The 140,707-nt window shown below is 41.6% G+C and overlaps 15 protein-coding genes, 2 long non-coding RNA genes and 1 pseudogene across 20 annotated transcripts in view; 6 read left to right on the forward strand and 12 right to left on the reverse strand.

Moving 5' to 3' along the window:
* Window positions 1–762: 762 nt before the first annotated feature.
* Window positions 763–7,837, forward strand: LOC107279786 (putative disease resistance protein RGA1; annotated as a pseudogene).
* Window positions 7,838–8,815: 978 nt separating this feature from the next.
* Window positions 8,816–10,543, reverse strand: LOC4323875 (acyl transferase 7-like). Its single transcript, XM_015764531.3, has one exon. The coding sequence runs from the start codon at window positions 10,417–10,419 to the stop codon at window positions 9,106–9,108; it is 1,314 nt and encodes a 437-aa protein (XP_015620017.1). The 5' UTR covers window positions 10,420–10,543; the 3' UTR covers window positions 8,816–9,105.
* Window positions 10,544–16,356: 5,813 nt separating this feature from the next.
* On the forward strand, window positions 16,357–20,856 carry LOC4323876 (syntaxin-32). Its single transcript, XM_015762270.3, has 5 exons — window positions 16,357–16,874; window positions 18,775–19,025; window positions 19,107–19,276; window positions 19,604–19,801; window positions 20,338–20,856. The coding sequence occupies exons 1-5, from the start codon at window positions 16,619–16,621 to the stop codon at window positions 20,495–20,497; spliced, it is 1,035 nt and encodes a 344-aa protein (XP_015617756.1). The 5' UTR covers window positions 16,357–16,618; the 3' UTR covers window positions 20,498–20,856.
* Window positions 20,857–21,835: 979 nt separating this feature from the next.
* On the forward strand, window positions 21,836–24,771 carry LOC4323877 (uncharacterized protein DDB_G0286299). The gene is made up of 3 exons (NM_001428029.1): window positions 21,836–22,556; window positions 23,642–23,900; window positions 24,055–24,771. Exons 1-3 carry the CDS (start codon window positions 22,167–22,169, stop codon window positions 24,399–24,401), a joined length of 996 nt encoding a protein of 331 aa, NP_001414958.1. The 5' UTR covers window positions 21,836–22,166; the 3' UTR covers window positions 24,402–24,771.
* A 916-nt stretch (window positions 24,772–25,687) lies between these two features.
* On the forward strand, window positions 25,688–39,047 carry LOC4323878 (Protein SUBSTANDARD STARCH GRAIN 4, chloroplastic). Its single transcript, XM_015763740.3, has 23 exons — window positions 25,688–27,612; window positions 27,933–28,131; window positions 28,243–28,302; window positions 28,545–28,649; window positions 29,403–29,543; window positions 29,639–29,701; window positions 30,341–30,568; window positions 30,666–30,749; window positions 31,416–31,573; window positions 31,668–32,193; window positions 32,763–32,933; window positions 33,057–33,116; window positions 33,320–33,442; window positions 34,322–34,597; window positions 34,698–34,763; window positions 34,916–35,047; window positions 35,393–36,214; window positions 36,442–36,722; window positions 36,980–37,212; window positions 37,438–37,676; window positions 37,783–37,974; window positions 38,224–38,496; window positions 38,602–39,047. The coding sequence occupies exons 1-23, from the start codon at window positions 25,784–25,786 to the stop codon at window positions 38,746–38,748; spliced, it is 6,408 nt and encodes a 2,135-aa protein (XP_015619226.1). The 5' UTR covers window positions 25,688–25,783; the 3' UTR covers window positions 38,749–39,047.
* Window positions 39,048–41,130: 2,083 nt separating this feature from the next.
* On the forward strand, window positions 41,131–48,830 carry LOC4323879 (uncharacterized). The gene is made up of 6 exons (XM_015761039.3): window positions 41,131–41,332; window positions 41,453–41,504; window positions 41,631–43,926; window positions 45,026–46,675; window positions 47,358–47,601; window positions 47,696–48,830. The coding sequence occupies exons 3-6, from the start codon at window positions 41,767–41,769 to the stop codon at window positions 48,244–48,246; spliced, it is 4,605 nt and encodes a 1,534-aa protein (XP_015616525.1). The 5' UTR covers window positions 41,131–41,332; window positions 41,453–41,504; window positions 41,631–41,766; the 3' UTR covers window positions 48,247–48,830.
* A 2,660-nt stretch (window positions 48,831–51,490) lies between these two features.
* On the reverse strand, window positions 51,491–53,096 carry LOC4323880 (UDP-glycosyltransferase 75C1). The gene has a single exon (XM_015792129.3). It carries the CDS (start codon window positions 53,066–53,068, stop codon window positions 51,605–51,607), a length of 1,464 nt encoding a protein of 487 aa, XP_015647615.1. The 5' UTR covers window positions 53,069–53,096; the 3' UTR covers window positions 51,491–51,604.
* A 4,358-nt stretch (window positions 53,097–57,454) lies between these two features.
* LOC136357498 (uncharacterized) lies at window positions 57,455–58,513 on the reverse strand. The gene is made up of 2 exons (XR_010742817.1): window positions 58,303–58,513; window positions 57,455–57,998 (listed from the first exon to the last, which is right to left on the reverse strand). It is a non-coding gene; the product is annotated as an uncharacterized lncRNA (long non-coding RNA).
* Window positions 58,514–59,139: 626 nt separating this feature from the next.
* Window positions 59,140–62,727, reverse strand: LOC4325347 (GTP-binding protein YPTM2). Its single transcript, XM_015767003.3, has 8 exons — window positions 62,604–62,727; window positions 61,711–61,783; window positions 61,339–61,386; window positions 61,212–61,259; window positions 60,045–60,116; window positions 59,794–59,949; window positions 59,556–59,659; window positions 59,140–59,458 (listed from the first exon to the last, which is right to left on the reverse strand). The coding sequence occupies exons 1-8, from the start codon at window positions 62,615–62,617 to the stop codon at window positions 59,362–59,364; spliced, it is 612 nt and encodes a 203-aa protein (XP_015622489.1). The 5' UTR covers window positions 62,618–62,727; the 3' UTR covers window positions 59,140–59,361.
* A 3,134-nt stretch (window positions 62,728–65,861) lies between these two features.
* LOC4325348 (uncharacterized) lies at window positions 65,862–71,944 on the reverse strand. The gene is made up of 12 exons (XM_015767027.2): window positions 71,562–71,944; window positions 69,325–69,681; window positions 68,689–68,848; window positions 68,567–68,591; window positions 68,303–68,392; window positions 67,732–67,903; window positions 67,528–67,601; window positions 67,331–67,400; window positions 67,147–67,218; window positions 66,925–67,064; window positions 66,718–66,791; window positions 65,862–66,350 (listed from the first exon to the last, which is right to left on the reverse strand). The coding sequence occupies exons 2-12, from the start codon at window positions 69,643–69,645 to the stop codon at window positions 66,283–66,285; spliced, it is 1,266 nt and encodes a 421-aa protein (XP_015622513.1). The 5' UTR covers window positions 69,646–69,681; window positions 71,562–71,944; the 3' UTR covers window positions 65,862–66,282.
* A 1,487-nt stretch (window positions 71,945–73,431) lies between these two features.
* Window positions 73,432–75,675, reverse strand: LOC136357496 (uncharacterized). The gene is made up of 2 exons (XR_010742814.1): window positions 75,373–75,675; window positions 73,432–74,075 (listed from the first exon to the last, which is right to left on the reverse strand). It is a non-coding gene; the product is annotated as an uncharacterized lncRNA (long non-coding RNA).
* A 1,950-nt stretch (window positions 75,676–77,625) lies between these two features.
* Window positions 77,626–79,828, reverse strand: LOC4325349 (leucine-rich repeat extensin-like protein 3). The gene has a single exon (XM_015768936.3). It carries the CDS (start codon window positions 79,725–79,727, stop codon window positions 78,165–78,167), a length of 1,563 nt encoding a protein of 520 aa, XP_015624422.1. The 5' UTR covers window positions 79,728–79,828; the 3' UTR covers window positions 77,626–78,164.
* Window positions 79,829–96,309: 16,481 nt separating this feature from the next.
* LOC107280800 (glutathione S-transferase T3) lies at window positions 96,310–97,459 on the forward strand. Its single transcript, XM_026023335.2, has 2 exons — window positions 96,310–96,777; window positions 96,872–97,459. Exons 1-2 carry the CDS (start codon window positions 96,310–96,312, stop codon window positions 97,457–97,459), a joined length of 1,056 nt encoding a protein of 351 aa, XP_025879120.2.
* Window positions 97,460–97,894: 435 nt separating this feature from the next.
* LOC107280466 (protein ANTAGONIST OF LIKE HETEROCHROMATIN PROTEIN 1) lies at window positions 97,895–100,208 on the reverse strand. The gene is made up of 3 exons (XM_015776720.3): window positions 99,638–100,208; window positions 99,153–99,415; window positions 97,895–99,074 (listed from the first exon to the last, which is right to left on the reverse strand). Exons 2-3 carry the CDS (start codon window positions 99,398–99,400, stop codon window positions 98,039–98,041), a joined length of 1,284 nt encoding a protein of 427 aa, XP_015632206.1. The 5' UTR covers window positions 99,401–99,415; window positions 99,638–100,208; the 3' UTR covers window positions 97,895–98,038.
* Window positions 100,209–107,179: 6,971 nt separating this feature from the next.
* On the reverse strand, window positions 107,180–111,926 carry LOC4325351 (MAR-binding filament-like protein 1). 2 transcript variants are annotated; one of them, XM_015765531.2, is made up of 4 exons: window positions 111,483–111,926; window positions 110,273–110,419; window positions 109,682–109,917; window positions 107,180–109,213 (listed from the first exon to the last, which is right to left on the reverse strand). In XM_015765531.2, exons 1-4 carry the CDS (start codon window positions 111,769–111,771, stop codon window positions 107,438–107,440), a joined length of 2,448 nt encoding a protein of 815 aa, XP_015621017.1. In that variant the 5' UTR covers window positions 111,772–111,926; the 3' UTR covers window positions 107,180–107,437. The 2 variants fall into 2 exon arrangements, with proteins under 2 accessions (XP_015621017.1, XP_015621026.1); XM_015765540.2 differs by lacking the exon at window positions 110,273–110,419.
* A 1,736-nt stretch (window positions 111,927–113,662) lies between these two features.
* On the reverse strand, window positions 113,663–116,063 carry LOC4325352 (FCS-Like Zinc finger 10). Of its 2 annotated transcripts, none has more exons than XM_015776117.3 (3): window positions 115,826–116,063; window positions 114,708–115,657; window positions 113,663–114,295 (listed from the first exon to the last, which is right to left on the reverse strand). In XM_015776117.3, exons 2-3 carry the CDS (start codon window positions 115,622–115,624, stop codon window positions 114,139–114,141), a joined length of 1,074 nt encoding a protein of 357 aa, XP_015631603.1. In that variant the 5' UTR covers window positions 115,625–115,657; window positions 115,826–116,063; the 3' UTR covers window positions 113,663–114,138. The 2 variants fall into 2 exon arrangements, with proteins under 2 accessions (XP_015631603.1, XP_015631611.1); XM_015776125.3 differs by having other exon boundaries at window positions 115,821–116,063.
* Window positions 116,064–130,787: 14,724 nt separating this feature from the next.
* On the reverse strand, window positions 130,788–132,248 carry LOC107280802 (glycine-rich cell wall structural protein). The gene has a single exon (XM_026023351.2). It carries the CDS (start codon window positions 132,246–132,248, stop codon window positions 130,788–130,790), a length of 1,461 nt encoding a protein of 486 aa, XP_025879136.1.
* Window positions 132,249–133,231: 983 nt separating this feature from the next.
* LOC4325353 (DNA mismatch repair protein MSH7) overlaps window positions 133,232–140,707 on the reverse strand; it is a 9,929-nt gene continuing 2,453 nt past the window's right edge. For both annotated transcript variants that reach the window (XM_015766983.3, XM_026023349.2), the window contains exons 3-17: window positions 140,210–140,305; window positions 139,718–139,773; window positions 139,107–139,173; window positions 138,553–138,648; window positions 137,525–137,653; window positions 137,422–137,455; window positions 137,298–137,345; window positions 136,934–137,130; window positions 136,445–136,571; window positions 136,070–136,347; window positions 135,733–135,918; window positions 135,207–135,593; window positions 135,017–135,113; window positions 134,400–134,527; window positions 133,232–133,927 (exon numbers count right to left, since the gene is read on the reverse strand). In XM_015766983.3, the coding sequence (XP_015622469.1) occupies window positions 133,457–133,927; window positions 134,400–134,527; window positions 135,017–135,113; window positions 135,207–135,593; window positions 135,733–135,918; window positions 136,070–136,347; window positions 136,445–136,571; window positions 136,934–137,130; window positions 137,298–137,345; window positions 137,422–137,455; window positions 137,525–137,653; window positions 138,553–138,648; window positions 139,107–139,173; window positions 139,718–139,773; window positions 140,210–140,305 (2,397 nt within the window). In that variant the 3' untranslated portion in view covers window positions 133,232–133,456. The remainder of the gene's footprint in view (window positions 133,928–134,399; window positions 134,528–135,016; window positions 135,114–135,206; window positions 135,594–135,732; window positions 135,919–136,069; window positions 136,348–136,444; window positions 136,572–136,933; window positions 137,131–137,297; window positions 137,346–137,421; window positions 137,456–137,524; window positions 137,654–138,552; window positions 138,649–139,106; window positions 139,174–139,717; window positions 139,774–140,209; window positions 140,306–140,707) is intronic.

Below are 140,707 nucleotides of genomic sequence, written 5' to 3' on the forward strand. Positions count from 1 at the left end.
TAAAATTTTTATATACGTGTTCTTAACGATCTAAAAACAAAGGCTGGAAAATAAAATTCGATGAGAAGACCTAAAAATCAGCTCCAAATTTAAGATTAAATCAAATTTTAGCTAATAAGTATAAGCATAAGCAAAAATATGAGACCCTTAAATCCATTTCGTTTGGATTTTTTTTTACAGGATTTCGTTTGGATTTTGGTGCTCAATCCTTCCTCTAGATCTAGCCCCGACAGGTGGACCCTGCAAGCTACAAGAAGTATTCAGATCAGGTGCAGTTATAGCTATGACTGCAACTTAAGAACTACATGCAATTTCAGCCTTCCATTTCTGTGATCAACGGCTCAGATCTAGTGATACAGTGACCATACCAACAGTATTATGTGCTGCAGTGTTTCTGCTACAGTATGATGAACAGTACGCCTCGCTGATCTGGACGTTCCATCTGCATCCGTTGATGCAAACTGGTAGTGCCTGTGTTCGCACATTCTTGTTCCCATATGGAACAGTGATCACGAAAACAGTGGTACATTAGCACGTAATTAATTAAGTATTAGCTTTTTTTAAAAAAAATATTAATTTGATTTTTTTAAGCAACTTTCGTATAAAAACTTTTTGTAAAAAAACGTATCGTTTAACAGTTAAAAAATCATGCGCACAGAAAACGGGAAAATGGGATACCTAACAGAGCTTGTAGTCCCAGTAGCGACTGCAGCTGATACGGATTCCTACAAGAAAGCCTCTCGCACTGTCAGGTGGGCCCTCACGTGGAAGGCCGACGCCGCGTCGCCGGAATGGGCCTTCCCCCGGCCCCGTGGGCCGTGGCGGCTGCGGCGGCGGCCGGCTACCGACAGGTACGCTCCCAGGTCCCAGGTTCTTCCCGCCGGCCACCGCCGCGTAGGAGCAGCACGCCGAGGGGGGGGTCGCCGTCGAAGCCGCCGTGGCACCTCCCCTCCGAGGTGAGGTATTCCCTCCCTCCCCGCGCCGCGCGCGTGGCTGCATTTTCCATTGTGGAATCCCTGATTCGTAGTCACTTGGAGCAGGACAGCTGGTCCAGATCGATCTGCGGCGGCGGTTCACATGCGCTACTGCCTCAAAGACCTTTCGAGGCTAATTTTCAGGCGGAGTTTCTGCAGGATTCGACTCGTGATGAGGTACGGATATCGTTCTGTCATCTTCAGATAATCAGATTTAAGCGCATTCGAGCTCATGAGTTTTCGCATGGCTTTTCTTCACCATTTATTACCTCAGTTTCATTCATGAAGCGTGTCGTACGCCTGGCGTAGTGTAGAGGAGACGATAGTAGCTGTTAGTAGCACCATAATGTCATGCTTGTATCATACTAGGGGAGATTTGCACGCTGTAGCCGTGGCGCGTAGTTAAATCAATTCGGGTAAGTCGATCCCGACAAATTCGACCATTGTATCCTGCAATTTCTTCTTAATACAAAGGTGTGCAAGTAGTCTTCTGCGTATTCCCTAAAAAAAACACTATAAGGGAGATATTCTGAATTGCAGTTCTCTCTCCTTTTTTTTTTCTGTTCTTGAGTTCGAATTACTTCGACGGATCGACTAGGCAGTCCATATTGGGGATAAGGGGGTCCACTTTGTTTAATACTGAGGAGCAAATGAAAATGACGAGCTTGACTATGGCATTATTAAAAAAAGGGAAAAAAACATCTTTTTAACTTGAAAAGTTTGAATACGGCAGAAGTTTCTATTAGTTGATGGTTACTGTCATGCATGCACCTGTTAAATTCCAGCATACTGCACAAGCCTGTTTGGCTACATGGTCTCAGCATAAGTCCATGTCAGCACAGTAGTTTTCTATTACAAGTTAGATCCAACCACCCAACTAGCCAGCTGTCTTATCACTATTTGGCTCTTTATGATACTACCTTATGTTTTGTTGACTTGGGTAGTGGACTTGTTTTCTTGCTCGACATGGTTGCAAGCAATGATTATCTTGTAAACTCGATCTCCATAGCACACAACACATACAGATAAAGGAATCATCTTCTAGCCCTCTTCGCTTCAGCCTGCCATGGATTCAGGGATTATTGGGAGCACAATTGGGATATTCATGCAAGTAATCTTCGACAAGTACCTAAGCTCCAAGTTAGAGCAGTGGGCAGATCGTGCAAACTTAGGAGGTGAATTTCAAAACCTCTGTCGTCAGCTTGATATGGCTAAGGCAATACTTATGACCCTGAAAGGCAGTCCTGTGATGGAGGAGGGCATCTGGCAACTAGTTTGGGATTTGAAGTCTTCAGCTTATGATGCAGAGGATGTGCTTGATGAGTTAGACTACTTTCGCCTTATGGAAATAGTGGACAACAGAAGCGAAAACAAGCTTGCTGCTAGCATTGGATTATCAATTCCTAAAGCTCTTCGGAACACTTTTGACCAGCCAGGTACTCATCTTCCGAGAACTTTTGACTCCACTAAACTTAGATGTGAGATAAAGAAATTGAACTTCTTTAGAATCAGGCATCTATGTTCAACTTTTTGGATGAAATTCAATTGGGTTGAATTGTAAATATGTTCGAGATTTTCGATATGTTTCTTGAAACTTAGGAACTATCACTATGCTTAAAAAAGACTAGGAATTCTCTAACTATACAGCAGTACAGCCCAATCATTTGGTAACTTTTGTAGCATATAGTGGAAATACTGAGATCATACAATTTATTGACTGGATTGGACTAGATGAAACTTATTTACAAGTACTTACCTTGGATTATATAGGTCTTTATGGGCCACTAGGCAATGAGCAAGACAAGTGCTGGATTACTGCAAGAACAGACATAATAAATGTTGGGGCTATTCTAGATTCTTGTGTGTGATACTATTCACAACTTTTCTTTCTTTTGAGAACATGAAGGCAGACTGCATGTCATTTTCTTTAATAAGAAACAAAATGTTCAGTACAAATGAAAGGATGGACTCTTGCCAAACATGCCTGAAAGGACTATAGCAAGGCGATATGTGAAGTAAACAACACATAATACTGATTTCATATGTCCTTCATTTTCTTTGGAGAAGTTGGCATCTGCAAAAATATTTTGCAGCCTAGGATGACTAACAGCTGATGAGAAGACGACTCTAAACCGATAGAAAACTTTTAACATTCCTTGCTGACTAATAAGGTGCACAGTTTTGTGATTATTCAGTTAGTTGCAGCATTCTTTCCATTTAAGCTTAGGATGACCTAGGGTAGCTCATGATTTTATCACCTTTTCATTTATCATATACAATTCCAATCATATATCACCTTTTAACATGCATTACTAAAATTTCAGGTTCCTCCCTTTTCCCTCCATTCAAAAAAGCCAGACCAACCTTTGATTATGTGTCATGTGACTGGGATTCAGTCTCTTGCAAGATGAAATCCATTTCCGATCGTCTACAAAGAGCTACCGCCCATATTGAGCGTGTTGCTCAGTTCAAGAAGTTGGTAGCTGATGATATGCAGCAACCAAAGTTTCCAAACTCAAGACAAACCAGCTCACTCTTGACTGAACCAGAGGTGTACGGCAGAGATGAGGAGAAGAACACCATTGTAAAGATACTCCTGGAAACAAAGTTTTCAAATATTCAAAATAGGTACAAGAGCTTCTTGGTGCTCCCAGTTGTAGGCATTGGTGGTGTGGGAAAGACAACCCTTGTGCAGTATGTGTATAATGATCTAGCTACCATCACTTGTTTTGAGGTAAGGGCATGGGCATGTGTGTCTGGATTTCTTGATGTCAAACAGGTAACCATAGACATACTTCAATCAATAGATGAAGAAGGACATAATCAGTTTATCAGTTCGCTCAGTTTAAACAACATTCAGACCATGCTGGTGAAGAAGCTCAAGAAGAGGAAATTCCTAATTGTTCTTGACGATGTGTGGTCCTGCAGTAACTGGGAACTGTTGTGTGCCCCCTTATCATCTGGGACACCAGGGAGCAAAATCATAATCACAACTCGGCATCACAATATAGCTAATACTGTTGGCACAATTCCTTCAGTCATTCTTGGAGGGTTACAAGACAGTCCTTTCTGGTCTTTCTTCAAACAAAACGCATTTGGGGATGCAAATATGGTTGATAATCTGAATTTGATTGGCAGGAAAATAGCAAGCAAGCTGAATGGTATACCTTTGGCTGCAAAGACTATTGGAAAGCTGTTGCACAAGCAACTTACTACAGAGCACTGGATGAGTATATTAGACAGCAACTTATGGGAGCTGAGACAAGGACCTGAAGATATCATGCCAGTCCTTCTCTTGAGCTATCAACACCTGCCTGCAAACATCCAACGTTGCTTTGTATTCTGCTCAGCATTCCCCAAGGACTATTCTTTCTGTGAAGAGGAGCTAATATTTTCCTGGATGGCACATGGTTTTATTCAGTGCATGAGGAGAGACAAAACACTAGAGGATACAGCACGGGAATACCTATACGAATTGGCATCTGCTTCATTCTTCCAAGTTTCATCAAATGACAACCTTTACAGAATGCACGACTTATTGCATGACCTTGCAAGTTCATTATCTAAAGATGAGTGCTTCACTACCAGTGATAATTTGCCTGAAGGTATCCCAGATGTGGTCCGCCACTTGTATTTCCTTTCTCCGGACCATGCTAAATTTTTCCGCCATAAGTTCTCGCTGATCGAGTATGGATCACTGAGCAATGAAAGTTTACCTGAGAGAAGACCACCTGGTCGTCCCCTGGAGTTGAATAATCTAAGGACCATATGGTTTATGGATTCTCCAACAATTTCATTGTCTGATGCATCTGATGATGGATTTTGGAACATGTCTATTAACTACAGAAGAATCATTAATCTCCGCATGCTATGCTTACATCATATAAACTGTGAAGCCCTTCCGGTAACAATTGGTGACTTGATACATTTGAGGTACTTGGATCTCAGGTTCTCAGACATCGCTGAGTTGCCAGAATCAGTACGCAAGCTTTGCCATTTGCAGGTACTGGATGTAAGATCTTGCAAGAACCTTGTTAAATTGCCAACTGGTGTTAACAATCTCATTAGCATTAGACATCTATTAGTTGATGCTTCAAGCAAGTTGCTTGCTGGTTATGCTGGTATTTCTTACATTGGGAAGCTGACCAGCCTACAGGAGTTGGACTGTTTCAATGTTGGAAAGGGAAATGGGTTTAGTATCGAGCAGCTAAAAGAGTTACGGGAGATGGGGCAATCTCTTGCCATTGGGGATCTTGAGAACGTAAGAAACAAGGAAGAAGCAAGTAATTCAGGAGTAAGAGAAAAATACCGCCTGGTTGAGTTAAATTTACTTTGGAATAGCAACTTGAAAAGTAGAAGCAGTGACGTAGAAATAAGTGTTCTTGAGGGTCTTCAACCCCATCCAAATCTCAGACATCTCAGGATAATAAATTATAGAGGCTCTACATCACCAACATGGCTAGCTACGGATTTACATACCAAATACTTGGAGTCCCTCTACCTACATGATTGCTCCGGATGGGAAATGCTTCCTCCTCTTGGACAGCTTCCTTATCTAAGGAGACTTCATTTCACTGGTATGGGTTCCATCCTAAGCATAGGTCCTGAACTCTATGGAAGTGGCTCTTTAATGGGTTTCCCTTGTTTAGAAGAGTTGCATTTTGAGAACATGCTAGAGTGGCGATCATGGTGTGGGGTTGAGAAAGAATGCTTCTTTCCTAAATTGCTGACATTGACCATCATGGACTGTCCCAGCTTGCAGATGCTACCTGTTGAGCAATGGTCTGACCAAGTCAACTACAAATGGTTCCCTTGCCTTGAAATGCTTGACATCCAAAACTGTCCTAGCCTGGATCAATTGCCTCCACTTCCACATTCTTCAACGTTGTCAAGGATAAGTTTGAAAAATGCAGGGATAATCTCTCTCATGGAGTTGAATGATGAAGAGATTGTAATTTCTGGCATATCTGATTTGGTGCTGGAAAGACAATTATTTCTGCCATTTCATAACTTGAGGAGCCTCAAGAGTTTCAGCATACCAGGTTGTGATAATTTCATGGTACTACCATTGAAAGGCCAGGGAAAGCATGATATTTCTGAGGTATCGACGACTATGGATGATTCTGGATCCTCACTGTCTAACATCAGTGAACTCAAGATATGCGGTTCTGGGATATCTGAGGATGTACTACATGAAATTTTATCAAATGTTGGCATTCTTGACTGCTTGTCAATAAAGGACTGCCCCCAGGTTACTTCCCTTGAGCTGAACCCAATGGTAAGACTGGATTACCTGATTATAGAAGATTGCCTAGAGCTCACGACATTGAAATGTATGAAAACTCTCATCCATCTAACAGAACTGACTGTGCTAAGAAGTCCTAAGTTCATGGAGGGATGGAAAAATCTCGTCGAAGAGGCAGAGGGATCACATCTCAGAATTACTGCCTCACTGAAAAGACTGCATATTGATGATTTATCATTCCTTACCATGCCAATTTGTAGGACACTTGGGTATCTTCAATATTTGATGATTGACACGGATCAGCAAACCATATGCCTAACTCCAGAGCAGGAGCAAGCATTTGGTACACTGACTTCATTGAAAACACTCGTGTTCAGTGAATGCTCATATCTCCGCTCATTGCCTGCAACGCTGCACCAGATTTCCTCCCTGAAGAGCCTGCATTTATCATCGTGTGAGAGCATAGACTCCCTACCACACCTGGGATTGCCAGGATCACTGGAAAGGTTGTTCATTGCTGGATGTGACCTGTTGAGAGACAAGTGCGTAGAAGGTGGGATTGACCAGCACAAAATCGCACATGTCAGGGAAACAATTTTGGCATAGCATTGATTTCTCCAATGACCTCTAACAAATGTAGTGAGTAGTGACTACTGGTTTGATATGTTTACTTTCAGTAATAAAGCAACTCTATAATTTTTTTTCTGTGCTCATATTTACTAGGAGTATTTCAGGTTGTGCAGTGTAATGTGTTCTTGTCCAGATACATCTTCGATGTGAGGCTATATTCAGTTCTATCATCGAAAACAAAATACAGTATGTGCACTTCACTTTGTTCAGAAGAACGCAGATTTCCATATATCGAAAAGGATGAAAGAACTAGCCAAATCATCTATGAGAAAGGCTCCCCTCCATGACCATATAATTTTCGAGAATTAGACATTTCTTTAGTAAATAAGATATGCCGTTCGATCCATTTTATGCTACCTGATTATTTGATAGAAGCAGTATCCTCTGAACTTTCAGATGCAGAAGGATTGCTGACTGCCGCGAAGGTAAGCAATGAACTGCAGTGAAGCACTTCTTCAGATTTTTCAGATAGTGTAACTGACTAACTATACTAGACTAGCATTATCTGGCATCAGAATAAAGTGAATTATTTAGTTTCTGCAGCCGATAGATGAATCAATTAACTAGGGCTGCTGCTAGCTTCAACTTGATGTTTTTCTATGTGGTCAGAAAGAAACAAATCCCAGTGGCGATGTTTTGTTCCATGTGTTCCTTATTTACGTTGGTTCTTGGAATCTTGATCCGCTTCTTGTGGCGGTCAAATGCTAAACCAGTACAGTAGGCAGCTGCTGATCCTGAAGAAATGCAGGATCAACCAACCCAGAGACCGGACACTATCTGACAAAAGGATGAGCCATCCATACTCCAGAAGCTGCTCCTGCAGAACCGTTAATGCTGGGAAACACATGAAAGATAACATCTTTTAATGCTTGATCATGATCAGTTCTTTTTGTAATCAGTGGAGCTAGTACTATACTCTATGCTAGTAGATCAATCGAATTCAAACTGGCTTTTCTAATCATGAATGTTAATTCGGTCTTGTTTTAAATGGCCAATAGTTTTGTTTCGGTCTCTGCAGGCAGCTAGGCGTTCCCAAGAAAATTTGGTTCCTTTCTGGAATTTGGAGCAAAACTGATCAGACCATTTTAGTGCACTTGACAATACATGAGTTTCTAAACAGCCTGTTCTCGATACGGTTGTATTACCTGGATATAATTGATCGTTCAACAGAGCTTCTATTATCTAAAAAAATTAGATGGCATAGCACCTGTCAAGTAGTAAAGAATACAGCCAGCGAGCTGAAGTGTTCAAGTCTGCAACCCTGAAGACTGAAGAGCATGCAAAATATAGTTTCTGAAAACAGTTTAGCTGACAGATTTATCATTTGTATAGGACTCATCTGCTGAGGAATGTGAGTCAGTGTGCCAGCCTGCTGATGCTGCTCATCAGCTTAAGAATTTTACACCAAATATATGTGCATAATATCTCTTCATGAAGTGTTTGATATTAAGCCCACTTGGGAAACAATATCAAAGAGGGAGACCAGTGGAACTGGACTGACAGTTCATCAGAAGAAGAAAAAATGGGTTCAGTCAGATTGGATTCCGTGCCCACTAAACCTGGAGGTCAAATTCAGGAGGCAATCACGATCCAATAACATGCTTGCTGCTCGTGTTTTTTTCCTCAACACACGCATGCATTTGCATGCCAGCTGATCTGAAGCAGTAGCTGATGTTTCAGTATACCAAGCAACTGAAGTCTGAAGATCCAGGAGACACTGAATCTGTCTGAAAGTGACTGACAAACAAACTGCTGCACAGAATGGAGCAATTCAGAATTTGAAACTTCTTACCAAATGCAACAAAAAATCCAACTTTTAGATGAAATGCAATCCAACTTTAATAGATCTGAATCTCCCTGTGACAACGGAGTGACTGACGAGAATTTTCTGCCGCTTTTGTCCCTTTCGGACAGAAGGGAACACAATTCAGACAACGCCGTAAACGTAAACACAACAATTCGAAGATTGTTATCAAATGCAACCCAAATTCAATTGAATGGATGAACCAAAAACACCCCCGATTTTCAGGAGTTGAGCTGCTTATTTTCAGGCTTACATCACCCACACCCACACCACGCTCCACCCACGAGCTTCCGTATTAATAACTAATCCAATCCAATTCAGTTACCAACCCCCACTAATCACACAACGACCACCCATCTAATCATCAGTAGTAATCACCCCCACCTAATCACGCGACGCTAATCCACCCATCCTCCCGGCCTCCGGCGAGTCCAGGTTCGCCGCCGGCGGCGTCAGTTCAGGTCGAGGAGGCCCTCGTGGAAGGCGGCGACGCGGTCGGGGGTGACGCACTGGGTGATGAGCCGGGCCCCGGGCTTGTGGGCCCAGGGCCTGACGAGGATGCACGTGGCGATGTAGTCCAGGTTCGTCAGTGGCACGACGTGGGCCGGTGGGCCCCACCCGTAGTCCACCTCGGCGAAGCCCAGCCGGGTCCAGTCCGACACCAGCAGCGTCCGGTAGTCGGAGGTGATCTGGTACGGGTCGCCGCCGGCCATGTCGCCGGCGGCCCACCGGGAGAACTCCGACGGCATCCGCCGCTTCCCGTCCTTGATGATCTTCACCACCTCCGTCACCGACGAGCCCGCCACCTTCCCGGCGGGGGCGGAGACGCGCATGATGTAGTAGCAGTTGCCGTAGAACCCGGCGCCGCCGCGCGGGAGGGAGGCGTGGAGGAGGGGGCGCGCGTTCATGGCGAAGCAGAGGTTGACGGTGGTGTCGGGCTCGAACCCCGCCGCGCGCGTCCGGCTCCGCCACGCCTTGGCGATCAGCACCTCGAACGCCGAGCACCTGGCGACGCCCGCGGCGGCGGCGTGCGCCTCCGCGTTGTACTGGTTCTTGAAGTGGTTGATGTAGTCGGCGGAGATGTCGACGGCGAGGTACTCGAGGCGCTTGGCGCCGGCGGGGTCGGGGAGGCTGCCGATGACGGCGGCGGCGGGGTCCGGGATCGCGTCGCGGCCCCACACGGGATCGACGGACACGCCGCCCGCGCCGCGGGCGAGCTCGCCGACGGCGGCCATGAACTGCGCTGCGCCGGGGCCGTCCGCCACCGCGTGGCTGAACCGGAACCCGACGACGAAGCCGCCGCACGCGAACGCGGTGACCTGGACGAGCAGCACGAGCTCGCGCTCCTCCTCCCCCGCCGGCGTCGGCGGGAGCAGCTCGTCCTTGGGCACCATCATCGGGTACTCGAGGTAGTCCACGTCCTCGAGGCTGCAGCTCGCCTCCGCCTCCGTGAACCACACGCCGGCGTCGCCGCAGTCCACGCACACCTCGCCGGAGTCGGAGAAGGCGAGCCGGCCCGCGAGGGGGTAGTAATGCACCAAGGCCCTCGCCAAGGCCCGCTCGATCGTGCGGGCCGGCCCAACCGCCACGTCATCGCCGCCGATCGCCCTATCGAGAGCCGGCTTGAACACGTGGAGCGACTCGATCAGCGCCATCTGGGTAGGGTAGCGGTCGAGCCACGACAGACGGAGGGGACCGGCCGGCGTCGGCTCGGCCGGCACCACCCGCCGCTGCCCGAGCCGCTCGACGGACTTGGCGGCCGCCATTGTTAACAAAATGGTGTAGCTGAGAGGAATAACCAACTACGAAGACGAGGAGAGGGGTGGTTGTTGTTGCCCTTGCTAGCTCGTTGCTTTGCTTTGGTTTGAAATGGTTGGTTTGATTTGACTTGTTTGGAGTGCAAGGAGGGTGAGTGGTATTTATAGGTGTTTTGGATTTGGGAAATGGTGGATCAAATGGACAACGTGGTGACGAGGAGGGGAGTCGGCCGTGGGTAGGAAGGAGTCGGGGTGGGGCCCACCTGCCATTGTCAGAGATTTCCTGCTCGTGTGAGTTCCAGCGTCGTGGTCAAAGGTAGGGGAAGATGTGCTTTCCAAGCAAGTCTGAACCCTTCCTTCCTGCTCCATAGACTCTGGACTCTATCTCCAAATTAGCAGTGTTTTTTTTAATAGGTCAAATTAATTATTATCACAAGCAATTGTACTATAAAGTTGAATTTATGTTTGTTTTATGCTCATAATTGTCTGGATAAAGGCCTTTTTTTGTGAAATGGAGCAACGATTTCAAATTAAATCAGTGAGCATGACAAATGATTTCACATTTCACAGTCTAATAAATCTGCAACAAAAATGTACTCTAAAATACTCTCTGTTTGCAACCGTTGATATGTGAAAAAAAAAAATCTGATCGCCCAGTGGTAAAACAGGGGTAAATATAGATTTATTTCATCATCATATTTCACTTTTTCAATCCGATGAAACCTCTCAATCAGGCATAAGCTCATGATTCAGACTCAGATCGAACAGAGACGCGTTCCAAAGGTGATGAAGTACGTCATGTTCCTTCACATTGAGAGCACGAAAGCTACCAGGTCCATGGACCAGGTCATCCAAAATCAAATCAAATCAAACTGATTAGCGAGTGCTAAACCGATAAACAGTCAGATCGACTGATTAGACAACTTGTCAATTAGCAGCAGGTGGTGAATTAGTTACTCCTAATCAGGATCGAGAGAGACAACTTGGCTTACAACAAATTTAAAACCAAAAAGGAATAGCAGTGGTCTAGTTTGGTGCAGATATGCTGCAGTGCATGCTTATAGTAAGCTCGCAGCTTTGATCTAGCTTGACTGACCGACAGCGGAATTAAATTTGCGTAGCTTAATTATTATTAGTTCTGATTAACCTCCTGTCTGGATTGGGCGTATCTTCGAGAATATATTTTTTTAACATTTGAATTACTCCAGATTCTTTATTTGTACCAATTTCACATGTCTTTAATTATTCTTCTTAACGAGATTTATATATACCACACGCGTAAAGTCCACCAACTCCACCAAATTACTGATATAATTCCTCTGGTCCAATAGCTAATACTGATCATAATAAATGCTTTCAGGTCTGTGAGTATGTCCTACATATACTTTGACTTATTTTTAATTTTTTTGAAACCGAGCCAGCTTGAGCCGGTGGACTGATTTTGTAGCAGCAAAATTTATCGACATGTAGGTGTAACTTTGATCGTAATTTATCAATTATGATCATAGTTTTCAGTATTTTAATGTTTTAATGCCGCATGTCTGACTCCACAATTATAACGCATCAAATAAATTAGCATGGAAATTAAGCATTAGTGCATAGGGAGAGAGATATCTTGATGTGAATAAACAGTGGGAAAGAGCAAAGGAAACTGCAAAAGGGATTGTTTGAACAGGAAAGTTCGGTAGATGGAGGCCATCATATCAGAAGCTTTTTTGGATCAAGAAACCTTTCGCTTTGTCTTTCATGGAGCATGTATGCAGCTTTTCCCTGAAAGTGGTTGGATGAACAGATAAACTCACACGTTTTCGGATATATGCATGCATGCAATTCAATTTCTTTTTAAGCATCCAATGATGCAATAATGGTCAGCTCTGAAGAAGCTAGCTGGATAAAGAATTCAGACAACGTGTGGGCCAGAAAATAACTAAACCAAAGAAGACAAAAGATTTTGAGCTCTCACTCCTTTTTGTCATATTCAGGCATGTTTTCAGTAGTCTCATGACCATTGTCGTCGTCGGCTGCATATATAGTCAATTGTGAATATTTGATGACCCAGCATGTTACAGATTGATCTTTCATCAGTAAGTAATAATTTGAGTTGAACTAAACATGCACACAGTCTGCACTGATTAATTAGTGATTAGCTGGTTATAATTGAACTATGCGATATACTCCCTCCTTTATTGGAGTAGCAAATTGGACTGTTGGTGTGTAATCTCTTCATGTTCTGAATAATGTATTGGTAGACCAAACAACCTCCGAATGATCAGTGGCGCTGGCGGCTGCTATTACAGGCTAAGGGTCAAGATACGAATCATTTTAATTTTTTGTTCATATTTAACACGTGAGAGCCAGACACATTGAGGAAATGGTTGGTGAGATAGTAAGATGGCAAATGCAGCTAGTTGCATATATATGCAGCCATCCACCTGTTCTCTCCCTGAAATGATGGCGCATCTGAACGAACGAAACGAACCGCAATCTAATCATTGATAGATTGTGTTTTGCAAAAATATGATAGTCTAAATATCTAGTCATCAATCAATTTGTAGTTCTTAAATACAGCCAGGTTTAGGTGTATTACGTTTAGCTTACGCTTACAGATATTTGTGTATAAAATTGTCACCTCTCCTTTTCTTTTCATCATAAAGTACGTGCAGCTGTGTTAGTGCTTGCTATCTGGTCAGCTGATTAAACAAATGGTCTGCGTGATCCTTCATTATATTTCGCACTTTCAGAATACTTTTTCGTTGTTAATTAACACTGCAAAACCTGCAACTTCGAGAGAAATGTGATTTAGTCGAACTATCGACCATTGTGAATACAGATATTGCGGATAAGTAGTAGCAGTTGCCAAGAAAGATCTATCTATCAATCTCCCACTGCAAAAAGGTAATTAGCTAGCTAGCTAATCTTAGCCATTCACTTTATTACATCCACACACCCACTAGCTATTCTCAAGCTAGCTAATCACTTTACCATTTAACACATGCATGGATGCATATGCAAAGAGGAGATGCTAATGGAGTCAGCACAAACTTAGGAGTTAGGACATTGTTTGACATTTCGTCTCATGCAGTGGAGAGAACATTAATCATTCAGGCTCAAATAATTCAGTGTATGCGTATTGGTGCATGCATATATCCTGTGAAAATTGTCATGGCACTGAGGCTGCTTATTGTTATTCATTCATGCATGTGTTCATTGCTCTGAATCCACAATTAGTAGAGACTGTAGCTGATGGCTCCTGACGATCGTGAGATCACTTTATGCCTTTGCCTACCAATGACTTATATATGTCATGCATGCATGCACATATTGTTGTGTTTATATTTGGATGGATTGCTGCCTAACCCAACTAACTACTTGTTGTGCACAATGAAAAGCAGCCGCTATTTATATAAAAGGCTAAACAAGATTGCCCCTAACACAGGGGCTTGCAATGTCTAAGACTGAACTTAAATGATTGTGTGAATGCATGTATAAATGTACAGCGTAATTTTGGTGTTGTTCAGTCAAAAGTTTCAGCGTTTAGCATGTACAGTAATTAAATTTGAGTGTTTGACATTGAGGTCCTTTTGTTTAGCCTTACGCTTTTAAGCTAACGTTTTGGATTATATGTTTTTATAAGATGGTGGCTTTAAAACCTTAAATTTAATGATGGAGTTATACTTCCACTTCACATAAGGAAAAAAAGTTATTCCAATCTAGCTTTAGTTTGACAGTGTATGAGTAACTTATAACTTAAAAAAGCCAAACGAAAAAAATATTGGTTTTTCTCATAAGTTGACTTATAAGCATGATGAAATGTTTGGAAAAAAGGTATATTCTGCTTTAGTCAAGTTATTTCACCGAAGCACCTAATCCTCTAAACCATTTTTCGTTACCCTAAAACGGTTTATGTATTTATCCTTTACTCCTTTTATAATACTCCCTGTTTTGCAATGATTTTTGTAGGATGATGATGTATGCATGTATATAACTTAACGTCTCAGCATTTTTTTAGTTTTTTTTGTTACTGTTTGCCTAGGTTGGAAGTACCTAAGAATTGATTCAAACATCATGATTTTAAAGTTCAAGAAAACGACTGATGAAGTTTGATGATGGTGTCATCTACGGCTCTACAAAATTGTAGTTTAAAATATAGCTTACATAGAGAGGAAAAAGAGATGTTGTTAGGATTGAATTTTTCACATTTTGATTCTTTTAGAAAACTCATTCTACAAATAGATAAAAAAAACTTATTATATAAATGGACCTATTATAAATAGGCAAGACCTATTTGTAAAAAAATATTTATTATAAATATGTCCTTTTTATTTTTTTAATAAATAGGTCCTCCGCGCCACTGGCATTAGCACTGTTCCCCTTCACACAAGTAACTTGGCTTCCACCAAGCGGTAGGGGGATGATGCCAACGTCATTGGTGCTGACATAGTGGACCACGGCAACGATGAATGCGTTGCGCAAAGAGTTCATTCTTATAATAAGGGTTTTTAAGGGTTTATCTATGGAGTAAGTTTTTCAAAAGGATCAAATGGTTAAAAATCAAAGTTATTAGGAAGTAGGGTAAATCATTTTCAATAGTTTAGGAGTAAAATGAGCCAAACGTATTTTAATGGGGTTAAATGATCTAATCAAATAGTTTGAGGGAGTAAAATGATATTTCTTTGGCAAATGGCAGTGCAAAAGAATTGGGTGCTGAATTTAGATGGGCTGCAATTCTGTGTCACCCAATATCGGACTCTAAGAATAAGTCTGTTTTGCGTCTCTCAACTATTGCCATAGGTCGAATCGTATCCCTCAACCGTAAAATCGGGTATATAGGCTCCTTCAACTATAAAAACCAAACCAATTACCTCCTCGAACGGTTTGAACGGCAGTTTCGTCCTGAGTGTCGCATTGATAGGGTATTTATCCCACTTAACGTCTACATGGCATCATAGTCAAGGAAAAAAAGCGAGACCCACATGTAAGTCATCATATACTATCTTCATCTCTCTTCTCTTTTCTCCTCCCCTTTGGTCCTATCCTCTATCTTGGTCCGTTCAGTGTACTGTTTTGGGTCCTTTTTGATCTCAAATGGGCTGTCGGCCTGGTCTGCCTGGAAGGCCACAACCCACAACATCATCAGTCATTGCGTCACCTGCGGCCCAGTGGACACAAGCACAGGAAAATAATCGTACTTCTATTTTTATTGTGCCACCTACTTTTTTTTTTCAATTGGGAACGTTATGAAAATTGTTTTTTATTGGTAAATTTCACTTTGCTCATTTTTTTTATCATCGAAGTTTTACTTTTAGATTATCCATACACACACCCTATTTATATGAGCACATTAAAAAGATTATGCCGATATATCTTGAGACTAATAAAGACACCAATGAACACATCGTTGTCAACAACAAATTGAATTCCACAGAGGTGATGCTTTGCGCGAATGAAAATGAGAGAGGCAAGCTTTTCTAGACAATTTCGAAGCCCCACCGGATGTGTAAAACCCTACTCGTGGGATCATTGGTGGATGGTGATGATGATGATGGTCACAACTATGAGGGGTGATGAAAATTTCTAAGTTTGAGAGGATGAACCCTTCTTCCATATGATGTGGCTAATTTTGAAGATGTAGATCACTCATGCGGCGGCACACTTTAAAGTATAGGTCTAGTAGGTCACTTTGGGGCCATAGGGGTCGATGTGCCCCAAGCATAGCCATTAGGGGCTGCACCCGGAGAGTGGATATGCCCCTGAGCACAACTCAAAGGGGACCGGGTTCCTGTTTTTTCAACGCATGCACACTTTAATCTATACCAACGGAAAATTTTCCATATATTCTTTCTTTAATTTTATCATATTTACATTCCTACAAAAATAAATGGTACATATACAGATCATTAAATCCTTTGGAATATACTCCTACTACATACAACTTCTTTCTTTTCCATCGTATAGTCCGGAGTAAGAAGGATTACCTCGTTACGAAGTCACACAAGCCCGGCAACCGACACCCAAAAAAATTCATCAAACTCGCAGAGAAACACCATTTTACGCCAATTCTTTTCCCTCGCCGATCTCCCCCAATTTCCAGCTCGATCCCCATCCCCTCTCCTCCCTCCTTCTTCCTCCGCCTCCCACCCTCCCACCGCGACCGCGTCGACCCGCCACCCACCCAACCGCGCCGAGATCCAGATCCAGATCCGCCGCCATGAACCCGGGGCGCCCGGCGCCGGCGTCGTTCCGCGACCGCACCAACGAGTTCCGCGCCGCCGTCGAGAGCGCCGCGCGCTACGCCTCCTCCTCCGCGGCGGCGGCGCCCAGCAGCAGCAGCGGCGGCGGCGTTGGCGGCCCGCTCGACGTGTCGCGGGGGGCGGCCTCGGCGCACTCGGAGTTCAACCGCCGCGCCTCCAAGATCGGGCTCGGGATCCACCAGACCTCGCAGAAGCTCGCCCGCCTCGCCAAACGTATGCCGCCTCCCTCCTCTTCGCCCCGCCTGCCCTCTCTCCGTTGCTGGGATCTCGAACCCCGCGCGCTGTAGATCTCGTCCTCGATGGAATCGTAGCCTAGGAGGAAGTCGTCGCCATGTATGGATGATTGATTAGTTATTACTGTATGTGCGGTCTCCGATGATTAGTTAGATTTTTTTTTCTGAACTATATATGTATGCTTGCTTCCAGAGTTGCAGTAACAGTAGGACTCGTTAGATTTTTTTTTCTAGCTACAATATTTCGATTACATCTCTCAGCTATGGTGATTGATTGTTCTTCCAGTGCCCAATCAGCCGATGCAATTAGGGGGTATCTTGCTTTCTCTAGTGTTGTCTCCTGTCTAGTCAGGAACTCACGATGTGGTGTTCTGCAATGGAGCCCAACTAGAGAATTCCCGGTTTTATTCTGGTTTCTTGTTCCTTATTAACATTTCCCACCAAATCACGATCCCCTCCTCCGCCACCGCTTTGCTCCTCCCCCACAGAGACCGAACCAACCGCCACTCTCTGCCCCATCACGCCCACCAAGGCGCCTAGATTCAGATACTGATCCAGCTCCCTTGTGTCCGCCATGACCATGAACCTGATGAGTCCCGTTCTGGTGTCATTCCGTGATCGCACCAATGAGTTCCATGCCGCCGTCGAGAGCGTGGCGCGCTACAGCAGCGTTGGCGGCCCGATTGTATGGCTCTTCACTACCCTCCTGTTGGTCTCTCTTATGCTTGCATCCTTGCCAATTAGTTCAGCTGCCGGTTTCCTGGCATACTATTGGGTTGGGATCTCGAGATGCCCATGCTGTAGATCTTATCTCGATGGAATTGTAACCTAGGAAGTTGCCACCGTGTATGGATGATTAGCTAGTACCGTGGCAGCCGATTATTGCTATCTGTTTGTGCTTGTAGTTGCCATAGGACTAGTTAGATACTCTAAAAATGTGCTTGCTTGTTATTTTGTGATATTTTGATTACATACTTCCTCTGCCATGCTGATTGATCTTCTGGTGCCCACTCAACCCATGCGGTTAGTGGGTATTGTGATTTTGCTCACGTTGTTTTGTGGGTAGTCAGGATGGGGTATTCTGCAATCGTGTTCCCATGGTATAAACAATGAGTTCCATCATGTCATGAATTGCATACTTTGGGGGATTACTAAATCAAACAGTTGCTAATAGGCTGCTGATTGATTCATCACCATGTTCTCAAGAAGCTAATATGGGCATTCTTTCTTCTCTTTGAACTGGATGCATCGGTAGTTTGCATGTGTTATGGGGGGTACAATGGTATTCAACGTGAACTAATCATATCTGCTCAAAGATGCGCTGCGAGGGCCAATAGTTGGTTGGAGCTCTTGCGATAGTGACTGTTGCTTTTAGATGTTCTAGCTCCTGATGGATTTGGAAATTAAATGTATCTTGTTCGTGCATACTTTCCTCACATGGTGTTTTATAGCTGGCAAATAAGCATTGATGCACATGACTTCTTCATACTTTATTAATTGTGCAAATAATATGTTTCTAGAATCCAAGTTATGTAATCCCTTTTTATTTGGCACATTATATGTTGCCTTAAACCGTGTTGATCATCATCTGCAGATTTTTTCTCAGCTATGATTCATTGGTTCTATCTTTGACTCCTTGAGATTTAGTTAAGCACATAGGTATTAATGATGTTGTATGTGATATTTTCATTACCATAAAGCCTCAACAACGACCTAGTGTTATTGTCTCAATACTTCACTAAGAATTAGATGGATATAACCTTTGATGGACACAGCCTCAACGCTTGAACGTACAAATACTTATTTCAATGCTCTGCTAATATTTAGGCTTTCCTTTGACACTGTAGACCTTGCTAATCTATGACTTGGATTGTTTGCAGTGGCAAAGAGGACATCTGTTTTTGATGACCCTACGGTAGAGATACAAGAGCTGACTGCAGTTATCAAGAAAGATATCACTGCTTTGAATTCTGCCGTTGTAGACCTACAGGTTCTCTGCAATTCACAAAATGAGAGCGGCAACCTTTCCAAGGATACAACAAATCATTCCACTACAGTTGTGGACAATCTAAAAAATCGCCTGATGAGCGCAACAAAAGAATTTAAGGAAGTTCTTACCATGCGGACAGAGGTAAATATATGCCTTCCTGTTTCCTTTTGATAGTCTTCAGTAAAAATATATTACTTAGTTTGTTTATTTTTGAATGCGCAGAACTTGAAAGTTCATGAGAATAGAAGGCAAATGTTCTCATCATCAGCTGCGAACAATGCATCAAATCCATTTGTTCGTCAACGTCCCCTTGTTACCAGGGATGGTCCTGAATCCTCTGTACCCCCGGCACCATGGGCCAGTGATTCTGCCACTACTCCATTGTTTCAGAGGTATAAAATTTGCTCATATTTATGCAAAGTGCAATTGTTAAAGTTCCTTTGGGGAATGTGCTCATATCCAATAGAAAAACACACTAGCCTAGCCTACCATCTTGCTTGCTAGATTTTGGTTAACCTATCTAGGCTAGTAACTGCAGTTAGCACTTGCATGCAAATGTGCAATAAACTGCTTGTTACTCCAGTTATTTTCCTTAAACAACTCATTGTACAGTCTCAATGCTATCCACTAAGAACAACTCAATGATACTTTGCCGAGTTCAGTTGGTAGTGTGGTTTTAGTTTTTTTTTTTAAATGTTTTTTGTGGTTCTGTTCACCAGGAAGAAGACTAATGGAGATCATGGAGCATCATCATCATCTTCTCAGCCATTCATGCAGCAGCAGTTAGTACAGCAGGACAGTTACATGCAGAGTAGAGCGGAGGCTCTCCAAAATGTTGAATCAACCATCCATGAGCTAAGCAACATTTTTACACAACTGGCAACTATGGTTTCTCAGCAGGGAGAGCTAGCAATCAGGTTAACACTCTTTTACAAAAGTCTGTTCCATTTAATTCATGAGTTGGCTGTCTTATGCCTATGGTCAAGTTCATATCATTATTTTGAATAATTGTTATAAGCTTCAAGATATGCTGTGATCTCATTGTGGGGAGATTCCCATTGTGCGATAAAGAGATGAACATTTTCCTGAAATTCAGTGAATAGACTGTTTTGCTCCTGGTCTCAAAATTTCCACTAATGGCGTAACTTGAGAATAGTTGAAAAACCTTTGAGGACCTAAATTCCAACTAGATTTTGTATGTCAGCAATGATTTAGAGTAAGAATAGGTTTCCATATATTTATCAATTATTATGGCCATTGGCCAGTTCTTCACTCTTAGAATTTTTCTAGTCCATGTTGATGTCTTGTTCTCTCAGTGCACTACATTTAGGATTCATGCATAGGGCTGAGGAAGGAGTAGCTGTTTCATGTCAAATTGTTTATCTCCTCACATACTAGCTTTTCTATTTTCCTGAGATTATGTTGTGTTTAAAATTCGCACAATCCGTAACAGAATTGATGAGAACATGGATGACACACTAGCCAATGTTGAGGGAGCTCAGGGCCAGCTACTGAAGTATCTCAACAGCATTTCATCGAACCGGTGGCTGATGATGAAGATATTCTTTGTGCTGATGGTTTTCCTCATGATCTTTATATTCTTCGTTGCATGATTTCCACTTGCAATGTCACCATGAATGTTCTGCATAGTTTGTCTGCTATGCGTAGTATATTCTTTTGATTTTTACCAAACTACAACATGTACACAATTTTCACCCGGGATGATAAGCAGCCGTCTAGCCTTTTGTGGTCATGTAAATTGGGAGAAGCTCCAGAACTGGTATGTTAAAGTTTTCACTACTTGTTCGATGTACCATTTGATGACACACGTTGGTAGCAATGTGGAAGAAAACTGTCACTGCCAACGGGTGAACCCCTAGGAGGGGGTGGTCAGGTGGTGATGGTGTTGTGATATCTGAACATGTGACAGCCTATTGCTCCATAGCAGACGACCCGCTGTTTCTGAACTTCACTAGTATGGCTTAAAGCAATTTCATTTGTGCGTGCTTTCTTTTGCTTGGCTTTTATTTGCGTGTTTCTTTAGATTAACAGGAGTATATCCTCTCCTACATCAACAATATATTGAAGCAATTATATTGTCGTGTTCAAGGAATTGTAGTATCCAGAATTCCAGATTAACTGGAACTTTCGGAGATGATATGGCACCTGTGGGTAGTTAAGTCCAGAATTTATAGACCATACTTCATGATGAGCTACCCCGTACTACTTTCTATATTGCTCGCTAGCATATCTATTCTCTTTCTCCTTATTATCTCTATAATAAGATAAGCATAATTTAACGATATATTTATAGCGTAATGTAACAGTAATGGTGTCATATCCAAAATAAGCTACCCCATACTACTTTCTATATTGCTCGCTACCAGAACTATTCTCCTTCATATTATCACTATAATAAACATAATTTAACGACATATTTATAGGGTGTGTTTAGATAATGAGAAATGGGAGGTGAGATTGGGATTGGGAAATAAATGAATGGCTAGGATTAAATGAAAGAGGGAGAATGAATGGTTAGGATTTAAAGATGGGTGGGAAATTATTTCCATTACCCATTTGCTAAACACTGCCATAGTGTGATGAAACATTTATAAACCGTGTCATGTCCAAAAGACCCTTAGATATGTATGTACACATTTATATTTGTAGTACTAAAATGTACCACATTCTTTTAAAATCTTTTATATTTTTGGGACGGAGGAACTGGTGTTTGGCCATCATATAAAATATACCAGCCTTTTTTCGTGTTAGGCTGAGCTAGCAACAGCCAACAGATTAGCCACGCAACGCAAGAGGCCCCCCAGCCCAGGCACGCGCGGGTGCGCGACGCGGCACGCCGGGAGGTGGCGCGTCCGTCGCGTGCGTGACACCAGTACGCCGCACACGGCTCCACCTCGCGCCCTGACCTGACGCGGATAGGTTTTCTTTTCTGTGTGTGCAGATAACCCAACTCGCCCAACCCGGGAGAGCTCTCCCCTCCCTCTCCTCCTCTTCTCTCTCTCACTAAACAAACCACACGCAACGCAAGCACGCGGCGGCGGCGTCTCCTCTCCACGAAAACCCTAGCCCGCGCCGCATCCCCAACCTCCTCCTCCTCCTCCCCGCCGCCGCCGCCCGATCGCCGCGTCCTCCGCTCCGCACCCTCCCCCGCAGATCGGCGGCGGCCTGTGCCCGCGGGGGTCGCGCGGGGCCCGCGTGTTTCCCAGATTCAGATTTCCCCGGCGGTGAGCGGATTCGGGAGGTTTTTTAGGGGGGTTGATTATGGTGGGAGGAGGGAGGAGGGGCGCCGCGGCGGAGGAGGTGAAGCTCAGCACCGGCAACGTGTTCGCCGCGCTCGAGACGCTCAAGAAGAAGAAGAAGGGCGGGGACAAGGCCAAGGGCGGCTCGTCGTCGTCGTCGGGGAGGAAGAGGGAGCAGCAGGGGGCGCAGCCGTCGTCTCAGCAGCAGCAGCAGCAGCAGAAGGAGGTCTTCTGGGCGCCCGCGCCCCTCACCACCAAGTCCTGGGCCGACGTCGAGGACGACGACGACGACGACTACTTCGCCACCACCGCTCCCCCTCGCCCCGTCTGGGGCACCGGCCATGGCGACGATGGGGCCAAGGAGGAGGATGAGGAGGACGACGACGATGCCGTCCACGCCGCCCTTCAGGAGGTTTATTTATCTCTCCTCCATGTACCATGCCTATTTGTCTGTGATGTGCATGGATTTTTTTTTGTTTCGCTTGATTACATGTGCTGTTCTGCTGCGCAACGTTTTGATTATAGTTGGAATAATAGATTTCGCACTCGTGTAGCGCGAGGAATTGCTGGATTGAGGTAGGAGGATATTATGTAGGCTGTAATGGTAGTGGTGATGTCTGCAAGATTAGTTTTTGGAATTGCGAAACACATGCTCGGTGATAATTTGGATTTATATGTAGGTATATTGAAACCGTAGCATGAGGTTAGAATGCGTTAGTTATACTTGTGCATGCATTATTAGTTTTTACAAACTACGAATGCATCCGTATGAAACGGTAAGAGGAGACAAGGGAATATCTCAGGTGTATTTATTTCTGCATGGTTAGTTTTCAAAACAGGCTTTAGATACCGAACTGGTAAATTGGAATGTTTGTATCGTATTTGTTACTACGTTATTAATTTTGTCCGTTGGCAAAACAATTTCCTTTTGTCACACAGTGCAATATTTGATGAATAACCTAACATCACAGGTGGAGTCATTATTGATTACTTGATATGATATCATGTCTGCTATGCTTATTTATATTTATTAGGACTGTTTCTTTCAATGATGTGATTTTATTTTATTTATACTGTGGATTGTTTTGTCCAACGACGTGATTTTGTTTGTCTGACAGCATATGCTGAGCTGATAAATTGACAAGGAGTTACTTTTTGCACTATATCACTGAATTGACACAGCAAATAAGAACACACTATTTTGGCTGCTAATATACTGGTTACCTATCGAACAAGAATACGATGTATAATTTTTCATGAATAATTATAAAAAACAGTATGTTTTTAAATTTCTTTTCCTCCCATAAGTATGTAATTCTTTATGATTAGATTTTAGGGGCACATAATTGGTGCCAAAAAAAACATGTGAACAAATAATTGACTGATGTTGAATACAATATAAAGCTCAACAGAAACTGTGGGTGCTGCATTTTCACTGTTGCCTCTTTATGCTTGATTGGTGGAATTCTTATTTGTGTTTGCCTCTATGCACTGCAGGAAGTAGAGAGTGAAGATGAGGACCTCGATGATGAGGTTGATGATGGTGCTGTGGATGAACCTGAGCATGAAGTGGATGATACCTCTGCTGAACCTGCTGGTAAGAAAGCTGCAGTTCCTGTTGCACCGCCTAAAGATACGGAGAGGCAGCTGTCCAAAAAGGAGTTGAAAAAGAAGGAGCTAGCCGAACTTGATGCTGTTCTGGCTGAGTTGGGAATTTCTGGTGGTTCAAGCAATGCTGCACAGGATGAAAACAATGGTAAGTGCTACTGTATACCCTGTTTGTTTAGTTTGCTTTCTTTATGATGCTGAAATTGTACTTGATGGTTTTTTGTGTGTTCCTCAGCATGTGTCTCTCTATGGTTGGTTGTCTTTATGGAATTTATTTGTTCATGTGCTTTGTTTTCTTGCAGCTGAGAAGAAAGGTTCAAACCAAACTGGTGATGGAGATGCACCAGCACCTTCAGAGAGCAAGAGTTCCAAGAAGAAGAAAAACAAGAAAGCAAAGGAGGCTAAAGAATCACAAGAACCAGCTGATGGGACAGAGGAGACTGCCAGTGCAGAACCTGATGAAGACACAACCTCTGTTGATGTGAAGGAGCGCTTAAAGAAGATGGCTTCAATGAAGAAAAAGAAATCAGGCAAAGAGTCAGACACAGCTGCAAAAATTGCAGCTGCTGAGGCTGCAGCAAGGAGCGCTAGGCTCGCGGCAGCCAAGAAGAAAGAGAAGAACCATTACAACCAGCAACCTGTGCGGTAAATGGCCGCCAAAGTTTTGAAAAATGTTCTGAGTTTGAAAAATCCCCTTGTTCGTTTTTGGACTCACAATAAACTTTTTTGAGTTGTATTTATGACCTTTGAGCGCCTTTCTGAGATTCATTTCGAATTCTTGAAGGCCTTTCTGGTCTCAAAACGGTCATGTAATTGTGTTTTGAATTGTTGACCCGGTGGAACTTAATGGACGGCATGGCCAGTGGGGGCTAATTGGGTACTCTCGTTCTCTTTTGTGCTGTGGCTTGCTGTGTCGAAATTGGTCGACAGTTATTGTTCTTACGTTGTCATATCTTTTGTTCCTTACTTTAGAAGCTGTTTAATGGGGATGTTGCTGGAATTGGCGTTGTGAGCCAGAAGTAGCAAGGATCTTGTTGGTGTCGAATTTAAATTTCTCCAGTGTTCTTTATGGCGGTGTTCGTGTTTCTGGAGTAGAATAGCTGATCATCTAGCTGCTTGTGGTGCTAGCTCAGTGTGTTAATGTAACCTGTGGACATTTTTTACTGAGTGTCTGGCGTTCTTGTGGCTGGCGTCTGGTGATTTGTTTGGCTATTCTGATGAATGGAAGCTGCCCTGGTTGTGATAGAAACAGTCTAGCCACAATGGACAAAGCTGCATGTTCTTGCAAGTTCATACAGGCTGTGTTTAGTTCACGTCAAAATTGGAAGTGTGAAGTTTGGTTGAAATTGAAACAATATGATGGAAAAGTTGAAGGTTTATGTGTGTAGGAAAGTTTTGATGTGATGGAAAAGTTGGAAGTTTGAAAAAATATTTTGGAACTGAGAAGCATCAGTGTTGTGATGGTGAAGAAGTCCTAGGTGCAAGCAAATGTGATGGTGAAGTCGTATGTGCAAGCAGCATGAATGCAATAGACTTTTACTTTACTTTTACATACTCTCTCCGTTTCACAATGTAAATCATTCTAGCATTTTCCACATTCATATTAATGCTATATGTCTAGATTCATTAGCATCAATATGAATATGAGAAATGCTACAATGACATACATTGTGAAACGGAGGAAGTACTTTGATAATCTTTAGATAAGTATATAAAACATTCATAAAAGAAGTGATCAAAATGTACAGAAGATGAATATCATAATTCAACAACAAGTACTTATAAACATTTATTCAGATTTCCACTTAAAAATCAAGACTGAAAAGCCATCCTCAAAGAGACAAAATAAAGCAAAGTAAAGACAAAGATAGAAGAAAAAGAGAAAAAAACCTCGAGGAGAATACGCAAAACGATCCCCCCGGCGAAAGCCAAGCCAAGCATCTCTCCCCTCGCCGCACGCAACGCCAAAATCAAATGGTCACCTAGGCTCGCCGCCGCCGCCGCCGCCGCCGCCGCTCGCCGCCGGCCGCAATGTCCCACTGCCTCCGGGCGTCGCCCTTCCTCTCCCCGCCGCCTCCCCTCCTCCACCCGTCCCGCCGCCGCCGCCACCGCCAGGGAGGCTGCATCCACACCTCCCCGGGGACGAGGCCCCTCGTCGCGCGCGCCCGCTTCGACCCGCCGCCGCTGCTCCGCCTCAAGGTCTCCGACTCCAGCGACTGCCCCGCGCCGCACCACCCGCACTCGCAGCACCAGCCGCTGCTCCCGACGCGGCGGCAGCAGCAGCAGCCGCCGCCGCCGTACCAGGCCCTCGTCGCCTCCCTCGCGCCGCTATGGCGGGAGGGGCTCTTCCTCGTGCGCTGCTCCGTCTTCGCGGCGGCGCTCTCCGTTGCCGCCGCGCTCTCCTGGTACGCGCAGCTCCGCGCCCGCTCCTTCGTCGAGTCTCGCCTCCTCCCCGCCGCGTGCGCCGCCCTGGGGGAATTCCTCCAGCGGGAGGTCCACCTCGGCAGGGTGCGCAGCGTCTCCCCGCTCGGGATCACCCTCCACACCTGCTCCATCGGCCCGCACGCGGAGGAGTTCTCCTGCGCCGAGGTGCCCGTCATGAAGATCAGGGTCAGGCCATTCGCCAGCCTCAGGCGGGGGAGGGTCGTCGTCGACGCCGTGCTGTCCGAGCCCTCGGCGCTCGTGGCCCAGAGGAAGGATTTCTCATGGCTGGGGCTCCCCGCGCCATCCGAGGGCTCACCCAAGAGGCATTCGGGGGAGGAGGGGATCGATTACCGCACCAAAACGAGGCGGCTCGCGAGGGAGAAGGCCGCCGAGCAGTGGAATGAGGAGAGGGATAAGGCTGCAAGGGAAGCCGCCGAAATGGGATACATTGTTCCTAGTGCCCAATCGATTTCGCCTTCGATCGATGAGATGATGGAAGACGATGGACCTGTTGATACTGGGAAATCCAGCCCACACCTATGTCCTGATGAAATGCACAGGAAGGACCATCACATTGATGCGGGCATTGACTCCAGCTCGAAACATGCCGATTTGGAGAAATCGTTCGGCGTGAAAGCTCGTATTCCAGGGATCAGCTTCTGGTCTAGGATGATTCCAAACCCTAGCAGGCGCAGGTACAGGAGGAAGGCTCATAGCAAGTTGATATCGGACACTGACAATTCTTCTCAGCAAAGGATCCTTAGGCGTAGCGCATATGCTGCTGTTGCATATTTTCAAAACGAGTGTAGTGGTAATCCTGATGACTCTTTGCCTGGTCCTGGTGAAAGCTCATCTGATGGAGGTCATACAAATGGTGGTGGTGAGGAAGGTAGTCCAAATGATGGACCAACTGAATACTCTGAGACAACATCTATGGATTATGGTGAATTACCGCCAGAGAAAAGCAATTTCGCTAGTACAATGCTGATTGGCAATACGGATGTCTTGAATGGAAGTTCTCATAATCAACAACCTAGTCAGATTAGTTCACACTCTTGGGAAAATAATGAGCAAGTATCTGAAGCCCCTGTTTTGAAGAAACGTAAAAATATATCCGAAGATGATTACCGGCAAGAATTCGATTTTGGGGCTTTTGGTTCATGCACATATGCTCACAACTGGCTATCATTTTGGCCCTTCCAATTGAAGGGGTTTCCTGTCGGGTTCAATGCACCATCAGCTTCTCTGAATGTTCAGATCCAGAAGTTGAGGTCATTGTTTGCTATTGGTCCAGGAGACAATTCTGCCGAACTTTCACAAGGTGTTGGCCAGATCCATCCTGGTGCTGTTCAACAAACTCTTCCCATCACCCTGGATTCTGTATATTTCAATGGAGGGAATCTGATGCTTCTAGGATATGGTGACCAAGAACCAAGGTTTGACCTTGTAATTCTCCATTTCCATTACAAATACTGAAATCCCTGTTCTTTCTCATGCTTTTATATGTCCATTGTATCAGCCACAAAAACCATGTTATTTTCTTTTGACCATTTACAGCAGCCTATGAATGTACTGCATTGAATAGCAATCACCCTTCAGTGTTACAAAATATAGAATATTCTCATAATTGGTTTCTGATTCATGTTATTTGATCTTATTTTCTCAGCTTACAGTTGCCACAATTTAATAGTATTGGCCATCTATAACATTTAAATGATTCCACTACTTCCGTAGACTTATTGCCATCCAACTGTAGGGAAATGAAACATGCTAATGGACACATCAAGTTCAAAAACAGTTATAATCGTGTACATGTGCATGTCACTGGGAACTGCATGGAGTGGAGGCAAGACCGGACTTCTCAAGGAGGGGGTTATCTTTCTACTGATGTTTTTGTTGATATAGCTGAGCAAACATGGCATGCTAATTTGAATGTAGTCAATGCTTTTGCTCCGGTAATGCATCTATTTTTCTGCTACTGTGTTTTTTACTAGACTTCTCTTTGATGCAAATATAGGATGTTGGTATTCTTGATCTTTGTGTTCAAAGGTAGTTTTCATGTGCAGCTGTTTGAGCGGATCCTCGAAATACCAGTTGTTTGGAATAAAGGGAGAGCTACTGGCGAGGTGATCTTCTAAACTTGATCTCTTACATGTTATTTTCCCACTATTTGTATGGTCACACATGCATGTTTCTGAAGACAAATTTTGAGATGTGACTTCCATATTCACTTAATTAGTGGACTTATCCGGGGCTTTATTGCAAACTTTATAAAATCATCCATGTCTCGAGGAAACCCTTTTTTTTTTGTCTCAGCCTTGAACATATGAATTTCTTACAGCAACGTTTCACCTTGTTATTCCTTCAGGTGCATCTCTGTATGTCGAAGGGTGATAGTTTCCCGAGCATTCATGGCCAGCTTGATGTGAAGGGCCTAGCTTTTCAGATTTTAGATGCTCCATCATCGTTTTCAGTATGTCCGTGCTTAACCCAATAATATGTTTTCTCGTACTCTGCATATATTTCTAGAGAATCATATTTTCCTTATTTCCCTCAAGTTATGAGACACATTAGCATGGTCTGATGCTTTCTTATTAATTTGCTGTAACTTGACCACCAATATATTTTTTTTTGTCATTGATGCCTTTTACATTTCCAATAAACATTGATACTTGTGTAAGCAATGTGATTACATTTCCAGAGCATCTAGGGCTTATTGATTTGTATACATAAAGGCTAACCTGGAATTTGAATTTCAAGATCTGAGAAACAATTGGGCATACTTGATTGTAAGCAACATATTGCAATTATAGGTTTACAGTGCCTTAACTTTCACCGATGTTGGATGTGATAAATTTCTTGCACGCAACCAAAATGGGTTTAAAGAGGGAGATAAGGAATATGATGTGCATATTGGTTATTAGTGTCATCAGGGTGAGAGCTGCCGATCTGCAGTGACGCCAGAAATGAATTGGTCATTAGCATTTCAAGGAAACAATAACTATGGAATCAGTAGACTTAAGAATGGGGTGTGGGGAACAGTTATGTCCCAAGAACTGGATTGTCCATTAATGTTTCCAAGTATCATATATTTTTTTTTTTGGACACTAACATCTTGCTGTGGATTATAGCTAGGTTGCCATCCATGGTACTTTTTTGAAGTGTTAGCATGTGGTAGCTTTCGAAATGATTATTATTATTTTAACTAAAGCCTGAACTCATTCAGGATATAGTGGCAACTCTATCTTTTCGTGGTCAAAGAGTATTTCTACATAATGCAAGTGGTTGGTTTGGTGATGCTCCGGTAGAAGCTTCTGGTGATTTTGGTCTAAATCCTGAGGATGGAGAGTTTCATCTAATGTGCCAGGTATCTTTAAACTTTCGAAGTGCATATTTGATTTATCATTCAAATATTCCTTTACATAACAGTGATAAACTTGATAATTTTGATCTTCTTTCCAGGTTCCATCAGTTGAAGTTAATGCACTTATGAAAACAATGAAAATGCGACCCTTAATGTTTCCGGTACAAAATACTGTTCCTCTCATATTTAGTTGCTGAACTCCTCTGGAGATACTGGATTCCTTTATCATTTTGAGTTGGTTTGTTTCCACATAATTGCATAAAGGCTGGACTATATGTGGACACATCACAGATGATTTAACTATACTTCATTAGAAATAAACTCGAATCCATTCTGATAAAAAAGATGAAGAGATGCTGTTTAGTGATAAAGAAAAATGTGTTTTCCATCTGAAGTTCTGAAGTTGTAACTTGGTACAGCTACATTGAGTCCATATATCTAGTACAATGAAAAATTGTGACTTCTTGTATAGGAAGTGTTTTTATATGGCTAGTGTCTTTATGGAAACACCTAGTTAACTGGCTAACCTATCTAGGTGCATCATTTGATACCCATTATCTCTTGTCTGCATTGCATGGCAATGGGCGGTGGTTTATCTCAAAATTACCTTCTTTGTTAGTACATGCAATTGTGCAAATAGCTTTTGGATAGGCTATGTGTGTCAAACTCAATTTTTAATATTTTACAATGGTCTAATGATGGTGTAAATGTTTGCCAAAACACCTTTATGGGTTATGGCTCAGACCCTTAATGTTCATCCTTTAAGATTTGGTTTTAATACAATATCTTAATTCGTTCAGTTGGCTGGTGCTGTTACTGCCGTATTTAACTGTCAAGGGCCTCTTGATGCTCCTGTTTTTGTTGGAAGTGGGATTGTCTCAAGGAAGTCTCTTTCAGTATCTGGTATGCTTCCATCGGCAGCCTCTGAAGCTGTGATGCAAAACAAAGAGTCTGGTGCAGTGGCCGCTTTTGATCATATTCCCTTCACTCATGTTTCAGCAAATTTCACTTTCAACCTTGATAACTGCGTGAGTACAAATATAGCCACCATTATTTCCAGTATGAAGTTTATGGATGTTTGGCAGTGATTTTCCCTTTACTATTTTGTATTTTCACTGGCTACAGGTTGCTGATTTATATGGCATTAGAGCATGCCTTTTGGATGGTGGAGAAATTCGAGGAGCTGGTAATGTTTGGATTTGCCCAGAGGTACTGTAGTTATTGATTGCACCCCTGGTCACTAATGCTTTCACATCTGTATTAAATTTAAGCATTCGCTAACTTCTTTCTACTTCTGCCATAGTGTATTCATTTTGTTTTGAATAGCCCATGTTTGTTGATTTCTCAATCTATTTAGAGAGTTAAGTGGAGGATTTTGGGTTGTGATGTGTAAAGAGTAGATGGATATATAATGACATCAGTATCCTTTCAAAATGAAAATTAGTATAAGAATTAAACATTGCAAATCATTTCTTCCATATTATTTCATTGTTAACAGTGTTCTGTTATGCCATAAATATGGCTGAAGCCTAGTGGAGGTATTGCATTGTTCATTTCTCTGGGCTTACAGCAATGTTTACCGCTAAATGGGTTGAGGGTCCTGCAAATAGCCAACTACTCCTATTCTTCTGTGCCATTAAAGTTCCTAATAAGTGCAATAATGCACCCAAGTACATATGTGTAATTTTGTATACATTCAGTACCAACCCACTAGATAATTTGCATTCTCAACCTGCAAGTTCTATTCCATTGAAAGAATATGCATACATACAAATTGGGCCTACAAGAAAGTCTCTGCTTAAGTATCTACTACTAGCACTGCACTTAATTAATTACCACCTTATGCAAGTGTAATATATATTTAGATCTCTGCAGGGGGAAGGTGATGATTCTGCTATGGATATTAATTTGTCTGGGAGCATTTTACTTGACAAAGTTTTGCATCGCTACATTCCTGGAGGCATCCAGTTGATTCCACTCAAAATTGGAGAGCTCAATGGAGAGACTAGACTTTCTGGTTCCCTTATTAGGCCGTGAGTACCTTAGATGTGCCATCTGCAGTCCAAATATCCTATTGGGCTGACTCTTTTTCTTACTCCTGATCTAACTGTGGATAATATCTGACAGGAAATTTGATATCAAATGGGCTGCACCAAATGCAGAAGATTCTTTTTCTGATGCGCGTGGCAATATTGTTATTGCACATGACTATATTATGGTCAACTCATCATCAGTTTCTTTTGATTTGAATACTCATATTCAAACATCATATATTGATGATTATTTGCTGCATAAGGAGATGTATCAAAGGAAAAAAATTATGCCACTGATTGTGGAGGGTGTGGATTTGGATTTACGCATGAGGGGCTTTGAGTTTGCTCATATAGCTTCTTCGATACCTTTTGATTCACCACGGCCTCTACATTTGAAAGCATCTGGAAGGTTTAAATTTCAAGGAAAAGTGGTGAAATATAGCCAGTTAGTTGATGAGAAGAACCATGGTGCTATACAAGGTACCATTGACCAAAGTAAGCTTGAGAACGATGTATCAAGGCTTGTTGGCGAGATTTCTCTGTCAGGAATTAAACTTAACCAACTTATGCTGGCACCACAATCTACTGGTTTTCTTTCCATATCACCAGATTCTATAATGGTAATTTGTTATTACATGCTCTTTTTCTTGTTCCCACGCTTTTATATTTAAATTTCTTTACTTAAAGTGATTTGGTACCATATTATGTTCCCTTTGTTTGTAAATTTCTTTGTTGCAATGCACTTAGCACAACTGGCAACAATGATTGTTTCTGCAGGCAGACCTCAGTCTATATAGAGGATTTTATAAATTAAAACATCTCCTACATTTAACATTTTTAAACACTAAAGGTATTTCTCCATTACCTCAAAACAAAGTCAAAACCAAGTAATGAATATAATAGTAAAAAATAGAAATTTTACATAATCTATATCAACCATTCGCCTTTTAACTAAGGTTTGAGGATCATGCATGCACAAAAGGTATATTTTTCTTATCAATTTGATTCACTTTTGTTTCCAGTTTATACTGCTTCACAGACTTCATTTCAATGAGAACATACTCTCAACAGATTATAGCAAAATTGAGAGCACATATGCATTTATTATTAAAGTTGCATTTCAGTGTACTTGTGTGGGCTCCAATTTATGCTCTCTTTTCATTTTGTCTTCTACTCCATGTCCAAGCAGTTAAATGCTACAGGCAGACCCGATGAAAATTTTTCCATAGAAGTGAATGTGCCATTATTTTTTGGCACACACGAGGCCATTCAAGACGGAAGGCTGTTGTCAATATTCCTCCAAAAGGGGCAGCTGAGATCTAATATCTGCTATCACCCTGAAAATTTGACTAGTTTGGAGGTACTCTACTGGCATGCTTGCATGTTATCCAACAGATCTTTCTAGAGCATTGTGATCTTGCTTGGAGGTACTCTGCTGGCATGAATGTCTAATTTTCTCTATCCTTGTTTTCTTGTTGTAAAGGTTCGAAATTTGCCACTTGATGAGCTGGAGTTTGCTTCATTACGTGGGTTTGTTCAGAAGGTAACACTGCTATATAAGAACAGGGTTTATTATGATTTTAAATTTCTCTTAGCTAGCCCATTGGCACATTTGAATCAGTCTTTTTTTACATATCTGTATCTAGCTCTGTTTTGTTGATTCTACTATATCCCATGTATTTGTAAGTTGTAGTTAGTTGTGATGCTTATGTAAAACAGTTACACATGGGTCTTTTGTTGTTACAGGCAGAACTCCAGCTTAATTTCCAGAAAAGAAGAGGTCATGGTTTGCTGTCAGTTATCCGCCCAAAATTTAGTGGCATGCTTGGGGAATCACTTGATATAGCTGCTCGATGGAGTGGTGATGTTGTGAGTTCTTCTTTTCATATATTCTTTTCGTGTTTGCTTTACAGTCATGCCCCATGTCTGGCACTTAGTAGAATATACCGTAAGAGTGTAGTTGCAAGGGTATGGTACTCACTGTCACAATTTATAAGTTATTTATGGCTTCTAGCAGACTAACTTTGCTCCGTCTCCGTGCCATCCAAACTGCCCTGGTGTTGGGAAGTGCTGTGATGAAGATGCTGGGCTTTAAAACACCTTGGCAAACACAAAATGGGCAAGAAAGAACTCCAGTAAATACCGTCACTGTTAAGATGCCAGTTGGTCTGTGCAGTTAATGCCCATTCATTAGAAAGAAAATTTCTAGATTTCTAATTCACCCCATGGCTAGTCTGTGGCACTATGTGCATGTGTGGACTGGAGAATAGGGAGGGGAGAGGATAGGGCAAATGACAGGTGGACCTGATGCTAACAAAAAAATTAATGAAGGCAAGGGAAATAAAGGTTACGGTTAGAATGGTCATGTTGAACACTTTGGACAAAAAAAGGTGATGGTGATGGTTTGTTTTCCATTTTTGTTCTTTGCTATGACGTTTTCCTATTTACCTTTGTGATGGTATTTTGCTACTTCGGCGGCAATTTTGGTGGCACAGAGCAAATTTATCCTCTCTAGTATCTCCATTGTTCTCCTTTATTTTTGAGAAAACAGATGTATCTCCATCGTTTGTGTTTCCCAGTAGAAAATAGAAAATAACAATGCGTCTGCATGTCCATATGTTGTTTTTCCTGACATTATTTATATATTCTGATTTCTGAGTGAGATTCTTATCTTCTTTTACTCATCAGACATAAACCACCTTTGTGCTCACTTGAGCTATTCTTTTGTATTTTCTTTTCAACACCCAGATTACTATGGAAAAATCAGTCCTAGAGCAAGCTAATAGCAAGTATGAACTTCAAGGGGAGTATGTTTTTCCTGGAACACGTGATAGATTCCCTATGGAAAGTCAGAGTAATGGTTTCATAGAGAAAGCGATGGGAGGGCATCTTGGTAGCATGATGTCTTCGATGGGCAGGTGGAGGATGAGATTAGAAGTACCTGGTGCTGAAGTAGCTGAAATGCTTCCGTTGGCAAGACTTCTATCACGAAGTACAGACCCAGCTATTCGTTCCAGATCAAAGGTGCATGCCATTCCCTTTGGAGGGACAAAATATTCTGTTTATTTGTGGTCTGTTGGAGACTTGGATGACAGAGCCATTTTTATCCTCCTTTTCTTTTCAGGAACTTTTTATGCAAACTTTGCATTCTGTTGGATTCAATGCTGAAAGTCTTCGTGACCAGCTAAAGGTACACTAAAGTAAACAATCTTATGAAAATGGAAACAGATGCATAGAATTGGCATCATATATAATGTTATATGGTTGCCTTTATCATTGCTGTTGTTACCATTACCATAGGTTGCTACTTTTGTATTAAACCTATCCCATTGCTTGCACCAGGCATTAGAAATGTATCCTGATTGGTTGGATGATGATACAATTGAGGATATAACTCTTCCTGGCTTAGCTGAACTGAGAGGTTATTGGCGTGGTTCTCTTGATGCCAGTGGTGGAGGGAACGGCGATACTATGGTAAGCATTTCAGGCAGTAACTATTGATAACTCCCTTACAGTGGTCTTTCTCTTTAGACTTTGCAAACAGTTGCACAGTGGATTGAGCATACAAGTATCTTTTAGCTATATGGACCTCCCTGCTTGTATTGTTCAACTTTATTCACTTTGTCCCTGACATTGTGCAGTGTTAAAGTTAGCGGTTAGTTTCCAATTCCTTTGCATTCTTTTTTATGTCTCTTGAAGAACAACTCTACAGAAGCTTGAAATTACAATCAAACTATCATCAGGATAATCTTCCTATACAAGAGCCAAATATATGCCCCATATATTTGAACTTGATTGTAATACTCTTATGTACTACAGGCTGATTTTGATTTCAATGGTGAAGATTGGGAGTGGGGCACTTACAAGACACAGCGTGTTCTGGCATCTGGTTCATTCAGCAATAATGATGGCCTGCGTCTTGATAAGTTATTTATTCAGAAGGATAATGCCACTCTTCATGCTGATGGATCAATTCTTGGCCCATTAACAAATCTTCACTTTGCTGTGCTTAATTTCCCAGTTGGTCTTATACCCGCATTAGTTCAGGCTATAGAATCATCAACCACAGACTCGATTCATTTTCTGAGGCAATGGTTGACACCAATCAAAGGCATTCTACATATGGAGGGAGATTTGAGAGGTACTCTAGCAAAGCCTGAATGTGATGTTCAAATAAGACTTCTTGATGGCACCATTGGAGGCATTGATCTCGGAAGAGCTGAAGTATTAGCTTCTGTAACCCCAACAAGCCGTTTTGTTTTTGATGCAAACTTCGAACCGACCATACAAAGTGGGCACGTTAACATTCAAGGTAGTGTTCCTGTTACTTATGTAGACAGCAACTCCATTGAGGAAGACCTGGAAGGGGGAGATGGTAAACAAGGTATAATAAGAATCCCTGTTTGGGCGAAAGACAGAGGCTTGACAAATGACATCAGCGAAACAAGAATCATGAGAGACAAGCCTGATGAGGGTTGGGAGTTTCAATTAGCTGAAAGCCTAAAGGGTTTAAGCTGGAATATGCTAGAACCAGGCGAAGTGAGAATAAATGCAGATATAAAGGATGGGGGTATGACACTGATAACTGCACTGAGTCCTTACTCAAACTGGCTTCAAGGCTATGCTGAAGTTCTTCTCCAGGTGCCCATTCCTATTTAATCCCCATAATTCCATTAAGGAGATATATGACTAAATAACATAGGCTTACTCATTTTCACCTTTTTTTCATAGCATTAATTCAAATTGATGAAAATGTAAGATGAAACTGAATTATTAAGCATCAAGTTCAGTTTAAATAGCTAGTTCTTTTGTTATGCCTGTGCACTCCAAGATGACCTTTCCCCCCTTGTTTGTCATTTGGATGAAAGGTTAAAGGCACTGTTGATCACCCTGTTGTTGATGGGTCTGCCTCATTTCACCGTGCAACCGTGGCTTCTCCTTTCCTTCGGACACCACTGACAAATTTCGCTGGCAATGTTCATGTTATATCTAACAGACTATGTATCAGTTCCATGGAAAGCAGAGTTGGGAGGAAAGGGAGATTGTCAATGAAAGGGACTCTACCTCTCCACAATATTGAGCCATCAGCCAATGACAAGATTGAACTGAAATGCGAAGTTCTGGACATACGAGCAAAAAATATTTTGAGGTCATTACCATTACTTTATCCTTTTATATGTTGAAAGTTCTTATGCTGCAGATTTGCTAACCTGTGGCTTGTGGGTGTTGGTGTGATCTGGTTGATTGTCTTCTAAAATTGTTCCTTTGATTAAAAAAAAGTCATATTCCTTAGCAGAAATGTTGCTGATCTGACATGTCATAAATTAAATTTGACTGTGCAATGTGTAGGACCCCGTATTATATAACTTCTTATTGTCTAATATGCTTTCGTCTTAACTTGTGCAGTGGCCAAGTAGACAGCCAGCTGCAGGTTACAGGCTCAATATTGCGGCCAGATGTCTCTGGAATGATTCGGCTAAGCCATGGTGAAGCGTATTTGCCTCATGATAAAGGCAATGGTGCTGTTGCCACCAGGCTGTCTTCAAATAAATCCATCTCTGTTCCTGCTGGTTTTGACCAAAGAACAGTCTCACGAGATGTCTCCCACTTTCTAGGATCACTATCAACTAGTCCAGACGGTAAGTAGTCATTTGTTTCGATCTTCATTAGTATTTTAGCAAGTCCCTTTTACCAATACATTTTGCTTAGCTTATTAGTAGTTTCATTTCACAGTTAGTTCCTAACTCTTGCTATTACACAAAATATTGGAAAGCAGCATTTATTTTTTTCCTTTACTTGTCTCTTTCTATTATTTTGTCTATTTACTCAACAAGTCAACTGGATTATTCAATTTAATGTGTTAGGCCAACAATCAGAAACTGAAAGGACTCCTGAACATGGAAGTTTTAAGCCAAACATTGATGCCCGACTCAATGATCTGAAGCTCACATTTGGACCTGAATTAAGGATTGTTTATCCTTTAATTTTGAATTTTGCTGTGAGTGGCGACCTTGAGCTTAATGGCATGGTTCATCCGAAGTACATAAGACCTAAGGGTGTCTTAACTTTTGAAAATGGTGAGGTCAATTTGGTTGCTACTCAGGTAAGCATGAGAATTCTTAAGCCCTTGTGGCATACCTTCTTTGTCATTTTATATTAAATATACATTCTCATGGTTACTGTGGTTTTATATTTTTATTCTTATGCAGGTAAGACTTAAAAATGATCATTTGAATGTAGCAAAGTTTGAGCCAGATCTTGGTTTGGATCCTATTCTGGATCTTGTTCTTGTTGGATCTGAGTGGCAATTTAAGATCCAAAGTCGAGCAAGCATGTGGCAAGACAATCTTGTTGTAACCTCCACACGCTCTGTGGACCAGGATGTTCTTTCACCTAGTGAGGTAAGGCACTTTCTTCAATGAATTGTAGCTAAGCTTTACTTTAGGTCTGATAGTTTCTTGGTTTATTTTCATCTAGTTTTCAGAATTTTATTACTGTATAATAAGGTGACTGCCTGGTGAACCGTTTACTGGTTGATTGCCAGCACTCTATCCAAGACTGACATAAAGATATTAGACAATTGGTTAATATGTGTGCTTCTCCTATCATGCCTAACTCTTTGATATTCTTTTGTTCATTGCTGTTTCTAGGCTGCAAAGGTTTTTGAGTCACAGCTTGCGGAGTCACTATTGGAAGGTGATGGACAGCTCGCGTTCAAGAAACTCGCAACTGCAACACTCGAAACTTTGATGCCAAGGATTGAAGGCAAGGGTGAATTTGGTCAAGCACGGTGGCGACTGGTTTATGCACCGCAGATTCCGAGTTTACTATCTGTAGATCCAACGGTTGACCCACTTAAATCGCTGGCAAACAATATATCTTTTGCTACTGAGGTCGAAGTGCAACTTGGAAAACGCCTTCAGGTATTTAGCCTTTTTACATTTTTGAAAACCGAAGCATTTTAAGCTTACTGGCATAATGTTCTGTATGAATATCATCCGACCTGAATCGCTCACATCGTTCTGCAGGCCTCTGTTGTCAGGCAGATGAAAGATTCAGAAATGGCAATGCAGTGGTCACTCATATATCAGCTAACCAGCAGGCTCCGTGTTCTCTTCCAATCTACGCCGTCCAATCGACTTCTCTTCGAGTACTCTGCAACATCCCAGGGTTGATTCATTTTTGCCCACTACACAGAGCAGGAGCTGTGGAATGGCAGCTGGTCTGTACAAAGATGTGGCGCACCGACACCGATCAATTGTTCTTGTAGATAATGGAAGTTTTGATAGGCAGGCAGTTGTACATGTAGACTTGCTGATGTTTTTGCTCTTTGTTGTATCTACATTCTTTTTCTCGGAAACAAAGTTTCTGGGTTTGTACATAGGTAGCAAATTTTAGCTCCTTTAGCTAGTTAACGTAAGATGTAAAGAACTACCTGCATAAATTATATGAAAATTTCCAATCTCGTGGAGTCGATGGATGTGTGGTGAGAGCATTCTCAAATGGTAGGTATAGCATGGCTTCATTTGGTATTGTAGTAAATTATGATAATCTTGGTGCGACTGTTTTTTGATATTTCAGCATTTCACAAACTATTTCTCTTCTAATCTGTTTCCCATAAATGTAAGTATCGCTATGTTTAATCGTTGTACCAAAAATTGGTTGTTTCATGTTAGATCCCGTTTGTATCCTAGATATTGGGCTGAACTACGCCATCAGATTCTAGCATTTTGGGTGCGTTCGGCTCACTCCTGAGTCATTATGCATGATTGCAAACTAAAGGAGTAAGTGTATTTGCCTCACTCTCTTGCTTCTGATTGAATCGCCTCCCTCAATTGTAAAACTAGGTATAACATCTCTCCATCCTCGAAAACCGGTGCAAATCAACTCCTTCAGTGGTTTAGGGAGTGATTTCTGCTGGAATGGCAGGCCGATCATGATTGGCTTGCTAAGTCAATGGGTGAGACTCACATGTCAACCACTTCCTCGATCATCTTCCTCACCTCTCCTCTTCTCTCTCTAAATGTGTGCGAGAGAGAGAGATTGGGTTATAAGGCCCAAGAGGTTGGGCTACAAGGCCCAATTTGTTATAGTAAAATAGGAAATATAAGGAACCCGAATGGTTCGCCTTTTTCTGATAGACGCTTTCCTCTCCTCCTCAATTTATCCCCTTTTCTCCTAAACAGCGCCGCCACCAAGCACCATTGGCACATGTAGATCCCCTAGTTCGTTCTTTGCTTCCATGCGCTCCCCTTGCTTCTTGAATCACGGAGGTTCAAGGACAGACGGTACAGAGGTTTGTGTTTTCTTGCTGAGATTTCTCTTTCATTGCGCTCCCTTTGCTCTCCGGATCGTGGAGGTAAGAGTAGACGATGCGGAGGTTTGCCAACCAACCTAGGCACTCTTCGGTTGAGATCTTGTCCACTGGCTATCGAGATCCCTTCTCCAACCAATCTAGGTTCTTTCCATTTCCCGAGATCCCATCGCTCGGGTATGGATTGAGCCCTCTCCGCTTGTATGGTGTCTTCTCCACTGATCTCCATACATCCAGATCTACAGGTGCAACTTTCCTTCTTTGTCTCTCTTCTTTGATATGCACTTCTCTTTCCTTCCATATTTCTCCATGAATACGCTGTGTTTTATTGATATGATCATGTTATTTATTTGCTCAGTTTTTCTTTGATTGCACTTATATGTGAGATGTATGCATTCCCGATTATGGTTTTTTATAGGACATGTTCATTTAAAAAAATAATTTTCTTGAAACTTTAGGAAACAGTGATACAGCCACACCATTGTTCATGTAACATGTATGGCCTCATATTCTTTTGTAATATAGTGTTGATATTTTTGCTATTCCCTTTGGTCATAAATATTTATATTTAGGATAAGATTCGGTTAAAAAATTTAAAAATTGTATCATTGGTTTTGTATTAGAATACATTTATGATATTATAGTAATTATATTCAAGATAAATATACGCATACCACTCTTTCTTCTTTTTAAACTAGCAGCTGGGAACTACCGATTGTCAAAGTTCTAAAACTTTAATAAAATCTTTGTCCAAAACATCAAATATTTATAACTGAAGAGTGAGAGAGAGTATAATATATGACCTCCAATTCAACAAATTGGAGGAGTTAACTCCACATTGTTTTAGCTTAGTATGCTTTTGCCACTAAAAGCCTAAAAAAATGCAGCCCAACAACGTACTGGAAGCTTCTTACCAACCTCAAAGCAGGAAGAACAAGCAAAAATGCAAAAAAGAAAAGAAAAGAAAAGAAAAGTCACATCAGTTTTGTTTTTCACTTTTCCAAATCTTCAACAAAAAAAAAGAGAGCCAATAAGCTTTTGCTTCGCTCACTGATGTGCCTCGAAGCCCCGCCCAAACCTCGGAAGCAGCCACCGCTCATCCTGGCCGTCCGATCCAGATCGTACGGCCCCCAATCCCGCACCCCCCTTCACCGCCATCCACCGCCACTTAGCTGTGCCCCACCACTCCTCCCCTTCCCCCAATTCGCAAAAAGAAAAAATCAAAACGCCCCCCAAAAAAAAAGAAAGGGGAAAAAAACACAACGAAAAGAGGAAACCCTAGCTTCCCGTGGCGGCAGGGGAGGCGCTTGATTACCCCCGCTAGATCGGCCCTGGGAAGGGGCTTTTGACGCAGATCGGTTCTACCCTCGGCGCCGGATCGATTCCGCCGCCCAATTTGGCGCTGATCCGCGGGTGGGTCGCATCCGCCGCACGATACAATCGAGGTGAGCTGTTTTTAATTTTTTTTATCTTCCCCTAAAGCTGTGTGTTTTCGTGTGAAATCTGTGGAGTTGTTAGAGATTGGAGGTCTGAGGTGGTTTGTGTGATCCGGATTTTCTCTGCAGCCGGCGGTGGTTCTGGGCTCGATTCGGTGGTCGGATCAACGCTCCTGCTCAGGTGCGTGGTCTTTCCCCCCGTATTTTTTTTGTTCTTTTTTTATTTCTCCGATCTAGATTGGTGCTCTACTGTTTTGAAATGTTCCGTTTTTGATGCGACCGTAGTGTTTTTCCTTGGTTTGTTTAGGCTTCTATTCTGCATTTGCTCTAATCTGTGGATTATGTGGTCGGGATGAGGCACCAAGATCTGTGTGTGGGACTTCGCGTATGATGGAAGGTGGAATTTTGGGAGTCTGGCCCCCTTGTGATTTCTGGGCTTGTGAATGGAATCCAGTGGTAGTGACAGGCCTAGTGCAACGGATGCAACTGAATCAGTACAAGGCTTAGATGGAGAGGAGACTTTGTCCGAGAGGGCATCGGTTGGAGCGGGGCAAGGACCAAGTTCACAGAATGGGGGTGGGAAGGAGGAGCCTTCGAGCAGTTCATCTGCAGGGAGTAAGAGGAAGCGTACTAGCTTGAGTTCTGATAGAGTGGAACTTAATGGGCTAGATGCGGCAGGAACCAGCTCAGGCGATTCCACATGGAGCGAAGATAGTTTCAATGGCCGTCACGGACGTTCATTGCCAAGAAATAAGGATGGCCACTTAGAGCATTCAGTTAATTCAGGTGAAGTTGCAGTGATCAGGCAGCCTCGTGGTGTATTGAGGTTAAGGAAGCTGGCTCAGAATGTTAGTATCAAGAGTGGTACCGGAGGTCGCAAGGTTCTGCGATCCAATGGCATTACGAAAGCTACTCAGGTCCAGAGGAGGAAGCGGAGGAAATCACAGACTCTTAAGGAGAACAGAGTTGGTAGTAATGACCCTATCAATTGCTTGAAAGTTGAGAATGGCACTTGTGACCAGGACAACAGTACAAACTTCTGTTCTGAAAATGATGTCTCAGTCGAAAAGCAGCCAAATCTTTCAGGTGAACCATCAAAACATGTCCATCCTACCAAGGAAAGCTCCGTGCATGTTCAAGAGGAGGATAATGTTAATTTGGAAGAAAATGCTGCTAGGATGCTCTGTTCTCTATCAGATAATATGTGTGCTAGCTCACTGAGGAAGAGTGCAAAATCACTGAATAGATCATCAAAAGCATACTTTGTCCAGCATTCAGAACATTTCAAGGATTCATGTAACAAAGACAAGGGCATGGCGGGTCCTGCTAGGTTGCTACGGAATCGTGATGGCAAAGCTTCATCCAAGAAGCGTCGCCCACGTCGGCATTTTTATGAAGTCAGCCCTCATGATGTGGATCCGTTTTGCATTGTAAAAGAGAGAATCCGGGTGTTTTGGCCTCTGGATGAGATCTGGTACTTTGGCCTGGTAAAGGAATATGATCCCATGACAAGGTTGCATCATGTCAGATACGACGATAAAGATGAGGAATGGATCAATCTTCAAAATGAGAGGATTAAGCTTCTCCTTTTGCCCAGCGAAGCTCGGCATAAATCTAATCGTCGTAATCCAAGGTCGATATTCAAACCAAAATATGAAGTGGATGAGAGGGAAGACATTGATAGAAACAGCACAGGAAGTTCTGAGTCAGGCCCCATCATCTCATTGCTGTCTAGATCAAACCATGCAAGGTCTGCTACATCCAGTAATACGAATAAGCAGAATCACACTCATTCAGATATTTCTCCTGTTATGTTTGATCAAAAGCAGTCTATGCTGTGCTCTGATGATAGACCTGGTGGTTCACCTGCAAATGCGGGTGAGGAGATCCCTGAAGACAGGACTACGCTTAAAGATAGCAGGTTTCGCTTTGTTTACTCAAGGAAGCGATCTTGCAGGAGAAAGAATGGATTTCTCAACACTTCAGAACAAGATTCTGATCTTAAATACAGAAAAGTTACAGGTGCGTTGTTTGCTTCAGTTGCTGGCTGGGGGTCTGTTACTGAAAATGTTACTTCGAGAAGACATGGCATATTAGTACTGAGCCAGCCATTAAAATCTATTTATAAGATCATGTCTGAAGCATGCCATGTCTGGCTTCTCAATGCTCTTGTTCTCCTTCACCGTGGTGCAATGGTTTCCTTGTGGCCTGCCGTACATCTGGAGATACTTCTTGTTGATGATACTTTAGGATTGAAACACTTGCTTCTTGAGACTTCCTTAAGATCAGCTGTATCCTTATTCTGTTTACTTGTTGGATGTTTCAATTCGTATTCCAAGGCGAGTACACGCAATGAGTCAAAAATGCTATGCACCTCAGTCAGAGTTCGGATATCTGGTTTGCACGGTAGAAGCCAAGTTGTGTTTTTGATGTTCAGCTTCGTGGGGGTAAAGTACCCCAAATGGAAGCACCTGCAAGGACAGCTGCAGCATCACCATATAAAAAGGGGGCTATCTAAAGTTAATTGCGCATGTGCTGACATAAAGCAACTTACAAATGGAACTGATCAAAGAGTCTGTACTTCAACAGAACACTTCTCTAAGGTACCAGACCCACCTTACTTATGCAGATCAAATCATTTTTATTATCATTGAGCCATATAGAGCTAGAACTCTAGGGTCTTTTTTGTGTTGAGAAAATTCCTATTGTTAATGCTTTTCCTCCAGATTGTGAGTAAACCATATACCGGCTAATTATATTTCATTCAGTGCTTGGCACTATACTGGACGCTCAGGCTGGTTTACTGAATAGTTCTTTGCATTACGAGAGGCTCAATGTGGTCATGTGTTTAGATAAATTGGATGAAACCACCATACTGAATTTGCTCTTTTGTTTTCTAACTAGCAACAAAATGAACCGATTCCTTCTTGGTAGTGCTACTGGAACCTATATGTTTGCTTTACTCTTGATCCAAGGATATGTAAATGCTAATTTTAGTTGAATTTTTGGAAAACGACTATTCCTTACTAGTCTTGCAGTTTTTTATGTGCTCGGTTCATTTATACGACCTTGTCAATTGTCAACCAATAACTTGAGAGTAAACCTTCTGATGCATTTAACACTAAACCTTCTGATGCACTTTTTGTTGCATCAGTACTGTTGAAACAGTATCCTAAAATACAGACATCTGACTGAATACTTCTTTTATTTGTCTCACGTGGGACGTGGCTTCCTACAGTAAACTTAGTGCCGAATGTTGTCAGATATTTCATGTGCTGGACTGCTGGTGTATGACTTTAGTGCTCTTTGTTAGCTATCCTTTATAATGAAAAGGCTTCTCTTGATCTATACCATTTCTTGATCTGTGGTTTCTCCTGTGAGATATTCTGGACACACATTTTTTTTCCCAGAAACTTTATATGCAGTTATAATTTTCTGCAGATGCCTCACTTGATTTCTGTTATGTTTATCTGCATTGGGAATCATAAATTTGAACTTTTGAAATAAACAGACTATCTGAACTGTTGTTTTTCTTGTTCATCTCTTCCGTCTCGATCAATCCATTATTTAGCCTTTTCCCTTTAAATATCTGCTTTCTTATGTATTTTACATGTTGAATGCGCTGGTGCAAAACATATTGTGCTGAAATACAGGTTTATAGAAAATCTTCTTATTACTGATAATTACTCTTCTGTTAACTAGGGTCTATCACTCGATGCTCAGGACTCTCTGTTTTTCACAGAATCAAAATATTCAAATGTCGACCCTATCATTTTTTGTCTTGATGAGCGAAGTAAATCTGTTCAAAATCATCTGGATGTGGCAGCTGCACCTTCACTGTTGTTTTTTCACCACTTAAAATTGCGCAGTGAAAGCAACTTGACTTCTAAAAGTCTTCCGGAATTCATGCCGATTACTTTAGAAGAGGATCAGCAGTCTCTGCCACAGCACACATCTGATCTGGTTCATCTGGCTGCTTCTGCTTCTGAAGTTTGTTCTGTTTATGTTAGTCCATCTAATACTGGTTCCTTGGATATGGGTACCGCTGGTTGCATCAATCATTCTGGTTCTGCTAGCAGCAAGCTCAATACTGCTAAAAGGACTGTAAGTCTGGATTGTAATAGCAGAGGTATTGGTGGTGCCAACATAACAAGCAGGAGTTTTCCAGATCAAATTATGGATGGAAGCCTTTCTGCTGTTTGCCCTCCTCAGAAGTATCAAAAGAGGTGTTCTTCTATATCTATTCCTGGAGATAATATATCAGATCCACCAGATGATAAGCTACTTAACAAAGAAGAAAAGGCCATGCAGCCTACATCTGACTTGGTCCAGGAACTGAATGAGTATCCTATTGGTCGTGTTACACCAACTGCCCCCAGGACTCCCTACCATCGGAACCGATTTACATCCCTATCACGCACTTTTGGTGATGGTTCAAAATTATGGCAAGAAGATATTATGGTGACAGGCTTTGCTGGTGGCTCTAAGAAGCCAAGGACTCAGGTTTTGTACTCGGTTTCTCCTAGAAGTGATGAACCTGGCTCAAAACACAAAGGACATTTCCGCAAGATACAGTCTCATAGCAGTGCAAAGAGACTTCCTGATAATTCAAGAAGTGAACAGAGCAGTCCTGAGTCATTGGCTTGTGTTGCAAATGTCCTAGTTACAGTTGGTGATAGAGGATGGAGGGAGTACGATACTCAGATCACAATTGACTCTGATGGGCAGAGTGAACGGAGGATTTGTGTGAAGCTTGCAGAAGGAACTAAGTATGCTCACAAAGTTCTTCAAGTTTTGCAGCCTGGGGCGACAAACCGCTATACACATGCAATGATATGGAAAGGGGGGACAGAGTGGTGCTTAGAATTTCCTGACAGAAGTCAGTGGTTGATTTTCAAGCAAATGCATGATGAATGTTATAGTCATAACATTAGAGCTGCATCTGTTAAGAATATTCCAATTCCTGGTGTCTGCTTTGCTGAAGCTCATGATGATCATGATGCTGTATCCTTTGTACGCTCTCAAGATTATATTGGTCATATTGGAACAGATGTTGAAATGGCACTTGATGAATCTCGTGTGATATATGACATGGACAGTGATGATGAAGTGTGGGTTTCAAGATGGAGGAAACTAGGCAAGGACAGCACCTCTGTGACAGATGACTTGTTTGAGAGGATCATGGACAAATTCGAGAAACTTGCTTATAGCCACAACTGCAATGAACTCACTATTGATCAGATGAAGGAACTAGATAGTGATAACATACCACTGGACACCATTAAAGTGATACATGATTATTGGCAGGACAAGAGGAAGAAAAAGGGAATGCCACTCATTCGACACTTTCAGGTGAACAATATATTGCCATTTCTGAGTTTGCCTTGTTGCCGATAGCTTTCTACTAGTTTTGTTCAAAATATTGGGTAGATTTCAATCTAGTTTAAGTTATTACCCTATATTTTTGTGTTTAGTGAACAGCTTTGTCTCCATGATCTGTCCAAGCTTTAAACTAAATTTCAGTTAGTTTTGTGCTTAGGTAGTTTTATGGTCATGCTTATTTATTTTTGCTATGTGAGAGGCAGAGCACTGTGTGTGCTTAACATAATTTATTCCCAGCTTTAAGACCACCAATTAATTAGACCAAAACATCGTTTACTTGAGCGGAGGTAGTTTTCCACTTTTAGTTTCTTTTCCAAGAGTATTGGATGCCATTGAGCAGTCATATTAAGATGAGTGAGTGTATTATCATGGGATTTCAACTTTCAAGTAGCTTATGTGCTGTGGAACTAGACATACAATTTCTTTTTGGGATATGGTTCTAATAAGAGTGACTGTAGAGCAAGTGTCTAGTCATGGTTTAACTTGAACCCTAGGATGCATGGATTGTGTTGAACTGCTGATGCTTCTGGGGAAATGATTGGTTTTGTGCTTCTCAGTTACTATGTTTGAATACAACTAAACGGATAAAGGGCAGTGCACCAAAAATGTTCAGTACTTACGACCTCTAACCTTGTATTTGTACCATTTTCAGTCCGCTATGTGGAAGATCCACGAGCAGCAGCTACAGGAATGGGAATCAACAGCACTCAGAATACAGGGTTCATCAAATGGTTACCAAGTTAAGTTGCCTCCAAAACCTGCCTTGTTCGCCTTCTGTTTGAGACCTCGAGGACTCCAACCCCAAATACCGTATAAGGGACCGAAGCAGCGTTCCCATAAAAAACTTATGTCCTCAGGAAGCTTTTCGAGAGAGCAAGATGGCTTTTACCGACCAGGTTCGTTTTCTTAACTTTTTTTTTTCTAATCATTGATCCAGTGCCATATTTTGTCATTATATTTTGCTGATACGAGGTTTCTGTCAAATATCAGGGAGAAAATACAGCGAATATGTGGGGGATGGGAGGGCATGTGAATCCTATGACGGTGGTTCTATCTATTCACCAACAGGGTACTCTCCCAGGTTCTCTGTGAAAACAGAATCCCCTCGCGCATTTGATGGTTTGGAAAGATGTTCTACACCAAGGTTTTTGAGAACCAACAGTGTCAAAAGGACTGCAAGCTTTGCATTCTCTGAGGATCACCAGCCATCACCTTCCTTCCGTCATCAGAGAGTGAAGCGAGGCGCGCCTGATCACTGGAACGCGGTCATCCACGAATGGCAGAGCTCAAAGCACCTGCTCCCGGGTGCGTCCCAGAGCCCCCGCGTCGACATAGAGGAGCTCAAGCAGCGAGATGCCTCCAGTGCAGCGCAGCATGCGGTGGCCATGGCCAAGCTCAAGAGAGAGAAGGCCCACCTGCTGATGCACAAGGCTGACCTTGCCCTCCACAAGGCCACAGTTGCTCTCATGATGGCCGACGCGATCAAGGCGTCCAGCAGGGACTCTTCCCGGGATGGGAGGAGAGATTTCAGGGACGACTGACGACAACGCTTTTTCCGGCTTGAGCCGATGCAAGACTACCCATCTTTTTTGTTGATAGAAAGGAGCTCATCTGCTCCATCCGACCAAGTCAGTAGATAGCATCTTGCCCCCCTTTTTTCTCTCTTTTTTCTTCATCATTTGTACATATGTTGATTTCTCCTTTTCTTTTTCCCCCCTCTTATTTAGACCTCTGGGTTAACGTATTGTTGGGGGAAATGGGCCAAAATGATAGGCAGCTGTTGGTGCAGCCCGGCATTTTCTGCATAACGATGATATATCCATGTCTTCTCATTGTTGTGACGTTTGAGAGCTGGTCCTGGGAGAAAGATGGTGACAGTTTCTCTGCTGCAAAAAAAAAAAAAAGAGAGAGAGAGAGAGAGAGAGAGAAAAGTGGTACATAATGAGCCTGACAATTGGGTCCCAATGTGTCACCCATAGTCGTGTGTGTAGCTGTGTTGTTTTAATGTTTCAACTGTACATAGAGATTGTGCTACAGGTAAAAATAGTGTGATGCAGATGTTGGCACGCACACTACATACACACCACACATGCATTAGCCTTGGTAAAATTGGTATTTGGTTTGATGCTCGCTTGTACCCATCCAAAATATGGTCACTGTTTGGTTTCTGAGGAAAACCACTGTTTGGTGTCAGGCAAAGATATGGGCCATATGGTCAGCAAAGTAGAAATTGCATGCAGATATATGATAATATCATTCCAAAACAAAAGTGACCAAGTATTATTGCTAGCAAAACTGCCACACCTAGGTAGGGTGTGTTTTGTTCACGACAAAATTGAAAGTTTGGTTGAAATTGGAACGATGTGACGGAAAAGTTGGAAGTTTGTGTGTGTAGAAAGTTTCGATGTGATGGTAAAGTTGCAAGTTTTAAAAAAAAGTTTGGAACTAAACTCGGCCTAATTTTTGTTTGCTCACATAGTCACATGAGACAACCAAACGCCATTTTTGCCAGGGAATTGGCCATTGCTCGGTTGCTTATCACGCCTCTACATTCTGGCCGAAAAATTATTTTTCTTGGACAAAGAGAGAACTACAATGGTGATACATCAAATGCCAACATCATCTGGTCTGGTTCTTGTCTATGTCGGCGTATTCAAAGCAGCTAAACTCCCTCAATCCTACTGGCTTGGCTACCCTCCAATCTGAATTGGTAACTTTTCTTCCAAGATACTCTTCTACTGTAGCTGTGTATGTTTTCTCTTACTCTGTTTAGTTCCCAAAACAAAAATTTTCACGCTATCACATCGAATGTTTGGACACATGCATAGAGTAAATGTAGGCAAAAAAAAAACCAATTACACAGATTGCGTGTAAATTGCGAGACAAATCTTTTAAGCCTAATTGCGCCATGATTTAACAATGTCGTGCTACCGTAAACATTTACTAATGATGGATTAATTAAGCTTAATAAATTCATCTCGCAGTTTCCTGGTGAAATCTATAATTTGTTTTGTTATTAGACTACGTTTAATACTTCAAATGTGTATCTGTATATCCGATGTGACAAACAAACCTAAAAATTTTCCCCAACTAAACAAGGATGTGAACCAAACACAGTAACGAGGATTGGATTTGTCCTTATCTCATCTTGAGTGAGTACAATAAGATGATATAAATATGATATAATAATTATCACATTGGATTTGTGCTTAGCTGGAGGAGAGAAAGGAGAGAAATAGAGGAACACGCGGGCTATAAATTTATAGCCAACTGCATCACATACTCTAGTTGTGTAGAAAGAGAGATGGCATAATATATTTATAGCTACCTATTACAAGTATACTATTAAATTGATTATAGATGATGTGTCAATATTTATACTATAGTTAGCAATTGGCTATACTATACACCCGATGATTTTGCTGCCAATTGAAGTTCATAACTTTGATACAGACATGCTACCTGTTGGATTGTATGGAGTACTGTGTGATAACTCCACCAACATAAGTGCCAAATTACTCGATTTGATTGTGTGACATGTACTTAAGTGTGGCAGGCCAGGGTGAATAGTGCCAACTCGATGACTTTCAAACAACTTGAGAAGTGTCGAAAATGGCGACAAATTAAGGTTCATTCCAATGAAACAACTAGCTACACTTTTTTTAAAAAGAAAAAGGAAGATAATTACATCCCTAGCCATTATAAGCATGTACTTGAGTATAAGGATATACAGTGCGTCTAAGCTTTATAGTAGGCACAACTCTACATTCAAACGAAATACTTGCATAGTTACATATGAAATTCGGTTAGTTTATATAAATTGGAACATCATCTCGCCTCAAAGACCCATTTTAGTTGGCGCCTTTACATATGTTTTCTCAATTTCCTCTTGCTATGTTACTCGAATGCGTCTCTAAGAAACGGATGTGAACCAAACGCAGTCATCAGGATTAATTTCAAGACTTGTCCTCCTTAATTATCTCCTCCCTAAGCTTGATGATTTTGCTGCCGATAGGAGTTTAAATCTTGATACATACATATCACTTGTTGGTTTGATTGGAGTACCGTGTAATGACTCTATCCAGTAGGATCAAATTACTTGATTTGATTATGTGACGTGTTATTTAGAGCGATAGGCCAATTCAACCACTTGATATGTGTCGAAAACGGTATCAAACTAAGGTTCATTCAAACGAGACAACAAGCTAGTACCCCCTCCATCTTAAAATACAAGAACCTAGGATCTGATAGGATTATATATAAACATGTATTCCATCCATTAAAAAAAAACAACCTAGGTGATGATTTGATACCACATAAGACAATGAATCTAGGCCCTATTTAGTTCTCAAATTTTTTTTTTCTAAAAACATCACATCAAATCTTTGGATACATATATGGAGCATTAAATATAGATAAAAAGAAAAACTAATTGCACAATTTGCATGTAAATCGCGAGACGAATCTTTTGAGCCTAATTAGGACATGATTAGTCATAAGTGCTACAGTAACCCACATGTGCTAATGATGGATTAATTAGGCTCAAAAGATTCGTCTCGCGGTTTCCAGGCAAGTTATGAAATTAGTTTTTTTTTCATTTGTGTCTAAAAACCCCTTCCAACATTTGGTCGGACGTCTGATGCGACACCCAAAAATTTTTATTTAACTAACTAAACAGGCCCCTAGACTTGCTCTAGATGATGTGAAATCCTCACCAAGATTACTTTTGTTTGGAGGGAGGGAGTACTAGAGTGTGTCTAGTAGGCACAACCGCACAACTCTACATTAAAATGAAATACAAATATGCATTAGCATATATTTCCACAATTACATAGGAAATTCGGCTAATTACATATAAAATTGGAGCATCATCCCAATTCAAAATCCAATAAGACACATCTAATTGGCGCGAATCTTCCCAACGTACGCCTGCAGGTTCTTCTCCGACGAGCCGCCGTCGGCCACCGCCGCCCGCGCCTTCTCTCTCCACGCCGCCGCGCTGGCGCGCACCGCCTCCGACGTGGCGGCGTCGATGCACCGCCTCAGCTCGCCGGCCTCCAGCACGCCGTCGACCTCGCTCACGGCGGCCCTGACGCCGGCGCCGAGCCGCTCGGCGACGAGCCACGCGTTGGTGCCCTGGTCCGTCCACTGCGGCACGCACACCGCCGGCACGCCGCTCGCCACCGCCTCCAGCGTCGAGTTCCACCCGCAGTGCGTCACGAAGCACCCCACCGCCGGGTGCCCGAGCACCCTCACCTGGTCGCACCACTCCACCACCACGCCGCCGTCGATGGCGACGTCGTCAGCCTCGCCGCGGTTGTCCTTCCTCAGCACCCACAAGAACGGCCGGCCGCTCGCCGCCATGCCGCGGGACACCTCGGCGATCTGCCGCCGGCTCATCGTCGACAGGCTCCCGAAGGAGATGTACACCACCGAGCCGGCCGGCCGCGCGTCGAGCCACTCGAGGTAGCCCGTGTCGTTCTGCTTGAAGAGGTCGTTGCTGGTGGTGGTGGTGATGGCGCCGCCGCCGCCGCCGCTCTTGGCGGCGTCGAGGAAGGAGAGCACCGGCCCGACGGGGACGACGTCGACGCCGTGCTGCCGCAGCGACGCCACGGCCTCGGGCTCCATGGCGTCGAACGTGTTGGCGAGCACGGTGGGTCTGTCGCCGCGGCTGAGCACGGCGACGATGTCGCGGAACGCGTCGAGCACGAAGGCGTAGGGGTCGTCGTCGTCGGCGATGGCGAGGAACGACGGGAGGTCGCGCAGCCGGAGCGGCGGGAGCCCCGGGACGCGCACGGGCGCCATCCGGTCCCGCGCCGCCGCCGCCGCGGCGATGTCCCTGTCGACGCCGCCCGTGCCACGGAAGTAGTGGAAGTAGGCGGCGAGCACGGCGGCCGGCTGGATCCAGTACAGCGCGACGGGGACGCCATGGTCGCGGGCGACGTCGGCGACCCAGGTGAGCAGCAGCGTGTAGACGACGCGGGTGACGGGCCTCCCGGCGGCGCGGAACCCCTCGATGACGGCGGCGAGCGTGCGCGCGCCGACGACCCTGACCTGGGTCATGTAGCTGGCGCTGTCGTGCACCGCCCTGTCGAAGCCGTCGTCGTAGCCGTCGGAGTACGGCGCGTACCGCACACCCCCCTCGTCGACGAGCTCCCCGCCGGCGCCCGCAGCCGCGGCGTCGCCGAACATCTTGCGGCAGGCGGAGACGGCGGTGGAGATGGTGACGCGGGCGCCCGGCGCGGCGCGCGCGAGGCGCCGCGCGAGGTGGCGCGCCGGGTTGATGTGGCCCTGGGCGGGGTACGTGACGACGAGGAAGTGATGCGCCTCGTTGGCCACCGCCTCCTCCTCCATGGCCGGCATTGCGAGAGCTCGAGGTGGAGTGGCTTGCGGCTGATGATGATGATGCTGATGGTTTATGTAGGGGGGGGGAGGACGGCGGTGACGTAAGCGATGAGGCTGCATTGCATGCATGGGTGGCCACACTCGCTACAGTTTTGTGTGGTGGCCTCGCCTCTCGCCTGACCTGACTCCCTGGTCCAGCTCAGATCTGCCCATATGTTGTGAGCTAAATTAATTAAAAAAACAACACGAATATGAACATGGAGTTATCTAGATTCATTTGTAGAAATGCTTATGTTTTGGGACGGAGGGAGTATTCAATATGTTTCCCGATTATGTCATTGCTAAACGTGCAATATAAAACCCATATATCCGCGAATGCATTCTCTGGCATACATAAAAGAATACAACGACCAATGACAAATCCGTAACCTATATATTGGACCTTGCTAAAATCCTACACCTCTATCCTTAAAAAAAATTCAACTTTTAAGGATGAATCGATTCATTTTCAGAAGTTATTTTTCTTTGGGACAAAGGAAGTATAGTGCAGGGTATATGTAATATGTGTGCCCTCAGGGAATTTTAATCTCTGATTAGTAAAGTTGTACACGCACAACTCCACGTCACAACACCGTTGCTTAAGGGATGTGAAAAACATATACAATCTTGACGGTATATTTTCAATTTGTAACATTATAAGTTATATATACACGAGAGGAAATGATGTGATATTTCGTTAACACAAGTTCATCTATAAATTTTTGAAATTGATGTGCACACCATTGTCACCAACAATATTATCTCCATTTTAAAATATAGAAACGCTTAGCTATGAATCTGAACCACTACTCATCCAGATTCATAACAGCTCTTAGCTATAATATGAACAAATACCCATCCACATTCATATATAATTAAAAGTTATATTTTGGAAAGGAAGTAGTAGATATTATACAAGAGTATCATATTTAATACTCCGTCCATCCCAAAATATAAGTAATTTTAGCTATGAATCTAGATAATTATATGTCCAGTCCAGATTAATAATCAAAAGTTACTATATTTAGGATATGGAGATAATAGTTATCTGGATTCATTGTTAAAAATTACCACATATCTTGAGATGGAGATAATTAGAAGATAGATACTACACCGTCGTATTACAATATCTACTTCTGACCTTCGTCGACCTCTCGCTCTTCACCTTAATTGTTAACTTATTAAAACACCGTTCCAATGCGAACTAATGTTTATGATATATGGTATAAGGTTATTACTGTCAACCTGCCAATTGCAAATAGGTTGGGTCGAATTTGGAGAGAAAGAGATCCATTGATAAGCTAATATATATGTGACCAGATGGCTAAATGTACATGTGTACGCTTAATAACCTACCAGGATTAGTGCTGGTGGGTCTTGTGTCCCACTAATTAGCACTAACTTACACTAGTTTTAAGAATATATTACCATATTACAGGGACAAAAAAATGATACGGTGTAGAGTCATGGTGTATGACTTTACACATGAAATTTTAAATTTTGGTGTACATAAATATTACGCTCATATGTGCGCTAGGATTTTAATAAGGGTTAAAATATACAGTAAATGTAGTGTGTAAAACTACCTACGAATTGATAGTATTTGTTATTTTTGACAAGGCTATTATCAAACTCTAAAAAATTCGACTATAAATAATATCTAAAATATTTCTTAGAAATATGGTGACCATATATGTAGATTGTACTTAAAAAGTACTTCAATAAAATCATATATTTATTGATATTTTTACATATATTGTAATAAAAAATAGCGGTCAAGACCATGTCTTTATTCAAAATGACAAGCACTATCAACTCGAAGAAAGTGATGAGTATGCTATACATCTTCTATGTCATACAATTTTGGACTATAAGTAACGGACACATATGACTACGTATGCACGTGTATTGGTGTGAGCTTGGAGCCTTGGAGTGGTATGCCCGCAGTTCTACTCGTAAAAGAGGACTTCTCCAACTATCTCATTGGAGCAAGTAAACATGATGTGAGCGTGCTATAATAATTGTTATAGAGTATATTAAATTTTTGTTGAGTTAGAAAAGAGAAACCATAGATCTGTATTCAACTCCAGCATGGACTCAAATGAGTGTTACGAGATAATAAGGTAGATCATATATTGATGATATAGTATGCATTATATTGACATTACATGATCTAGCTAAAGATAGAACTAGCAGTTTGCTCTATTGTTAACATTGCCCTTACCGATTTCCTTTGTCTTAAAATAAAAACATTTATGGGTTTTAAAGGAGAGGTCAAATTTAATGTGGGATATGATGATTATGATTAAGTTGAGTTGAGTAAATAGGTGAATAAATTAAATGAGATACTTATAATTTGTTGAGATGATAAAGTAGACGAAGAAGTTGTTTTTTTTTACAAATTTTAAATGCTATATTTTGCAACTAAGAGATGAAGTTTTCTGGGCAGGCTTCTTCCCCAAGGTGAAGCACTATTGTAGATAAATTGATTCAATAATTGATATTTTATATTTTCAGCTTGGCAGCCTGAAGATCTTTTGGACCGAAAGGGCAGGCCTCTTCCCCAAGGTAAAGCATTTTGTAGCTACAATATGCGAGTGCTCAGCATATACACCATATCCTTATATGACTATGCTGAGAGTTTTATTCTCCGTTGAGGTAAAGTATGCTCAAAAATTTCGTTAAAATATATTTAGTTTAGTGATTTTGTTCATGAACTAACTCACTTCACTATCGTGAACTCATTTCTCCAAAATTTTGGATCTTTTTATTAGCAAAGCTATGGACTGAAGTGGGTTTTGGCCAGAGCTCCAATCCCCTGCAAATCACAAATGCAATAATATTTTGCAAAATTATGTACTCCAGTCTATTGTAATTGATATAAAACCAACAAATTCTTAGTTTTGTCAGTTATTAAAACACATAGATGCATATTGTGTGTGATATATTCTATCAAACGTGGATTGCACGTGCATGATTACTAGCCTTTCTCATAAGTCTTTCTTACCGAGGGACTACTTTGCCCGCTTTTATTAGCAATCTCATCATAAAGAGAACTATAGTAGGTGGTGATCGATAAATCAATCATTGCTTGCAAGTTTCAGTATTGAAACGGTTCGCTTTACAACAAGAGCAGTACTGCTTCCGGATCAATAAGCAGGACGCCAAATTGATGTATTGCCAAACCACGTGAACTGCGAGCGGCAAAACGGATTAGCATGAGGCCCAGAGCTGTGGCCAAAACATACAAGAAGAGTGAAGCTTGACATGGATGCAGATCTGAAACCAATCATTCATTCATGCACAATCCCGATTGCAGTTGCATACACTCATTGTCGATCTATGTGACCGATGTGACTTGGTAGGCTAAGGTCCCCGTCGATTCACTATCAGCTGAAACTTTCACACACACACACACACACACACACACACACACACACACACACACACATATATATATATATATATATATATATATGCAAAAACAATAATTTAAAATCTAATTATTATATGCAAGTCACAATAATTTAGATGAAACTTTTACATACATATGTTCTTGATGACTTAAAATCTAATTTAAAAACTACATTAAAATATCCTAAAATAAACTTTAGGTTTAAATTTTAGCAGCGGATGATTCTTACCCCGTGCGTCCCAAAATATAAAGGACTTTGGTTGAATGAGATATATCTTGTACTACGAATTGTAGACATGAAACGATATACCTCTCTTTATTCAGATTTATAGTATAAGAACTTAGGACATTTTTTCTTTAAGCATATGTTATTTCTTACTCACTCAGTCCTATAAAATATAAGAGTTTAGGACTTTTTTATTACTACGAATCTAGACAGACAGCTTATCTAGATTCGTAGTATCTGGTTCTAGGTTCTTATATTTTAGAACGGATGAAGTGTACATATTTTGCGGAGAGAGAACATAAAGCCAAACGATGAGGGGTTCAGCCAGGTCAGTTGCAACTGAATTACAGCCACAAGTGACAAGCGAACAACTGATTGGATTGGTTTCTGGGCCATGTATGTCTGGAACTCTGACGTTTGCCATGACGATGTACCTGGCCTGTCACCTAGTGTACTCACCTTAGACGGCGCTACAAACAATCGCACGATACGTAATACTCCTACAGTAGTACTACGCCCCACGGTTTCAGGTTTTAGTTTGTCCTGCACGCACGCTCCAGCTCACCGCAACAACACTGGAGTTAAATCATTTCGTTCTTTGTCCCTGGCTGACCTGATCAGATTCGATCAGATATGTTAATACTCCAAAATAACCTGATCAGATTACATCATAGGAGTACCCTACATAAATCTTGAAGCATGAGAGAGATAGGCAAATGAGTAGTATTCAGTTTCAGATCAGAGCTGAAATATATACTGAAATTACATACAGTGCCAAACGACAGAAATCAAATTAGTCACTGTTTGTTCCTAAGGCTGCTGCCCCTTTTGCATGTTCAGCAGCAGTTGCCATTTGACAATGCTTTGGCTTTGCTGATTCGATGCATTGCCCTCTCCAGTAACAGGAGAGGAAACTGAACATACAAAGCTCTAGCTTAGCTAGCTAGCTACACTCGTATGGGCAATGGATGCCAATTGCATATGCCTCTCTTCAGCAGCTGCAACAAAAGCAAAACTGTTCTCCTGTACATCTCCCTGATCATGCAACTGCAGCAGTGTACGTGTCTGTATAACTGACCAAGTATTTATCGCTGCATCATCTGACGAAGAGATTTTTCAGTATATGCCATCCAATTCACACCGTTTTCAGAATATGCCATTCAATTCGTGTGACTTTCAAAATCTCGATGAGAAGCTCCATTTCTGAATTCTGATTTGTTCTCCTTGTGTCATGTGCTGGGGCGCGCCATGGCGTGTCTTTTTTTTAACTAACGCGTAAAAAAATTACACATCAATATATTATAAGAATGTGGAATTTAAGGCAACAGTCAGAGGCCATTGCGGAGGAGGTACAAGAGAAAAAAAAACTAGCACAAAAATCTGGCGAAAAGGGACTTAGAGGACTAAGGCTTAGAAGCTAGGCAAGACACGAGCAAGCAAGTAAAAGAGCACTGCTATCCTCCCAACAAAATGTCGAGATAAGCCATCCAGCGTTCGACTGGAGTTGAAAAAACAACTTGGATGGGCAAAAGAGCGGAGTTGAAAATCTTGAATAATCGAGTCAAAGACAACCTGGATGGACAAAAGAGCGGAGTTGAAAATCCTGGAGTTCCGCTCCTTACAGAGCTGCCAGGACACCAGCAAGATCAAGGAGTCAAAGCCTTGACAAAGCTGCTCTAGAAGGCGAGCTCTAGAGGTAGGGTACCAGTCCAGCCTGCCGTGGATAGCACGCGGTGCCGCATCTATTGAGCGAACACATAGTGGAGTAGGATATGGTTTGTCGTCTCAAACTCCTGAGCACAGAAGGGGCAAGGGGCACAATAAATGGATGTCGACTCTACACTTTAACAGAATATCAGCTGTCCAACAACACTGCTGGAGTGTAAACCAGAGGAAAAGCTTGCATTTAGGTAGGCCCTTTAGCATCCCATTGCAGGTCGGCGCAAGCAAAAGAGTGGAGGCCCAGAAGGTAGGCCTGGTAGGCAGAGTGCGCCGAATATTGTCGGTTGCTCATCCAAGTCTGACAAGCCGGTCCTCCATTCCTAGGGTCAGCTAGGTGGGAAGCACGGCGTCCCAGACTGCCAAGAATTGGGAGATGACTACTGAGGGCACCACGGATGTCGTGAACCTAAGCGTTATCAGCGAGGCCCGAAGCGATCGTGTGAGACGTTCGGAATCCAGAACAACACTGACGTTCATGGGATTAGATATAAAAATATGGGACCCAGCTCACGGCAAGGAACAAAATAATTGGACCTAATCACTCAATGAAAGATATAGTCTTTCTACCGATGCAAAATTAACTTTCCAACACCTGTGACAAGTTGTAAAATTGTTGTAATCAGTCCGCTGTCCGGTCTAACTAAACCTCAACACAGAATACTTGTATGCAATGAAATGGGAAAAATGTAAGCGTGAAAAGAATCAAATACACTGGTTCTGCTTGCTCCTCTCGATTCGTGAGCAAAGAGCAACAAAGCAAGGTTACATATATATTTGCAGCTGCCTAACCATCTGATTAAAGAAAAGATGGTATCAAGGGCGTTCAAATGAATATCACAAATACGTTGTAGTGAGCAAACAGTAGTAACATACGTCGAATTTTACATGGAAGGAAAGACTTGGTTATCTTTAGGACGAGCAGCACGACGTCTTCTGGTTGACAGGTTGCCCGCGGATCTGCACGGTCGGTGGCCTTGCATTTGAAGCGGCCGGTTGGCTAGCCATCCTGAGAAAAATGACAGGTGGGATGTTCGTTACTAAAATCTACCCAGATATGAGGGTAATACAAGAGCTACACTGCTCATGTGGATTTAAAGTTGTACCTGTCCTTGATGGATGCGGCCATAGCCATGAAGGCCTGCTCCACATTAGTGGCGTTCTTGGCACTTGTCTCCATGAAGGGGATGCCCATCTCATCAGCAAACGCCTGCGGGATATTTTAACGATTGTAGATATGTTAAAGGCGTATAAATAAGAGCATCACATGACAATGGTGAGAAAGCCAATACACAGTCGATCAAAGCCAATACACATTCAATCAAATGACTCTGGAGAGCTTACCTTAGCTGTTTCAGATGACACAACTTTGTTGGCAGTTAGGTCGCTCTTGTTCCCAACAAGGAGCTTGTTTACATTGTCACTTGCATAACGATCAATTTCATTCAACCACTGCTTCACATTGTTGAAGCTTTCTTGGTCTGTCACATCGTATACAATCTGCATGCACAAGATAGGATGAATTAGTTTAATGAAAGGGACAAGATGGCCAATACTTTGCAGAAAATAGCGGTTGGATCATGTGGCCAACTTACAATTATTCCATGAGCTCCCCGGTAATAGCTGCTTGTAATCGTCCTGAAACGTTCTTGTCCAGCAGTATCCCACTGTAACAAAGTAAAAGAGTATACTCATACCACAGTCTTAACAATATTTTCAAATACTAAATTCATGATGCACTTGGACTATTGCTCCACTTCAGATTACTCTATGGATATGGATCACATTTCACCAAGTTTAATGTACTTCTCAAAGTTTGCTACTCAAAAAAGAATAGTTTCTAAACAAATTTAAAGATTTCTCATCAGTGGCACAATTTGCAATAACAATGACGGACATACCAAAGCACTCCATAGCCCATATCTGAATTCAATTCTGGGTTTTAATATTATAAAGTATATACTTGCCAGAATTGAGTTCAGGTGTCGATACAACGTTCAGCATTCGAACACATTCAAATATGGGTAAAAAAATATCATATGCATATTTCGATAAGGGTAAGGTCCATTTTTAGCCCTTGAACTTGTTGTTCAAACTATTTCACCCCAAACTACAAAGAAATCGATTATTTTTCACCCTCAACTTTTAAACCAGCCAAAAGACACCCTGAGACATAATTTGTTAGTGGTTTTGTTTGAAATAGACATGATTTTCCTAATTCAGACTCTTATTATGCATATTAAGGTCCACCACCATGAAACTTACCTAGTTAAAGTTCATGACAACCACCATAACATATGGTTCAGGGTGTTGTGTCTGGCTTTGAATGTTTTGAAAAAATAACCAGTTTTGTAGTTCAGGGTGATAAATGGGCTTAGCAAAGTTCAAGGCCCAAAAATAGACTTTACCCTTTGGATAAAGAGAACACAATTAAGATGGTAAATCCTCTGAGACCAGATCTTGCCACAACCGCAAAAAATCATAAACTGAACAATTTTCACCCCTGACAATGAGGGCACACCATATAACTTACTCTCAAGAATCTATAGAATCTATTACGAGCAAGGAAAATGAAATTTCACCGATGAGCAGCACCAATATTTCACAAATATGGGAACATAACCTTCAGAACATATCTTTCTAGATTCATTCACAATAACCATTGCATCATAACTGGACATCCTTATTTATGAATTTGTCTAGCACAAGTAAAAAACAATACGGGATCAAAAGCGATGAAGAAAAGGTAGCAGTAATCTTACGATTTGAAGCTTGATGGTCTTCCCATCCTGCTCTACTGTCCGTATTTTCTGCAAACAAAATGCACAACTTATTGCTGTGCTACAAAAAGTAAACTTAACTCAAGTAAATCAACAATATATTACTTACAAAATCAACTCCAATTGTGCTGATATAGCTGTCCAGGTATGAGTCATCCTAATCACAGGAAGCAAGTACATCAATAACATTCACAATCTACGTAACAGAAAATTTAGTCAAGCTTCATGCTTGATTCTTTATTATTTAATACGAGTGAATTGTGGATTCATGATCTTACAGTTCATGTTTATAACAAAAAGATGACCAATGGAAGGAATCCCTTGCATAATTATCATAACCACTTTGCTATTGCAATAGTGAGGTATGATCCTACACTGCATGTTTCTACTGAAGCACATTTACATATAAGAACTATTTATTCCAGAATGACTTAGTACAAAAACACAATTAGGAGAATGAGACAATGAGTTAAACTCGTACCGCAAATCTGAGAAGCAAGCACGATTTCCCAACACCAGAATCACCAATGAGGAGAAGTTTGAAAAGGTAGTCGCTGAAATTGACCAAAAGAAAAAACTAGTGTTACAGTAGCAGTACATAGAGAAAATGAAATAACAATTACATGCATACAACTGCTACCTTCTTCATTTCAACACAGTGTTTTATCACATGTAGTAATGCACTCCTACAGTAGTGGGAATTATTTACAATAAAATGTTATCTTTCCATATCCCAAAAGTCAACTTCCCTTATAGGTAACTATCAAATCATGGCATGAATAAATGTCAATAGAGACCATTGTATTATTTAGGACTCCCTTATATATGCAGGTAAAAGTAACTGAATAATGATGCATATACATCTGCTCCAAAAGTATGTTGATATCCAAACGGGACCAATATGCCTAGTATTAGTACTTGTGGAAGATATCCAAATTCAAAACTATGGCAATGTTTTTACACATAACTACAGAGCAGACGGACATGAGCTGATATGATACATTGGCACGCACATAAGGCAACATTATAAACTAAATTTCCTGGTAGAATAAAATCCAATTCCCATTCCCCAAATATGTATGAGACATCAGCAAATCATGGTGTGATGAGCGATTGCCGAATTCCCCCTTTTGCAATTGACGTGATAATGAGGAGATCATCGTCAACAAAAAAAACAACCCGCGCGTCGTCAAAACCACGTGTGAAGAAGACGAAAAACCTAGCCACCAAGTTGAGATCCGGATCGAAACCATGCGAAGGGATCCCGCTCAGATCCGGGCAACCTAACCAAACGAGCAGCACGGCGAAACCGGGGGCGGAGATCACGAACCATAGGAAGGAAGGAAGGAGGAGGTGAGGGATGGGAGTGCTTACTACTCGGGATTCATGGCGGAGGGAGTGACCGCCGTGGATCGGGCGCCGCCGCTGCTTCGACCCACGGATCTGGAGACGAGGGAGAAGGAGACGGGGGGTGGGGAGGTGTCGTAAAAGTAGGAAGGATTTTGCAGGGGGGCAGGATGATGATAAATATACCGTCCGCCGCGCCGACTCGGAACTCGGAAGCGGGCGGCGTTTGCTTCGGCTCGACTGCTCCACGGACGCGTTTGCCTCGTGGATTTTATTTTGGATTTGCTACACATCTACCAGCTGTGTAAAAACAAAAAATATGTACTTTCTCCATGCTTAAAAAATTTAATTTAGGTGGTGTTTTTTTCTCTTAGAGATAAAAATTAAGTGTTTTAATGCAAAACGAGGTAATATTAACGTATAATTAATTAAGTTTTAATTATTACAAACTTGAAACATAGATTAATTTGATAGAATTCTAAGCGCCAAACATGCATCAGCCCAGGCCCACCCCACCCCACGTTCCGTCATTTCACTCCTACCGTTGTCGGAGTAAACGATTTACTCCTATCGCGCGCCCCAACCACCCAACTTTATTCGAGTAAACGATTTACTTCGATAATAAAAACAACTCCACTGCTTCCGATCCCACCCCACGTCCCGCATCGTGCTCCCACCATTATCGGAGTAAATGATTAACTGCGATAAAAACAATTTCTCTGCTTCCGGTATATATTATATTTTTCCCGTACCCAACCAACCACTCTCGCCCCTACTTCATTTTTTTCCTTTTTTTTGGGATCTGGATCGATCCACCATCCCACCCCACAGATCGGCGACACACCATGGAGGAGGAGGATGACACCGTGGTGGTTGATGGCAGTGGCCGGCGACGGTTGAGGCGAAGGCACGCTTCGGGCCTCGCTGCCGGACGCTAGGTATCACCTTAACCAGCAAAGAGGTGTTCACCTGGGCCAATAGCAACAACCAGCGGCTGCTCCACATCGGCGACATTGATAGAACAAGCAAGGAAATGACACTCTGATTTGCATATGCATACTCTCCTTCAACTTCACGCATGAAGCCCTAATTTTTTTTGCAAATCAAATTAACGTGCAATCTTCAATATTACCTGATCTCAATTGATGGGCTGCACAGGTCCTACATTTGCACATCGTGCTCCATGTGGCTGGCTGCAGAGGATAGGGTGGAGTCCGCCGGTGATGGAAGTTGTTTGCTATTTTTCTTTTGCTCGTCATCTGTATTGACATGAACGAGAATGTTTTTGCATTTTTTCGTGCTTGCTAGATGATGAATGGCTGCTACTGCGCAACGTCGAGCTCATCTCTATACCACACCGCTACATCCTTCCATGATTCCATCGTCGACTACTGCTCGCCACCCGGTTGCCCTCTCCACTACCAGTCACAAGACATAGACCGTGCTCTTCATCCTTATAGCAAGATCCAGCAAAGCCACCAGATGGATTTTTGGCTGAATCATTTTTTTTTCTAGTTTGATTCAGCTGTGAGTAATTTTGTGAGTAATTTTATCGCTTGTGTGTGATTGAGCCAGTAATTTTTTTCATTTATACGATTATTTTGTGATACAGATCAACAATACTCTTAGTTTTAGATTTTTACTCTTATACTGTATATTGAACATATCAGTAAAAATATTACTACACTGTGGCTATGAGATCATGGCTATATCGAGAGGAATGTGGTAATTGTTTTACTCGCATAGTCGCATACCAGGAAATCTCGGTTTTTACTCTTATATTGTGTATTGAACACATCAGTAAATATATTACTATAGGGTGGCTACGAGATCATGGGCTATATCGAAAGGAAGGTAGTAATTGTTTTACTCACAGACCATGAAATCTAAACAATATTTATAATATTGGTAAAAGAATTACTAGCGTTGTAAGCTGGTAGTAATTCTTTTACGACCATCTAGGTATTGCGTATGGAGGCATTCATGCGAGTAAATTTGTTACTTTTAAATGAGCGGATGTGGGAGGCTCGGAGTAAATGAAAAACTCCACGGAGTAAATGGAGTAAATTTGTTACTTTTGAAACGTGCGGAGATACTAGAAAAACGGAAAACTCGGAAAGAAAAACTAGACAGTAAATAGTTTACTAAAACGCGAAAATAGAAAAACTACAAATAAGGAACGAAAAAAAAAATCTAGATGGTTAATATTTTACTGGGCCCATGGATGAAGCACGGATGAGATGGAAAAGAGAAAAAAGAAACACGGAAAGTGGAGTGGTAAAGAAACGAAAAAAAACAAACCGAGGAAATGTGGGATGCGGAGGAAAAGTGGTGTGGTAAAAAACAGGAAAACCAGAAGGAGAGGGCGTTGTGCAGTGCTCAAACTAATATTCCGCGCTGTAGAGCAACTTTCATATAGAAAGTTTTCGTATGAAACGCACCGTTTAGCAGTTTGAAAAACGTACCACGAGTATTGAAATGTGTATCTAGAAGGGATGTGACACTTGTCTAATTCGTTGTATGACCTCTCCTGGGTTAAGTTTTTTTTTAAGGACGGGAGAGTACATCAGTACAATATTGCTGCAAACAAGAGGGGTCATTAGGTTGCATGCAAATGTGTATAGAGTAGGAGTAGCGTGAGGAAACAACAACCAGCGAATAGGAGGCATGTAGGAAGCCGCAGAAAAGGCGAAGTATGATCCATTTTCCATCATAACATCGTAATTTAGAGCATATACACATTTTTTTTTGTTCATAGGACAAAATTTCAGAAATCAGGGCATGGCAATATCAGAAAATGAGTTACTCCAACGATTGATGCTTATCTATTCCTTTTGTTTGATCTCTTGTATGGATTAGTATTTAATTTTTTAAGAGTTACTTACTCCCTCCGTTTCACAATGTAAGTCATTCTAACATTTCCCACATTCATATTGATGTTAATGAATCTAGATAGATATCAATATGAATATGGGAAATGCTAGAATGACTTACATTGTGAAACGGAGGAAGTACCAGATTAGACATTTTATATATATATCCAGATTTGTAGTATTATAAAATGTTTAATCCAATACTATATTTTTACATTTTGGAAGTGAGGGAGTAAATCATTTCTTTCATGTCCCTGGCCGACCTGATCAGAATCGATCAGATGCATGCATCACATGAGAGATCTCAGTCACCCTCTCACTCAAACAAGATTTCTTCAAGCTTTGTAACCTGATCAGATTACATCATAGGAGTACCCTACATAAATATTGAATCATGAGAGAGAGAGAGAGATAGGCAATGAGTACCCAGTTTCAGATCAGAACTGAAATTCCAAATGACAGAAATTAGTCACTGTTTCAGGAAGTCTGCGTATATTCCAAGGGTTGCTGCCCCTTTTGCATGTTCAGCAGCAGTTTGTCATTTGACAATATGCTTTGCTGATTCGATGCATTGCCCTCTCCAGTAACAGGAGAGGAAACTGAACATACAAATATCTAGCTTAGCTAGCTAGCTACACTCGTATGGGCAATGGATGCCAATTGCATATGCCTCTCTGCAGCAGCTGCAACGAAAGCAAAACTGTTCTTCTCATCCTGTACATCTCCCTGATCATGCAGCCTGCAGCTACGTACGTGTTTGTCGCTGACCAAGTATTTATCGCTGCATCATCTGACGAAGCTCCATTTCTGAATTCTGATTTGTTCTCCTTGTGTCATGTGCCCTCTGGCGATGAGCCGACCTGCCCTCCCTTCCAGACAATTGGAGCAATCACCATCCATACTGAAAGTGCAGGTGCAACGGCAGTTTTGTCAGTAATATACAGTAGCTAGTGCAGATGTAGCTCGTGCAATTGCGCGGCTAGATATTGTTATACTATCTCCGTTTTAAAATGTAAGTATTTCTAGCCTGTTTAGTAAAGATTAAGGTTTGTGGCGGAAAAAAGATTTATTTTCACTTGTATCATTGATTAAGTTTTGAATTGGTTAGGCTCTCTTCCCAAAATTCTGATTGTTTCAAAATGCTTGGATTTCTGTGTGTACACACAATCAGGGTACTATAAATACTTATATATTATGGTATATAAGTTTTGAAAACTAACCATTTTTATATTTTGGAATGAAAGGAGTACATGGTTTGGTTCACTTACTATACACGATCGCCGCGAGCCATTCGTTGACAACCCGGACCCAGGTGCTCGCCCACCCGACATCGATCGTCCACCTGACGCAATCAATCAACCGGATCATAACAAATTGTAATCAGTTACCGGATTATGGTTACTTGATCTCCTTGAATGGATTATCAAGTTATTAAGCTAAAGACCAGTGGAAGTTGTTATGGCTGGGATTATTACTTCTCCATGGTTTGATTGGCGTTCCAGCCGACGAAGAGCATAGCGAAGTACATGGCGCCCATGGCGAACACGAAGTGGAAGAAGCCGAACCCGTACGGGATGTCGTCGTCCTCGGGCTGCTCGCTCTCGGCCTTCTTGAACTGCAGATTCTCGAGCAATTTCAGCATCAATGGCGATATGATCATAACCCTGATCACTGATGAGTTCAGTTAAGTGACAGACCTGGAGGCACTTGGAATCGATCCCCGTAGCGAATGTCGCCGTGACGATGACGATCACCGCGATCACGAAGCTCTGCAGATGTTGGACATTTCATTCTTCAGATTTATACAGCAGCAGTTAAGCAGATGATGACATTGTTCGATTTTGTTAAATTTCATTTCTGAACAGTTGATTGGATGATTACCGCGATGTTAACCCAATCTGCACTCGTTGCAACCTCGGCTTTCTTGTTGCAAATCTCTGTGTGAGGCTCACTGTTCATGGCCCAAAAAAAAAACAAAAGAACCAAAGTTGTGTTATAAAATGGATTCGATTCCATGGATGATCAGATCACAAATTCAGAACTGAGATCCGAATGAATCTTTCAAAGAAAATAATCACCTCCTGATCGCTGTCCAGCAGAGGAACACGATGTAGACCCCCATCAGCCCAGGCGCCAGGTAGCCAGCCTTCACCTGAAACCCAAAACCAATCCAAGAACAGAGCAAATGCAGATTTCAGATTCAGAGATTCAGACACGAGAACACTTGTTCCAATCGAGATCGATCGATCCGGATAGAAGTAAGCAAATTAGTCGCACAAGACCTTGGAGCTGAGCGAGACGCCGGTCATGATCTGGACGAGGACGAGGGTGACGGTGATGAAGAGGATGTTGAGCTTGCAGGACGGCCGCGGCGCGTACCACACGTACATGAGCACCACGCCCAGGATGGAGCCCACGTACGCCGCGATCGACACCACCTGCACCTGCATATGGCTGCACCACCACCACCTCAACCCATGTCAGACGTACGCCGCCATTGCAGGTGAGCTGTACTCGGTATTTGATGTGACATATCATAGTACTTCCTTCGTATTTGGGCACCTTTTTTTTAAGGAAAATTAAACTCGGTAACTTTTGATTAATAATTATACTAACCATATATATATATGCTAAGTATTATGCATATTATATCATTACATTCATATTTTAAAATACTTTCATGTGATGCTAATTTCATATTTATTGGAAATATATAGCATGGAATAAACTAACGATCAAAATATATCATTGAAGACCGTGTAAAAAAAATATAGGTCTTATAATTTAGGACGGAGGGAACTGGATTTGCTTTTTTATGGAACAGAAATCAGCGGCTTTGATCAGTAGACGTACCATCTCTTCAGGTTGGTCTCTGACCGGCAGCAGTCGTTCAGCCAGGTGATGAACCGGGTGACACTGACGAGCTGGATCACCAGAAACGCCCTGTCAAAATTGCGCATCATATGATCCATCAGTTTTACGTCGATAACGAGACCCGATTCAGCTGAACGTGCTGAAAAACGTGTGTTGGTTGCGTGTATGCATCTCTAGTTGATGCAAGAGGCCGGAAGTTATAGTATTTTATATTAAAAAAGAAAATGTGCATGCGGGGCTTACCCTGCTCCGAAATGCGCGATCTTCCCTGAAAATATGAAAATTCAGACGAACACCATGAGCAAAGAGGAATCAAGAACGGGTGGGTGAGAGGAGCTGAGGAGGGTGACAATGGCAACACTGACCGTAGAGCTGGATGAGAGGCGAGGGGAGGAAGAAGGGGACGACGGTGAAGCCCATCCACAGCACGATCTTCGCCGGCCACCACTCGGAGTGCCATGAATTCCGGCGATCGTGCGTCTTCCTCGTCCTCACCGTCGACAAGAACATCACGAAGAAGAACAGCTGGTGATCGCCGTCGTCAAGGACATCAAATTCACAAAATGCAGGAAAACTCAATTCATCCCTTAAGATGATAACTCCTCATTTTTGTATGTCACTTAAAAAGTCATTGAAAATTTGAAAAAAAATTAGTACGATAAATCAATATGTGATGTCACTTCACAAACATGTAAATTCAAAAATCAACTTATACAAATAGAAACAAAAATAACAAATTTAAGTATGAATAGAACGCTTAATATACGGTCAAATTTGTTATTTTTGTTTCGAATTGTATTGGTCAAATTTTAACTCGCATGTTTGTGAAAAAATATATCATATATTAATTTATCTTGACAATTGCTTTTAAATTTTTTTTTGATAACTTTTTAAATGACATGTATAAAACGAGGGGATGTCCCTCCAGGGACAAAAATCCACCTCACAAAATGCAAGCTGAATCTGAGACTGAAATCTGAATTGAATTGCAAAGAGGATACGAAGCAGCCGAGGCTGACGCGGAGGACGCCCTCGGCGCCGAGGCAGTAGCCGGCGCCCTGGCAGCTGCCGCGGAGTCGCCGGAGCTCGGCGAGGACGGGGTGGCCGAAGTCGCGGAGCGTCCAGGCGAGCAGGTTGGTCGCCAGGAACACGAAGGCGTACACGTACCTCGCCATCATCGGGTTCGGCGGCCCGACCACGAGCTGCGCGCACGCGCAGCACGTCTCCTCCACCGCCACCACCACGCACCTCTCCCCCCTCGCCGCCGCCTCGCCATTGCCGCCGCCCTCCTCCGCCGCCATGCCGCCGCTGCCCAGCGTCATCGATCCCCAAGAACGAACACCTGACAAGCTCAACTCCTGCAGTACACAACACAAAAGACCATATGCAAGATTCATCAACTGAATTAGGCAGACAAAGAAAGAAATCGCGCCCGCAAGCTGCTTTTTCGCATCGATCACACTCGATCCGTGACCATGAGATTGTCCGTTAGCGCGCTATAGCTCGCCGATCGAGCACGCATGATCGCGACGTACATGCGTGTGTTTCCTTTGCACCAAAGACATGAACTCCCAAATGAGAGCGTTTGTTTTTGTTTGTCCGTGTCTTGCTTTGTAGGCAAGCCCACTGCAAATGCCTGCAGCTTTCATCATCTTTGACTCGCATTGACCATTACATAAAAACATCAAATCCGTACTAGAACCATTAACTAACTAGTAATTAGTAACTAACTTATGTCACTAGTAGAACAATGTTTGCAAGAAAAGAAAGCTTGTGTTTAATAAAAGAAAGCCGTGTAACGGATTACTTAATCTTACTCCTTTTCATCATTAGTATTTTTGGGTTGTGTGTAAATCTGCTCAAGAATCAACATCACTCATCATCAAAGGGTTTTCTTCCAAGGCCTGTGGACTGCATGCAGAAGGCTACACGTTGTGCTGTGCAATTTATCTGTCTTGACAGGGACATGAAAGAACACATACTAAACAAAAAGAGGTTTTCAAAAGAACATTGATCAATTCTTGATGACATGGTTGGCTTTAAAGCAGGATTAGGACGATTAAAGATGGACAAAAAGAGATCAGCATAGCTCCATGGACTGCACTCACTGAAGAATGAGAAGGACACAACATTGGCATGTTTCTCATTCTGAATTCTGATGACCAGCAGCAGCCTTGGATGTATGTAGAAAAAGAGTAAAGCAGTAAAGCTATGAAAGCATATTATGAGATGGTGTGGAATGTGGAAAGCAAAAGGGTCTGGTTGGGTTAAATTCCCCTGAGAAATGATAGATTGATAGTACTACTACTTGTGTGACGTGTGAGCTAAGAATCAGAGAATTTTTTTTTTCAGATATTTGATTGCGTTGGTGCTAGTATCTTCCTGCTATCTCGGGCACGCTATTTGCCGATCTGTTATGAATTTATGATCCTGGTTTGGAATAGTTTAAATATTCAAACATAATTTGTTAAAATCTATTTGTTTCAAAACATTGGAATCGGGAGCAAAACACCTAGTGCTTTTAATTCCTTAGGCCTTTGTCCTTTTGTACGGTTCTTTCTTTTTTATACATGTAACTTTTACTTCTCCTATATTCAATAAAATTAGCACATGTTCGTTCAAAAAAAATATTGGAATATGCTGATCTACAGTATTCTGGCTGTCATTTCATTTCGTTGCATAACAATATTCCTCCTCCTTTTTTGACTATAGTTGTAGAGTACTACACGTTGGTGAACCGAACTCAGTTCTGAATACCAGAATCTTTTCTTGTTGGATTCATCCAGGTTAAGTAAAAATCTAATTAATCCTCATGTTCTAGTCTAGAACTTGAGCAGAATGAAACTATCTCCTTAATTCGCCTCTATTTCAATCTGATTTGCAGGTGGTGACTAATTAAACTTGGCAAACTGACAGGGGTTCAATTGTTCATCCATCTCACCTAGCTACATGCATGCATCCAGCAAAATCAACCGAATAACTAATTAATCTACCATTCAAATATATATCACAAATCACAAAGGCACATATTGATCGAAACTTAATTAGAAAGAATCTGCTAGATGTAGTAGAGGAAGGCAGCCAAGGAAGACTCCCACGCAAGAAACGCACACAGCAGCTGCTTGCAAGCGAAGTCCCGGCAGGCATCCGGCAACTCATCATCATTAACAACAGGAGATCGAGAAGAGATAAATCTACCAAGAAATTAAGACTCAAGAAGAGATTGGATATTACTTACCTCCACCACGAATCGATCGAATCCTACATGCAACAGCAGGGATGGAGCTACGCCGAAGACGAAGAGGAAGAAGAGCAGGAGGTAGCTTCAGCGGCCGCCATTGGCGAGAGGGCAGGAGGGTTTTATTCTGGCGGGCATCGCATATGTGCGAGATTGCGAGAGTGGAGGAGGAGGACGAGTGGAGGTGGAGGTGGCGCGCGGCTGCGCGGTGCGCTTCTTTTTTTTTTCTTTTTTTGTTCCCGCCGCAACCAAAGGAGACAAGCAAAGGAAGCAAGCAAAAGAAAAAAAGCCCGGGAATTTACCTGGCGGGAATGCCCTACTTGGCAGCGCCGCCCGTCTCTCTCCACAAACGCCCTGCGTGGTCTCTCGTTAGACTTGTGCCCTTGTCCATGCATAAATAGATAGATAAATAGATAAAATCTTTTTTTTACTGTTCTTGGGAATTGGGAGATGTGAGGTCCTATATCCTCTGCGGTTACCACACACGCATAGTACGTGGTGTTTGTGTACATAACCAAATGAAGTATGTGTGCTGATTTCTTCTTGTGCCTGGGGACATCAGTTTAGACATTTTGGACGTTTTCTAACTGGGTGATTTTGGATTGGATAGATTATGAAACCGAGGAAAATTGAGCTAACAAATGGTTCGTGGGAAATTGTCTAAGCCAATACTGAAGTAGAAAGTTCTTTTTTAAAAAAAATCATAAATAATCCATCGAAAGTCACCGTTTCGATTATGCTGATCATAACAACCAAAAAATAGTTTATAAATGAAAATTTTATGTGAGTTTTTTTATCAGTTCAAAAGCAAATACTGAAAAATAAACAAACTATAATTGAGAAAAAAATCAAGTCCAAAAATAAGCTTTAAATTTTAAAATTTAACAGTGACTTGTAAGCGGAAAAGTAAACTACGGGAGTGCATACCTCTATTAACTGTTTAGAGCGTGCCATTTGTCTGAGTCATCAAACTCATGATCCATGGTTACATCATAGAGCAAAATTCGGGGGTTATTTGACACTGTTGTTTCCACTTATTTACTGCGAGAGAGATATTTACTTTGGGTATTACGACGATTAAATCCATCAAGATTAATTCAAGACAAAATACATTACCTAATACTAACAAATAAATAACAAAAAGATCCTGGCATTTACCAACTTTCAGGTATCCTTACCAAATTATCCTGACGATGTTGGGTTGGACAGAATGGTTGGCTGGACGAACAGCCAAACTGCACCCCAGCCTCTACCAGCTCTTGTACATACCTGCCACAACAGTAGAAGATTTTTCCAATCCTTGTCACGTACATGTACGCATGCATACAAATTACAAAATCTTTGGGAGCCTTTCTTGTGTGGCTCTCTTTTGCAGCACAAGGTGAACCACACTTGAATTGATCCCTGCCTGAGAAATTTCACACGAAAACAGAGAGCATTCAAAATTTTCTCGGGTGTTCCAAACACGAATATTGAGCTACTTTGTGATAATGCCATGCCCTCCTCACTCAGTATGAAAAAATCTCACAGACTATAACTATTCATCTCCCAGAGCATCATATAAATAGGACCTCGTCAAATTTTGCACCGTAGAAATTAGAAATACAATTTTTTAGTGCCGGGCAAGCAAAAGAGTTGTGTTCGGCTCTAATGGGTTAAGCAACGGCTAATAAGTGCTATAAAATTGAACAGAGTAATAAAAATAATTTATATGTCATCCAACCAATACTGAAAAATAGACCACAATAAAAATAAACCCCTAAAATCAACTAAAAGTTATGTTTTAAAAATTAAATTTTAGTTGCGACTAATAAGCTAACCAGCGGACGAAGACAAGCTTCGTATTTACATTATTTTTTTCTCCGTGGAATGGACTGAAAAAATACGAGATACTTCCTCCAGAAAAACAGGCAAATGAAGTATCACCATTCACCAGTCAGTGTATATATACATCCTGTGCACACATGTCTCATCTCACTCACCCAATGAATCTCTCTGTCGACAAATTGCCATCACAAAACGAATGAAAAAGAGATACTATATGCCATGCTATCCTATCTTGCAGCCAACCAGATACTACTACTACTACAACAACAACATGGCTAGCCAGCTATCCTGGAGTAGAAGCAGCACAAGACAGACACTAATGGCGTGAGCTGAACCGTTTTCTCGTTGATGCTTGTCGGGTAAAGCCGGTGAGGCTTGCAAACCAAGTTGACCCAACCTGACCTGACCCCTGCAGAAAGCTACAGCCAAAGCAAGCAAGCAGAAATTCAGAAGAGATTCAGGAGGCCAGCCAGCCAGCCAGCCACTGAAGAAGCTGTAGCTGCTGCTGCTGCTGCTAGTGCCAATCCTTATGGTCCATGAGCAAGCAAGCAACAACCATCACTTGCAAGGAACAAGAATCGTCACACACACGCAGCAACAATAACAAAAGCTTCTCTTCCCTTCTCTTGCTTGCCCTTTTGGACCACGTTGTTCCTCAACACGTCAAAGGAATGTCTCCTTGATCTGCTGCAAAATGCAGTTTGTTCTAGTTTATTGATTTTACAAGGGAACAACAGTTAGTTTGACCCCTTGGAAAAGAGGGGGTGGATAAATGGAGGTAGAGGGTGCTATCTGCTTTGACTATCACTTGGTTGTTACCACATCAGATGTGCGAGTGCGGTTAGTTGGTGCAGACACACTCACACACACCCCACGAATGCGTCCCCTGCACACGCAGGCTCTGTTCGTTCCTAGGTTCCCACCGCCCTACCCTCGTTTTCCGCGCGCACGTTTTTCAAACTACTAAACGGTGTGTGTTTTTGCAAAAAGTATCTATACGAAAGTTGCTTAAAAAAATCATATTAATCTATTTTTTAAAAAAAAATTAGCTAATACTTAATTAACCACATGTTAATACGAACATCGTTTTATGTGCCAAGGAGCAACCCCTCCTCCCGAACAGAGGCTAAGGACGTGTTTGGATGGTGCCCTGACCTGAGCGCTCTCACTCAGACAGGTGCATCCAACCACATGCCACCAAAATCGGACGCCTGAGAATCGTGCCTGACTCAGGCGTGATTCTCAGGGTGTGAAGCAAACAGGCCATAAATCTACAAGGATGCGGGCGGGTGCCAGCTTTTCCACTTTTTACTACTACTAGCTACCAAGAGAGGCAATTTTGCCTATGTATGCATGTGTTGAGTGTTGAGCCAGGAAGTTAGCTATATTCTGGCTCTTTCCAACTGGCAGAGACAAATCTTGAATCTAAATTTGATAACCCATGGAGTGTTAAACTAGTTAACCTTGTTTGTGTAAGACTAGGATTGATACTCAAAAATATTCTAACAAGAAAAACTTGGAAAAAACATGAAGCATCCATGAGAGTTGAGTTGAGACCATGAGTCATCTCCCACAAACCGGAGAAGGCGAGGCCAAGTTCAACTCTAACAATGCTGACTAGTAGTACACAAGAATTTGGCTCAGATTCGCACCTAGGGTCCAAAACACCGTGAGTCATTTTATTTGGCCCATATGACAGAGGAAAAAAAAAACACAGGACTTCAACAAATCCCAGTCCCTCAAATGGGAATTCAGGCCGATGTTTGTCGGCAAAATGATGATTTTCATGATCAGATTCAGATCAAAAGTTCGTGCACAGGATGTGATTATTATTTCAAAACAGAATTCAACTTTTGTTGTTTCAGACACTTGACATATTCTTTTAGACAACCAATTCTGACTAATATTCGTTTATAAAAAATCAGTAAATGTTCTTCGTCTTTTATTATTGATGTTAATACAGAGTATTCAGAGTTTCAGTTACCATGAACAGCTCCGATGGGGGCGGCGTCGGTGAAGAACGCAGCATCCAGGTGCATGTGGAAGACGAGATGAACTCGCCGGCGCACATACGGCGGCGGCGGCGGAGGCTGACCGTGGCGGGAGGAGCAGGAACTCGCGGAGTCGCCTCGCCTCGGGTTCCGGCACCGAGGCTGGGGTTCGTCACTTCGTCTAGGAGAGGAGAGAAGTTTGTGGTTCATCCAGACGCTCCACCGCGAGCCCATCCGCGGCGGCCGTCGCCGGCGGAAGAGCTCTAGCGGCGGCGGCGCCGTCACCGGAGGGAAGGAAGAAAGGAGGGGCCTATTTGGTAGCGATCCTAAACAACAGGGACCGAATTGCAAAATGTTTCGGCCCAATGGGCCTCGCAACGACCATTCGAGTTGGGCCCTAATTGGGCCGCAATAGGCTGGACTCCTCGAAGGGCAAAGCCTAATTAATTTCCCGTAGTTTTGGACTAATCACCTTCATTAGCTGTAGAACAAACCTGTGTAAGCGGCAATCTCGGCGGTGAGATGCAAGGATCGAATCAAACAAGTGGAGTGCATGTTCATGGGGAAATGGGAGACAGTAGAAGAATCAAGAATAGTAGGTATAGTGGATTGATCACTATTGGCATACTGTTATCAAAGTGATTGATTCAGTAGCTTCCTTTTTATCCTCTTCAGTTCTTCGGCCAACTTGAAAGGCTCCACTGAACTCTGATGCAACAGTGTATGCCCACCGTCCAATTTCGATTCTCACTTGTTGTCTTCACATTTTTAAAATTTGTAGGTCTTTGAGAGAACATTCAAATTCGGTGGCTTGTGTCGGTTGCTGTTAACTGTATGAACATTTCTGGTAGGGTTACACCCTTGTTTTAAAGAAATCAAATTCGGTGGCAAACATATGGGGATGGGAGGGCCTATTTTTAAACTTTGTTTTAAAAAATCAAATTCAGATATCTTGAGTATAATTTTTATAAAAAAAAGAGAGAAAACTAGGGGAACACAGTAGAAGAACAGGCGTGCTAGCAGCTAAAGTAGTGAAAAGGTGCACATAACGGTCATCTCGGACACAAAGCAAGCGAGATCAGATTCATCATCTTCACTTTTTTCACCTCAAAAGAACCAAAGGCTGACCAACCAGTGTGTGTGTGTAGTGCCACTAATCACCACAGCTTCCAGGAGTAACTAATTTTTAATCTTAACCAAAGCCAGTCTCCCAGTCCCAAAGGCAAAAGTTAAACAACATTATAATCACAAGCTCTTTTCACTTTTCAGCAAGTCATGGTTTGCTTAAACAGTTCTGTATTATTATTTGGACTGAGAATCTCGGGCTGTCATCCTCTGCTTCTTCTGATACCGGCAGATGTTCCAACCAAGTGACTAACCAATCAATGAACTTAATCAAAAGATTATTCTAGTAAGTACTTGGTTAACACTGTTAGTCTCCAGTGAACTTCACATGTTCACAGTGCATGAGAGTTCATCTCTTGCAGACCTGCAGTGTTAAACATAATGATAGTAACCAGCAGGAACCCTTCTAGAACAATTCTACATGAGAAAATGTTATTGGAACAGATCATATTTCTGGCTGGATTCTTCAGAAGCAAGCAAGCACATGGCAAGAAAGCCAGGATATCTGCACCTCGACTATGCCTTAATCAAGACAGAGACCCTGGAAACCCTAAAGAAAGTTTGCACCATCCTCACATACTTTTGTGGCTTTGAGAGATTCTCTTAAGTGCATTTACAAAAGTTAATTTGAATTTTGCAGTTGTAGTTTCACCATTCTGCTAGCATTCTACATAAAAGATTTGATTAACCATTTAGGTAGTGTTTTGAGATTTTTTGTGGTTGGTTTTAGAGATAAAAATTCTTCAACCATTCTAGATATGCACATTCTTAAAAATGCCAATCACAAACTGCTAAACTAGACAGAAAGTCAGTATGAGACAGAATTCAATCAGAAGCCATTGAAAATTCAGAGACAGAGCATGTGGCTCCCCTATTATTCAGGTTGATGGAATGTATAGAAAGCAGGTCAAAGTATAAAATGACAAGCAAAACCAGAACATGTTTCTTTTAATCTTTATACTCTGCAAAGTGGGTAACCACTAGCAGCAATTCACATCACAAAACAGAAAAGAGCAGGAGGAAAAGAAAGAAGGCAATTGATCAAACTAGAGGATTACAACACTAGCAAGTAGAGAACAAATCCAATCCAACACATAAGAAGAACAACTCTCAAGAATCCATACTAAATAATAATAAGAATTGAATAGCCAGAAGTAATTGTGATACAGCAGGAAGAAATGACACAGAATCCTTTTGTTCTAAAACTTATGTCTTACTACTACTGAATTTAACTGAACTGAACTCATGATTCTCATCTATACAACCACATATATCCCTGCACCTACAATCCTCTGCCAAACCCTCCTGTCCCTCTCAAACTTTTCCTTATTATTCACAACCCAATTAGCCATCAATCATATGTTCCCAAATCCTCCAAATCCCCACACCCCCACCACTTCCCAATCCCTTTCAACACCACAGCAACACAAACTGTTTCGATGCTGACGCCGACAAATCATAACCAAACAAAATTTTGTGCACCTTACTACGCTCTTCACGCCGGTAGTCATCAATCAACCAACCAAGAACACTAGTAGCTAATAAGAACGATAATGACCACGTATACTTGTGTGCGACTTCCGCTGCTGTCGATTTGCCGGATGTGAGGAGCAAGAGCGGAACACATGCATGTTTCCAAACATTCTTCGGAGAAATTCTATCAATGCAGCGGGGGAGGAGGTGGTGATCCATATGGTACGCTGTGGATCGGTGGCCATGAGCTGTGGTGTTGCAGAGGGGGAGGTGGTGGTGAGCCATATGGTACTCCATGGACAGGTGGCCATGGCCCGGGGTAGTAAGGTGGTGGTGGTGGTGGTGACAATGCTGGTGTTGCGCCGCCGCAGGGTGGCGGCGGCGGTGGTGGTGGCGGCAGCTCCGGACATGGCGGATGCGGTTGTGGCGCGGGTGGTGGCGGCGGCGGCGGCGGCTGCGGTGGGTGGAAGATTGGTGCAGGCGGTGGAGGCGATGGTGGCGGTGGAGATGGCGGTGGTGGTGAAGGCGGAGGCGGTGATGTCGACGGTGGCGGTGGGGATGGCGGCGGTGGCGAAGGCGGCGGCGGTGATGGTGGTGGCGGCGATGGTGGCGGCAGGGCCGGGACGAACGGCTTGCACTGGAACGCGGCGCAGTTGACGGGAGGGCGCGCGAAGAACGCGGCGCACTGCCGCAGCGTCCGCTGGGCGGGGCGGTTGGGCAGGCAGTTCCTCCGGTCGCCGTAGCGCGGCACGGCGTGCGCGCAGGACGGCGGCTCGCCGGTGAAGAAGTTGTACGCGAAGGTGAAGTTCTTGAGGCGCGGCAGCTCGCACACCGCCTGCGGTATCGCCCCCGTGAGCAGGTTGTGCGCGACGTCGAGCTGCTCCACCTTCCTCATCCCGGCCACCGCCGACGGCAGCGGGCCGGCGAGCCGGTTGAAGCTCACGTCGAACACCGTCACCTCTCGCAGCATCCCGACCTCCGGCGGCAGGCAGGAGCTGAGGCCCGTGTTGATGAGCAAGATCTCGTTGAGCGTCCCGGACATGTTGCCGAGGCTCGCCGGGAGGCAGCCGCCGAAGCTGTTGTGCGCGAGGACGATGACGGAGACCGGCGAGTTGCCGAAGTTGTCCGGGAGGTCGAAGCGGAAGCGGTTGTGGTTGAGGAAGATGGCGTCGAGCGGCCGGTCGAACAGCTGGCGGGGCACCCCGCCCTCGAAGTCGTTGAAGCGGAGGTCGAGGAACCGGAGCGCGGGCATGTCGAGCACCACCTCGGGGAACCTCCCGACGAAGCGGTTGTTGCTGAGGTCGAGCTCGTGTAGGAGGCGGAGGCGGCGGAGGGTGGCCGGGAGCACGCCGCAGAAGCGGTTGGAGTTGAGGTGGAGCAGCGCGAGGTCGGCGAGCAGGCCGAGCTCGGGGGGCAGGTACCCGGCGATGTCGCCGTGGTTGAGGTCGACGCCGGCGACGGCGACCTCCCGGCGATCCCACGGCAGCGGCGCGCAGAACACGCCGGTGTAGTTGCACACGTCGGGGCCCACCCAGTCGGCGGTGAGGTTGCCGGGGTCGGAGAAGATGGCCTCCCGCCTCCACGTCTGCAGCGCCACGTACGCGTCCCGCATCCTCGAGCTCGGAAACCGCCACTCCGCCGCCACACCACCACCACCATCGCCGCCGTCCAAATCCGCCGCCGCCGCCACCGCCCCACCGGCGACGGCAACGGCGAACACAACGAGCAGCAGAAACCCCGCACCCCTCATCTCATCTCCTCTAGCTCCTCCGCGGCAATGGCGATCAACCAAGAACTCAAGAGAGAGAGAGAGAGGAGAGAGAGGTTTAGAGAGAGAAAGGAGAGGAGGAGAGGGGGAGTGAGAGGCAGCTATAAGCCTATAAACACACACGCGGAGGGGAGCTAGCTCAGCTGGTGGGGCCCACGGGTGCAAGCTTTTTTCTTTCTTTTTTTCCTTTTTTTTCTTTTTCTTTTTGGGTGTGTGTGCGCGTAGCGTGGGGAGGATGTGTCAGTGGGTGGGGTAGGGGGTTGCAGTGAGAGAGAGGAGAGGGCGGTGGGTCCCCCGCGATTTTCGTCTCCCCACACGCTCCCGGGGGTTCGCGACCGACAGTTGCTGCGGGCGCGACGCGTGTGTGGTTTTGAGTGTCCGTTTGTCCAGTTCAAACTGATGGTGGTAGAGTTAAAAAAAAAAACTACTGTGGTAAAAAAAAGTGAACGGCTAGAAAAGTGAAAAAGGGTGTTTTAACACAGAATATTCCCTGTTGATTGTAATTTGTGGGGATGGAGGGAAATGGAGAACTTCATAACAGGGAGATGTTGGTGGCAACAACTTTCGGGGGTTAATTCCATCCATGCCATCGTATTTTTTTTCAGTTTTGAAACATGTGATTGCAATTCGCATATTCGTACAATTTCAATAGCAGTAAAAGATTTTTTTTCTAAAATGTATTAGCATATATATTTTTCCTTTAAAATTATACTCCAAATGTATTAGTATGTTATTGTGAATGTGCCCGATATAAGGCGGAATAGAACCCCAAAAGAAATGTGTAGCATTATAACCTAAAAATTTGCTTAGAAATTTTTACTCTAAACTTAATTACTTTTTTTTCCCACTAATGTTGTATCTAGAGGAATATCAAAGATATGGAAGTGAATGTAAAACTTGATAGTTAGTTCATCGAATATCATAAAGAAATAAACAGAGGGAGTTCGGCATTATCTCAAATAATCACGGTGCCCAGGCAAAAAAGAAAAAAGAAAACTCACCGGTATGAACCACGGAGAGCATCTGAAATAGAGTACCGCAGGCTACCTTTGAAGTAAAGCAACACAAAATGAGTAGTACACAACAAAAGTTAAAGTGGAAAAAAATATGGTCTTTAGTAGTTACCAAAAAGCTTATTATAAAACATAATAGCTTATTAACTAAAAATAATTTACGTGTAAAACTTTTATATATGTGTTCTTAGCGACTTAAAATCAAATCAATGCTAAAGAAACTACGTTAAATATCAACTTTATAATTAAATTCTAAAATTTAAATTATGGGTTTTGTTATTTCTATTGCAACCGATCAGACTTTTTGAGCCTGTTCAGATGACAATATTATCAAAATTTTAATATGATTTCTTATGTATTTTTAAATTTAATAACAAACTAAACGCAAACATATTTTTAACAATTTTTTAAAAGAAAATAGGGTTAAAAATAACGTCAATCTCAACTGCCCCTTATTCTAATACTTCAGTAACAGTGGATACAGTCTGTACTAAAATGGTTGTGTACTGTACACTGGACTGTCTGACATAACGACACTGTTGCTGCTGCTGTGCTACATTGGTCAAGAGGAGGGAGGGGAATTAAGAGAGGTCACGGGGAATCATAAACTAAGCTACTAGTAGTAATAAGATATTGTATCACATGATTAAACTAACCTATCCCTATATCCATTGGATTTGCTCATGTGCATTTGTTTGACTTGTACGTTTGTTCTCTTGTCTTGAATAAAAATAACTAGAAATGAAAAAAATATAGAGAGCATGGGGGAGATGGAAGATGGAACAAGTGAAGGTGTGCTCTAATATTGATCATTTTAGGCACCTTTAGAACGCACGGATATAGAATTTTGATGGTAAACAATGGTTTAGACCCTATTTGAGATAGATAAAAATTAAGATTAGGCAAAAGAATGTGAAACCAAAAGGCCATTATCGTATGCATAATTAAGTATTAATTATTATAAATTTGAAAATAAAATTATTTGATATTTTAGAGTAATTTGTGTATGAAACGTACCGTTTAACAGTTTAAAAAATACGAGTGCTAAGAAAATCAAGGTAGAATCTACATCTTAATAAAAAAGAGAATGGGAAGTTAGTTTGGCCAGAGAAACATGTTTGATGAGTTATCAAAACCAAAGTAAAGAATATACCTTGGTGGGTGTTTGTACAGTGTAATATGTGACCAGGAAAATAGCAAATTTACTGCGGATAAGCCTCGAGAAAAAAAACGAAATGTCAATTTTTACTCTCTATGTCTTAAAATATAAGTATTTTTAGCTATTTTACTGAGGTAGTATGTTTTTACAGAGTAAAAAGTAAATGTAGGAAAATAAAAATTTTAAGTTTAATTTGTATATACTCCAACTGATAATCCAACAATAGCTCTGCTTATTATTAATTCTCCGTAGTTTGGTAACGGGCATCGACGCATCGTGGCAATTCTGGTGTCGGGATAGCCCTTTGGGTGTTTGCGTCGTTCTCGCTGGGCCCACAACGCCGTGACGGACAGTGCAGGGGGGCCCACCTACGCGGTCGGCGTCGGATCTTTCCTTTCGTGCGCTGCGACTGCAGTGCACTGCGCTGCCACTGTATGCGTGGTGGGCCCCACGAGCGGTTTTTCCGCTCGTTGGCTTGACTCGGACAGGCGACGGTGCAAATGTAAAAATGTTAATTGGACCGGGGAAGTACTTCCCTATGTAAAAAGGGGAGAGAGATCCTCTGACTTTAAGGGCCTGTTTGGTTTCCAGGGACTTATTTTAAGTCCATGTCACATTGGATGTTTAGATACTAATTTGGAGTATTAAACATACACTAATTACAAAACACATTCCATATCCTTGGACTAATTCACGAGACGAATCTTTTGAGTCTAATTATATCATGATTTTGACGATGTGATGCTACAGTAAACTTTTTATAATTATAGATTAATTAGGCTTAAAAAATTCGTCTCGCGGATTAGCTCTCATTTATGAAATTAGTTTTTTTATTAGTCTATGTTTAATACTCCAAATTAGCGTCCAAACATCCGATGTGACATGGGCTAAAAAGTTTTAGCCCCATCTAAACACCCCCTAAGTCAGAGGCACTTGGTGGCTGATATATGGGCCCATAGATAATGGGTCCCACATATCAGTGTCTATGTCACGCTGTACAGTAACGTCAGAGAAATTGTTTCCATGAAAAGGAGTTAATTCTCACGTAAAATTTTTTACCTTGTTACATCGAATGGTAAGATACATATATAGAGTGCTAAATATAGACAGGAAAGAGTAATTACACAGATTGCGTGTAAATTGTGAGACGAATCTTTTAAGACTAATTGCTCCATGATTTGATAATGTGGTGCTACAGTAACCATTTGCTAATGATGTATTAATTAGGATTAATAATTTCGTCTCGCAGTTTACAAGCGGAATATGTAATTTATTTTGTTATTAGTCTATATTTAATACTTCAATGTGTCTCCGTATATCCGATGTAACACGCTAAACTTTTCACCCCTGAACAAAACGGGGCTAAGGATGGGAGTACGTATTTACTCTGCTTTTTGAAAAAAAAAATCTATAGAGATGTTGTTTGAAAGATTTGAATAAATTCATTTTTAAGTTTTATAATTATTAATATTTTATTAATTATGTGCTAATGAATTTTCCTGTTCACGTGCGTTGAAAAATTTTCTCTTCTACTTAAGGGATAGAACTCAGCCTAAGAAGCACATTCGAGAGAAGGATGACATATCTTATGATAAAAAAAAAATCATTGCCGACTATTGCAGATGCATATTTACACACATGTAACACATATAAGCTACCACTATAAACATTTTTTAAGAATAGTACGGTATTTGTTAAGATTGATAAAGTTATCATTGAGAGTCGCCTATCACTCAAAGAAATAGTTGTAGAGAAGCTCATCTCAAAAACTTAAATCTAAGTGGTCAGGTTCCACCATAAAAGATCTAACCAGTTGAGCAATGCTTATTTTACAAAAAAAAAATTGAATTATAGTAATGTTTAAAATTTTTTTCTAAAAAAAATTTAGTTGCTTACTCCTATATATCTTGTCATGTCCGTATATTGAGAAGCACCAAATTAGTTTTATACTTTTAATAGCTTTTACCTATCCACCTAATAATAATAATACTCTTTATTGGTGAGGGGTAGAATTCTTTTCCACCTAACTTTTTTCTTTGAAATGGCTACAATCAAAGTTTTTTTTGGACATAATCAATTGCGCAATTATAGGGAGCAGTAGTTGGTGGTGATTAAAATAGCCAGTTGGATTTGGGATGTCCAATTAAGCTGCTGGTTTCATTGGTCTGTTATAGATAGCCGCTCCACGTGAGCTCCAGTGGACGTACCGTATGCTAAATCGTGCTAATGCATGGCCAATTGACCATATTGATTCGATTCATCAATTGACTCATCACTAGTAGTAATAGCTTAATCTAGATAGAGCTAAGAGCAGGTAAATAGCAGGCTATAAGCCAGCTGCAAACATATACTAAGGAGATAAATGAGGAGAGAGAAGGGCAGCGAGCTACAGATTTATAGCCAGCTGTAGCACGGACTCCAAGACACAATGTATGCATGACAGGTGGGACCAGATATTAATAGTGTAGTATGTAACTATTGTATGAATAAGCTATTAGATTGGTTATAGATGAATTGGAGATAGTAGTTGGCTACACTATTGAACTTGCTCTAATTACGTCATCTCATTTAAGCTTGCTAATGAGTAGGCTTAATTAATTAGCTTGCGTCCTCCAGACCAGCTAGCGGCCGGCAGAGAGCCACAACTCAGGGGTCAACTTTTGTGAAGTCTCGCTGATTATTAACGACGTGCCAAACCCGGCCTTCGTCTCTCTCGCTAGATAGTACCACAAACATGCATGTGCCAACTTGATTTACGGCTCGTCTCTTCTCCGGCAATTCAATTCTTCAGTACTCCCAAGTCTCAACGTCATATATTAGTTCTGTTGAGATTATAGACATATAATGATTTAATCTATTCCATAAATAAATCATGATATTACAGATGAAAACTAGCATGAACGCATCATTAGATCTACACATGTAAACTATACAGTATAACATGAACAGATCAAATATGCGCAACATATTGAACACGTACCGAGGTGACGGAAAGACCGGCTGCTTGGTCGAAACTTTTCGCAAGTGTCTACGAAGGCACGAAACACGCGAGCGAAGAGGAAGGCGAGCCGTCGCGAACGAACAGGGAGCAGTCGCGCGAAGCGCTTCCCAAAAACCTTATTGCCGCCTTCTCCCGGTGCAGAACGTCGAAGGCAGAGGTTCCGGAGACCTGCTCTCCCGATCGCCGGTGCACGCCGGCGAGCGGGATGGAGTAGTCTACGAGCGACGGCGCAGTACAGAGTAGGAGGCAAACCCTAGATTGATTTTTTGCGTATGTTGCGTGAAGACGGCAGGTCGGTTTATATAGAGAAGGGTCGCTTGATCAGGGCGCCGGACTCCACGCCGTTTGCACGCACCGGATCTTTCGGAACGTTTCCAAAACAAAAACGAATCCGAATTTGCAACAAAACAAAACTGCAAAAGGAGGCTGCATCTGCGCAAGGGTGAGGAGCCAATTTTTCGGACCATTCGACGCGTACGTCGTGCACGCGCGCCGCCTGCCCTGCCCTGCCCTGCCCGGCCCGGCCAGGCGAGGCGAGCGAGCGCGCGCGTGTGTTTCCCCTCTTCTCTCCACCACACATGCTTCAAGCGACTAGGAGGGCATCCTCCCTTTTAAGGAGGTCCCCCTCTCCTAGAATAAGCAAGGTGGTACTAAACTCCACATGCATGCCATCCCATGAGGTGGGCTTTTGTGATTTTCCAAAGAATTAATCTTCGAGTGGGCTAAGGCCCATTCATTAATTCCAACAATCCCCCACCAAATCTCAAAATCCCACTGAGATTTGCCTTTTCCAATGTACTGTTTATATACCAGCGGTTCGATGGAGACCAATTAAGGTTGAACATCCACCTAGAACTCCAAGCTACACTTACTCACAACTTGAACAATGGACTACGCCTTGAATTGCAAGTCTTGTGCAAGCAAGTTTCACTCAAAGTCTTATCTGGTACTAGACCGTCTGTAGACTACCCCTCGGGTGGAGCGTATAAGTCATACTCCTAGGTCTTTAGTAAGCTTCCTAGAAGATTCACCCAAAATCTTCATAGACTGCGACCAACAGTCAAGCTCACAAAGGTGAGTTCTTTCAAGAATGCTCTGCAGGACAACATCTTTGCTAATTAAAGCCAACAGAACTCATTAAGGCATAGCCAACCTGCCTTGCAGCTCACGAGAGTATATGCATCTTCACTTGGAGAGGGTATATATATTGGTACTCTCCTCTAGTTTATTAATGGTTTGTTCTTCCCAGGATCTAATTCACGGGATCTCCGATCACATAGACTGGGTTACCACCATAGTATAACTCACATGGGTCTCAAACACATCTCCTTCGATGCATTGTCTATCACATTTCGTGATAGTCCCTTCGTGAAGGGATCTGCCAGGTTTCTCACTGTTTGGATGTAATCCAACGTTATAACTCCGGAGTTTCTTAATTTCCTGACAGACTTCAATCGTCTTTTCACATGTCTAGACGATTTCATATTATCCTTAGAACTATTCACTTTGACAATTACCGTTTGATTGTCACAGTTCATAAGGATAGCCGGCACCAGTTTTTCAACAACAGGCAGATCCATTAATAGATCACGCAGCCATTCTGCCTCAACAGTAGCAGTATCCAGTGCCGTTAACTCTGCTTCCATGGTTGACCTCGTCAAAATGGTCTGTTTGCAAGACCTCCATGAAACAGCACCACCACCCAGTGTGAAAACATATCTACTAGTGGCTTTGATCTCATCCACATCAGAGATCCAGTTAGAATCACTATAACCCTCCAGTACCGCAGGATACCCAGTATAGTGAAGCCCCAATTCCACAGTACCTTTCAGATAGCGCATTACTCGCTCAAGCGCACGCCAGTGATCATCTCCCGGATTAGAGGTAAATCGGCTCAACTTGCTCACAGCAAAGGAGATATCAGGCCTAGTTGCACTAGCCAGGTACATCAACGAGCCAATGATTTGGGAGTATTCCAGTTGATTCCTAGCAATTCTCTTGTTCTTGCGAAGCAACAAGCTAGGATCATAAGGTGTTGGAGAAGGCTTACTATCAATGTAGCCAAAGCGATTCAAGATCTTCTCCACATAATGGGACTGCAAGAGTGTAATCCCATTCTCACCTCTAATTAGCTTAATGTTTAAGATAACATCAGCTACTCCCAAATCCTTCATATCAAAATTTTGAGACAAGAATGATTTAACCTCATTTATCACCTCAAGGTTTGTCCCAAATATCAGTATGTCGTCAACATACAAGCACAAAATAACTCCCTCACCCCCACCATGGCGATAGTACACACATTTATCTGCCTCATTGACTGCAAAGCCTGCAGATGTCAATGTTTTGTCAAATTTCTCATGCCATTGCTTAGGAGCTTGTTTCAGACCATACAAAGACTTCAACAATTTGCACACTTTGCCTTCTTGACCTTCAACTACAAACCCATCAGGTTGATCCATATAGATCTCCTCATCCAGCTCTCCATTAAGAAAAGCTGTCTTAACGTCCATTTGATGAACGAGAAGACCATGTGAGGCTGCTAGGGAAAGTAGCACACGAATTGTGGTCAATCTAGCAACAGGTGAGTAAGTGTCACAGAAATCTTCGCCTTCTTTCTGAGTATAGCCCTTAGCAACAAGCCGAGCCTTGTACTTTTCAATAGTACCGTCAGGCCTAAGCTTCTTCTTGAACACCCACTTGCACCCCACAGGTTTACACCCATAGGGTCGCTCTGTCACCTCCCAAGTTCCGTTAGCGATAATGGAATCCATTTCACTACGGACAGCCTCCTTCCAGTAGTCTGCATCAGGAGATGCATATGCTTCTGAAATTGACTTAGGAGTGTCATCCACGAGGTACACAGTGAAATCATCACCAAAAGATTTAGCCGTCCTTTGTCTCTTACTCCTTCGAGGAGCTTCACTGACATCCTCCTCAGAGACAAGTTCATGTGTATGTTCAGTTTGTTCTGGTGGTGTGATTGAACTGGGAATTATTTCAGAGGGTTGGTTCGAACCACTATGTGTATCCTTCATTGGGAAAAAGCTCTCAAAGAAGATAGAATCACGAGACTCCATAATTGTACCAACATGCATGTCCGGTACCTCGGATTTAACTATTAAAAATCTATAGGCAATGCTATGATGAGCATATCCCAGAAAAACACAGTCCACAGTCTTAGGTCCAAGTTTGCGCTTCTTCGTTATTGGTACATTGACTTTTGCCAAGCACCCCCATGTGCGCAAATAAGAAAGTGATGGTTTTCTACCAATCCATATCTCATATGGTGTTTTGTCCTTATTTCTGTTAGGAACTCTGTTTGACACATGATTTGAGGTCAACAATGCCTCCCCCCACCATGCCTTAGGCAGTCCCGCGGTGTCCAACATGGCATTCACCAAGTCAGTCAGTGTGCGATTCTTCCTTTCAGCAATCCCATTAGACTCGGGAGAATAGGGAGGCGTCCTCTCATGTATGATGCCATGTTCCTCACAGAATAAGTCAAACTCGTTCGAGAAAAACTCTCCACCACGATCAGACCTAAGCCTTTTTATCTTTCTGTCAAGTTGATTTTCAACTTCTGCCTTATAAATTTTAAAATAGTCTAGAGCCTCGTCTTTCGTTTTCAACAAGTACACATAGCAAAATCTAGTAGCATCATCAATCAATGTCATGAAATATCGTTTTCCACCATTCGTCAACACCCCATTCATTTCACAAAGATCTGAATGTAGGAGTTCTAGTGGTGCCAAGTTTCTCTCCTTGGCAGCCTTGTGAGGCTTGCGAGGTTGCTTCGATTGCACACAACTATGGCACTTAGAACCTTTGACAATGGAAAACTTAGGAATTAAACACATGCTGGAAAGCCGAGACATTAAGCCAAAATTAATATGACATAAACGTGAATGCCAAACATTAGCCTCATCATCCACACTGCCACAAATATGGTTCACAGACTTATTGCAGAAATCAGAAAGGGAAAAACGGAACAGGCCTCCGCACTCATAACCTTTACCAATAAAATATCCATGTTTAGACACGACTACTTTATTAGACTCAAAAACCAACTTAAATCCGTCTCTAGTCAGACGGGAGCCACTAACAAGATTCCTGTCGATAGAAGGGACATGCTGCACGTTCTTCAGCTGCACGATCTTTCCCGAAGTAAACTTCAGATCTACCGTGCCAACACCATGAACAGAAGCATGTGACCCATTCCCCATTAGGACGGTGGAACCCCGTGCGACCTGATAAGAAGAAAACAATGAGATGTCAGCACAAACATGTACATTGGCCCCAGTATCAACCCACCAATTAGTAGATTGATTAACTGAAAAAACAGTAGGTAAATTACCATATCCGCTTCCATCTCCAGTGTTGCCAATGGTCACATTAGCAGACTTAGAAGTCTGCCCTGCAGGTGCCTTCATCCCCTTGCGCTGTGGACACTTCCTAGCCAGATGACCAACTTGGCCACACACAAAGCAAGTCCTCTCATCCTGATTAGGATTGTTGTTGTTCTTCTTCTGCTTCTTGAAGTTGGTGGTCTGCTGAGCTTTGTATTTTCCCTTGCTCTTGTTCTGGGCCTTGTGCACAACATTGGCACTGGACTGCCCACCATCGCCCTTAGACGCGGCATCTTTTTCCCGAGCTTTCTCCTCAACATCAAGAGACGCTATCAACCCCTCAACGGAGTATTCCTGTCTCTTGTGTTTGAGTGCAGTACCGAAACTTCTCCAAGATGAAGGTAGTTTTGCAATAATGCACCCGGCCACAAATTTGTCGGGTAAGACACACTTAAGGAGTTCGAGTTCCTTAGCCATGGTTTGTATCTCATGAGCCTGTTCGACTACAGAACGGTTGTCAGCCATTTTGTAGTCATGAAACTGCTCCATGATATACAGATCATTGCTAGCATCAGTAGCACCGAATTTAGTATTCAGTGCATCCCACAACTCCTTAGCGTCGGTCATATGCATATACACCTCGACCAGACGATCGCCAAGAACGCTAAGAATGCATCCCACAAAGAGAGTAGTGGCTTCCTCGAATTGCTTCTGCTGTTCAGCAGTAAGAACTCCTTCAGGTTTGCCAGTACTCACCCAGAAGCATTTCATAGCTGTCAGCCACAGAGTGACCCTGATCTGCCATCTCTTAAAATGCACACCGGTGAATTTATCCGGCCTCAGTGCATCGGCAAAACCAGCCATAGTAAAATCACAGTGCCTATAATAAGGTTTTTGGATTGTTGAGATTATAGACATATAATGATTTAATCTATTCCATAAATAAATCATGACATTACAGATGAAAACTAGCATGAACGCATCATTAGATCTACACATGTAAACTACACAGTATAACATGAACAGATCAAATATGCGCAACATATTGAACACGTACCGAGGTGACGGAAAGACCGGCTGCTTGGTCGAAACTTTTCGCAAGTGTCTACGAAGGCACGAAACACGCGAGCGAAGAGGAAGGCGAGCCGTCGCGAACGAACAGGGAGCAGTCGCGCGAAGCGCTTCCCAAAAACCTTATTGCAGAACGTCGAAGGCAGAGGTTCCGGAGACCTGCTCTCCCGATCGCCGGTGCACGCCGGCGAGCGGGATGGAGTAGTCTACGAGCGACGGCGCAGTACAGAGTAGGAGGCAAACCCTAGATTGATTTTTTGCGTATGTTGCGTGAAGACGGCAGGTCGGTTTATATAGAGAAGGGTCGCTTGATCAGGGCGCCCGCACGATCTCTACTGCGCGTAACTGAACCGGATAAGTCGCGCGTAACTTATCCGGACTCCACGCCGTTTGCACGCACCGGATCTTTCGGAACGTTTCCAAAACAAAAACGAAGCGCAAGGGTGAGGAGCCAATTTTTCGGACCATTCGACGCATACGTCGTGCACGCGCGCCGCCTGCCCGGCCAGGCGAGGCGAGCGAGCGCGCGCGTGTGTTTCCCCTCTTCTCTCCACCACACATGCTTCAAGCGACTAGGAGGGCATCCTCCCTTTTAAGGAGGTCCCCCTCTCCTAGAATAAGCAAGGTGGTACTAAACTCCACATGCATGCCATCCCATGAGGTGGGCTTTTGTGATTTTCCAAAGAATTAATCTTCGAGTGGGCTAAGGCCCATTCATTAATTCCAACAAGTTCCTCTCAAAAAAAAAATCATATATTAGTCAATCAAAGGGTGTGTTTACTTCACACCAAAATTAGAAGTTTGGTTAAAATTGAAACGATGTGATAGAAAAATTGAAAGTTTGTGTGTGTAGGAAAGTTTTGATGTGATGGAAAAGTTGGAAGTTTGAATAATTATCTTGAAACTAAACACGGCGAAAGATAAAAGGCTGTTCTTGACTAAAGTCCTCTATAGAAAACATGATTATAAAAATATAGGAATATGGAGAAAAAAGTAAGAATATAATATCATATTTATTTTATTCCTTTAGGATTTTTTAAAACACAAGAAAGTTTTAAAATTGATGTTTGATTAGAATACATGAATTTTAAGACATAGGAAGAAGAAACCTTGAAGTGATGCTTATTTTCCTTTAAAATTACTCTGCAATTTCTCATTTCATAGAATTTAAAAGGAATGGTAAAAAAAAATCAATCATCTGTTTCAACTTTCCAGAGATCCATATAATTGTTTTCCATAAGCGCTCTAGAATTTCTATGTGTTTTTTTTTTCAAAGGGTGCCCTAAATGCCTGGAAAACAACACGTCCTTTAATTTGCCTAAAGCGAAAAGGCAAAAATGGGGAGCAGAAAAAGAAATCCTTGATTCGCCGAAAGCTACAAAGGGGAAATAGAGAACAGAAAAGAAAAAAAAAAGGGAGAAAGGAGGGAAAATGAAAACGTTTCGGCCACGCGTACGTAGGTATACCCAAGAGATATAGCCAGTGAGCCTTTAGCTGGAGTCCTACACGTATGTATACATCGAATCTCCCTTTCACGCACCAATTCCTTCGGTCTTTCTTGCCGTCGCTCTCTTCTCAGTTCATACATGCATACACATACGCGTAGCTAGCTAGTTAGACGTGCTATATATATATATATATATATATATATATATATATATATATATATATATATATATATATATATATATATATATATATATATATATATATATATATATATATACTCCCTCTGTACTCGTAAATTTAGTATTTAGGACAATATTTAAGTCAAACTTTAGGAATATAAATCATGAATAACCCTTAAGCTGTTGAATTTGAAAATGTAAAAATTATATGAATATATTTATCATGAAAATACTTTCGTAAGAGTATACATATATTACTTTTCAATAAATATTTTTTATAGAAACAAGATGTTAAAGTTATGTTTTGGAGACCGTGTCGCTGTCCAAAACGACTTTCTTTATGAGTGCAGGGGGAGTATACTCACTTTGATGATTTGATGATCGCGTAACTGCCCACACAAACTCACTTCAATTCAAGCTGGTCTTACAGGGCTTATTTGATTTGGAGAAATTTAAATCCATATGAATGGGAACCGTGAAAGAATAGCAATGTTTGCATACATCAATCCATAAAAATTTTCCAAAAGGTTTAGGTGGATGAAAAAATTGCTATATTTTTCTCTGTACAACTGGTTGGAAAGGAAAATTTTCTTTGGTTTTCCAGTGCTTCAATCCTTTTTTAGGTGAAAAATATGGCGCCGTAAATATAGCTACTCCCCCGTTTGTACAGTAATTACACATGTGTAATTTAGAGACTTACATATATAATTTTAGAACTTATATTATAAATACAATAAAATTACATATGTAATTTAGGGACTTACAATGTAAATACATATCGACTATTTTTTTAGTAAAAAATTTGAAAAATATGGCGTCATAAATATAGCTCATACCATCCGGTAAATCGAAAAGCACTCATATGAATTAATTATTAGAAATTCAAATCCTTCGGTTTTCCTCCAAAACGAACTAAGTCCCTTTTTTTTCCCTACACGAATTCCCTCGCTAGAAAAGCTTCTTTTGCAGCTGATTGGCTTACCTAGAATAGCAAGCATATACGGGGCTTGGAGCGGATAGAATTGGAGCATACAGATATATACAAAAACGCGTAACGCGTAGTTTGTTGCACTGGCATCGTGCATATATATATATATATATATATATATATATATATATATATATATATATATATATATATATATATATATATATATATATATATATATATATATATATATATATATATATATATATATATATATATATATATATATATATATATATATATATATATATATATATATATATATATATATATATATATATATATATATATATATATATATATATATATATAACATTTCATAATAACATTTTCAGAGACGGAGAACGGCCTACTCGCTTTCCCTGTAAATCCAAGCAGTCGAGCACGCAAGTGTTTTGTATCTTTGCTATCGACTTTAATTTGCCGTGTGCGTGCGTTCGGTCCTGTTCGTTTATACTACAAAGAGTGAATAAAGTTTTGAGTAAACTTTTGAAAACTGTAACTTTAGTCACAAAATTATTTGTTTGCTGCAACATTAGCGACATATGTTTCAGTTTGCTGCAACAATATCGTGGGAAATTATCACAAAACTGTAACTTTTATATGTTATATGCTGCTACAGATGTTAAACTGCTAAACGATGTGTTTCGTGTGAAGACTTTCTATATAAAAGTTGTTCTAAAATATCAGATTAATCTATTTTTCAAGTTTGTAATAATTAAAACTCAATTAATTACACGTTATTACCATCTCGTTTTACATGAAACATTTAATTTTCATCTTCATTTTTCATTTTCAGAAGATTAAAAACACCACCGAAGTAGATAAGATGAGAACTAGACGAATGGAAAAGACGAAGTTGATTTAGGGTGTGTTTGAGGAGAAGGGGATTGGGGAGATTGGGAAGATACGCAAAACGAGTTGGGCCATTAGCATATGATTAATTGAGTATTAACTATTTTAAATTGCAAAAATGGATTAATATAATTTTTTAGAGCAACTTTCCTATAGAAATTTTTTGCAAAAAACGCACCGTTTAGTAGTTTGGAAAGCGTGCGCGCGGAAAACGAGGAGCTTTCTCACCCAATGTCACTGGAAAGAACACAGCCTTAGTCGCACGTAAAGCGAGAAATATAACTAATATATAATTATTTAAATATTAATCATTAACAGTTTAGAAGTTGGATATATTTATTTTAACTTTTAAAAATATTTTTGTGTAAACTTTTTTATAAAATATATCGTTTACTAGTTTAGTTTAAAAAACGTGCTAATAGAAATTAAGAGTTAGCTAATCCAAACCGAAGTCTAGATCGGGCCCGAAGCAGATGGATTGCTTTGCTTTGCTACTGCATGCCCATCCGATTGCGTGTAGAGGAGGGCAAGTAGCTGCAGCGCCAGCTAAGCTGTGCGTCGTCGGAGCAGCTCCGAAAACTGTTGGCAATTTGGCATGCATGGCAAGCAGGGAGAGAAGAAGAAGAAGACGACGAGCTTGCCTAGCGAGTAGCAACAAAGCAGAGCGCGTGCAGCAACTTCCTATCCAGCTACAATTGCAGCCTTGCATTTAAGCAAAGTAGGAGTTAGCAGGCCGGTATACCATACCGCTAGTGCTGTAGGAGTACATGCTTCTGTACACTATAGCTAGAAGCAACAGTAGCAGTGTAGCACAGTGCTAACTGCTACCCAACTGAACTACCGAGCACCAGGTTTGGTCAGGGTTACGCTGCCTATATATATAATGAAACAAAAGCCAATGGACAAGGCCGTGCTCAGTTCCATTTCAATTTTTTTAAGTGTACGGATACACATTTGGAGTATTAAATATAAACTAATAACAAAAATAAATTATAGATTTCATCTGTAAACTGCGATATGAATCTATTAAGGGCATCTCCAACAGAGGGCCAAATAGGTTCCTAAAAATTATTTTTTGGGATTTTGGTTAAAACTAGGCCTCCAACAGACTGTCAATCACGGTCCTAAAATTTACCCCCTCCTAAAATCGGTGCCAATCTCATCAGAATTTGGGAAGCGGTACGCCCTCCCAATCCCACCAATCGCGCCAATTTTTTTTACTGTCCGCGCCATTTTTTTTCCGCCCGCCTCCTTTTCCTTCCCGCTCCTTCCTCGCGTCGTTTCCTTTCTCGCGAGAAACAGCGCTCACGCCGCCAGGCTAGGGTTTTGGGAGCTCCTCGCGCTAGCTCCGTCCCGATCCGCCGGCCGCCCGTCGGGGGACTACCGGCCTGCCAGCCGTCCATCCAGGGGCAGCGTCGCCGGCCGCCCGTCCAAGGCACCACCACCTCGCTGTCGACCGTCCATCCAGGTTGTCCCGACGACAACGTGTGCTGTTACTGATTCACTTCGAGGTATTTTCAGAGAAACAACTTTATTCTTTTCAAGCTTGAAGTTCCTGTACTGATTTCCCCACACCGGCAATCCCCCACACAGCCATCTAGTTCATAGAGATATCTCCCAATTTTTTGATGGAGATGCAAAGCTCCTCCCTTAAATTGTTTCCCAAATCACTGCCACATACCTCAGTTGCAGCACTTATCTTCTGAATAATGCAATCAAAAACTGTTGTCCTGTCCTCTTCAAATGATTTCCAATGGATCAGGCATCGGTAGATGAGGTATGCGGCAATAGGCCTTGCAATAGAGAAACCCATATCTTCAGATATGCACTTTATCAACAACTCATGGATATTCAGAAAAATATAGAAAAAAATGTTGAGGCACAACACCTGAACGAATTGTGATACTGCTTCAAAAGAAGTTCAGAATTACTAAGCATCATACCTGTTGCTGCTTCTCAGCTTCAGGATCATTCAGGCGTCAGTTGAGAATTGTTCTCCTAGATTGAACTTAACTTGTGTTAAATCAGGAACTCATTTTACGAATATACTGATCAAATATAATTTGAGGATTATACTAACATGGATGTCACAAAAGTTACTGGCCTATACCAATTGTTAATTCAATAGTGTTTGCTTGCGTTTGTGTTCAGTCAGATGCATTCTTCTTCAGGTTGTATAGCACCCTAAATTAACTAAACAATGAGCTTCTATATGTGCAGGGTTTTGTTTGCTTGCAGCAGTATTTGATGACCTTTTCTTAGATAATTTAAGTGTTTGATGACCTGACCAGTTAGCTGCTCATTGGCTAGATATTGCTATTAGTTTCTAGTATTTTCTGACCTTAACTTTTTAGCCTTTTGTAATGGATTCAGTGAACATATGTCTGAATTAAATTGCAGAGTCCCAAGATGCTAGTACTTCTACAAACGTATTAGTAGTACTGTTCTTATTTGATCACTAAATTAAACAAACATGTACTATTTGTAGGTCCTATTGATAATGGAAGAAGAAGGATTCTATACTAATTTGATGAATGAGGGCAACGATTCCTTAGATTGGGATAGTTTGAGTAGTATGCCTGTGGAGGATGATATGAGTAACCAGCTTGATGAGAATGGCATGAGTAGCGAGCCTGTCACGCAGCAGTTCCCAACTGCTGAGAGGACTACCGTGGCTAGACCAAATCAAAAAAGATCGAAGAATTTTAGCGAACAAGAAGATAAGATACTTGTGTCGGCGTGGTTGCATGTAAGTTTGGATCCAGTGCTAGGCACAAATCAAACTCGTGCTGCATATTGGACTAGAATATATGAGCACTTCTACAAAACGAGTAAATCCACACCAGATCGCAGCCAAAATTCACTTATGCATCGTTGGAAAACTATACAAGAGAATGTCAACAAGTTTTGTGGACATCTGAGCCAGATTGAGGGTAGAAGGCAAAGCGGGGTTAGTATACACGACAAGGTAATACATAGTTATGTAGCTTGTGTTTTTATGTTACTTTATAAATAAAAATGTGATGTTTGCTAACTACATTCACCATACTTGACTTGTGCAGATTGCTCAGGCAATTGCTGTATTTAAGGAGTTGGAAGGAAAGCCCTTTCAATTCCTTCACTGTTGGTCTCTCTTGCGGTCACAATCTAAGTGGCATGATAAGATGAAGCAAATAACATCCCAGAAACCCTGTGCCACCAACAGACAGAAGCCAAGCACAGATGGTTCAGCAAAAGCTACACCCACAAATGATGAAACTACCAATCATGTTGGTGAAGATAATGAACCTACAGAGACCGAAGAGCCAAAGAGACCGATGGGTAAGAAGAGAGCTAAAGAGCAGTTGAGGCGTGGTGAAACATGCACAGATGCTTTTGATCATTTGTGGGAGAAAAAAAAAGAAGCTGATGCAGAGAAGAAGAAGGAGAGAGATGAGAGGCACCAAAAGTCATATGAACTAGATAAGCAGAGGCTTGAGTTAGATAAAAAAAAGGTCGCGAATGAGACGGATGAGATACAGTTGAAGAGGATGTTAGAAGAAGAGAGAATTATGAAAATGGACATTTCTTCCAAGCCTCTCTCACAGCAGCAGTTCTACAAGAGTGTACAAGATGAGATCATCGCTCGTCGCATGAACAGTTCCGGTTGATAGGTTTGTGTTTCATAACAGTTTACATTCAGTTGAGTGCCTGTGTTCATGCATATACTTGTTCTTGTGTCCATCTTGTTGAAATGCTGCCTTTGCACAGCTGCACTACACCATCTGATTCTTAAATATGTTGCATGATCCACTACACCGTCTGGCAATTGTGTCTATTTTGTGTCTCTAAATTAGGTGGGTTTACTAAGTCTATGCAATGCAAACTATTTAAATTCAGAATTGTCTATTCAGTACTTGGGTAATTCCCTCATCCTGCTGTCAGTAATGCTTCTGTCTTTGTTGCTGTTGACAGAGTCAGAAGCCTCATATATTTTGAAATTTGTACTAATGATCGGTCATCTTGCTGACAAGCTGATGCATATATTGCAAATTATATATAAGCTGAACTGTACCTATGACTAGGTTGACAAGTTAAAGGAAGTGCACTTTTATTAATTCTCCTGTACTATTCTTAAACCGAACAGTACACCATTTATTCAATTCATGAAAAACAAATTAAGATGATTTGGCAAATCCTCACATATGTATATTATTTATTACATGGAATTCAAACATATAAATAAAACCTCAATATTTATCCGGATAATGTTGCCACAAGTGCTCCACTAGGTCTTCACGTAGCTGATAGTGAGTTTCGTCGTCCCTTATTTTTTTGTGCATCTGGATAAAATCATCAAGATCAGGTATTTCATCGTGGGACACTCTGACATTTTCTCCTCCCTCTGGGAACCGTTCTTCCCAATCAACTTCTCCCTCATCTTCAATAATCATGTTATGCATGATAACACAAGCTTTCATGATGTATCCCAGAGTCTTTTCATTCCAATGTCGAGCTGGCCCTCGAACAATGGCAAATCGAGCTTGCAGAACCCCAAAAGCTCGTTCGACGTCCTTCCTTACTGCTTCCTGTGCTTTGGCAAAATATTTCCTCTTGTTGCCATGTGGTTCTGGTATGGTCTTCACAAATGTGGCCCAAGAAGGATATATGCCATCAGCAAGATAATATCCCATCATATAATCGTGTCTATTTATACTATAGTTCACTTCAGGAGCCTTGCCTTCAGCTAGCTTTGCAAATAGCGGGGATCGATGAAGTACATTGATATCGTTATGAGACCCAGGCATACCAAAAAAAGCGTGCCAAATCCAGAGATCCTTTGAAGCAACGGCTTCTAAAATTATTGTAGGCTCGTGCACGTGCCCTTGGTACATACCGTGCAATTCTGTAGGGCAGTTCTTCCACTTCCAATGCATGCAATCTATGGAGCCTAACATACCGGGGAAACCTCTGTCCTCCCCAAGTTCAAGTAATCGAGTTGTATCGTTCTCATTGGGTGATCTTAAGTATTCATGTTCAAAAACTTGTACAACTGCTTTCACAAACCTTCTCAGGCTCTCTATAGCGGTACTTTCTGCAATACCGAGATATTCATCCAAAGCATCTGCTGCTATACCATAAGCCAACTGACGCATTGCTGCAGTGACCTTTTGATGACAACTGAACCCAATTAAACCAGCTGCATTTCTCTTCTGCACAAAATAGTCATCGTGATCCTCTACTGCATTCATTATGCGAAGAAACAGAGGCCTGCTCATTCTATTCCTGCGAATCATAACTAATGAGACATGCATATCTATGCATATAACAAAAATAAATTATATAAAATTTACTTATACAAACCTGCGCCTGAATAAAACTGGGCCATAGGTAGGATTATCAGAAAAGTAGTCTTGGTATAATCTCAAGTGCCGTGCTTCTCTGTTGCGATCAATCACTTCATGTCCCATGACTGACCCACCATGTCTTGGTGCATTGACAGAGTGCCAATAGCTATGGACGATTTGTGCCGTGGCAAAAAAAAAATCATCGTCATCGTCAGACGATGATTCATCCACGAGCTGTTGAAACGAGGAGCGAGGTCGACTCATCTTGGATCAAATCAACTGCCAAACCATTATTCATCACAATAAATTAAGTTTTTCCCCTTGCGACGTTGTCAGATCAAATTAAAAAAAAATGTGATTGGCCTTCCGTTTTTCCAAATATTTATTCATCATATCAAATTAAGTTTTTTTTTCCATCAAGACATTGTCAGATCAGAAACATAAAAAAAGGAAATAGAACAAAGTAAAAAACATGGTTGCTAGCAAAATTTTGCTACTCACGCACTGCACAAGAGCTTGTGCCTGTCACCAATCGTTGCTGCTTGCTGCAGCTACCTGATTAAGTGAGGTGCTAACGTCGCCGGCCCTGACAGAGGAAGAGCTCTGATTGAGTGAAGTGCTAACGCCGCCGGCGCTGACAGAGGAAGAGCTCTATGTGCGTCTATAGCACTGTGTCCTTCGATCAATTTCGTATATCGCTGCGTCTGATATATAACCTCGCCAACGGTATCAGTTGCGATCTCGCGCGCGACTAGGATGAGCAGCCATCTCCTTCCGTCCGCGTGCGTCGCGTCGACCATGCCCATTCCCCTCCGCATCCGCACGCCGCGATCTCCTCCTCGCCTCTCACGCGCGACGCGATCTCCCCCTCCGCTCTCGCATGTGATTTTAACGAGCAGGTAGAAAATTAGTTGGGAAGGGCCCACTAATGATGATGTGGAAAAATTTTAAAATTTTGGGAACCAAATTTTAGTCATCTCTTGGAGAAGAGGGTGTATTTTAGGCTAAATATGTTTTTGGCTGTCCCCAATACAGGATTTTTGGGAGTTTAATTTTAGTCATCTATTGGAGATGCTCTAAGCCTAAGTAATCCGTCATTAGCAAATGTTTATTGTAGCACCACATTGTTAAATCATGAAGCAATTAGGCTTAAAAGACTCGTCTCGTAAATTAGTCGCAATCTGTGCAATTAGTTATTTTGTTAGCATATATTTAATACTTTATGTATGTGTTCAAACGTTCGATGTGATAAGGTGAAAAATTTTAGCCTAGGATCTCAACAGGGTCTAAATTTTGTTTTGATAGGAAATGAGCTAATTATTATTGCTAAAGATATATATGCCCAATTCAATCCCAATTCAATATCAGTATTTAGTTCACATCAAAATTGAAAGTTTGGTTGAAATTAGAACGATATGACAGAAAAGTTAGAAGTTTATGTGTGTAGGAAAATTTTGATGTGATGTAAAAGTTGGAAGTTTGAAGAAAAAGTTTAAAACTAAACTCAGCCATCATCAACCACTCTTCCAAGTAAAGCCTGAATTTACCTAGGGTGAATTCTTATGTTCCACCGGGAGTTTTGATTATAGCCTCGTCGGATATAGAAGAAGACGAAGACGAAGTACACACGTGAAACGAAAAAGACCATTAATGTATAATTAATTAAGTTTTAATTATTATAAACTTAAAAGGTAGATTTATTTGACTCATATGTAATAAAGTTTTTTTTTCAAAAACATGTTAATAAAAACCGAGATAAAATCTTCATCTTGGTCGTAAACGAACAAAGGCATATGTGTCACCTTTTTAGTCTTTCATTACTAGCACGGAATTTTCGTCACACATCCCCGGTAGTAGAAACAAAACAAGTGACGAACCGGCAGTACGCGTTTACTAGCGGCGAGCGGTGGCACGCCGCGCAACGGCGGCGGCGACGGCGACGGCTCAACCGACGGACGGACGCGGACACGCGTCGGCCGGCGGCGGCGCGGCGCGCACATGCAGATGCACACGCGTTGCAGAAGTGCAGAGGAGTACTGGTGCCATGGGCCTACGTGTACATGACGCAGCTAGCACTAGCTCGTGGCACTGGGAAATTCACTTTATACACTCCAACACTCCCTCTTACACGAGACCCTATTAAATCTCAAGCGTGCTTCCTCTCACACGAGATCCTATCAAATCTCAAGCGTGAAATATTGGAGTGGACTGCAATTATTTTATTTAATATTGGAGTGGACTGCAATTATTTTATTTAATTGCTCGCCAGCCAGGATTCGAACCCGAAACCTCTGACTCTGATACCATATTAAGCTGCATGTAACAATCAGTTACACCTAAAAGCCTAAACTAATAAGAAAAGACGGGTAATTCACTCTATACGCTTCAACAAGGAGGGCAAATCAGTCATGCTCCCTCTTGACTTACGAAGAAAGTCGTTTAGAAGAATATTTAAATCAAATCTTAAAAATATAAATCATAAATAACTATCAAGTTGTTGAGTTTAAAAATATAAAAATTATATAAATATATTTGTCTTGAAAAATACTTTCATAAAAGTATACATATATCACTTTTTAATAAATATTTTTATAAAAACAAGAAGTCAAAGTTATGTTTTAGAGACCGCGTCTCTGTTCTAAACGACTTCCTTTATAAGTATGGAGGGAGTATCCATTTCACATATACTTATGGTCTTGTTTACATCCCAACAAATTTTAGCCAAAAACATCACATCAAATATTTAGCCACATGTATAGGACATTAAATATAAAAAAACAATTACACAGTTTGCATGTAAATTGCGAGACGAATCTTTTGAGCCTAATTACGCCATTATTTGACAATGTGGTGCTACAGTAAACATTTGCTAATGGCGGATTAATTAGGCTTAATAGATTCGTTTCGCAATTTACAGTTGGAATCTGTAATTTGTTTTGTTATTGTGTACGATTAATACTTCAAATATATATCCGTATACTAAAAAACATTACACCCAAAGAACTAAACACACCCTAACATAACAACTTCATCTGTACTAAAATAAATTTATTTTTCAACCATTACACATACTTTATTCGTCTCAAAATAAACTAACCTGATAGGAAACGTGATTCATCGTATTTTTTGACGAAGGGAGTATAACAATATAAAAAACAAAAACTAAAATACTCCTACTTAATCACATCCCAATATAATTATTTTCACAACTTTTAATATAGTTATTTCTTATTACTCTTACAAACTTCGATATATTGATTACTCAACAATTAATTTATTTTGGGATAAATGGGTGGAGTAAAAATGAACGCAGAGTACTGCATTTGTTGCTGTGGATTAATCGCCGCGACAGCCAGCCATGGCTATGCCCGTACCCACATCCCCCTGGGAGAAATAAGTTGAGCGCTTTGATAAACTTTGATTGTTGTTACTCGAACAAGACAAGGCACTGCAGTTTCAGAGGATCCGCGCGCCAGTGGCCATCGCCGAATGTGGGCGATGTGTTGATGGCCACCAGTTGTGCGATGATGTGTGTACTAGTGTCAAGTGTTTGTGTGTGTGGATCACGGGACGAGACGATGTGTGCAGTTGCCGAGCAGGGGAAGGGCAAAAGCAGGCAAGGATTGAACATGGCTCCAGCAGTCCAGCTCCAGATGAAAAGAGCACCGCGCTAGTTTCCCAAGTGATCTATAGCTAGCAGGTGCGACATGTGGTAGGCTGGACATGGTAGACGACCGACCATGAACCAATATACACGTCGACTTTCGAAACGCTAAAGTTTTTTTTCTTTTTTCTTTTTGCCTACAAAACTACTTACCTTGGACTTGTACAAGCACTAGTACTATATTATTAGTGTGTAAATTAGTGGTCAAGGTTATATTTAGGAGACAGTAACAATCTAGCAGAGTGGTAGTACCTGGGCTGCACGGAGTAGCAGCAGTAGTTCAACTTCAAAGCAGGCACGGGCCCCGCGGCGAAAGACCCGCAGTAATTGCCGGCCGCAGAGTAATGCCATTTAGGCCTTGTTTAGGCCCCATTTGATTTAAAGTAAATTCATAGAAATTTTAGGGCACCTTTGAATCACAGGAATGAAAAAATGGAGGAATAGGAAAAATATAGGATTCTGACAGGAATACAAATATAAAACAGATGATTGCAAAACACAGGAAAAATATAGGAATGATCGTTTGATTGAGCCGCAGGAAAAACACAGGAATTTAAGGAGAGATAAAGACTCAAAAGATTCTTAACATGAGGTAGAACCTCATGCTAAATTTCCTCCAAAACCTGCATGGGAAGAGGCATTCCATAGAAATTTCATGGGATTATATAGGATTCATTCCTTTGATTCAAAGGGCTATATAGAAAAAATTTCTATAGGAATAAAATCCTTTAAAATTCTTATGAATTTCCTTTGAATCAGAGGGAGATGATTTTATTTCTACAGGAATTTTTCCTATATAGCCATTTAAATCAAAGGAATGGATCTTATAGAATCATATGAAATTCCTATGGAATACCTAATGCCATACAAGTTTTGAAGAAATTCTAACATGAGGTAGAACCTCATGGAAACTTTCCTTTGAGTCTTTATCTCTTCTCTAATTCCTGTGTTTTTCCTGCGGTCCAATCAAACGGCTATTCCTGTGTTTTTCCTATGTTTTGCATCCTCTGTTTTACACTTACGTTTCTATCAAAATCCTACGTTTTTTCTATTCCTACGTTTTCTCATTAATGCGATTCAAAGGGGCCCTTAGTTCGCGAAAAGAAAATTTTAGCGTGTCACATCAGACGTTTGACCGGATATCAAAAGGGGTTTTCGGACACGAATGAAAAACCTAATTTCATAACTCGCCTAAAAACCGCGAGATAAATTTATTAAGCCTAATTAATCTATCATTAGCACATATGATTTACTGTAGCACTTATGACTAATCATGGACTAATTAGACTTAAAAGATTCGCCTCACGATTTTCATGCAAACTAGACAATTAGTTTTTCATTTTATCTATATTTAGTGCTTCATGTATGTGTCTAAAAAATTCGATATGACGTTTTTAAAAAAAAAAATTAGGAACTAAACAAGGCCTTGCTCGAGCAAGGGTCGTCGAGTCGCGTTACAATCTGAATATCTTATGCCCGCTGCTTTTCTCGATCGGTATGGTGTGCTCGTACTTCGTAAGTGCAGGAACGCTTAGATCTGTTACTCGCTTGGGACTTTATATATACTGGAAACCAGACGTAGATTTTGCAGTAATAACAAGTATAGTTCCTCCAGAATATGGTTTCTTTACCGGGTGGGAGGTAATAAGATATGGATGTTACCTGCACACATCACGGAATGTGGGAAATTGCGAGGTTTTGAAATGCAAATCGAGCTAACTGGATCACTTTGTTTTGGTCTCCTCTCTGCACCTTTTCACCATCTCCTGATGAGGTACTGTATTTTCGCTGAACAACCGTATCTTTCTTTCAACGAGCATATATCTGACGAGAAGCAGGTTCAGAAATTCAGCAGTGTAAATATAGGTAGAAACTAGAGATGGAGATGAAGACCTCAGGAACCCAAACACGTTCACGCAACAAATCGATAAAATAACAAACTTCAAAATCTATCGTTGGTGCCAGCTGCGTATGATCGTAGCATTGAAGATTGATGCCAAAATAAGGTAAATCTGTCGCCAAAACAAAGCAGTGCAGGACAGCAACTGCTTTCGGCAAGAGTAAGTACATCAAACTTAAAAATTCATATTCAATGAGGTAGGGAAGTGCAAGGAAGGCTCCAATGCTGCTTGCACCGGGTGAATGTTTATCAAACGAAACATGTCCATTGAAAACATGACAACATAAACTTTTGTAGATTCAGAAAAAAGGGAATACCTAAAGAGCAATTGAAACAGTTTACTATCTGTGTAGGATTACAGTTTAAGTTCATGCGGTTGTGCAGATAATCTTTTAAGGTCGCCTAAAGATAAGCAGCTTTCCCTGATTGGCAATTAATTTCTGCCTAAAATAAACAATCTCAGCTCGTAGATGTTTATCCGGAAAGGTGACATATTATCATATCCTTATTATCCACAACTGAGAAGATTCCATTAGTCATTTTCTATTACTAGTGTAAAGCATTAGCTGAATGTCCATGCACGGAATGCTTGATACATGGAAGCATGAAGCCAAAAGCTCAATTATTAGAAGCAACAAAAAGTAGGCCAAGCCAGGAGGTCAAGGGAAATGGATTAATTTTAGGAAGGAATCCAACCTAACCTGGCAAGGTGCCCCATCGTGCCAGCTATTTGCGAAGCCAGACCAGCACCAATGCAATGTACTTTGGTTGTATGCCTCTTCAGTCTATTCACAACCAACTGCACTGTGCTTTGGATATATACGGGGCTTGTGTGCCACCTGACCAAGGGCCAATTAGTTAAATTATAACACAAATAGCATATCAAATGTTTGATGCATGTTTTAGACAAGTGTATCATAGTATCATATCACAAGCATGCACAGCGACAGGTGAATGCTGATATATTACTCCTTGGTTGAGGAGTATGCTTAATTGCATATAGCATCTTCAAAATCATTATGGCATGGTAATATCAAATTTTCAACATTACAAATTATTAATATTGTTTTGAGAAACTCATTTGATATAAATATGATAGCAAATAACTATAGAATTATTATATTACGTTTATAGCATTATAATCTATCAATCTAAGAAGTCCAAGTTGGAGAAATTTGACCGCACTTTCTAAAGCGAAATATATTTCTAATGGAAGGGGTACCACTTTAGCTCTTGGTGTTCTTTGTCGAATTCTTCCAAATTAGTTAGTACTTAAAGGAGCATAAACACAATTCATACAAATGGAAATAAATATAGGATGATGATTTATTTCAAAAATGACAATATAACGAACGAATTAAGGAAGTATTGGCACAGCCTGAATATACCACTATGAAGTGAGGCATCTCTTCCCTTTTGGTTGGCGATCCTAGTGCAAGCCCATTGAGTTTATATAAATAAGGCGGTCCATAGGAGTAATAATTGAATATACATTTAACAAAATGTTATATAAATAAGGTGGTCCATATGAGTATTTGAATATGTAACAAAATTTACGATGAGATAGAGCAGGAATACAAAATCATTTGTGTAATGTACTAAGAACATGTTGAAATCGTGAAATGCAGCACCACATGCGTATAATGTCAAATCATTATCACACTTCCAACATTAAACCAATGGAAAAGGGCAAATAAAACATGGAACATGCAAGGTATCTGGCAGGAGGAAACAAGATATCACAAGAAAACAGTGCAGATCATGCTATGTTCAGGTGACTACGAAGTAGAACAGCAAACCTGTCAGAAAGCAATAAAGTCCTGCCAGGTATTTTGTGTTTTCACCATGTTTCCCAGAAATAAAATGACTGAGCAAACAGTTCCAGTATTGCCATAAATGGTACTCCCTCCGGGTTGATAATACTTGTCGTTTTGGACAAGGGCACGGTCTCCAAAAAACAACTTTGACCATTATTTTCTATTATAATATGTATAAAGTGTTAACAAATATATAAATTTTATTAAAGTACTTTTCAAGACTAATCTATACATGTAGTTACCATATTTGAAAGATAAATATTTTAAAAATGATTCATAATCAAAGATTCTAAAGTTTGACCTCACCCTTGTCTAAAACGACAAGTATTATCAGCCCAGAGGGAGTAACTTAACAACCATTGTGTGTGTGTGTGTGTGTGTGTGTGTGTGAGAGAGAGAGAGAGAGAGAGTTACCAGTTGACAACGTGGATCCCAGAATCTGATCTTCCAGGAATCAAACAGTTTTGCTTCCAGCATATCAAGATGTGTGCACCGAAAATGTCGGTTTACCTAAAGGCACATGAGGGCTGAGGCACAAAGTAGGTAATTCTACTGTACTTATAAGAATATTTGCTGGATAAAGAGTTAATGACACATTTTATTTAGTTTAGTTGATAACAAGCACATAATATGATGTGTGAATAATTCAGCACAAGCACGTATAGGAAAAATATTTTCTGTCATGTTGAACCTCAAAAAATTATCTGTACACATATTTGACCCTGATCCTCAACTTCCAAAACTCAAAATATAGGAATAGCTAATGAATTGGAAGTTTCCACTGCAACAAATAAGCAAATAGAAATAATACTAATAATGTTGCAAAGGAAGACAGTATAAAAAATGAAGTTATCATTGATGACTAAACAGGAAGCAATGAAAGCAGATGATTTCCTTTCCTATCAATCTCCCAAGCACATTCACGTTGATGCACCACCTTTTCTTCTCCTAGTCGTCCTCTTTGCAGTATATTGAGACCCAGCAGCAACTTTGCTGGTATTCTGATTATCATTCACAGGCTGCTCGTCTGGAGCCTGACTGACCTCTGGAGATGCATTTGTGTTTGGAAGAGTTTTTGCTTTCTGTGATCTGCTTGTACTAATCTGCCTTCTTAGGCGCAATATCTCACCCTTTGCTAACGCCAACTCCTCTTCAAGATGTCTAGCCCTCATTTCAAAACTCTCCTTCTCAGTCTGAAGCCTAGAGATAAGATTCTGAGCATCCTCAGTGTTTTCATGAGCTTCAGTTGTGATCTTCTGTTGCTCAGCAAGAGCCTTTGATAACATTTTTTTCTCTGCTTCAAGAGTGTCCTTCCTAGAATTAGTTTCCTCTAGCTCCTTTGATAGTGATAATGCACTCCTGTTCATCTCGTCTAGTGACTTTGTTGCTTCATCCAGGTCTGCTTCAAGAGCTTTTCGTGCTTCAGAATCCATCTGTAGTTGTTTCACCAAAGCCTCAAGCTCCCTATTCAAAGTAGTGACAGTTTTCCTTTCATCAACAAGCTCCTGTGACGTGGATTCCAACTTCTTGAACACATCGAGCAATTCTTTCTTCAGGTTGTCACGAGCTTCCACAATGGATGCAAGCTCATTAGAAGTGGCTTCAAGTTCTTCCTGTCCCTTGTGAACCATCTCCTTAACAGAGACAAGTTCGTCTGACAGAGCTTTAGATACTGATTCTACCTCTCCTAGTTTGTTAGTAAGGCCCTCTTGCATTTCATTGAACTCATCCTGGAGTTTAGAAATTTGCAGCACCAGGTCCTGGTTCATTCTATTTGCTTCATCAAGTTCCACTGAAAGTTTGGATACCTCACTTCTGGAATCTGTCAGTGCCTCCTCTGTGGATTGAAGTGATTCTCTTAAACTTTTAACTGCAGCAACTTCATTCTCTAGCATTGCTTTTGTTGCATCCAATTCCTTGTTCAGCGCAGCGATGTTCTCACGGTCTTTGCTAGAATCACTTAATGCATCAGAGAGTTTTCCATCAAGCTGTTTGATCATATTATCTTTTTCTAATAGTAGCTCAGAGTTGCGGCTCTCTCTTGCTTCAGAAGAAGCCTTCAGGTCTGTATAATCTTTTGTTAACTCACTTAGCTTTTCCTCAGCTTCATTCTTTGCAGAGTTCAGTGCTTGAAGTTCCTCATTCAGTAAATCAATTGAAGATATCTTAGAAGAAAGATCATTTCTAGTTCTATGAACCTCTTCCTCCAGTTGCTGTATTTTAGCTTCTGCAAGTTCTAGACTCTCTTTAGTTTGGTCAGAGAAAGAGCACAGATTACGGTAGTCTGCTTCCTTTGACGAAAGTAATGAACTGAGTTCCCTGATGCGTATACCCTTATTATCAATTTCTTGGCTAAGCAAACTTACTTTTTCCTGCAAAATGTTGACATCACCCAACTTTTCCTTCAGTTTGGCTTCAAGAACATCTTTGTCATCCCCAGCTTGTGCAAGACTGCTCTCTAGTCGACGTATTTCTTCCCTAAGCTCCTCAGCCAGTGTCTTCTCCCTTCTGAATTCTTCACTTAGCGAAGTTACCGTCTTTTTTGTTGAAGACAACTGATCTAAAAGAGAGGCTTCCTGCTCCTGAAACTTCATTGCTTGCTTCTTTTGTGCTGTTTGTTGATCCAGCAATCTTTTCTCGTAGTTTTCCCTCATCAATGAGATTGCTGCCTCATTTTCAGCCAGTTTGCTCTCCATCTGAACAAGTTAGCAAAATGGATATGTCAGCTAATGTCCTATATTAGCACATCATTTTTTAAAAAGGTTTTCAAGTATGAGAGGTACATAAAATAGTTTTGGTAGCCTCTTGCATATAAATCTGAGTTATATTGTGCTGTGAGAACTTAAGCAACGCTTGTTTTCCTAAGGGGAAACATCATGACGGAAAATGAGTTAAAACTTTTTAAGCTCTTCATGAGTTCTATACTTTGTTAGTTATCAGGTTATAAACTTGAGGGTGCACAGATTTTCTAGATAAAAGAAAATAAACAAAACACACAAGCATATGTATGCAATCACGGAATGTACAACTCTTTAATGTGTATGCATGCAAAGATGGTTACTTCGTGGAAATTTGACTATGCAAGGATGTCATGGGACACTTCAAAAGTAGTAAAATAGAAACAGTAGTAATGGACACTAATTACAGGTTTGCAGATGTTTTACAGATGAGACGACGGATTCCAGGGCCTTCTTTTCCTGTTGAGAAGTGCCATACAGTCCAGCAAGAACACCGGAGGCAGCAACTGCAATTGCATTCAAAAGACCAGAAAGTGGATTCCCAGGAGTTTGTTCTTGCGTGACGGGCAGGGATGATTCTGGTTGCAAAGCTTCAGGTAGAGGAGATTCAGCCTGAGTTTCCCCAGGCTGAGGTTCATCAGGCTTTTGAATATCCTTTGTCTCTACAGAGAAAAACAATATAAACTATTTATTCCAAGTTTGTACAGGATATTTCCAAATTAGTCCTAATATGCAAGCGCCAACATGAGATGACAGGAAGGCAGCACCAACAAAATCAATCCAAACAATATCACATGCCCAGGTCCCAATACCAGTTTACAAAAGAACCATATAGTAAATCCAACACATTCCAGTGGTTAAGATAGGTCAAAAGAACTTTGCAGGTACACCTCAAAGTATTTATGCCAGAAAACAAAAATAATGCAGCACATGGTAGTAGACCACGACAGGGTTCGCTAACATAATCATAGACCCCGTATTTAGTATGAGCTACTTGTATGAGGGGGAAATTCTGACCATCGACAATAGCCTCATTAGGTCTACATATGACAGTATTACGTCCAATCTTGAAAGTTTTGTAGCAAGTCTGAGCTTGATGATCTATCCTTGGGAAATCAACCCGCTTTCTTCTAATAAATCCTTGGGGAAATGACATGCCATAAACTGCGGGAAAATGAAGAAAAAATGACATATGGTCACATGCCATAATCAGACTCAAAATTCACTGGGATAAGTTGTGAATAATGAGCATGCATGACTCCAGTTTGAGACTTTGTCATCAGAATGTGAAATTATTTTTTATTAAAACAACACACTTCCATGCAAATACCAGCCAAATTCAGCTTATAAATTTATCAAAACTTCCCTTATCCCTAGTTCCAAAATGCATAGGGAATCCGCGTGGTGTACTCAGGATGCCTAACACATGGAATGGCAATCATAAATCATCCACTGCACCTCACATAGTGGATTTGTTCCATTTCAAAACTGGTCAACAGAATGAAAATGAATTTGTTTGCACAAAACCTATACAAAAGGGGTACAAAGGGTAAGATGATATACTGTAAGTGTACAGTTTACTTAGATGAGCCATCTACAGCCAAGACCACCTTCATGTAAAAATATCTTACTGCATAAAGCATTTACAAACTCTTTCTACCTTTTGCACCAGTACAAACGATCACTGTGACATTCTAGGTCCATTCTTCCATCTGATAGTTCCACTCTAGTGCTAATTGAGGTATTAACATGTAGAAGTCCATATAGAATCACATTCAACATGTGTATGTTTGCAGAAATAGTCTCTGCTTGTGGGAATTGTGCTATTCCAACCTCCTAATTCCTTTCCATCCATGCGTATCCCTGCTCAAGGAAAGCGATTGCGCTTGTCCCATGCATACATAATTGCTTAGCAGCATTTGTTAGCAGATACATTGTAAACTCTTCCACCATTAGCCTGAACAGAAAGTTCAGATTTCTCATGTGGAGCTAAAACGTCCATATAATGCAACGCTGTACGTTAGCAGTAATCTCCATGACTGAATCCACAAAACAATCTATACAATTGGACATTACAGAAAATTTAAAGCCCAACCATAAATGATTCAAATCGCACACAGATTTCATATGGTACTCCACAATGCCAGACCGAATAGTATCCAGGCTGGGAGAAACACAAAACGAGAACGGAATTCAACCAACTCCTGGAAAGGAGAATGGCACTCACCCGTTGCGAGATCCCCGCTGTTAGGCGTGGCCACCGCGGCCGCCGCCGCGGCTTCCCTGGCGCGGAGGAGCGGGAGCGCCGAGACGCCGAGGAGCACGCCCCGCCGCGCCAGCACGTACGCCCCCGCCGCCGCCGCCGAGTGGGATGGGCCGGCATCACCGGACGACGACGACGACGACGCCGAGCTCGACGCGACGATGGCCGCGCCTCTCCGCGCGCGGCCTCCTCGGCGGCACCGGAACGCGAGCGGCCGCGGCGCCGGCGACGGCGCGAGGAGGAGGTACCCCATCCCGTCCCCCACGACGCGACAACCCCAAAACCCTAGCCCCCCCTCCTCGCGGTGGCGCTCGCCTTCGAGCTCGGAAGCGGAAGCCCGCAGTGAAAATGGCGGAGGTGAGGTGAGGATTAGGCGATGGCGAAGGCGGAGGCGGAGACGGCGTCACCGCGTCACGACGGGTCCGAGCTGGCGAGAGAAAAAGGGCAAAACCTTTTTCATGTACCCACGAAATGACCCTTTTACCCCCCGACCCTTTCAATCCAGCACTGAACTCCGCGAGCACCTCGGTGAGGGTAATTTGGGGCATTCCCCCACGCGGGTGGTGGGACCCACTGGCAGCGGGAGTGCGGGTCCAGTGAGTGAGGGTCTTTCTGTTTTGGGATTTCGGAGGAACGGAGGAAGCGAGCTGATCCGGAGCGAGAGATGAGGATTGCGCCACGTGTTAGTGTGGGCCCAGCCCAGCAAGGACACCGTCATCGCCCAATTAGCGGTCCGCACGTGGCCCAGTACAAATGGTCCGCGAGTAAGCCACAATCTGTGCCGGCCCGATATAGATGGGCCACACGTAACCGCAATCTGCGCCGGCCCAATTTATATGGGCCTCACGGATTCCGCAACTCCGTTCCGTCCCGTTAATAATGGGCCTAATACATGTGGGCTAACACTTGGGATCGCTGTTTACTAAAGATTTTTTTTTCAAGTACGTCTAGCATTACTCAACTCCCATGCTTTCTGTCTAAATAAAATGAAAAAGACTTCGGTTCTCATCGTTAATGGCATATTTACGAATGAAAAGTAATTTGTGAATAAAACTTTTATATACGTGTTCTTAGCGATCTAAAAGCAAATGCTGGAAAATAAACTTTGAAGAAAAACCCTTAAAATCAACTGCAAATTTAATATTGAAAATTCAGATTTTGGCTGATAAGCATAAGCATAAGCGAAAAGATGAGGCTGTTCCATCCTTTCTCGATGGAATTCGAGCCCTTCTCAAATTAGTTTGTGTTTTCTTGTAGTTGGCAAATGTCTGAATTCTGCCATCGCAAAGAAAAAAAAAAGACTGAATTCCGATTCATTTCGAAACTTGTTGCGTGCAAAATGACAATAAGTTTTTGCAGAACCATACAGATGGATCCAACGGCCTCTGCCAACCAAAATAAAACGATGCAAACATTGCAGTGAAGTGTCCATAAAAGTTGAGCAATGTATGGCCGGCTCTGAATTCAATACAAGCAGTCCCAAATGCAACAACTGTTCTGCTCTGCAACGCTTGTTTTCCTGACCAACAGAGCCCCATTTGTAGAAACAGGTGGTATTACAGCAAAATCTGAATCTGCTGCAAATCATCTGAATCTGATCTGATTATCTGACCATAGATTTCAGCCACAAAAAAAAAAAACTTTCTTTAATTCTGCACCCTCTACATCATTGGCCTCTGACGGTCCAAGATGAGATCCAGCATTCAAAACCATCATTAACAACATGACATTTAGTAGCAAATCATCCAGATAAGTAGTATTCATAAGACGGGGACTATAAACCATCATAACAACTTGACATTAGTAGCAGATCAGCCAGTTAAGTATCTTGATGAGTCTGGAATTATTTTCACTTTCACATGCAAATGCTCTGCATAGTTTCTACTTGGGCATGATGGTCAGTTTGCCCTGTCTCCTTGAATCTGCTTGATGAGACCCCAAAATGAACTCTACGCAGTACTACTACTACTTCAGCTTTCTTGATTAAGCCCACTATGGTTAGGACCAGCTATATTCTCTGATAGGCCAAGGCAAAAGATGCCTTGAATTCCTAAAGTGCAACGAGCAAATCAGGTCAGTTAGATCATCATCATCATTATCACCATTCATCATGTCATTTCATCAGGGTAAAAGAAGAATGGAAATGACCTAAAGCAGCTCAATGTCATTATCTCACAGCAGAAGTAGTGTAGCAATATTGCAGACATTGTCACTGCTGCCAAAGAGCAAGAAATGAAGAAGAAAGAAAAGGAAGAAAAAAAATGGATGTGGGCACTGGCCAGCAGCCTTAGGATCAAAACTACACGACTAAAATCACTAAAGGCAGGCAGGCGACCTCTCTTTTCTCTAAAAAGCCCAGATCTCTGCAAGTTTCCAGGTCCAGTAAAAGAAAAAAGCTCATCGTCTCCAGTGATAATGACCCACCAAGAACATTGGCTTCTTCTTCTTCTTCAGTTTGCTGAATCAAAAACAACAGACTGATGATAGATAGCAATGTGAGCTGGTGATTCGATCATCTTGATCTATCCCCTGGTAGAAGACCAGGGGGAAAAAAATTTGGACAACTTGCGGAGGCGAGGACAGGTTCAATCGGTCGGTCCAGGCCACGGGAAGGGTCAGGTCATGTCGCGACGAACATGCCGGCCATGAAGATGTCCTCGTGGAGGGAGGAGCAGGATGAGGGCGGGGAGGAGACGATGGTGGTGTTGTTCTCGGCTTCCTCTTCGATCGGGATTTGTTGGTCCCGGCAATTGGCGCTGCAGAATGCTTTCTCACCACTGCAAGAGCAAAATCAGAATTGTTCAGTGTGCCTTTCTTACTGATGACGCAGCCGGCAAGATCATGTACAAAAGATAATAATAATGCATCCAGATGAATCAACACCAAAGAAATATGTTCAGTTTACTTTTGATACTTTTTTATTAGCAACCAATTTCCAACCAAATCAATTGAACCTAGCAATATATAATAAACCAATAATTCAGCATGCTGTTCACATGTCCAGTTCGATTTACTACATCATACTGAAATCCCAAAACATTTATGATGAACAATGCAGCAATTTGTTCGATGATTTAAGTAATTCCAGATCAGAGTTCGCTCCGCAGAAAAATGTCTTGAACCTGAAACATGAAATGTTCCTCCAAACAATGCATAAAGAAGAAAAAGAAGAAGATTGCAACTACATACCGGTAAATGTAAATGTCATTTCCCTCCAGCTTCTTCTTGCAAGTGAAGCAGGAGCTCAAGAAGTCGCCGCCGCCGGAGGCCGGGGCGGCGCCGGCGTCGCACTTCACCACCCAGTAGGACTCGGTGGGTGCTTCCGTCACATCCATGGCGGCGGCGGAGGCGGAGGCGTCCATCGTCTGGGGCTCCAAGATGCAGTCCCCAAATATGTGGGTCGTCTTGGGATTAGGGCCGCGAGCGATGATGCAGGTGTAGTCCTCCGACTGCTCGATCTCGCTCGCCGAGACCGAGCCGATGAACCGCCGGACGCCGCCGATCGACGCCGGCAGAGAGCCCGGCCCAGGGATCTTGCCGCCGCCGAGATCGAAGGAGCGGCGCTTGGCATTGGGGTGAGCGCCACCGGATCGAGTGGCCTCCGGACCAGACTTCAGATCCCCGTAGAAGAACACGCCGCACGGCACGGACATACCGCCGGCGGCGGAGGCGGTGGCGGTGGCCGCCGCGGCGCAGGACATCGCCTTGGCGAGCTCCCCCGGGCGCGGCGAGTGCCCGCCGCCGCAGTCCTTGGGCAGCGAGGCGAACGACTTCAGCGGCCCGACGCGCGGGCTGAGGAGGAGGCAGTTCTTGGCGGCGTCGTCGTCGGCGGCGGCGGCGAGGGCGAGGCCGACCGGCTCGGCGTCCCACCACGTCCTCGGCGACCGCGGCGACCGGAGCAGGAGCGCCTTGGGGTCCAGCGGCGACGTCGGGCTCCTCGACGCCGGCTCCCCGCCATCCCCCGCCCCGCGCTTCGCGGCCAGCCCAACAAACAACCTCGGCACGGCGAACAGCGCCGCGCCGCCGCCGCCACCACCTCGAACCCTCCCCGCCTCCCCGCCGCCGCCGCCGGCGTCCGTGTCCGACACCACCATCCTCCGCAGCATCGCCGCCAATCCAAATCCAAATCCAAATCCCACCTGCAAAATCGCCACGAAACTTAACAAACTCACCAAAAATGAAGAAAAAAAAAGATCACGACACTTTCACCCCCACACCCCTCGCTTCTTCCAAACAACTTCTAGTAACAAACAACAACAATTTATGAAAAGAAAAAAATAACAAGAACAGCAAGAACACCACCTCACCTTTCCTCCTCCTCCTCCTCCTCCTCCTCCACCGGCCTCTCACACTCTCGATCTCACGAGAGGAGAGAAGCGGAAGGAGACGGTGGGGAACAAAGTTTCAGTGAAATCACACACTGTACTACTACTGACGCGAGCTCATCGGTAGCACCATCTCTCTCTCCTCTCCTCTCCTCTCCTCTCACGCTCTTGTGCACTTGTGCGCGTCCTTTGCATGCATCAAAATCAGAGACGCAGCAGCGAGAGGGAGGGGAGGGGGTTGGCTTCTGAAATACTCGTACACACACGCACCAGTACACCACCTCCTCTCTCCTCTCCTTCTGCTTCAGCTTCAGCTCGGCTCGAACCCATTCATGGATGTCAGAGAAAGGGAGGCAGGCAGCTGCTGCTGCTGCAACCCTGCGGCTGTGCTGCCTGTACTACTCTACTCCCTCCGTTTTTAATTATTATTATGGGTTTTTATCCAAAGTTTAACCTTTATTTTATTTTATTTTATTATGATTAGTAATTTTTATTTTGTTATATAGTAAAATATAAATTTGTATTTTATGCATGACTTATTTTATTTTAATATTTTATATATTTTTGAAAAAGAATGGTGAAACGTTAGATAAAAAAGCAGTCAAAACGTTTTATAACCTGATACGAGGAGCGGTAGTACTATGTACTATACACTGCACCGTGTACTCTACGCGTATAGGAGTAAATATACGGACCTACGCGTGGGCCGTAGGTTGCCTGCTTGGCATGTCACTTCAGCCTGTGATGCTACAGAAGTAAACAGTGGTAGAGTATTTTTGTACACGATGCTGCTTCCGGTTTCGTGTAGGGGTAGGCGTTCTCAGATCCCACCAGAGCATCTAGAAAAATGCACGAGATTTTTACCAAAATTGTTACTACCGCTATAAACGTGGTAGATTCTCAAGAATACGGCTGCCTTTGATTGGAGAGGTAAAAAGAAAATTACTACTCCATCCGTTTCAGAAGGTAAATCATCCTAACATTTTTCATATTTATATTGATATTAATAAATTTAGATATAGAAAATGCTAAAATAATTTACATTGTGAAACAGAGGAAGTAGATACACAAAATAAGGTGAGTTATTATTATATAATTAATCAAGTATTAATTATTTTACATTTGTAAAAATAGGTTAATATGGTTTTTGAACCAATTTTTCTGTATTTTTTTAAAAAAAAACATATATTTTAGTAGCTTCAAAAGTATACACGTGAAAAACGAGGGAAATCTTATCTCCATCAGCATCTTCGAACTCAGCCTACAACGGATATATTATTGAAACATTATTGAAACGGATTATTTACCCCATCAAGAGGAGTACGTTTTTCTAAAAGGTTTTCTTTTACTGTTTACTTTGATCATTTGTTTTAGCTGTTTGTTATATTTACTTTATAATATATTTAGCTGTTTGTTATATTTACTTATAATATATTTAATTTTATAATCAAGTTGATAATTTGCGGCAGTAATTCACCTAATTTCTTAATATTTAGAACCAATGTTGCATTTTATTCACTTGGATTTTGAATCTATTTCCTTCATCTCAAACATAGTCTAATCCTAGTTATGAATAGACATATACATGTCCAAATTCACAGTTAAGATTAGGTATTTTATTGGACGATAGGTGTATGCGGTATTTTGCTTTAGTAGCTTGCAATTGGAGTAGGTTGAGACGTTGGATGAATCTGGACGGTTTTCAGCAAGCCATAAAATCACACCAGAGAAACAGAGAACTGCTTCAGTTTTAAGTGGAAAATGACAAGAGCAAAACAGTAGCACGGCCATGCATGCATGCAGTCATCAGTTAGTTCAGTGATTACACATCTTTGCAACCTCATTCAAACTCATTAATTGGCATAATTACTGCCTTAGCACTGTTGCACATGACCGGTTCCACCAATCTAAACTCAACAACAAATTTGGGACCAAAAGATAGTAAAATACTCCCGAAAATTAATTCCGCATCAAGATTCAATCAATCATCATTATCATCCTACCTAATACTACCACCACCACATAATGACATAAATCACCCCCTCCCTGTGAATGATCATCACTTGAGAAGTTCAGATTTCTCGTTGGATCACTGCATTAGGTATGCAATGTACTGTATGCACCACAATCATTGGACTTTTAGGAGAGTTTTCCCTTTTCTCTTCTTTTCTTGGTGCTGTTCTGAAAAAAGAAAAGAGAAAACCTCCCCAGCGTGTAAGCCTTTTCCTTTTCTTCTCTAATTTCCAAGCTGTTTCTGAATTATTACCACTGTTTGTAAAGGCATAAAGTGATTTGGCAAACCATACACTCTCCTGGCAATTCATCTTTTCTTCTCTCTTCTCTCTCTATATATGTCTCTCTCTCTGTTCATCTTGTGAACTTGCTTTCTTTAAAGCAGAGTGGCTTTAGCATTTAGGCCATTCACAATGCATCTACATGGCATTTGGCCTCAACTGTCCAGCTAAGCAGATGGTATACGTGGAGAAGAAAAGAAGGTGGAGCACATGTATTCACCAGCTCCGCGCGTCCTCATTTGGCTCCGAGAGCCTTGTCAGAAAAACAGCTTTTTTTAATCGCACTTGCACATGAGAAAGCGGGACACAGAGAGAGAAGGGGGAGAAGCTAACCCAAAAAAGTAAATTTTTGTGGTGGGGCCCGCATGAGAAACAGTTTGGTGGGGTCCACCTAAAGACACGCGCCCACGCCGCATTGTGGAGAGAGGAGCTTCACGCTGTTTCTTCGTACGTGGCTGTTTAGGTTCCTCAGAAAAACACGACGCAGTGCTAATGCCCTTAGGGGAGTAGAGAGAGAGTGGCTTTTCTAATGACAGTACTACAAACATGCTACTCATCCTTTGTTTTCACTGTTTACTGACTGACATCAATCTAGTGGTACTATGATACTATACCACATCATCATTGTGTATGTAGGAGTAGGGTCCTTAGCTACTTGTGCAACTTCCATAAGTTTACACTTGACAAAGTTGGCTTGTGTCCCCCTTCATACAAAACCGGGTTCAAACTCTTTTCTCTCAACTCTCCAAGGACCACACTGCCTATATGAATTCTTTCTATGCATCGGCTCAGAAACATTGTCGAGCTATAGGTGAAAAGATACTATCCAACTACAACAGTAGTAGTAGATACTATCAGTATAGTATTAAGGGCCTATTCACTTTGATGACATTTTTAACCTTACCAAATTTTAGTAAAGTTATCAAAAAAGTAACTACATTTAGTTTGCTACCAAATTTTGGTAACTATATAAGAAATCCTGCCAAAATTTTGGCAAGACTATGTCAAAATTGCTAAAATTTGATAAGGTTTTTTTTGGCATCAAAGTGAACGGGCCGTAAGAATCTCAATGTGTGTACAACATTTCAATGTGTGTGTGCAGTCAAATCTCACAATGTCAAGTGGCTAGTACATGTATGAAAGGGCCGGTTTGATTTGGTTTGTAGTGTAGCCAAACTCAACATGCAACAAATAGAAATGACATTAACATCGTTATCCTACTATAAAATTTCGTAACTCCGGAAACTTACACTCTCAAAAACTACACCAATTTTGGTAAAACTTTAAACCAAAGGGTACCTACTTATTAAAATACGCCAACATTTCGCATTGTTGCTATGATTGATTTTAGTGCCAAAAAAACTAAGATTTGATATATGAAAATGCTGAAAACTATTTATAATAATACTCATAAATATGTACTACATCTATCTCAAAATAAATACAGCGTTGGTATGCGTATCCAACATTTGACCGTCCATCTTATTTGGAAATTTTATGATTTTTTTCAAAAAAAATTAGTCACACATAAAGTAATATTTATGTGTTATCATCTAATAACAATAAAAATATTAATCATAAAATTTTTTAAATAAGATGATCAAACATTGGATATGAATAGTATAAAACTGTACTTATTTTGAAACCGAGCGAGTAAGAAATTCAATTGCTGAATGTGTGTAGATACGGTGTTGACATCTTGGCATGCAAAAAAAGATCAAAGAAATGTAGCACTAATACCTCTAGGATGAGATGGAATCGAGGTGAAATCCCATGTAGTAGATGAAACAAATCCTGAGCATGATGATTTTGTTAGTTTTGTTTTTAGGCGTGGATTTGCAGTGGGGGCAGTGGTTGCAAAACCCGACAAATCGCGCAAATTTTCAGTAGATGCTCTGCAAAGTCCCATGACGAAACTCTGAACCCTTGCCCGATATCCGATGCTAATTGGACGGTTAACTCTGTTGCCTCTCCTGATTCTCTACGCCGCCACCATCTTTTTGACGCAAAATTTTACATCAGCATGTAATTTTTTTTAAGAATAAAAATCACACCGCCACCCATCTGAATGTATTTTTTATTTTAAAAAACAAACGGAGAGAGAAAAATCACATGTTTGAAATCAACTATTACTGCATACTCATCAGTCGTATAAAAAACGAATCTAAAATCAGATGCGACACATTACTATAAATCTAGACATACGAAGTTTGTATATCTAGATTCATAATACTAAAATGTGTCACATCCGATACTAGGTTGGTTTTTTATGGGACGGAGGGAGTATACTGTTAGTCGAGGTGTTCAGCGATTTTTTTTTGTCAAACAGTACGAATTGAGCGATAGCCATTTTCTTGGGCGGCTGACCTTAGGCTTTCGTTCAAAATTTAAACTTTCGCTTTCACAGCATGATATGATGAAACAAATTTCATTTTTGCAATAGGTGGTTGCATCATATATATAATAATCGTTGGAGGAAAATCTTGTACAGCATGAGTGCAACTTTAGATCATATTTCACGGAGTTTCTTTCATATTTCATGAAAATTCTGTAGGTTTAATAATGCATCTTGGTGTTGGGTGAAAAATTTCAATATATCCTAGTGTAAAACTAAAAGTACGATGCATCTACCTAGGTTTGATGCATGCAATGGTGAAGGGAAAGAGTAACGTCACATGGATATGCCACCATACCCTACAAAAGGCACGATGATTTTGGGAGATTTTCATGTCGGTGAGGCACAGTTGCCTGCACTCTTTGAGCATGATATTATGAGAGCAAAATAGCGACAACATCGGCAACAAAAAAAGAAGAAGAAGAGGGAAGTCACCGAGGTGGTCCGGACCTGGGGTGGCGATTCGATATGAGAGCGAAGACGACGACAAGTGAAAGGGATGGAACTAAGGGGATCAAAAGTAATATTTTTTTTCCTCCGGCTATAGGTGCATCATTAGCATGGTTATTAATAATTTGTGAGGGGTTTGAATTTCATTCTTCATAAAACTCACATCAAACTCATTCTATGAACCGAACAAAAATTAGTAATGGTTGAAATGCATTTCGAGCCCATTCTAGCTATTTGCATTGATAAGGAAACTGACTTCAATAGTGGCTTCAATCTACATGTCACATCATCTCGCGAATATATATATATATATATATATATATATATATATATATATATATATATATATATATATATATATATATATATATATATATATATATATATATATATATATATATATATATATATATATATATATCTTATAAAGGCTAGTTTACATTATAATATGTTTTTTTATCTTAGCATTGTAAACATGAGTATGCTCTCAGTAGCCGGTTTTGTCCAATGGCCAATAAATACAAACAGTTTGTTCACTTTGTTACCTATATCTTATAATTTAGGACAGATGAAGTAATGGTTTAAGTATGTTGTCTTATTAAAATTTGATAATATTGAAATTTAGTAATGCAAACTGTAATGATCAAAATTTTGCTGGCATATGTCCAGACCGAAGCATACGTACCCACAACCGCACAACGTATCCCGTGCGCTGTGGGGCCCAAAGAGCAGCGAGTGATGACCGTTTTTTTATAAATTGGCTCTTTAAAAAACTTATTCTGAAAATAGCCCCTGGCAAAAACTAGACCGTCATAACGTCTCAGCGCTGATAACGTTATCGGCGCTGAGAAGTTATACCTCAGCGTCAACCTCAATGAATGCTGAGCGAATGTCTCATTTATACAATAAGTTTTTAGCAATGTCTAATTTTAAAATAAGTTTTATGGAAGGGTCAATTTATCAAAATTTCGGGAGTGATGGAGGTACGACGTACTCCAACAGTAGTAGTCGTCCACTTTTACGGGGACAGCGATGGCCCCGATTTGACAAAGCCGACCGACCCCACCACCTCAATGGTGGGGCCCGCTACGCTGGATTCTGATTTTTTCCCTCCTTTCTTTCTACTACAGTACTCATTTTCTCAGGTTTTTACCCTCCGTGTAAATGTACCCAATGTGTAATACTACTCCACACCGTAATTTTCATATGCCCTCTTTTGTTGGTAATAATGTCATCTGTGCTAACGGGTGATAATCTCAGCGTCTCGGCCGGCAAGAATTTTGCGCAGATTTTTCTCTATGTGCAAGAATTTTTAACGTTTCTCGTCAAAATCAATTCTATAAATATTTGACATTATCAACATTTAGTAAGGTCAATGTTTTTTTAACTGGTTAGAAAAATAAATAAAATAAATAAAAATAATATTTTATTGATAGAACTTATATACCTGCAAATCAAGAGGGGAGAATATAACACGATGAAAAAACTCCTAAAATCATTTCTTCTAAAATTAAGTTAGAAAATCCGAATTTTAATTGCAGCTTATAAGTCAGAAAAATAGAAGATGATTTTTCAACAATATTTAGGAGTTGTTTCGTTTAATACCTTATCATTTTTTTTTGTATAGTTACGCAAGTTGAATGTTTCGGGATTCGGAATTTTTGGTAAACGCTTATCAAATGCTAAAATTCTGTAATGTTTGTTTTAGCAACAAATTAAACAAAGCCCTTACTAAAAGAATATGTTGGAATGAGTAGCTCCGCGATAACGATTGCTGGCCATCAATATATCGTCGTTTCCAAATGTTCGATGTTGGCTACTAGTTCAATTTTGAGCTAACCAAGAATTAAAAAGAGAGAGAGAGAGCAAATTTTTTTTTTCTGTACGTAAATTTATCAGATGCTAATACTCCATCGTAAAAGGATTATGAAGTTGAAATATATCCCAAATGCATCGGCACTTCGAACTTCTTGCTATCTTTACTATGCCTTTCTTTCTTCTAATTATCATATCGGATTAATACGTGTCTTTTCTCTAAGATCATTTTAAAGCTGCTCCAATATTATGAGAACTTTACAGAAAAAAAATGAGCCATTTGAGAAGTTTCAAGGAAATCAAAGTGTACTAATTAAAAAGAGAATAGGAGAAAGAGAGAAAAAAAAAGGCAGAACTGAGCGAGACGCGGTGTGTGCTCGGAGTGCGCAGTCGAGGGCCCTTTTTGTCGTCTTCCGGAGACTCTCTTTCCACGCGCACGCATCTCGAGGCAGTGGTAAAACATCTGACGGCCTAGCAGGAAGATCCGCCTGCCATCGTACGGCCCGAGGGAGTCGAGTGGGAGAGTGGGAGAGGGAGCCCCACCGCACGTGCTGCCGACACGTGACAAGCAAGCGTTTCACTCCCTTTTCCTTTCTTTTTTTTTCCTTTTCGCTTTTTTTTTCATATAGTAGTACTACAAACAAATGGAGTGGAGTACTCCTGATTGCCGACATGGGTAGAGCACCCATAAAATTCACTAAGGACTCATTTAAAATGCATGATGAAAAGTATATATAGGATTTTCATAAAAATTTTAGTGTAAAAGTAAAGATTATAATACACAGTAAAAATACAGAAACGATCGTTTAATTGAATAAAAAAACCGTAAGAATTGAATGAGACAGACTTTCTGCGATGTTAGATCTCATATTAAAAATCCTCTAAACCTTGTATTGATTGAGGCGTTAATTAGGAATTTCATATGATTCAATAGTTTTCAATCCTAAGCTTCAAACGGCTATATGTACATAAAAAAATCCTACGAAATTAGAGGATTTTCGTTCAAACTCCTATTTGGTTTTCTAAAATATGAAACTAATAGCTCGAATTCAACTTTTTTGTCATTATTCTTCTTAATATATTTAGGGTGTGTTCGGTGGTTCCTTTTTCCCTCTTCTACCCTATTGTTTTCCACGCGCACTTTTTGGAAATGTTAAACGGTGTGTATTTTTTTAAAAGATATATAGAAAAAGTTATTTTTTAAAAAACATGTTAATCTCTTTTTAAATTATTTTAGCTGATACTTAATTAATTATGTGCTAAATGATCCATCTCGTTTTTCATGCAGAGAATGGGTTGAATTAGGCCCTGTTTAGATCCTCCAATATGGCAAATATTTTGCCATTTTGTAGCACTTTTTGCCATTTTGGATTTAAACACTAGTAGCAAAAGTTGGCAATTTGACATTTGACATTTGCTAGTCCATAGTAGCAAATTGTGCCAAAAATTGCTTTGGGACCACTCCCTCTCTCTTTCTCTCTCTCACTCTAGTGCTAGAATGGCAAAACTTTAACATGCATCTAAACACCAACTACTACTTTTGCAATGCCAAAACTTTTGCTACCAAAACTTTTGCCATTTGCCATTTGCCATTCCAAATAGATCTAAACATGCCCTTACTATGTTCTAACTAAGCCTTTTATCTAAAAAAATATGATCGAATTTTCCTGTAAAACAAAGTATACGATCGGACTTCTTCTCACTCTATGCAGAAAAAAAATACCGAATTAAATGTAGGCATATACTATATCTTTTTCGGATTTATTTCATTCCATATATCTTTTTAGGAGTAGAAATTATGAAAGGCACATGACTTGTACTAGCTCATACTATCCCTCGCTCTTTTGTCTGCATTTGCCATCTGAATTCTCAAATACTATACTCCAGTTGCCAGTTGCCAGTTGCCACGCGAATCTCAAATTAAAAAATGACTTTTGACGCTGTAATGATAGCACATTAGCAGCAGTAAGATGTTGTGTTAGATCATGTACACACTTTTCCCATCAGGTGATGCAGATGAACCAAACACCCCAAGGAAACAACAACCACTTTAATTAACCAAGGATAAAGCTAAAGATCTTTCACGTGCCATGCCATCGTACTAATATTAATCCTAGATTGTCGTATACAGAATCACCCTAATGGCACTACAAAACCCTTTGAAAAAAAATCCAGTTTATCCTACTAAACTATTGGGTTAGTACCATTTACAACCCCTAACTAATGATTTTGACCATGGCATACATACCAACGTACTAATAACTTTGTTTTAGCTAAAATAATCAAAGTACCCTAAATTAATTTGGACTTTAAAGAAGTTACTAAGTGGAGACCACTAAGCGTGGTCAAAGTTACATGCTTTGGCACCATATGCATAAAAGGAGATTAGGAGAAACAAACCCAAATTAACTAAAACCAAGTGGTAATATATGTATTTAGAATTTGGGTATACGATGCTCAATACAGATCTCTTGTTTGTGGTATGCATGTATGGACAGGTCGCCAGAATGTAGAACTACTACTTTGTGGGACCATCAGGGTATAAACTAAGTCAATCCACAGGTTTCAGTATTGCAACAGGTTCATGTCATGCCCTCTCTCTGATGTAGCACAGTCTGCACAATGCAGGGTAGTAGGAGTAGTAAATTTTAGTAATTTTAGTTACTGCATCAGCGTGCACATGATGCCTTCCCTGAACAAGTGCAGGGATGCAATTCTGATTTTCTGTCCCTATGAGTTTGTTAAAAAAAAATACTATCTCTGTCCTAAAATATACTTCTATATAAAAATAAATTTTATTTGTACAAATATATCCGTTCAGATGCGTTCGGCTATACTGGCTACAAATACTATGACAAGACAATATTGTTGCTTTTCTTTTTTTTTTAATAAAAAAGAGTAATGTGATGTACTGATGCGATAAGGATTTTGTATCTCCAACTCTCTAACTAGGCTTTACTGCACGCTACGGGTATGAAGCACCATTTTTCGAACGGTCAGATCATTGCCGATGGTTTATATAAAAAATAAGTGCCTCATTTTAAGGAAAGAACCCTTTTCCCGTTCGTGAAAAATTTTAAGGAAAGAACATGATCAAACCAAACGGCCTGTTCGGTTGCCTTATACAACGCAGCTTGTTGCTGTAGCAAGTGAAATGGGTGCAGGTTGCAGGAGAGCGTTGTACATAACAGCCAACCGTACCCAAATTGTGTCCCATTATGGTTTTTTCAGTTTTTCCTAATTAATTATGTATTGTTGGATACAAAATACCTCGTCTGACAGCAAAATAGTGGCGAATGTCGATACGTGTTTTTCTTGTCAAGCATGATCAAAAGGATTTTATCATTGCAAAATCATTTTGACAAGAGAAATGAAAAATGGTTTTAATTGAAGGATTTATTTTTTTATAATGAAATGAAATTATCGTCACTATCTTTTCTTGTTTTTCAGCCGAAGAGTAATTTACTCGTAGTATTTTTACTATTTTCTACTCGTGGTAAATGGGTGGGCCCGCAATCCCAGAGACGCACTTCACGAGAAACTAAAAATTCCTCCAGATTGTGGGCCACATCTGCAGAGGTTTATTGCGGCTATTATTTTACCCCGTGGGGGGTGGTTGCACTGCACTGCATTACATTATGCACAGTGACACCAGGAGCACAGATATATTTAATGATTAATTCATTGATTTACTTATTATTCCCCAGAAACATATAGCAGTAATAAATTCCAAATATTTGCATCATCCTCAAGAATTTTTTTTTTATTTTTTTTCTCATGGGAATCAGACAAGCAAGCTCTCTGCTTTTATTCCCCAATCCACACGTCACTGTGCAAGGTTCCAAGTAAACAATGGCGATGGTATCTGCAGGTGGGCCCTCTGAACTGATAGTGTGATGTCTGTGTGCACACATACTTTTGTCCCTGAACCAGGAGTGGTTTGCATGCAACCACCGGTACGGTTGTAATGAAACGGTTAATTAGTGTGCTTGATTATATATATTTTACTATTCTGATTTGATGTGTGTGTGCCTGTTGATTTGACTTGCAACATGCAAATTTTTGTTCTCCGCATGCTTAATTAGGTGTCACAGTTTTATTTTATTGTTCATTTTGGAAGATTTTAGAAGGGCATATTCTTTGGAGTTTGGAATTATTTGAGATATATTAGGTGTGCACAGGAAATTCATGTGGCACGCGGAGGTTGTGGATTCGAAACTTTGTCTTTATTAAATCAAAGGTACTTACTTATCATTGTCTATAATACTATTATTATTACACCTTCAAGAAAAAGAATAATTGCATTAAAGATTCTTTACATCCCAATATATCATCAGGTCTTGAAATTTATGTTTGGTGCAAGAGTAATTATATTTGATTAATTGAATCAGGAAAGAACACCAAATCCACTCCGGATTTAATCTGTCTGCGACCATGCATGGTCCATGCATATGCATTATTTGTGTCTTGCTGAATGGGTGAAGACAATGCAGCCAAAAACCCAATTAGATTCGTTTCAACTTTCAACTGGAGTAAGCATATATGGTCCACGTTTCACTCATGGAAATGGGCCAGGTTTTATAGCCCCCAATAATTGTTAGAATTGGAGCTTGGTATATAGACAAAAAAAATATTTTGGCAGTTCATAAACATAAGTATATTTATTAAATATATATTTACTACATATAAGACATTAGCATATTGTGAGCCGAAGTACTATTGTGGTATTTTTAGCACTCGTTTAGATCACTGATAATCCAAACATTACCAAATAATTGGCAATGGCAGGATTTGACATGCCATTTTTTTACAAAGAAAGGTTATTTGATTTGTTGCCAAAATTTTGGTAATGCGTAGAATTTGTTTGTTTTTCTGCCGATATTTTTGGTAGCAATCTTCACATGCCCGTTCAGTGCTCAATGTTGGCGACACTTAGGAATAGAGTGGAATCAAAATTTGGAGTTCTTTCAGATGATCACTCTAGCAAGACTCAAGTTTGCTTGGAGGGGCTTTCTGGAGGTTTTCTTCTTAGCAGCATGGCACATTTGGAAACAACGAAATAGTTTAATCTTCCAGAATATTCAGCCCTCCTTCCAAGCTTGGAGATCACTTTTTGTGAAAGAAGTTCTTCTGCATATGTGCAGAATGAAGGACCCCTTAAAACAAATTGTTTCTGATTGGTTACAAACTTTATAGTTTTTATTTGGTTTCTTTCCTCCTTAATTTTGTAAATATTTTTTGAGTTCTATAAAATTACACTGCTGGGTAAAGCCCTGGCAATATTTCTGGTAAAAAAAATATTTTTGGTAGCAAACCGAATGAACACCCTAGCTTATTGGCATTGCCAAAATTTTTCTTTTTAGCATAATTAAGAAGGGAGATAGACCAAGCCCTTCATTCCAATATTCAGCTAAAAAGACCCATGGTGATATCCAAAACTACAATCAAGAAAGAAAGCAGATTGAGTATAGTGGAAATAGGCGAACGAGCCTCTAACTGAGTTTGATTAGGTGGCTCTAATAACACTCCTCAGGTATTGGTTCGACTGCGAGTTTCAGGCACACACTAAAGCACAGTTCTAAGGCTAAATCCCCTCGTCTATCACACGCTAAAGCACAATTCTAAGGCTTAGCTCAAGTCGTTGGTCGTTTTCACACGGGTTACGCTGCTGCTGTGTAAGCAAAATACCTAGGGTTATCTTACCCCGCAGGTCAAATAGTGAAAATAGATTTTTTTTTGTCCCAATTTTAAAATATCACAATCTGGCCATTCCAATTTAGCCCCATTACTTGTGTTGAAATTGATCATCAATATTGATTGGCTGGTCAAAATGGTGGGCATGCATGCTTGCCTGCCCACTCAATTAGTAGTAGTAGTAGTACCCCTTTACTAGGTGCTTTCAAAGGCTGTGTTTGCCTTTAATTAGTTTGTGGGATCAGGGAGACAGTCTTTCTAGCTACTCTACTCTAACCATATCATTCCATCCTATCATTCATCTCCAGCAGATCATGGTAGCTATAGTAGGATATATATCCATGCATGGCTCTATGATTGGATGAAGATATCTAATAATGTGGGGTATCTAATTAATTAATTAACCTAGTTTGAAATAATTAATCACGGGAGATCGCAACAGCTCCATAATCAAACTCCCATGTTTCATTTTGTTCATCCGTGTGTTTCAGTTCAGTGTACAGTACAGTTGGAGCTAGCTAACTAGCTTCAGAGCAAGTTTAATAATATAGCCAACTATAAGCTTATAGCTTATGTTAGAGTTCACATGTATAGTAAATGAGTTATAATGTTATATCTTTTTTTCTCCTTCTCTCTATCTCTCACTTATGCATTTAATGTATTTATCTTGAAGTGTGTGAATAGCTAGCTCTTGCATGAGAGTCAACCCTTTTTATTTTTCAAATTCTTTTTCATCCACATAAGCTTATAGTTGGCTTATAGCCTACTATTATATACTTGCTCTCACTGTGACAGTGACTGACAGTGTTTAATTTGTATTTTCCGTCGCTTGATTGATTCAACATTTAAATTATATTGCAGTGCGTTGGGCTTATCTATTGTAGCGGAGACTGGAGATATAAGATATTCGTTGCTAGTAAAAAAAATGAAAGAAGAGAAATTTGAAGGCCACGTGGGCTTTGTCCTTTGAGGAGTCTACCGTATTGTTGGTACAGCCCAATTAAAGCCCAGATGGATCACGTACGAGCACAGCCATGGGCCTAGATTCGTCACGTGTGTTATGTGGGCTAGATATGGGCCGTCCATCTGTTTAAACCCGAAGGCTCAATATTTAAGTTAGCAAATACTCCGCCTGTTTCAAGCTATAGTTGTTTCTAGCTTCAAATTTTATCCCAAGATATAGCTCCCATTCCTCCTCCTTTTTTTTCAACCAATTAAAACAATTTCTCTACGTATCAAAAACTTCAATAATAATTATATTTTAAAATGGAAGGAGTAGTTAAGTCAAAACATAAAAAAAAAACACTTGACGGCATATTGGACGGTATATGAAATATATAGTTAATGTACTCCCTATGACTTATAATATAACAATCTAGTATTGGATGGGGCACATCCTAGTACTACGATATGTCTCATCCGATACTATGTTACTATATGAGACAGAAGGAGTAGATCATACTTTCTTCGTCCTAAAAAAACTTAACCTTATAATAATTGGTTGTAGCTCAAGCAAAGACCAGGATGTTTTATTTCATTATCTTAAAAAAAAACTTAACCTAGGACATCCCCTTCTAATACAACGAATCTGGATAAGAAGGGAGTAAATGTCACGTGAGGCAATGGAAAAGTCCATGTAGTTTTTTCTCGCATGCCCGGACATGTGATTCCCACTTCACAACCCCCGTGGCTCGTACTTGCGTGAACTCAATTACGCCTTTCTTCACGCCAATGTCCAGCGTGAGCTCTATCTAGATTTCTTATCCGAAGTATTTTGAAGTAAGTGAAAATCATAGTTGTTAAAACTGGATCATACCAGCGGTTCAATCTGAAAAAAAATAGAACCAGATCCTCTGATGAACCAGAATCAGAAGCTCCGTCAATTCATCCATTGGTTCAAGTTTAAATAACTACGGTGAAAACAAAGTGAGCCATGTGCGTAGGAGAGCTTCGCACGGGAGGAAAGACTGACGCGTGGTAAGAAATTATGGGTACCTCCATCAATGGTACCTTTTCTTGATGTGATACCTTGGGCTAGTTGCAGCTCACAATTAGTTTCAATTTCTCAATGTAGTCAATTTTTCTGTAATTCCAAAGGTGGGCATAAATGAAACATGAAATACAAAATACAAATACGGTAAGAAATTAAGTGGCGGAAGACGAAACTAGTGACCCTAATAACCAAACTAGAGTGAGACATATCATCCTTATTAGCTACTGTTCGATTAATTATTGATCCAAAGCTGAAACCAAGAGACTAATCCAGCATGCATGCGCTCCCTTCGTTTGGCCACGCTCAAATGAAACGACCTAGGACCCCACTGCCACTTCCGCCATGGTGCTTCCCGCCACCTCTTTTGTGTTCTCCGCCTCCTCCAGCTCTGGCACCAACGCCACCACCCATCCCGGCACCTCCACCTGCTCCGGACCCACCTCTAGCACCCCTGCTTGCACCAATTCCTCCTCCTGCACCACCACCGCCACCAACTCCAAGTCCGCCGCCTGCTCCAGCTCCGCTACTAATACCGCCCCCCATCCCAGCACCTTCGTTTGCTCCAGACCCACCCCCAGTGCCACCGCCCACTCCAAGTCCTCCACCTATACCACCACCGCCTCCAAGGCCTCCGCCGAACCCGCTTCCACCACCAGTTCCGAACCCGCCTCCAGCACCACCACTCCATCCGAAGCCGCTGCCCAATCCTGTGCCAGCACCAGCTCCAACCCCAAAGCCATTGCCGACTCCTTCACCGATTCCTGCACCACCTCCAAAGCCACCACTGGCACCTCCACCAATGCCTCCACTAGCACCATCACCACCATTGAGGCCATTGCCCTTGCCCCCGTCGAAATCTCTACCTGTATTACCACCAACACCGCCACCGCCTCCAAAACCTCCTCCACCTCCCATCCCACCCCCACCGCCACCTCCAACGCCGCCTCCAGCACCTCCTCCTATGTCGCCCCCCATGCCACCTCCAGCACCACCTCCAATGCCACCACTGGCACCACCTCCCATGCCTCCGCCAACTCCTATGCCACCACCCACACCCCCTCCGGCACCAAACCCACCACCTGCACCACCTCCAAACCCACTGCCACCACCCATTCCACCTCCTCCGAGTTCGCCCCCACCACCAACTCCACCTCCTGCACCACCTCCAAACCCACCGCCACCACCCATTCCACCTCCTCCGAATCTGCCCCCACCACCAACTCCACCTCCTGCACCAGCACCTCCTCCGAAACCGCCACCAGCACCAATGCCACCACCACCCCCGGCACCACCACCAAATCCACCGCCACCACCCGCCCCTACTCCACCTCCACCCCTGAGACCACCACCGGCACCTACACCCCCTCCGCTTCCGAATCCAGCACCAACACCACCGCCAACTCCACCTCCACCTCCACCTCCAAACCCGCCACTGCCACCCATGCCTCCTCCACCAAGACCACCACTCCCTCCTAAGCCTCCGCCTCCACCTCCACCTCCACCCAAACCACCTGCAGCCCCACCGCCAGTGCCACCACCCACGCCGCCACCTACACCAACACCGCCACCCTCGCCACCTCCTACACCGACACCGCCACCACTGATGGTGGCTGTACTATGTTTGTCGCCGCAGCCCTCGCCCCCCACCATGCTCTGCCTCCATACCCACGCCACCGCAGGGTCATGCCGAGCGTCGACGACGACGCCGGCCACCCACACGGCGGCCATGAGCAAGAGCACCAGCACCGGCCGCCGGTTGGCCATGATCAGAATCCCCGATGAGCTTAGCTACAGCTAGCCTATCCACTATCTTCGTGCTCGACTATTGCTGCGTGTGTGTTGTGTGCAGCGGAAGCGGGAGAAAGGAGAGGTATTTAAGCTGCAGAATCCACGGGTGGAGATGGCTGCTTCTTCTGCTTTTGGTTGATCTGGTGGTGGGTGACTGGGGAGCAGGGGAAGGTTGACTAGTGTGTGTGTTTGTTTGTTACGGATTAATTGCGCAGCCTTTTGACAATTTTAAGGTGGATTCCCCATGCATCTAGGTGAGCTTGGCTTAGCTGGGCGTGTGCTTTTGCTTGGTTTGATTGGTTTTTGGTTGGATAGCTCTCGCTTCTTTTGTCATGTGAACTCTCTCACTCGTGCATGCAATGGCAATGGCAATGGCATGCGTGTGTATGCGGCCGTGCATATTGATGGCGAGCTCGTGGTGTTGGGATTGGGAAGAAGAAAGCAGGCGATCGATGTGGGTGAGCGCCTGAGCGGTGGGAGGAGCAGAGCAACAGCTTATTACAGCTCGGAATGCGTTTGGATGCTATGCTTGATGCAGCAGAACAAGTCCATTCCTCTGCCCTTTGTGTTGCATTTCAGTCTGAATTGTACATTGAATGGAAGGTTTGAAACTGAGATGCTCGTTAATTTCTTCGTCCCAGCATGCTTCATCAGTACTCGATTTCAGGAGAAATCCCATCGTGCATGTATGATGTATGATGTATCCATTAACACATTGTAAACCCCTGCCTAAAATAGCTTCTGAAGGGTGTTGTTTTAATAAACCTTATAATCTATTGTTCCCTCGGTTTCAAATTATTTATCCTAACCCATGTTTATGTTTGACCATTAATTTTAAAAAATCCATATAGTTTAACAGCATATGATTATTATGAAAGCATTTCTCATAATGTTAGATTATATAATTATAATTAATGATAAAATATACATGTTTGACTTAGTACGAAGCAGACAATAAATAATGTGAAATAGGGGAGTAGATCATTCTGAGCTTCAGTCAAACAGGCCAGATTACTATAGCTCTGATTGAGTATACGACATACTGTATATATACAGAACTAGAGCCATCAATTAAAAACCCCTGATTACCCATAATAAAAGATAACACCGGACACGCAAAAGATGGCACTTACATGGATATAAACATTGATAATTAGTGATGGTTAGTGCTGACCGCTCAACGCTCACCTCCGTTTCCTGAAGTGAGCCTTCAGCTCATGGAAGACGCAGAACAGCGTGTCCATGGTGTCCTCGTCCAGGTGCGCGTCCTTCACGCCGCCGATCGCCACGATCGTCCTCACCCACTCCTCATGGAGGGTCGAGAACTCCGCACGCTCCTCGCTCGACCTGAAGTTCCCGGCGATCTTCGACCTCATCATCTCGCCGGCGGCCGACGCCCTCTCCACGATCGACCTCGGGAGCCCTGCCATGGTGGCGACCTGCAGGCCGTAGCTCTCCGGGCAGGCGCCCGAGGTGAGCCGGTAGAGGAAGGTGAGCTCCTTCTCGCCGCCGTCGCCGCCGTTTCTTGGCTTCAGCATGCAGGCCATGTGCTGAAGGGTGACGTGGGGGTGAGAGGCGAACTCCTTGGTGAGAGGATGGTAGTGAGTTGCGAAGAGCAGACGGCATCGGACCGCTTCGACAAGGTGTCGGAATACCTGGACGATGATAAATGTGAAATCAACGAATCAAGGGGAAAAAAGTAGTTAGTGTTATCCATCTATAAGAGCAGACCAACTCCACATATCTCGTTAGTACCTTAATCGATAGGTGTAATAAGGTCATAAATCCCATTAGCTAAAGCAATAGAGAAGCAGAGCATAAATTCATAGCTTTCACGAGAGATCATTATCTAGCCTACCCATACTGTAGCCTATTGAGCAACAAAATCACATAACATGTCTAGAGCAAAAAAAAAAAAAAAAAAGCAATTGGTGTCACAAAGACCATGCATGTGAAAACCAGTATTGATTTGCGCATTAGCCCAGATTAGTTCATACCATGCGCTGCAGGAACTTTAGGCCATAGTAATAACATCTACTTCCATGGAAGTGCATGGTGCTCAAACAGTGTAAGCAGAAGAATTTTGGGCGGTAGAGGTAAGATGGGCAGTTGGTCAGATATACTCACTGCATATGCAATTGCATATCCATCAAATGTGCTAGTTCCTCTGCCAAGCTCATCAAGCAAGACGAGAGAATCCTCGGTTGCATTCTCAAGAATAGATGCAGTCTCAGTGCATTCGACAAGAAAGGTACCTGCGGCAACAATTCAAGTTAGACCACTGTCACCTCATATCTGCATTGTGCTCAAATATAAGAGACAAAGTACATAACACAATGTAAAGGAATTGAGAAATTTGACTCTGCAGACTCATGGTTCATCAAACAGCTCAAATAAATTGGAAAAGTGCTTTCTACTGAAAATCTATAGATTTACACAGCATATTTCATATGCCAAAAAAACTGGCATGTACTTGATGCCAAGTATTTCTTGATTGTACAAACAACATTTCAATAAATTTGATGTGAATATCAATTCTATTATAAGATAGTATTTGGTTCGGACGTCAATGTATGTACATGTATTATTTAGTCATGAAAATTATGACTAATGTCAGACGATTCAGATCGAGTGAAAGTTAACTCATTTAAAATGCATGCTCTTTCAACTAAATTTTGGACTCAAAGCAATAGGTCAATAGGACATGCAAGAATTATCAAATCTGTTCGGTAATGCATCCTTACTTTCTCCAGACATAATCCGATCCATTGCACCAATCCGTGTAAATATGGCATCTGCAAGTGTCAACTCGCATGACTGACAGGGAACATAACAGCCGAGCTGCAGATCAGAAGCAACTTCAATTATACACTCGAATAGGGAAGCCTATAAGTAGCCAAGTATAGGAGCATAATTTAATGATGTTATACAAACCTGGGCAAGCACAATAGCTAGGCAGGTGGCACGCATTATTGTAGATTTCCCGCCCATATTTGGACCAGTCAACAACAATGCAAAGCGATTTTGGCCAGATAAATTCTGACCAAGAGATAGATCATTTGGTACCAACCCATTTACACTTTCTGCAAAAGCATAAGGATGCCATAAACCCTTCATCTGAAGTACAGGCGCTTTTCCTTTCAGCAGAATGTTCGGTCTGCACGTTGTGCCAAATGACGACAATGCCATGGCTGCAAAGGACCTAAGCACATCGATAGTGCTCAGAGCATTGATCACTAGAGACCATTCAGAAGCTTTTCCAACTAAAAGATCCACTAGCATAGCCAAAGTGTTTGCATCATCGTCTTTGACACTATGATCCTACCAAAGCTCACATGATCAAACAATAAGAGAAATCAGGAGTTCAGGACTAAAGGTGATAAGCTGATAAGAATAAATAACAGAAAAAAAGCTACCACTGCTTCGTTGATAGATAATGCACATTGCACCATATTTATACCTGGTATCTTGGAAAATCATCATCTATTGCCTCTTCAAAATGATGAATTAATTCACCAAGGGAGCTCAATGTTGGAATATCCACAGCCTTTGACAATGCTGAGATGCCATGATCTTGTCTTTGTAGGATGTCTAGTAAGTCAATTCCAACACGGAGGCCCTTGACAAGCATGCCAAACGTTTTTATCTGGAAATATTGCAAAATTTTGCATTTCAGCAGTCAGCAGGATAGGTAGAACACAAAAGAATAAGGCAGACATCATACTTTGTAAAAAAAAAAAAGAATGGCACAAATCAAACTCAATCTGTAAGATAAGAGTGAAAAGCTACCAACTAACCCTTCTTTTTAATATCTTTTCTCCAACAAAGGGCAACAGAACCGCAGATGATAAACCAACAGTGGATTTTACTCGTCCTAGTAACCTCTCGAGATCAGGGACTTTACGTAGATGCTCTAGTGTAACAGATCCTAGCCCACAATTTTGAATGAAGCCCTCAACAATGTCGAGCCTTTCATTGATAGCATCAATATCTTTTAGTGGGTGGCAAATCCATCTTCTTAGAAGCCGCTTACCGCATGGAGTTATGCAGTGATTGAGGTGCTTATATAAGGTACCTGCCATAAAGTGAAGAGTACAGAAAGATTATTTTTGCTATATATGATTTGACAAAATTAAGTGGAATGGAACATAGGTCAAAGCCACATCCCTTACCTGATGAACCACCATCAAAGTTGTTGCTGAAAATCTCAAGGTTCACAAGAGTCTGACCATCCATTCTTAGACATGTTCTGTATACATGGTAGGCTAAGACCTCCCCGTTTTTCAGAGCATCCTCTAGCTGTTTTCAGATTGTAGCTATAAGAATTTGGAACAGAATTCATGCTTTGTGACAGATAATCTATTGATAACCATAAAAGTTATAGTATGGCTCATGGGAGTTTTTTTTTTTTACATGAACATTGATTTGAAACAGAAGTCCTCTGCACATATATAGTTATAGTTGACACATTTAAACTATTGCAAACTTGTGCTGGAAGACTACATAAACAAAAGGAAAATACTGATGAGAAATGACACTATTCTAAACTGACATTGTGTAAGCGAAATGGCAGTTAGTAAAAAGAAATGACACAACTGACTGGCATGACATGAAGATTAGCAAGAAAATATAATCAAGGAAAGGATTGAAGATAAGTATACCATAAGTCTAGTTAAATGGCTCACAAGTCCACCGAGTGCACAAATAACTGCATCTTTATTCACTGAAGAATTCAATGCAGATAACCATGAACTTGTTGACGCTTTAAAGTATCCTCTAGAATCTATTAACGTTTGAATTTCTGAAACGTCAGAGAAATATAACCCATATAGTGGGGTCAGCTGCATTTTCACAGAACCTGCAATTTAAAGAAAAGTAGTTTTCAGTTAATTTCAAACTCCTCTAGTTCACCTGCAGATTTACCTTTTTTAGGTAATAAGGCAGGAGAGTCCCTACATTATATATTAACGGATAGGCCAGATACATGTTTGAAAAAAAAAGAAGAATGAAAGATTATGAACTTACCTGCTGAAGCATATTTCTTAATTAATCTATGAGTTTCTTTTGAAAGGCCTGAAAAAATGGGAACATGTAAGTGAAGATTGAAGATTCCTTATATATGAAAGTTGAAGATTAAGTATGTTCTGACCTGAGGTTTCATAGATTATTTCTTTCGGAGAGACCTGAAAAGGTATATTAGTGATCATTGCTTCTAATCTGTTGAACTAATGGAAAGAGATCACAAAGCCTACCTGCACCAGCAGAGCCCCCAAAGCTGCAAATGTATCATCATCATGGACTGAACCCACCCAAATTTTAAGTGCAGCATAATCTAAAAATGCAAATCCATAGACCCGGGAACCATTTGAAGCTAGTGTAATCTGAAAGTTCAAAAAAAGGGCATTAGATCAAGAGCGCCGATAAAGAATGCTAACACAGACCAATTCCATTTTATTCAGAATGAGACCAAATAAGATCAATAAAAAAACTGAAACAGAAGAACACAAGGCGCCATCACAACTTGACCATTAGACCACTATCAACCTATTATATATAAATTTCTGACGTAAAAGTACTGTTATACCATTAGACCACATGAAAAAAAAAATCATGCTAACAATCTAAATAAACTGCAAGAATAAAACTAAATCTTGGTATAACACTAGGATTTTATTGAATGTTTCGGGGAAAGATGGTATCAAAACGCCATTTTAATGTAGCTACAAGTTGTTCCAGTAAATATCTTGTACACCTGCTGATTTCACATGTCCATGTGGTACAGTACTACAGCAGTCAACCAGGTTGTAGATTCAATATAATTCTCTTCAGCAAATTTATTTGGTTATAATGTCATAACACCATGCTTTTGCTGACTTTGGGAACATGATAATGTTATGCAATGATTAGGTTTGGGATTTTTATTTTAACCTTTTTAAACAAAAAAAAATAACCATAAACCCTTCAGGGTCTTATTTTCTTAATTGTTAACCATTTTTGGAAGCAAACTTTGCTATGCCCGAGTGATAAAGCCATGGAGCAAAAACCTGCTTTCTGCACCATTGTGGTAGCGTGACAAGATAATTCTGCCACCACCCACAATGGCATGGCGAGGAGAAGCCTGTCATGGTTAGTGGCGTGGCAACCATGCTAAAAATTAAAAGTACTAATGGTTGGTGGTACTGTTGTGTACTTCTCATATGACTTGAATATACTTTGAAAGCATTACAGCAAATCATATAGCCTAAATCCAACACAATGCTTTGTTAATATGGAAGCATACCTCTTTGAGTGAAAGAAGGTGAACAGCATCAGCCCCAATGTTGCTGTCCCCTACTGTTGATGGTGTGGATACATGAACCAATTTTCTTAGAATAACCTAGCAAAAGAAAAACAATGTTGTATGGCATCAGTCTCTCACTCTTAACTTCAAAAGGAAAGTTTACCTTACTCTTTAAACAAGAGTAAAGGGTATTAGAGTGTGAAAGCCTCAATCCTTAAGTTGCATAAAACATTGCAACTAAACACTCCATCCAAAATGATAGCTAGATTAAAAAAAAAGCTTATCATGAATAAAAGGATGAACATAAACCATGCGGGAGAAATGTTCTAGAGTTTATACCGAGGTACAGACAATTTTGGACATCCTGAGAGAGCAAAAGAACTCTCCCAGAGAGAGAGAGAGAGAGAGAGAGAGATCGGTCAAAAATTTTAAAAGATAAGCATTGGAATTGCATAAATAGCACACTTTTGCCACTAGCTATTTAGATGAAAAAGAAATCAGTACAATGTCCAGAAAGAATAAATTTGGGGTTGATGACAATAAGGAAAGCTTACCGAATTTGATCCTCTAGATTTGGCTTGGTCTGCAGATTCCATTTGTTCAATTCTGCCAACTTTATACCTGAAAGAAATGCTGGATTTATGAGCAATTCATTCACCAAAAGATACAGAAAAGGGAAGAGGAAAATGGATGCCACAACTCAAGAATCATATAAATTACATTCAAAAGATAAATAAGTACATTGTAAAAACTAATGGTTGAACAGGACTATTTTTTTCTGGAAATCAATGATGACAAAGTGCTAAACAATAAAGTGTTTATCTTGCAAGTACGTGCATATTATCATATCATTAGGGTGTGGTGGTAAAGTCGTGAGTGAATGACTCACCCATCAAGATTCAAATCTTGGTGTCCAATTAAATTGTTGTGTGCATCCCTAGTTGGTACAAAGGTCAATATCCCTTCCATATTAACTTCTATTATCTAAAAAAAAATTAATAGGAATGGAGATGTACATAAACTAACAAAAGACCTCCTATAACCAACATAAGGAATAATAAGCAGGAACCTGCTGAAGTTCGAGATATGATGTACCATTTTACAAAGTGACTCTTATTATTAATATGCTGAAAATGACCAAACATAAGGGGGATACGGAATTTACCCTCGAGCTAAAAGCTTTTCAACGGCAACATCTATCCCACTTTCTGAAATGCCAACCTTTACATAAGATAAGAAAAAGGTTACTATCATGTACCATAAGGTGGCACTGATGCTAGATAGTTTGTAAGTCGGGTAAAACAGATTAAAAGAACATGGAAAATGCTAAGATGACAAATGAAATATGGAAAGCACAAAGTGACCAGAATTAAATCAAAATAAATAAAGAAAAAAAATGAAGAACTGTATTGCTATAATCCTGATTTATTTAGTATTTACACAGTTGTTTTGGTCATGCCAGGAGAAAGGTTAGAGGGATGTTTTGATTAAATACTATAGAGTACTCACAAGTGAATAAGTGTGCATTACTTCACTCAACACAATAAACGAGTTGTAAATGACATCATTTAGACTTGGTGGCAACAGTATAGCAGACTTTCAGAACTAAACCATTCAATGATAAAAACAATACTCTAGACAGTACTAGCATTCATACCTGCCGGCACTTTCCCACCCCACTGATAGTCATTTTCCAGTCAAGTTCCTTTTGGCCAATCTCAGCATCCACCTCATAGAGCTCATAGAATTTTCCCTAGCAATAAGGGAACAATCATTGCCATAGGTTATACTTATACAATCCCAGGTGCTAAAAAATGTTGGTATTTGGTCGATGTATGTAACTTTGGGAAAGATTTAAGACAGTAATAGAAATTCTGACGTGTCGGCAATCTGGGAGGATGAACAAATAAAAGGCCTTAAATAAGGCAAATCATTTTGGTACTAGGACAGACAGTCTATAATTCTAGTTTCTGTTGCATATCTATCAGTATGCATCAAGTAATGAAGCTCAAATTATGGCCAGCAAACAAAAAAATAAGGGGAACTCCTATGACAAAAAAACATCTCCTATTTATGGAGTTAGGCAATAACTCAGTATGACACCAAGGCATGAGAGATGCATATTATCCACAGCAGTAATTTCTGAACTTCAGTT

Source organism: Oryza sativa, chromosome 1 (assembly GCF_034140825.1).
Source record: "Oryza sativa Japonica Group chromosome 1, ASM3414082v1".
NCBI lineage: Eukaryota > Viridiplantae > Streptophyta > Magnoliopsida > Poales > Poaceae > Oryza > Oryza sativa.

Bases quoted from the DNA above. Each gene is read 5' to 3' on its own strand.
- LOC4323879 (XM_015761039.3), top strand. From the start codon at position 41,767: ATGGAATCCAGTGGTAGTGACAGGCCTAGTGCAACGGATGCAACTGAA. The intron at 43,927-45,025 runs GTACCAGACCCA...TCTGTTAACTAG, and splicing joins CAACAGAACACTTCTCTAAG to GGTCTATCACTCGATGCTCA. The intron at 46,676-47,357 runs GTGAACAATATA...TACCATTTTCAG, and splicing joins CACTCATTCGACACTTTCAG to TCCGCTATGTGGAAGATCCA.
- LOC107280802 (XM_026023351.2), bottom strand. From the start codon at position 132,248: ATGGCCAACCGGCGGCCGGTGCTGGTGCTCTTGCTCATGGCCGCCGTG.
- LOC107280466 (XM_015776720.3), bottom strand. From the start codon at position 99,400: ATGAGTCGACCTCGCTCCTCGTTTCAACAGCTCGTGGATGAATCATCG. The intron at 99,075-99,152 runs GTTTGTATAAGT...TATGATTCGCAG, and splicing joins CCAGTTTTATTCAGGCGCAG to GAATAGAATGAGCAGGCCTC.
- LOC4325347 (XM_015767003.3), bottom strand. The intron at 61,387-61,710 runs GTACGAGTTTAA...TCCTGTGATTAG, and splicing joins GCTTGCTTCTCAGATTTGCG to GATGACTCATACCTGGACAG. The intron at 61,260-61,338 runs GTAAGTAATATA...TTTTGTTTGCAG, and splicing joins GCACAATTGGAGTTGATTTT to AAAATACGGACAGTAGAGCA.
- LOC4325351 (XM_015765531.2), bottom strand. From the start codon at position 111,771: ATGGGGTACCTCCTCCTCGCGCCGTCGCCGGCGCCGCGGCCGCTCGCG. The intron at 110,420-111,482 runs GTGAGTGCCATT...ATTTTCCCGCAG, and splicing joins CAGCGGGGATCTCGCAACGG to TTTATGGCATGTCATTTCCC. The intron at 109,214-109,681 runs GTAAAACATCTG...TAACTTGTTCAG, and splicing joins TGGAATCCGTCGTCTCATCT to ATGGAGAGCAAACTGGCTGA.
- LOC4325348 (XM_015767027.2), bottom strand. From the start codon at position 69,645: ATGACGCTGGGCAGCGGCGGCATGGCGGCGGAGGAGGGCGGCGGCAAT. The intron at 67,904-68,302 runs GTACGTCTACTG...GTGGTGGTGCAG, and splicing joins GAGACCAACCTGAAGAGATG to CCATATGCAGGTGCAGGTGG. The intron at 67,065-67,146 runs GTCTGTCACTTA...GAGAATCTGCAG, and splicing joins TCGATTCCAAGTGCCTCCAG to TTCAAGAAGGCCGAGAGCGA.
- LOC107280800 (XM_026023335.2), top strand. From the start codon at position 96,310: ATGGAAGAAGAAGGATTCTATACTAATTTGATGAATGAGGGCAACGAT. The intron at 96,778-96,871 runs GTAATACATAGT...TGACTTGTGCAG, and splicing joins GGGTTAGTATACACGACAAG to ATTGCTCAGGCAATTGCTGT.
- LOC4323876 (XM_015762270.3), top strand. From the start codon at position 16,619: ATGAACCCGGGGCGCCCGGCGCCGGCGTCGTTCCGCGACCGCACCAAC. The intron at 16,875-18,774 runs GTATGCCGCCTC...GATTGTTTGCAG, and splicing joins GCTCGCCCGCCTCGCCAAAC to TGGCAAAGAGGACATCTGTT. The intron at 19,277-19,603 runs GTATAAAATTTG...TCTGTTCACCAG, and splicing joins ACTACTCCATTGTTTCAGAG to GAAGAAGACTAATGGAGATC.
- LOC4325349 (XM_015768936.3), bottom strand. From the start codon at position 79,727: ATGAGGGGTGCGGGGTTTCTGCTGCTCGTTGTGTTCGCCGTTGCCGTC.
- LOC4323875 (XM_015764531.3), bottom strand. From the start codon at position 10,419: ATGGCGGCCGCCAAGTCCGTCGAGCGGCTCGGGCAGCGGCGGGTGGTG.
- LOC4323877 (NM_001428029.1), top strand. From the start codon at position 22,167: ATGGTGGGAGGAGGGAGGAGGGGCGCCGCGGCGGAGGAGGTGAAGCTC. The intron at 22,557-23,641 runs GTTTATTTATCT...TATGCACTGCAG, and splicing joins TCCACGCCGCCCTTCAGGAG to GAAGTAGAGAGTGAAGATGA. The intron at 23,901-24,054 runs GTAAGTGCTACT...GTTTTCTTGCAG, and splicing joins TGCACAGGATGAAAACAATG to CTGAGAAGAAAGGTTCAAAC.
- LOC4325352 (XM_015776117.3), bottom strand. From the start codon at position 115,624: ATGCTGCGGAGGATGGTGGTGTCGGACACGGACGCCGGCGGCGGCGGC. The intron at 114,296-114,707 runs GTATGTAGTTGC...TTGCTCTTGCAG, and splicing joins AATGACATTTACATTTACCG to TGGTGAGAAAGCATTCTGCA.
- LOC4323878 (XM_015763740.3), top strand. From the start codon at position 25,784: ATGTCCCACTGCCTCCGGGCGTCGCCCTTCCTCTCCCCGCCGCCTCCC. The intron at 30,750-31,415 runs GTACTGTAGTTA...AGATCTCTGCAG, and splicing joins ATGTTTGGATTTGCCCAGAG to GGGGAAGGTGATGATTCTGC. The intron at 33,117-33,319 runs GTAACACTGCTA...TTGTTGTTACAG, and splicing joins TACGTGGGTTTGTTCAGAAG to GCAGAACTCCAGCTTAATTT.
- LOC4323880 (XM_015792129.3), bottom strand. From the start codon at position 53,068: ATGCCGGCCATGGAGGAGGAGGCGGTGGCCAACGAGGCGCATCACTTC.